This window comes from Panthera onca, chromosome A1 (genome assembly GCF_046562875.1).
Source record: "Panthera onca isolate mPanOnc1 chromosome A1, mPanOnc1 haplotype 2, whole genome shotgun sequence".
Classification (NCBI taxonomy): domain Eukaryota; kingdom Metazoa; phylum Chordata; class Mammalia; order Carnivora; family Felidae; genus Panthera; species Panthera onca.
In genome coordinates this window covers 142,087,552-142,231,730 of record NC_138339.1, presented here as the reverse complement: position 1 = coordinate 142,231,730, position 144,179 = coordinate 142,087,552, and the positions used below count along the sequence as shown (strand labels likewise).

Sequence of the window (144,179 nt, the reverse complement as noted above, 5' to 3'; positions counted from 1 at the left end):
CCAATCAGTATGGAGATAAAATAAAGACATTCTCAGACTTGAAATGTCTTTTTTTTAAGTTTTTTTAATGTTTTATTTATTTTTGAGAGAGAGACGAGACAGGGTGCAAGTGGGGGAGGGGCAGAGAGAGAGGGAGACACAGAATCTGAACCAGGCTCCAGGCTCTCAGCTGTCAGCACAGAAACCAATGCGGGGCTCGAACCCACAAACTATGAGATAGTGACCTGAGCCGAAGATGGATGCTTAACCGACTGAGCTACCCAGATGCCCCAAAATGTCTTTTTAATATACATATCCTTCTCATCCTTTTTCAAAAATCTGCGAGGAAATGTTTGTTAACAAAAAAAGGGAGAACAAACTAAAGGACATTAGTATCAGAAAATAAGGGGATCCAGACCAGGAGAAAGGCAAAGAAGCAAAAGGGATCCTCAAAACAGGAAAGAGATATCGCAGGGTGGCAACTGAGCACAGGGATATATGGCTACCAGCCCTGACTGAAGTTGTGTCACCCAAAGATGATATATACCTGATGTACCTGATGCCAGAATGCCTGGATATAGGATGCATGTATTACCTGTATGCCTTGTTTGTCTCAATTATTTATGTGTCAATGAAGCTCCTATTCTTCTCTAAATGCACTGCACCCTGAAGCAAGCAAGTTCACTCATTTCACCTCGCAGAACTCTTCTGTCTTTAGATAATTCTGAGACTTGAAAAGTAGACTGTCATGCCCTTAAAACAAGAAAACATAAATCAGTCTACTCCCTCTGAGTACTTTTCTTTTGGGTATTCTATACGAATCGTGATAGATGCCGTGCTTAGTGTATGAGCCCCACTTTCCCAGGACTCAAAGAACCTTGTAGACTGACTTTTCTGAGAAAGGACTCTTGGAAACTATAAAGATGCCCGAAGCCAATGAATCAGAGACTGTTCTTTTCATTTTCTCCTGGGAGTCTTCATCTAAGGGTAATAGACTTGTGCATGCTTCTTGGTTTTTCCAGACCAAGCAATATTTTGTTTAGATAAAATACATAGAAAGCAAATCATCTTTTATTTATTTTAAGCTTTATTTGTTTATTTTGAGAGAGACAAAGACAGCATGAGTGGGGGAGGGACAGAGAGAGGGAGAGAGAATCCCAAGCAGGCTCTGCACTGGAGTGGGGCTCAAACCCACAAAACCTGTGAGATCATGATGTGAGTCAAAATCAAGAGTTGGATGCTTAACCAACTGAGCCACACAGGTACCCCACAAATCATCTCTTAAAGCAAGGAAATGAGTCAGGCAAAAGACAGCTAGTGGTTACCTGGAGAAGAGAAGGCACAGTGAGAGCAGATGCATTTGTAAAGGGACAGATTCATGGCCTACATGGGCAAGTCTTCTTGTAATTTTGTACATTTATAAAATGTGTATAGATGTATATGGTGTATGTATGTACCCATATGTGTATTATATTTGTACATTTATATTTCACAATAAAAATTGAAGCAAGAAGTGACAATCATGTAGAATATCATCCCACAGATAGAATCCCTTTTATCACGACAGTATTTCTATGGGGGTTTGTGAGTGTTTCCTGTGTTTCCTGTGTTTTCATTTCCTGTGTTTATTTTGTTATTTTCTTCATTTAACAACATACTGCAGACATCTTCCCAAGTCAAAATATATCCATCTCTTTTAATGCGTTATGTGAACATTCCATAATTTATTCAACTATTCTCAGTAGGCAACTTGCCATCTTAACATTTTTCTCCTCCTAAAATGGAAACAAGCCTATCTGCACCTTTCCCTCTGCTCAGAAATGCAATAACAACAAAAAAAGACAAGACCAGAAAGCAGTAAGAACTCACTGGAAGGCACACATTCTGGAGATGGCTGTGTTTCATTAACTGAGAGATGCCTGTTACTATTATTTTTTAACCATAATTTTATGTCCATGCATTTCAATATTCCACTCTTTTTAGGTTAACAGTATTGTGGTTATATAATCCCAATGATATCTTGTAAGAACATAAAAATCCTTTACGGTTACTTTAATTCTTTGATATTCAAACAGTAAGAAATACACACATAAAGAAGCTCGAGACCACCACCACCCCTCTATATCCCCACTTGCACCCCACTCACAAGGTCAGGAGTGATAGAACTTTGGTAAATCTCCTTCCACACATTTCTCTATGAAATTTTCTCCTTTAAAGAAAAGAAACTACTTGCCAGTGCAGACTGTTCCACACAGCCTCTCTGGAGGCTTCTTAGCATCAGAGTTAATAAGAAACCTGATGTCAGCTGACATGGCTGCAGAAACAAAGGGACTGTATAATCATCTTGTTCTTACAAGTGCCGCGATTCTTTTCACTTTCCTTTATGTATCCATCTACCCACATCACTAGGCAGCTGCACACTTTTCAGTTAACAGATCCACAGGGCCCAATTCCTTTGACAGAGACCATTTGAATTCATTCTGGAAATCTTTTACAGGCAACCCCCTTAAACCAACTCAAACTCCAACATCCTGGGAACCAAGTTTCTTCCCAGCCTGGCAGAAGAAGAAGCAGTGACCACCCTTCACTCCCATGCCTATAGGCTGGCTACAAATCAAACGGTCTCTCCAGAAACCCAGATACCTCTAACTGATCGCCAGGGTCTGTTACAAAGCACAGCATTCACAGGAAGACATCAATCCACACTTTTTGCCAAAGCTGCACAATGTCCTTCTTGAGTTCTTGTTAAACAGGGACTAAGAAAACACTTGAAGCCCAGAATCAGGTCCATAACCCCAGCTCCAACCTCTGCCCACTCCATCCCCTCTTTTGTTTCCAACCACCTCCTCCTCCCCCACCTTTCCTGTAGTTTAGTACAGGGGTTAATGACTTACAAGAAGCGGAGAATCAAACAGCTAGACCTAAAAACTCTTGCCAGATGACAAGAGAAGTAAGCTGGATCAAAGATTCCTGAACAGCCATCAGGATCACACAAACAGGGATCATGGTCCATTGATACACATTTCTTCTCTTTACAGATCAAGTGGAAGGAAAACACCACAAGCTGATGTGCGTGAGGGCCAGAATTTTCAAGGTTACTTTCTAAATCCTAACTCATTCAATATTTGGAAACTGCACAGTGAGCAGAATTTGTCACAAAACCTCCTTGCTGTGAAATTTGGTGAACAGAAACTCAAATATTTTAAACCAAGAATGTAAAATGTTGTAAATATAATTTTCTAAAACTAAATGCAATTAGCCATTTTAAAAAGATTCACCCATTTAAAAATAAAAACGGCAAGTACAGGGGCATATATTAGTATTTATTTATTTGTCACTGTTTTCATACTGTGCCATTTTATTTTCTATTACTACCATAATCGGATTGCATTTTCCTAGTATTTTATCATGATTTCTATGAATAGATTATTAATTATTTCTATTGCTGCCTTAGATTTATTGAATGTCACTAAAGTAATATCCTCTGGTACCTGTGAAATATGAAGCTATTAACAAATAATCAAGTGAAAAAGGAGTTTAAATTTCTTTTCTGTAGAAGTTCCTCTGTTTCAGGGTATTATTTCCATTGATCAATAGAACACAGCTTTGCCATCATTCAACGAAAATGAATATACCACATTGTTTGCTCAAGATTGGCCATCTTCGGTTTTGTTTTCAATTTAGAAAATTTTAGTTTCCAATTTATTTATTCAATAAATACTACCAAAACATGTCTTCTACATTTAAAAAAAAGAAACAAGATACTTCTCAGAACCATTACTATCAGATCTGTTTGAATTATATCCCAGTCCTCTTGAAGGGAGATGAAAATTCTCTCTTCTCCAACTACCACCTCTCTGAGAACAGGGATCATGTTTTAGTCACTACCTGTACCTGGCACAGTTCTTGGCACATGGTAAGCAGCTAATAACTGGGTGATAAATTAAATAAACAAATGAACCAACATTCGATATATCACCAGAACTAACAACATAATTTTGTATAGTCCAATCAGAAATGAATAGGTTGCTGATAGGGTATGAGTGTTCAAGTCAATATAGTATGTTATGAATCCCTAATGTATTTACTCATTGATATGTTTACTTCTTCCTTTGTTTTAAAGAGAAGGTTTTCTCCGACCATCCTTTAGCTGTTATTGCCTTCTATATAGTATAGATAATTTATATCCATAGAAAAATAACCTTTTTATTTTCCTCTTGCAGTAACTGAAAGGGTAAATCTAGAAAAGGTTGCCAACCTGCCTCAATACCAGAGAGGAATGTAAGGAGAACACTAGCCCCTACTTTCCAGAATACCTCAGAGACTAAGAAGAATAGAGAATTCCCCCACTTTCCAGAGTATCTCAGAGACCGAGAAGAAGAGAAAACTCCCCATGGATATGCTATAAGACACCCATTCTACTGGGATCTCAAAGCCATTTTGACTGATAACCATGACACAAATGTAGTCCCACTCTGGTTAGTGGTGAGACAGGTAAGTAAATGAATGACATAGTAACATTATGCCCAGAGTATTTGGAAGAGTGTAGCAGCTCCAGGCTCCTAGATTTTGGGGGGGTAGGATTAAGGAAGACTTCCCAGAAATGTTGACACTGAGCTGGGCCCAGAAACAAAAGAGCAAGATGCAAATCAGTGGATGCAGTTCGAGGTGGGGGAGGACATATTAAAGGCTCAAGGTCAAGGGAAAGCCTGGCACATCTAGACAATGAGGGCATCTTGGCGGACAGGTGAGGGAGAGTGAAACTGACCGTGCTGGTGGCCAGGCCCACACGTGGAGGGCCCTGCCCAGCACACCAGCGAGCACAGACTATCCCGTGGGTGAGATGGATCAATGAGGGAATCTAAGTCACAGTGTGTTATGATCAGTTTGCATCTGAGGATGAAAACCGTGTGAAGAATGTATTGGCAAGAACCACACTGTGGGCAGGGAAGCTAGCTAAGTAAGTTATTACAGTTGCAAAGGCAATAAATTCTTAGGACCTTACCAAGCGTCCACTGCTACTATGCAGTCAATCCTAAAAATTTGTCCTCTTTTATTTGCAGCCCATCCCTCTATTTCTTCTATCCCTTACTTAGGAGGGTTCATTTAGATACCTGACCAAGTAAATTTACTGCATCATGGGACTTCCACTTTCTGGGACATCTACATACCTAAGACTACTGGCTAGCCAGTAACTGGGACATATATGTACATCCATACAAAGAATCAAGTTTTAAGTCTAAATGAGTCGTAGCTTCAAAACAGGCGTGCTCACCATTATGCTGTTCATTTATTTACAGCAGTGTCATTATCACCCATCACACTTTATTTCAGGGAAGGACACAGTGCATAATTAGAGAGCAATGTACACCATTCGATGGGAAAACATGAAATGGTAAGTTTGTTTCACTCTTTCTAATAGCAGCATATATTACTGAGTTTATAATTGTCCCAAATGACCATCGGAGATTTAAAATAAAGTTCAATTTATACATTTTCAGAAGAATAAAAATAAATTTATTTTCTGTAATAACTACTTAATCATGCACTTGATTCCTGAACAAACCTAGACACTAAATTATACCACAGACTATATACTAAGGTGATTTGCCTACCATTGCTATAGGTATTGCAATACAGGATGATGTTTTACAGGTCATATAAAATAACAAAAAGCCAAATAGTGAACATTACAAGACACTTGTTTTCTGTAGTATATAAACTTTTCAGTATACATAAAAGTAATTACTGTAATTATATTAAACAGCCAGTAAAAAAGTGCAGTCGCAAAGACTTTACCACAGCTTAGTTTCTCAGGACCACTGTGATTATTACACAGCACTCAGAAAACCTTGCATCAAACAATAAGACTGAAAATTCGTTTCTGAAATGTTTGTGCTATGTTTTTTATTTAGGAAGGTTTTTAAAATTCCTTTAAGTATTTTTTAAACAACTTTACTGTAAAAAGCAGGGGTGGGGAGTTCTTTTTTTCATTCTGTTCAGAAAAAAGGAGAGTCCACATTTTGCCATTTGGTATAAACTCAATGAAAAATGGAGGTTTAGTCTGAAATAGCATGTACGTTAGCTGCGTTTTCAGTCAAATAATAAAAAGTATGTAACTTTTTAATAGAATTTATTCAACAAGTTAATGGAGGTCAAACTGAACAATGGCCACTATGCCTAAAGCAGAATTAATAACCATTATTCTGAAATACAAGGTTCTAGCTATTGTTTTTCTTTTTTCTTAAGGATATTTATAATGATCTTTGATATTATTCTTTTTATAAAATACAAAATAGAATAGATCAATAGAAAATGAGAAAGTCGGAGAGCTGGAAAGTCACTGATACTTTCTAGTTATGCTGTCTGAGTTAAAACTGAGCAACACTTTACGTATCCTAAGTATGGAATAGTCATTAGAGAGTAAGGTAATACTTTTCTGAGATAATCAATGCTGAAAATGAGAAATAACTTTTAACTTCCCTAAGTTCCACATGAAGTACAGACAGGGAGAATCACGGAGGGAAAAAAAATCATAACATAATAAAGAGAAAAAGAATAGAAAAGATGTAGGCACCCCTATGTTTACCACAGCATCATTTACAATAGTCAACATATGCAAACAACACAAATGTCCATGTCTAGATGAATGGATAAGGAAGATGTGAGATTTAGTGTGTGTGTGTGTGTGTGTGTGTGTGTGTATTACTCAGCCATAAAAAAGAAAGCAATCTTGCCATTTGCAACAACATCCATGCACCACAGAGAAAGACAAATACCACATAGTTTCGCTTATATGTGGAATCTAAAAACCAAAAACGAACAAACAAAAAATAGAAACAGACCCATAAATACAGAGAACAAGCTGCTGGTTTCCAGAGGGAAGGTGGGTTGGGGGTATGGACAAAATGGGTGAGGGGGAATGAAAGATACAGACTTCCAGTTATGGAATGAAGAAGTCAGGGAATAAAAGGTAAAGCACCGGGAAGAGAGTCGTATGGTGACAGATGGTAGCTACGCTTGTGGTGAGCACAGCATAAACATAGACTTGTTAAATCACTGTGTTGTACACCTGAAACTAGTATAACATTGTGTCAACTATCCTTCAACTGAAAGACAGAGACAGAGAGAAAATTGGGAGAGGTGGGGAGATGATGAAAGAGAGGGAGACCAAAAGGAAAACAACACATTACGTGATGGAAAAAAGGAAGAGAAATAAATCAAAGGCAGAAAATCCAATTTTAAGCATCATTTTCTTCCCTACAAAGCTCAACGTGCTCTAAAGTAGAAATGTTTGTTACTGTTTGTCTCTTCCAAGACATAGAGAGAGGCCACTGAATAAAACCCTTTGTGCCTTACCTACATTCTTATAAGGTTGTTTCAAACAGTGACGAATGTAAAACGTTATTTGGAAACAAATAAGTTGTTAAAAAATAAGATGAAAAATACATTAAAATATGCTTCTGTACATAAATGACCAGGACACATGTTACATGACAAAAGCTTGTCATACTTCACCAATGTCAATTTATCCTTTCTATGTTTAATATTTTCCAGAATATATACTTAGACATCTTCAAACACAAATAAAGGAGCACTGGTAATTATTCCAGGCATAGTATGATTTTTTTTATCAATCAATTATTCAAGAAACCCTTTACCCAATCAACACAAAATAATAAATAATCATTCAAAAATTATATTGAAGTGTTCTGCTCTGGAATGCATTACAACAAGTTGGCAAGGGTCTGCTTTGCAGTCTGCTTTTCATCTCTCTAAAATATAAATCGGTCCTGCATAAACAATATTTCAGTAACTGACAGAGTGGGCAGCTAGGCTGAAGACAGCGGGGATATTAGCAACCATGACTGAGAGCAAAATTGGGGGTTGCAGAGAGAGAGGACAAAGTATACATTCAAATTTAAGGAATAGCTGTTGCATTTCACAGATTCCTTTCAAAAATGTGAGATGATATCTTGAGGTTACCAGTGATTAAAAAGAGGCATCACCTCCTCTGAAATCTTAAAAAAATAAATCTCTTGGAGATGTGCTGGCCCACCCTTTCCTGCTGTGGGCACACAGAGGGTGCCTATGGCGAAATTCCTCCCAACTGGGTTTGCCCACTGGATGGTGTGGCTAATTAGTGAAGGAAGTTGAAGATACAGCCCAACTGCATGTAATGCCAGCGTGAAACCTCAGCTTCACCAGAGCAGAGCTGGAAAACCGAGCTGGTATTACCTAGATATAAAACCCTGAGTTTCAAAAAATAAAAATAAAAATAAAAAATAAAAAATAAAAACCCTGAGTTTCATTAAAAGTTTTCCTCACCAGTTTCCTCTCAACTCTATTTACCAGGACAGCCCGTTGAATATCATCTTTCGGCTAATCCCATAACAAAGCCTATCCTAAAAATACCAAAGACAAACATATTACATTTCCTGAGCTACTTGCTCAAAACACTTTTCTCAGAAATTCTTATTCGGTACATGGTTTTGAAAAAGAGATGGTCTACTTATGAAATGCAAGAGTGAAAAATAGTCAATTTCCTCAGTCTCCCAAAGGAAAGCGCTTGAAAAAGTTGGGAGAAATTTGAGTTACCTAACTGTCTGACTTAAAGGGAAATGTTCAGATTCAGTCTGTGTAGAGATTATTTTCTGCCCCATGTCCAGTCTCCCCTCCTTCCTTGTACTAATAAGCTCTGAGTTTAACTGGGAATATGGAACCTGGACATTTACCCCCAGCTTCTCTGGCAGTTAAGTGCACCTCTGGGACTACAGTCTGTCTTCTGAGACGTAATGAAAGTGACAAGTACACCTCCCGGAAGCTCGCCTTCTCCTTCTCTTTGTAGCGCCCTACTTTTCATCCCTTTGAAAGGAAAAGCCAAGTGAGACAGAGTGACCATATCGACTGGTTTATCTAAGATGCTCACATTTGCTCCTACTGTTTCAAGGTCTTGTGGTCACCCTAATCTGAGAGTATGAGATGGAAATCATATCAAGAGTGACTGAGTTACAAAATGGAACTTTTTGCCTTTGTTAGAGCAGCTAACTGAAAGGGCAAATGATAAAAATCAACAGAAAACATCAGAAATCCTTGTTAAATTTCAGAACAAGACTCAATTATTTCCTTCAAGGTATCTAAAAGCTGAACATATAGACAAATAGTTTTTATTTATGTTTTTATTAAAGTGTAGTTGACATTTGATGTTATATGGCTTTCAAGTATACAACATAGTGATTTGGCAATTCTAGACACTCCACAATGCTCAGCAGTTCCCATCTGTCACCATATGAAGTTATTACAATATTATTGACTATATTCCCTATGCTCTACCTCTCATTCCCATGACTTACTTATTTTTAAAAGTTTATATCTCTTAATCCTCTAATTAAGGCAGAATTGTATTCAATGCTTGGAAACATAAAATAAAATAAAATAAAATAGAATAGAATAGAATAGAATAGAATAGAATAAAATAAAATAAAATAAAATAAAATAAAATAAATAGAATAGAATAAAATAAAATAAAATAAAATAAAATAAAATAAAATAAAATAAAACATAAAATAACCAGTGGGTCAAGGTGATCAAAAAGAAAAGCCAGTACTTGTTTGGAGAAATCCAAGAAGGCTTCTTGGAACAGGTAGCATTTAAACAGGGCCATGTGGACCGAATAGCCAAAGTAATTTTGAAGAAGAAGACCAAAGCAGAAGGCATCACAATCCCAGACTTTAGCCTCTACTACAAAGCTGTAATCATCAAGACAGCATGGTATTGGCACAAAAACAGACACATAGACCAATGGAATAAAATAGAAACCCCAGAACTAGACCCGCAAAAGTATGGCCAACTAATCTTTGACAAAGCAGGAAAGAACATCCAATGGAAAAAATACAGTCTCTTTAACAAATGGTGCTGGGAGAACTGGACAGCAACATGCAGAAGGTTGAAACTAGACCGCTCTCTTACACCATTCACAAAAATAAACTCAAAATGGATAAAGGACCTGAATGTGAGACAGGAAACCATCAAAACCCTAGAGGAGAAAGCAGGAAAAGACCACTCTGACCTTAGCCGTAGCAATTTCTTACTTGACACATCCCCAAAGGCAAGGGAATTAAAAGCAAAAATGAACTATTGGGACCTCATGAAGATAAAAAGCTTCTGCACAGCAAAGGAGACAATCAACAAACTAAAAGGCAACCGAGGGAATGGGAAAAGATATTTGCAAATGACATATCGGACAAAGGGCTGGTATCCAAAATCTATAAGAGCTCACCAAACTCCACACCCAAAAAACAAATAATCCAGTGAAGAAATGGGCAGAAAACATGAATAAACACTTCTCTAAGGAAGACATCCGGATGGCCAACAGGCACATGAAAAGATGCTCAACATCGCTCCTCATCAGGGAAATACAAATCAAAACCACACTCAGATATCACCTCACGCCAGTCAGAGTGGCCAAAATGAACAAATCAGGAGACTATAGATGCTGGAGAGGATGTGGAGAAACGGGAACCCTCTTGCACTGTTGGTGGGAATGCAAACTGGTGCAGCCACTCTGGAAAACAGTGTGGAGGTTCCTCAAAAAATTAAAAATAGACCTACCCTATGACCCAACAGTAGCACTGCTAGGAATTTACCCAAGAGATACAGGAGTACTGATGCATAGGGGCACTTGTACCCCAATGTTTATAGCAGCACTCTCAACAATAGCCAAACTATGGAAAGAGCCTAAATGTCCATCAACTGATAAATGGATAAAGAAACTGTGGTTTATATACAAAATGGAGTACTACATGGCAATGAGAAGGAATGAAATATGGCCCTTTGTAGCAACGTGGATGGAACTGGAGAGTGTGATGCTAAGTGAAATAAGCCATACAGAGAAAGAGAGATACCATATGGTTTCACTCTTATGTGGATCCTGAGAAACTTAACAGAAACCCATGGGGGGGGGGGGGGGAAGGGGGAAAAAAAAAGAGATTAGAGTGGGAGAGAGCCAAAGCAAAACAGACTCTTAAAAACTGAGAACAGGGGCGCCTGGGTGGCGCAGTCGGTTAAGCGTCCGACTTCAGCCAGGTCACGATCTCGCGGTCAGTGAGTTCGAGCCCCGCGTCGGGCTCTGGGCTGATGGCTCGGAACCTGGAGCCTGTTTCCGATTCTGTGTCTCCCTCTCTCTCTGCCCCTCCCCCGTTCATGCTCTGTCTCTCTCTGTCCCAAAAATAAATAAAAAACGTTGAAAAAAAAATTTAAAAAAAAAAAGTGAGAATAAACTGAGGGCTGATGGGGGGTGGGAGGGAGGGGAGGGTGGGTGATGGGTATCAAGGAGGACACCTTTTGGGATGAGCACTGGGTGTTGTACGGAAACCATTTTGACAATAAATCTCATATATTAAAAATAAAATAAAATAAAAATAAATTACACATAGAAGTGAAATCAAAAAATAAAATAAAATAAACTGGACCTTGTGGAAATACATATGAATCGTCTTTCAAAAGGCAGAAAAAAGATTCTAGGTGAGCAAAGATGAAAGGTGGCAACATAAATGATGTTGTGAAGAAATGAAATAATACAGGAACAGGTAGGTAGGAGGCAAGAAAAGGTCCAGCAAATGTTGTCATGGGATCCACTTTTGAAGAAATCTGAATGCTATGAACTTTAAGAAGTTTGGCTTTACCTGGCAGGAACTATGAAGCCACTGAAGTTTTCCCTAAACCTTCCCTGGAGAAGACAAGATGAATTCCTAAAATCGTATAGTGTTCATATCCATAAAACATATGACTAATTGGATATGGTAAGTGAGGGTAAAGAATTAATGATGCACCGTGGGATATTTTCTGAATAACTAATGCTTGTCTCCATCCCCATTTTCTGTTACCTCTTAGTACTTTCTTACCCACATCCCCTCTTGGCTAGACTTTCCTCCTGCTTCAAGTTTCAAAAGCCAGAGCCTTGGACAAACTCAAATCTCAATAGGTTTGGAAGAAACCAAGAAAAGAAAAAGTCAGCCTACAGCCTTCCCATAACACATTTCTTTCATACCACAATTCCCCAAAGGCTGGGACAAGAGAGAGTTAGAAAATTATTCATCGGAACCAAGACACTGATTGGCTACTGAGAAATGGGCCCTGTATTGTGACTGTCCCCAGTACTCCCAGGACATTTTGTAGGAGGCGGGACCTGAAGGACCAGTGGCCCGTATCATAATAGAAAAATGCAGGGAGTCCTCAGATGAAAAAAGAGCAGTATGACCTTACAGAACCAACAAGACCTTGGTCAACAATAGGAGTTCCTAAGAACTCAACGTGATGAAATGTGGTGGCTCCTATATGTCCAAGAGTGCACACAAGTAGCAGAGAGACATGGTGGTGTGGCTAGAGCCTTGACAACAAGAACTTGGGGCTCTGTTCAGTAGCTTGTGGGCTCCAGTGACCAAGGACCAGACAGACGGTAGTAGGACTAAAGATGCCAGCACATCCAGAAGGCACTGCGGGTCTAATAGACGCACCCCACCGTCAGAAACACTATGGCTCCACGGAGACCTCCTAGGATGTAAGTTCCATTTGGAAGAAGTGAGGGAAACCCTCATCAGAACAAATTTTCTGCCACTCCAGGGAAATGAGTTGCTCAAAACAGAAACTGAGTTCAGTTGTAGCAAAAGTTTAAAAAGTTAAAAGCTCACGTGTGTTTTAGTAATGATAGGAGATATCAGATCACTATATAATGTCTTTGAAATCTCTGGCTTGGAAGTCTTGAAAAGATGCTGCTACCAACTAGGTAACATGGGTAAAGGAGGAGAAAATGACTAGTGTAACACAATTTAAAAAAAAAAAATTCTGCCTCACTTAATTAATGATGAGAATCATTGACTCAAGCATTTACTCTTCTTAATTTTTTTATGTCTTCAATGGAAGAGTATTGATTCGATTTTATCACAGACATCTTCTCTAAGTCAAGTTAAATGGGGAAAAAAATGAATTAAGTGATTTAATAAATTAAAATCTCAGAACTGAATTGGAAGTTATAGTGAACCCTAAAATTAAGTTAAAATGAGAGCAAATGAAGTGAAATATAAAATAGGATTAAAAATTATCCTTGTACACTAAATGTCTACTTTTAATTAAATGTCTTCTGTTGGGTTTAATTACCAATATTGCAACAATGTGATTTTGTAATCTCAATATAATATTTTAACAACACTAAGAATTAAAGCTCATGAACTAGCACAGAATCTAACCGTCATTTACAGTATCATTTTATGGAAAACACACTCCACACACCAAACCAGCTTACCAAGTAATTTTGAGGAAACTGAAGACAAGAGGGAACTGGGGTGAAGGGAGAGGAAGGAGGCATTAAAGAAAGGGGGAGAAAAGGAGGAGGAACAAAAAGAAAACAGGAGAAAAGAAAGAAAAGGATGTAAGATCCCTGCCATCTGGATGTGTTTCACACTAATGACAACAAACCTCAAAATTTTGTCCTAATTCTCCTCCCATCTTCCCTAACACTGCCCAGTCAGTGAGCATGCCCCATTTAGCAATGCCCTGCACCTCCCTACAAAGTTAGAGAATGAAAAGAGTCAGCAGAGAGGTGGACAAAAGAGAATACCCCCCACCATCCCCCTCCTCCCCAAATTACACCTGTTGGGTCCCTCGGGACTGAGGGAGGTGAAGTGAAAACAAGAGACTTCTAACACACCAGTGTGCAGACAGAACAGCCCTAGGGGGATTTTCCAAGAATAGTTACTCTTTGGGGGCAGGTGTTCTTGTGATTGCCTCATTTTCAGTAACCAAGGAAACATTCTACCCATTCCCATGAAGACGAGCATTATCAGGGTGACTGTGCATCCAGTTTCCACAGGTGAAAATATAATGTGTTAAACCTTGAGTTCCTAAAAATAACCAAAGTTAAAAGTAAAATTCATTGATTTCAGTTCTTTACATTTGCTGGCCTCAATAAAAACTAATGTCCAATCAAAAGGTTTTGTTTTGTTTTGTTTTGTTTTGTTTTGTTTTGTTTTGTTTTGTTTTGAGAGGGCTGAAAATTTTTATTAAGTATCTACTCTCAAGGCATCTGGGTGGCTCAGTTGGTTAAGCATCTGACTTCTTGATTTCAGCTCAGGTCATGATCTCATGGTTTTTGAGTTCAAGCCCCACGTTGGGCTCCACACTGACAGTGTGAAAGTGCAGAGTCTGCTGGAGATTCTCTCTCCCTCTCTCTCTCTGCCTCTCCCCTGCTCACTCGCCCTCTCTCTCTCTCTCTCTCTCTCTCCGCGCCCCCCCCCCCCCCCCCCCGTCTCAAAATAAATAAATAAACGTTTAAAAAAAGAAGTATCTACTCAGAGCACCTGGATGGCTCAATCAGTTAAACGTCTGACTTTGGCTCAGGTCATGATCTCATGGCTCATGGGTTTGAGTCCCGTGTAGGGCTCTGTGCTGACAGCTCAGAGCCTGGAGCCTGCTTCGGATTCTCTGTGTGTGTGTGTGTGTGTGTGTGTGTGTGTGCGCGCGCACGCCCCTCCCCCATTTGCACTCTCTCTCCTTCAAAAGTAAACATTAAAAATAAATTTTAAAAAAAGTATCTACTCTCCGTAATTATAATACTAAGTAACCATATTCGCAGCAGAATGAAAATCTAGCTTTTGGTTATATAGTTTCAAAATTTTACCCTCTTTCCCTCTTAATAGATTATGTGATTTACTTTTGGTCACTTTATGAACATAGGTTTAAATCAAGTAAGAGGTATTGGCACAAGAAGGCAGGAAGATACTTATTCTGTTTCAATTAGTTCTATTTTGCAACGCATTCAAGTTTAACTCCACTCATGTTCCTTATAAATAATATCAAGACAGATATTTTACTTTTGTTATAGGAGTTTTCATGAAACTGCAGCATGAATTCTTTGGTAGAAAAGAACTGTGAAAATATGCTTTCACATAAAAGACGGGTAAAACACAGCAGCTGATTCATTTGCAAGGAAATATTCAATGTAAATGACTTTCCTCAGAAACTTAAAAAGGAATTCATTTTCAGGTTTTTTTTTTTCAATCAGAAAATGTATGAGAGAAAGAAGAGGAAATATTTATGAGAGAACAACTTCATGCAGAATGTGAACACATGGAACTAGGGTGAACCTAACAAAGTTGCTAGCATCTGATCATTTTTGACCCACACAAATGGAAAGTTCAAGCTCCTCACCTCCTACCTCTGAAACGCAAAAGCCAAAAGCAAACATACCACTTAATTTAAAAAAAGAATTCCATTTTGGGGGCACCTGGGTGGCTCAGTCAGTTGGGCGGCCACCTACAGCTCAGTTCATAATCTCACGGTTTGTGAGTTTGAGCCCCGCGTAGGGCTCTGTGCTGATAGCTCAGAGCCTGCTTTCAGGTTCTGAGTCTCCCTTTCTGCTCCTTCCCTGCTTGCTCTCTGTCTCTCTCTGTCTGTCTGTCTGTCTCTCTCTCTCTTTTTCTCTCTCTCTGCCAAAAATAATAAACAATAAAAAAATTTTAAAAAAAGAGTTCCATTTTTCAACTATTCGTAATAATCACATATACCTTGAGGGTCTCTCTGAATTATCAAGGCAGAGCTAATGAATAAGAAAAGTAGTTTCATGTGAAATCTTCTCCCAGAACCAGCCAGATGTTTAAGATAAGCTACTAGGGAGAAGAAACTGAATATTTAAGATAGAAATTGAATAGGAAAACTTCTGTGTAATTACATATTACGGGTAATTCATTACTCTCCCTAAGGGAAAACGTATCAGAATTCCTCCAAATCCAATGTAGGATTTCCCAGAAGAATGGGGCTCTGGCCTGTCGGGCTAAACTAGCAGAGGAGAAAGAAGTTCATTGTATGTCATCTTGATCCAAGGAAAAAGATTCCTAGTAAAAAAGAAAATGCTTCTGGGGCGGGGGGGGGGGGGGGGGGGGAGGGAAACAACGTAACAGAAAATGCAACCCAAACCATCCTAACTCTCCTTGCCCAGAACCCTACAGGATTCGTCTCTTCTCACTCACCTTTAAAAGCAAGGATCTGAAAGAGAGAAAGATTGGAAAGGACGATAGATGGTAACATTACACAATGCATATGCCCTAAATTCACCCACTTCGTCTATCTTCTCAATAATTCCAGCAACATTTGGAGAAACATTGAACAGCAGGGCTCTGTGGGGCGCCTTCCGCCTGGCTTTGTGGTATTGGCTGCATAAGAGAGGTAAAACAGCTTCCCCAAAGTCCTAGGATCTATGGATTGTTGTGCTGACATCTTTCAGATGACTGAGTTGTTTTTCAGGCTTGTGGTTAAGGATTTAAAAGCTCAGAGTGTTCTGCCCTCAGAACATTGAAACAATTAGCACAAAGAATCTAAAACCTCAAGAAATGAGTTATTCTGAATCTATTCTGAGTTAGCCAATGCTCCTTAAAGCTGGGAGACATGTCTCCTCTTCATGTTATCACTTTTGATAGACCTCTTTTAAAAATGTGAAGTATATTGAGGCACCTGGTTGGCTTAGTCAGTTAAGCATCTGACTTCGGCTCAAGTCATGATCTCCGGGTTCGTGAGTTTGAGCCCCCTCTGTGCTGACAGCCCAGAGCCTGGAGCCTGCTTCAGATTCTGTGTCCCCCCTCTCTCTGCCCATCCTCTGCTCACTTTCTGTCTCTGTCTCTCTCTCTCAAAAATAAATAAAACATAAAAAGAAAAATTTTAATGTGAAGTATAGGGGCTCAGTCAGTTGAGAGTCCCACTCTTGATTTCTGCTCAGTTCATGATTTCACAGTCTTAAGATCAAAGCCCTGTGTTGGGCTATGCACTGAGCATGGAGCCTGCTTGGGATTCATTCATTTTCTGTCTCTCTCTCTCTCTCTCTCTCTCTCTCTCTCTCTCTCTCCCTCTCTCCCTCTCTCTTTTCTCTCTCTCCCCCTCTGCCCTTCCCCTGCTCATGCTCTCTCTCTCTCAAAACAAATAATCATTTTAAAACATGTCAAGTACAGCACAGGGAATATAGTCAATAATACTGTCATAACTTTGTATGGTGACAGAAGGTGGGCATTTTGCAATTTATACAAATGTCAAGGGGTGCCCGGGTGGCTCAGTCAGTTAAGCATCCGACTTTGGCTCAGGTCGTGATGTCACATCCCCATGTTGGGCTCTGTGCTGAAAGCTCAGAGCCTGGAGCCTGCTTTTGATTCTGGGTCTCCCTTGCTCTCTCCCCCACTCGTGCTCTGTCTCTCTCTCTCAAAAATAAATACACATTTTTTAAAAGTCAGATTGCTGAAACTAATACAATATTTTATGTCAACAATACTACAATTGAAAATAAATTAATAAAATCAATAAGATTTAAGAGACACAAAAAATAAAATTATTGTGGGCTTTGTTGCTTCCTTAAATTATTAAACTGTACCGTAGATGCTGAGGAATATAGAAAGCACCATGGATGCCAGGCAAGCTTGAATGGAATGAGATCATACAGCTATACTATCACAGGAATGTTACCTAGTATCTCAGAATCTCAGGTTTCTCTCTCTAAACATCTATCTCTGTTGAAAAGCAAAAAATATGATTGTGTATCCAAAAGGGAAATCAGTGCCAAGAACCAATGTTCTCAATGTTAGTTACTTTTATTCCTTCTCCTCCTCTAACCCAGACACTACCTGAGACACTACCTCTCTCCACACCCCGTGGCAACTGTACAACATTACCAGCCTACTGTTGCCACCATACTTGAAATAAAAGGTATCTTTACACACCTCCCCAAACTATCCTCAGTTTCCTCTGGGTTTCTAACTCAGTGTCTCAATGTCTCTAGAAGGAATGTCACTTACTTGATGCCAAGCTACTACTCTCTCCAACCCATTTGTGCCAGATAAAAGATTTGGGCTTGCAAAACAAAACCAAAGCAGAAATCCAGTGTCAAATTGTCTTAAACAATGGGGAAATGTATTGTCTTGCATAGCAAGTTCAAAGGGAGAGGAGACCTCAGAGATGTTCGGCTTACCCTGGCTCGTTGTCTCTCTTTTTTCTGCATTTACAGGATCTGCTTCACCCCAAGGCTGTTTTACCTTACTCACAAGAAGGCTTTCAGAAGCAGCCGGGGTCACATAGGCTTCTTCGGCACATCCAAAAAAAGAGAGGGATTCTTTGCCAGTCATGAAATAAAAGAACTTCCGTTGAGTGTGATTAAGTCAAGTTAGGGCATATGGAAACCCTTTACCAATGAAATTCACCTGGAGAAATGTAAAGATTCCCTCAGGATTAGATTATTGACAGCTGGAATGTAATCACAAGGATTGAATAAAACTAATATCTCTTCTTGCAGTGGGAGATGGGGGAGGTGGGCTCAGTTTCCTCTTTAGTTCCAACAGTCAAGTGGGAAAGAGCAGACACCTGAATACCTGTGGGTTCTGGTAGACTGGAAGAGAAGTTAGGTAAGCACCAAAAGCCCACTGAAGTTCTATGCCAGTGACTCACTGTACTCATCAAGCCCAGCATGCCACCTGTTAGCCTGGCTCAGCCTCAAAACCTTCTCCACACAGAATAGGAAGTATGCTTTCAATGTTAAACTGATAAATGTTTCATTCCAGGTAAATCATTTTGCCCTACTCCCTATAGCTACTCACCCATCGAAAGAAGAGCATGACTTCTCCATAGCAAAGGCTGGGCCCAGCCTCGAACTTAGAAGTCATGTCTCGATTTGGTGTTTCCACTCAGATTATTGTTGATAACATAGCCAACACGGTTGAGAAAGGATAGGGTCCTCAAAATCCTCAAAGCTTCACTCCATGTATCCAAAGCAAGGAGGTCTGAGCAGAGAATTTCCTTGAACACTTTAGGGTAGAGAGGCAGATGGTGGAAAAAAGTGGGAAACACCTTCCTGGATGACTAAGAAGTCCTGTAGGATACAGACAGATGAGGCTAAGATCAAATGGTTTGCCTGGCTTCCCGCATTCACCCTCATATTCTAGGTTGAAAATCCAGGATAGTGATATTAAAAACAATCATAGAATTCTGGAAAAGTCGCCAAGCAGGGAGCTTACCTCACTTCCTAAAGAATAACTTAGACAAGTATCACATGCCTTAGGAAAAGGCTCACAGTGAAACAGAGTAACAGTGAAGGAGAAATTGCCATGTAACATAATTAAGTGAAATAATATTATCTATTGAACAGTGGGATTCAGATGTTCCTGCACGTTCCAAGGACAGTGCAGAAGACAGATGAGGGTACTGGCTATGAGCTCACTCGGGACTGCAAGGGAGACGGTGGGTAGGGAGAATAACCCCTTGGCAAAAGACAAAGTAACTGTGCAGCTGAAAACCACAAGGCAGATTGTTCAAGCAGAGAAATATCAGTGCTTTCTTCCCCAACCTCCACTACTACACTACAGTTAATCCATCTGTACAGACGTACAGATGGACAGTGGAAATGGTGGAGCCACTCGCTAGAAGCAGAAGTGACTCGTGCAGATTCGAAGACATCATAAAAGCCAAGCTTGAAGCAGAAATGACAAGGAACTGTTACCTCTGTCTACACAGATCCAGCATTCTAGAAATCACTACACGCCAGGCATGCCCATGTCAACAACCCATCCTGTCTGCTCTTCCCCATGCTCACCAAGCTCTGCCACACTGGTCTCCAAGTCTTCTTGACTCATCACTCAATGATGCCTCTCTGGGTGGCTGGCTTCTTCCAACATTCAGGTTTGCTGTTGTTGTGTTCTTTGTTTTGTTTTATTTTGTTTTATTTCTAAAGATGTGTTTCAAACCAAATCACCATGCTTTATGATGAAACCTTTGAAGCATTTCCATTAACATTCAGGGAAAACAAATCAAAGACTACCATTATCACCATTATCATTTCACTTTTTCTAAAAGTGAATGCAATTGCCAAGAGAAATAAAACATAAATATCGGCAAGATACAGGCATGATTATCATATGCACTTGATATAATTATATACTCAAAAACACAAGAAAATTGACTGAAAAAACTATTAGAAATGATAAGAAAATTAAGTATGGTGGCTGGCATACAGAACAACACCCCTCAGCTATATACACAGTAACCGTTTAGAAAATATAATGGGAGTTCTTAGCTCAGATTACAGATTGAATAAATCCATCCAATTTTGCTTTCTTTTGAACTTCACCAAAACCATAGCAGAGAAAATTTTTTTAAGGGCATAAACTCACTGGGATAGGGAGCAACAAAGAGAAAATACCAGTAGAAGTAAAAGAGCTAATGCAGATGGACAAATGACAACCCACTCAAGAAAGCCCAATTTTTACTTTATTTTACTTTGTTTTATTTTATTTCATTATTTTTGAAAGCAAGAGAGCATACGCGTGCGTGCATGCACATGACTGGGATAGGGGCAGAGGGAAAGAGAGAATCCCAAGCAGGCTCCACACTCAGTGCAGAGCCTGACACAGGGCTCCATCTCACAATGCGGAGATCAGGACATGAGCCAAAATCAAGAGTTAGACGCTTCACCGACCAAACCACCCGGGGACCCCAAGAAAGCCAAATTTTCAATCAATGTGGATAACTAAGAATTTTCCCAATTCATACAATAGAATCCTCAAAAGGTACAAAAGCAGCAGATACAGAGGAGTGTACCTCTGGTCATATCTCTGCATGTCAGCGTTTTGGTTTTGTTTTTAACATTTTTATTGACACATGACTTGTATAACATAATGTTCACCAGACTAAGGTATACAATTCAATGTTTTTTGGATGTTCACAGAGTTGTGAAACCACCACATAATCTAATTTTAGAGCATTTGTATAATTGTGGCTCTCAGCTTAAAAGGCACTTCCTTACAGCTGTCTTCCCTGATTATCTGTAATAGACCCACACCCTTTATTTCCTTCTTCTTTTCTTCAAGCACTAATAATGATGTATATTTAGTTACTGGCTTCCTTTGGGGGGGAGGGGTGGTGTGAAGAATGTGAACCAGAGAGGGGCAGAGAGCAGAGAGAGAATAAGACAGAGAATACCAAGCTGACAGCGCATTGCCCCATGCGAGGCCCGAACCCACGAACCATGAGACCACGACCTGAGCCAAAATCAAGAGTCACATGCTCAACCAACTGAATCTCCCAGGCACCCATTGGCTTCCTTTTTTATTGTCAGCCTTTCCCACTAGAATGTAAGCTCCATAAAGAGGGCATTGTTGTCTCTTTATCTTCTTTGTAATTTAGCTGGTAGCACAGCACAGGGCCAGGTACATGATATGTGGTCACTAAAAAGAGTATGAATGAACTGTTAAGACATAATTATAGCAAAAGACTGAATCATGCTCTATAGTGTGATGGGGGACCAGTCATCAAGAGCAACACCATGGGGCATTGAGGAGGAAAGGCAAGTAGGAGAGAACTGAGCAGGTAACCCCCTGTCCACCTGGAAGGTGAACCATCCCTACGGGACTAAGTAGACCTTCTAGGTTCTTGGACATTTAGGGAAAGAGGGGAGAGAAAGCTTCAAGAAGATAGTACCAAGATAGATAGCCCATAAAAGTGGGTTGATCTCATGCAATTAATTAAAAAAATAAAACAATAGGATCACATATGCAGGCCATACTGGCAAATCATTCAGAGTGCTTACACTAACATATTAAAATATACAAAGTAAATGTTCCTTTGAAACATCCACCCTGCATGCTATTGTTAATTAGATGCTGAGTACAGGGTAGTGCAACATTCTGGAGCTAGAATTTATACCCCCATTCTGCCACTTAGTAGCTATGTGACTTTGAGCAAGCTGTTTAACTGCTTTGTGACAGGATTTGTGCATTTATAAAATAGACATATTAATAGTTCTTTTTTTTTTTTTTTGATGTTTATTTATTTTTGAGAGGGGGAGGGAGGGGCAGAGGGAGAGAGAGGGAGACACAGAATCTGAATCAGGCTCCAGGCTCTGAGCTGTCAGCACAGAGCCCGACATGGGGCTGGAACCCACGAACTGTGAGATCATGACCTGAGACGAAATCGGACACTCAACCCACTGAGCCACCCAGGTGCCCCTAGACATCTTAATAGTTCTTATGGCACAGAGCTGTTGTATTAAGCAAAAATAATCAGAACAGTGCCTGTCATAAACTGAGTGCCTAATATAAGTTTCCTGGGAGTTGTAGAAACAGCGACAGTAGCTATTACAGTGATGGTAGTATAAATAGGGGTAGACGGTAGTAAAATGATCAAGGTACAGCCCATCGTGCCTGCTTTATGGGGCAGGACAGTCAGATTCAGCTCCATGTCAAGCAGTGTCAAATACAAAGTACTAAATTAATATCGAATTGACTTGTGCTCACCATGTTTCCGATCGTACCGCAAGATGATTTGACACAATTGATTTTTCCTCAAGAACTGAGCGAATCAGCAAATTTGTTGTTCCTGTTGTTGGGAAAGTGATTCCAAGCAATTCATTCTCAACTTTGGCCCCGTGTGTCAGGAGGAGAGTCATATTCCTGAGTGTGTGAATGTGCGCGTGTGTGTGCTGCTCACTGGACGGTGATTCTTGTGTGTTGCCAGGAGAACATGTGAGAACATCATTTTTTAGGGAACAAAGTGGGTTAACAGTGGCCAGTCCTGAGAAAATAAGCCATGGTGGGCCAAGACCAAGAGAACCATTTCTTTAGAAGACAGTCACTGGTTTGCTTTTTCCAATAATATCCCAGGCACCTCCTCTTGAGGGGGGAATAAGAAGGGGTGCTTGGGTGGTTCAGTGGGTTGAGCATCTGACTCCTGATTTTGGCTCAAGTCATAATCCCAGGTTGTGGGATTGAGCCCCGCGTGGGGCTCCACGCTTGCCACGGAGCCTGCTTAAGATTCTCTCTCTCCTTCTGCCCCTCTCCCCCACTCATATGTGCACACGTGCATGTACTCTCTCTCTCAAATAAAAATAATAGTAATAATCATGAAAGCATAATAAATAATAATAAAAACTGGTTTTATTTTATGATCAGCATCAAAATCTACTACGGAATCAGTGCAAGCCTCCAGGTCCAAAAAGCAGGAAGCAAAACCAGTTATTTGAATATTCAAGTATCAGGAGAGAGTTCTCTGAAAGAAGAGGTTTTCAGCATAAATAAGAATAAGTGAGCTGACTTCAGGTTAAAGTGAATGTGTTAGGGGGCACCTGGGTGGCTCAGTCGGTTAGGTGTCTAACTTCGGCTCAGGTCATGATCTCACAGTTTGTGGGTTCGAGCCCCACATCGGGCTCTGTGTTGAATGCTCACTCAGGGCCTGGAGCCCGCTTCAGAGTCTGTGTCTCCTCTCTGTCCCTCCTCTGCTCATGCTCTGTCTCATTCTGTCTCTCAAAAATAAATAAATGTCAATAAATTTTTTTTAAGTGAATGTGTTATTTTTAAAAAACAGCCTAAAGGATTATTTTCCAGCTACGAAATAAAACACATAGGTAGTGAACATTCTACAGGTTGGTAAGTGGATTAAAGTTAAACACTCAAGGTAAGCAAGCACGGAGCAGAATTACACAACACATTCTGTAGGAAGACAAGTATTGAAGGAAGTAATAGCCCTCTCTTATAATAAGCTGCCTGATCCCTCCACTGTAGCTCTTCCTAAAAAATAAAATTTCAGACACAGGTAGGAGAGAAAATTTCTTCCAATTCACTCTTGTACCTTCTTAGGAGTGATAGTCATACACAAAAAAAATTATTTTTGGCAGAGCATGTGGGTGGCTCAGTCAGTTAAGTGTCCAACTCTTTTCTTGTTATGATCTCACAGTTTTGTGGGTTCAAGCCCCGTGTCAGGCTCTGCACTGACAGCATGGAGCCTACTTGGAATTCTCTCTCTCTCTCTCTCTCTCTCTCTCTCTGCCCCTCTCCCACTCGTGCTGTCTCTGTCTCTGTCAAAAATAAATAAAGTTAAAAATATATTTTTGGCAATTAAAACATATACATCAAGCTCTATTATGCATAGGGATAGCAATTCCTTTTTTTAATGTTTATTTATTTATTTTGAGAGAGATAGTGTGTGTGTGTGAGCAAGGGAGGGGCAGAGGAAGAAATTGAGAGAGAATCTTTTTTTTTCTTTTTAATGTTTATTTATTTTTGAGACAGAGACAGAGCATGAACGGGGGAGGGTCAGAGAGAGAGGGAGACAGAATCAGAAACAGGCTCCAGGCTCTGAGCTGTCAGCACAGAGCCCGACGCAGGGCTTGAACTCACAGACCGCAAGATCATGACCGGAGCCGAAGTTGGAAGCTTAACCGACTGAGCCACGCAGGCGCCCCAAGAGAGAATCTTAATCAGGCTGCACACTCAGCGTGAAGCCTGACTCAGGGCTCAATCTCATGACCTCAAGATTGTGACCTGAGCTGGTACCAAGCGTCGGACACTTAACTGACCAAGCCAGGGGGCACTCCAGGTAAGGTAATTCTCAAAGCAATAATTATATTAAATTCATTTTCTAAAAATGGAAAGCAACAATATTCTTGTTCTTGGTAGTCCTTTACTAATTAATCAAATACTGACTGAGTCTCCAGGACAGGCCTAATATCTTTTTAGCTATACTCAATGCCTAATTATTTATGGTAACTCAACTCCTTTCATCTCAGGGCACTCTCATGTGCCTAAAAGTATGTGTTTGTATCCCTGTGGCAATGAAAATATTATAGGAGTGGGCAAATGAGAATCGGTTTTTCACCTGGGAGATGAAATGCACAAAAACTCCTAAAAGACTTAACAGGCTGTCTCAGGGTCATGGGGGTGAAATGCCTTCAGGGAGTAAATGCTTCCAGAAGGACCTGGAGATTAGGGTAGGAAGGGGAAGCTCGGACATCATGTGGAGATCAGGCAGGTGCTTATGTGATTCATCTCCACTTGGTCTTCCAAAACAGAGCTGCGAATGTCTCTGAGTTTATACCCGGATTTGAAATGTAGGATGGAGAGTATGGCATTGGGAGAGGCAGAACATTCCAGAACAAAGCTCTGAACACCAACAGCCAGGGTTTAAATTCAGTCTCTACCATTGAGATGCGGTATGACATGGCATCCGACTCAGTGTCTAATCCTTTACATGGACATAATAATAGAACCTACATTAGAGAGCTGTTGTCATTACTAAATGAAATAACCCATGTGGAACGGCAAGGGCGTAGCATATATAAAATGCTGAACTATGAGCTGTCGGTAATAGTGTTACTAGCATTCAACCCATGTTTATAGAGCACCTTCTACTGGCCAGGCATGGTTCTAAGTGCTAAGGATACAGCAGTGAACAAATACATACATAGTATAGTATTCAGGAAGTGTTGGGTGCTATGAAAAACAAAGTAGTAGGTTCAAGTGATGGAAGGAGCCAAGGCTAGTGGTAGGAGGAGGGTAGATGAAATTAGAAAGAACAGGTGCTAAATCATGTGAAGCCTCATGGGCTTATGATAAGCACTTTGGGTGATAATCAAGGAATAATTCGATCTGATTAACAACCTTAAAAAAAAATTTTGGCTGCAGCTATGTGAGGGGAATAGACCATAAGGGGGAAAGAGTGGAAGCAAAAAGCTGATCGGTGAGTGTCAAAATTACACAGAAGAGAGGTAACAGTGCGGTAGCTTAGGGTCGACTCACAGTGGACATGGTCAGAGCGATTGGATTCAGGCTATCTTCTGGTGTTAGACCTGGCAAGTTCAGTTGGTAGACAGAATGTGAAGCAGAACAGGATGGGACCAATCAAGCATGATTCCAGACAGATGGATGAACGCTGCTGTCATATAAGGTGAGGCTGACAGAGAAAGGAAAAGGATTGGAGGTAGAAATCAAGACTTCTGTTTGAGATGATAATTTTGTGACACTTAGCAGATATCTAAATGGAAATGCAAAGGAGGCCGTTAGACGCAAGAGTTTAGAGTTCAATGTAGAGGTAAGGGCCGGAGACATGTATTTTGGAGTCGTGAGCATTTAGATGACATATAAGTCATGCAGGGAATGAGATCATCAAGGACGTGAGGGGAGAGCTGGAGAGAGAGTGGAAGGCTGAGGGCCATGCTCCAGGGCACTTGAACATATGATGTCAGGAAGAGGAGTAGACACTGACGAGGTGTTCTTCCCAGATCTGTGGTTTAACTACAAAGGTGTGATTCCCAGAATGCCTGTCCAAAGGAAAAAGGCAAACAAATGTATCAAATACATTGCAAGAGGGTGGTAAGACAAGGACTAAGACTGGCCAGTGGTTTTGGCACGGTAGAGATCACTGGGGACCATACAAGAACTGTTCATGTAGAGTCTTGGAAATGAGAACCCGGCTGCAGTAGGAGGCTGACACTAGTGACTAAAGACAATTCTTTCATGGAATTTTGCTCTACAAGGAAGAGGAAAAATGAGCAAAGAGCTTTAGAGAGATACGAAGACAGGCAATAACTTTTCAAATAATAGAGATATGACAGCATATTATATACTTATGGAAATGACCCTGTAGATGGAGGGAAATACTGCTGGGGAGAGAGGAAGGCCAGAAGCAGAGGGTAGCTTTGCTAGATAGGTTTATTACTTGGGGTGGGAGTCCAGGCACCCACTGCTACAGGAAGGACTGTACAGTATATGAGTACAGTCAGGGGCCCTTTAGTAGATTTTGTGATTGGTGGATTAAAAGGGCTCTATTTTGTTTCCTGTTTTATCACTAAAATAAGAAACAAGGGCATCAGTGGGCATCCGGAATGTGAGAGGACTGTAGGAGGGTTGAAGAAAAGGGAAGATACATATATATTTATATGTCTTCATATATATAATAGGATGCAATATTGAGAGGCCATTCGAGATTTATGGTCATAAATTTTAAATGAGACCAGTCAGCATTTAAGTGTCCTTTTCCAAGAGGGAGATTTCGCTAGGGTCACAGTTTTGTATAATGCATTGCACCAAGGTTAGGAGAATGAATGTGTTGAGGGTATGAGCAAGAGAGCCATTATAATGAGAATTTAGCAATCCAAGCCAAGTAGGGAGGGAAGTGAGGGGACCAGGTTGATGGAGGGGAGATCCTTTGAGGGGAACAGAATTACTAGAGTAGGTATTTTAGAGAAAGAGGGATGTTAAAATAGGAGATGGCAATCAGGGAGCAGGATGCCTAAAATCACAATTATTTCTAACAACAATGTATGGTTATTTTTCAATGGCCTGTGCAACATTTGTTCCCCTTTTCAAAACAAAAGAAGCCTTATTAAGGGAATCCATCCTGTGTGTGGTTGAATTGGGTCCACAAAAGCAGCTACGGTGAAGTCTCAACACCCCAGTACCTGTAAATATGACTTAATTGGAAAGGGGGTCTTTACAGATATCATCAAACAGGATGAGGCCATTAAGGTAAGGCCTAATCCAATAAAACCAATGTCCTTGTTAATAGAAGGAAATCTGGACACAGACCCATAGAGAATGACACGGTTACAAAGTCACAGATCAGCATTATGCAGCTACAAGCCAAGGAATGCTAAAGACTGTGGGGAGCACCAAAAAGCTAAGAGAAAGACATACAACAAATTCTCCCCTAAACTTTCAAGAGATCATCGTGCTACCAATACTTTGATTAAGACTTCCATCCTCCAAAACTGTGAAAGAATACATCTATATTATTTTTAAGCCTCCCAGTTTGTGGTACTTTGTTACATCAGCCCAAGCAAACCAATACACATACCCTCCTTATGTTCAGCCAAATTCTTTGGGTAGGATACCATCAACCTCTAATTCAAGGAAATCAGCAACATCCATCTACCTGGCCACGGGATTGCCTTAAGGGATACACGTGTGACTCCACAAGAGCCAACAAACAGGACTTAAGGAGATATTTTTGGGCTTCTGGGTAAGAAAACCGCCTTCTTCTTTTTCCTGAGTTTCTGACAAAACTCCCTTTTCCTGTTGGAAGTAGAGAAGCATGCTCTAGCCCTTCAAAGGGCAGCCAACTTGAAACCCTACAGGGAAAACCTCCCTCACACTGGTGTCGCGGTCAAGGAAACAAAGCAGAGATATTGAAAAAGGAAACTTCTGCTCTGTATCAAATCAAACTTTACCCAGAAGTTTTCATGACATAAAACAATACATTCTCTTTATGAATTCAGTGAGTTGCCTTTTAGAGAAGCAACCAATACCTTTACCTGCTCTCACTGACCTCTTAAAACACACCATCAGACCCCTAACCTTTGTTGACCAAGTGGGACTTCACATTCCCCCCAACTTCCCTGAACTTCAGGCATATTTCTTTCTGACCAAAGATCCTGATCTTTCTCAGAGAACTTACTTGAGAAAATTCTCTAATGTCAGTTCTTTGTCTGCTCCATGAGACGTAAATCTTTTTAAAAGCCTCTTGCCAGTTTTATAACCCAAGAATGTCTGGAGGACCTGAGAGCCATCCCTTTGAAACATTAAGCCTGGGAAATAGTGTCCCCCTCTGCCAGTCTCTAAGAACTGGTAGGAGCTTAGTCAACACCAATTAGCAAACTCACATGACCTAGTCACGTTGAGGACCTCCCCCCAGGGCATCTTCCAGTAATTGCCGCCAGCTCACCTCAGCACTTAAAACACTCCTGTCCTTTGTTTCAGGGGAGTTCAGTTCAACCTCTCAATCCTACTCTTTCAGGCCTGTTCAACTACATCCAGTGCATTTTTCTTTCTTTGGTATCGCGAGTTAACCTCTCCTTTATATTCTGCTTTAGAAAACCAGGCGCTACACAAAATAGTCAAAACTTGTACAGTACCATGTTTTGCTGGCGTGCCCTCAGATCTGACATTTTCCTGCATGGCACACAGCACCGGTTTGTGTCGATGAGATAAGCTGCCTGAGTCCTTCAACCAGAGAAGGGCCGAGCATTCCCAGAATGAGGAACGCTAGCAGTACCTTCCCAGCGCACCTTGTGTGGATTGCTTCCTGTTCATTTTATGCTTTAAATCTCCTTCCTCTGGCTTCCTCTCACGCCTTTTCTCTTAGCCCTGGAGGTTCCTCTCTCCCACGGCCAGGTTTCCCTTCCAAGTCAGACCACCTGAGGTCTTTCCCTTGTTTAGAGGAAGATAATCAGCTACATCCTCTCACACAGAGTGGGCAGACTGCTTCAAACAGGAAATGTCTTTGAAATAGCTTGCAAGGCAGCCAGTTTCATTGTTAGGAGAGTATGCCTGGAGGCCAAACGCTTTGGTCTGTTTCATTCTTGAAGTATTTCTCTGGAGTGGATACCAGGCTCTAGGTATAATTGTCCAATGAAAAAAATCCTTTGTTGCTTTTTGTTTGGGTTGGACAATACCAAACATTTAACCAAGTGAAAACTAGAAATTAGTTTTCCAGTGACCCTGCTAAACCCTACCACGGAGCAAGAATGCTGCACATCTCAGAGATAATACCATTCTTGCTTCCCCAAACCACATCTTCCCACCTCAGTGCCCTGTTTCTATGCAGACTCCCCTTAATTATTCCAAGCCGCCATCCAGGATTTTTGAACTCCCTTAAAAGAATCATCAAGAAAAAACAATATAAGACAGGCCCTTCTCCTCAGATTTAAGGAGCCTCCTGCTGGGCTTGTGGATGGAATCAGATGCTTTCTGTACTTCTCCCCTTGGACAAATCCCACAACTCAAGAACAGAGGCTTCTGATGCCTCTTGTCTCATTGTCCTCCTGTTGGGAGAGCTCAGCCATTAATGGGTTTTATGAATGCTAGTGATATGATCAGATTATTGACGAATAAATAAATAGATTTGGCTATACTATGGAGACTGCCCAGGAAGAGACAGGAGTTATGTTATGGTGGTGAATATACCTCACCACGCCACTAGAGACTTGAACTTGACCGCATGACTTGCCTTAGCCAAGAGAAGGTGAATGGAAATACTGTCTGCCACACCAGAGCAGAAGCTTCAAGAACCACTGGGTGTTTTTGTTGCCTCTCTTGCTCCTTTCCTTCTGCCTAGAGGAAGGTAGGTCCCAGATAGGGACTGTTCTTTGATCCTGGGGTTGTTTCTCTAGCCTATGCATCAGCAGAATGTGCCACATAAAGACTGTTGAAACCTGTAGAGATGTCGGATCACTTGTCAACAGCTGCAACAGAACCTAGAAAAATCTAGGGACTCAAATCAACTCAGATAAATGAATTCCTCTCCATCAGGCCTAGTGTTTCAGATATCAGATTGTCAGTGTAATCACTAAATACACTGACACCTTAAGGCTATGACAGATACCAGTACCTAAAGTCTCTTTTCAGGGCACCTGGGTGGTTCGGTCAGTTAAGCGTACAACTCTTGGTTTCGGCTCAGGGCATTATCTCACTGTTTCATGAGTTCGAGTCCCGCAGCAGGCTCTGTGCTGACAATGCAAAGCCTGCTTGGAATTCTCTCTCTCTCTTCCTCTCTCTGCCCATCCCCCACTCACTCTTGCACTCTCTCTCTCAAATAAATAAACTTTAAAAGAAGTCTCTTTTCATGATGTTCTAGAGTTCTGTTTATTGGAAACAAATTATCTCTTTAATGTATACAATTGTAATAATACAAACCTAGCTTGCAGTTTGATTAAACTTACTAGTTACCTGCATACTGCTGTTCTGATTCTATTTCTTATAGGAATGGAGCCACGACATTATTACTACTATAGCTATGGGTGGACGATGTTGCCCAGGGGAGGTAGAAGCTGAAAACGTGAGGAAGAGGGCAAAACAGCCATGTTGTGTCACAGCCATACAACCGTGGCCAAATTTCCTAACTTCTTACAACCTAGTTTCTCAAATAACACTGAAGAGTTCCTGCTTAACATTTATTTGAGAAGAGGCACTCAGGGAGTTGAATGGATTGGACTATATTTCAAGTCCAATCCTAATAAACTAAGACAGTAAATAGTTTGGAAACTGCCATAGCCTGAATACGGTAAAACTTTGGATTGTGAGTAACTTGTTCTGTGAGTGTTCCACAAGATGAGCTCACATTTCTAATAAATTTTAACTTGATAAACAAGCAACCTCTTGCAATACGAGCTGGTGAGTAACTTGTTCTGTGAGTGTTCCACAAGACGAGCTAACATTTCTAATAAATTTTAACTTGATAAACAAGCAACCTCTTGCAATACGAGCTGTATGGGATGCTGAATGTCACATGATCACAACTGAGCCAATGGTTCTCTCTGTCTCTCTCTCTCTCTGGATTGTGGGTAATCGTCTCCCATGCCGAGATGCTTTGTCTCAGGCCACAGTTTCTGGCAGAAATCAGTGATTTTTCAGAACATTGGACAGTGCCCACAACTGGCACTAGTGTATTTTTGTCACTTCAAAGCACCTGTGGACAGTCCTTTGCTTTTCCATACAAGAGTAAGATTAGGAATGCTTTGCTTCATTCTAGGTCAGCTGCCTGCAGATATAGACCTTTTCCTCCTCTGCTGCCTTATTGCCAGTTACACTAAATACAGTAGATGATAAGAGTTCATTAAAACTGTACCGTAGTCAACATCTGTGTGAGCGTACACAATGACCCCCGTACAGAAAAAGGTTCATTGAGCCAACAGCAGCGATTCCATTGGTGATAGTGAAAGTCATCCTCCACAATAATCCTCCTCTCGCTTGTCTCCCTCATACTAGCCACAAAGATTTCCAAAGGTAAGTGCAAGCCAATTTTATTACTTTTCTTTATATTTGTATTTTCTTTATTATTTTATATTATATTACAGTATTGCAATCATTTTTATGTAAATATTTTTGGGTTGTAGAATGAATCATTTGAGTTTCCATTATTTCTTATGGGGAAATTCACTTTGACATACAAGTGCTTTGGAATACAAACATGTTTCTGGAACGAACGATGCTTGCAAACCAAGATTTTACCGTATTTGTGTCTTCACAATATTTATATGTTGAAACCTACACCCCAGTGTGACCATATTTGGAGGCGGGATCTTTCGATTAGATCATAAGGGTGGAGCCCTCATGAATAGGATTAATGCCTTTATTAAAAAACAAACAAACAAACAACAACAACAACAACAACAAAACAGCAAGCTCCCTCACCCTTTCTGACATGTGAGGTCAGAGGAAAAAAAAAAATGGCCACCTAAGTCACCAAGAAGCCATCTCTCACCAGATAGGCGATTTGCTGGTACCCTTATCTTGGACATCCAGCCTCCAGAACTATGAGAAATAAATTTCTGTTGTGAAAGCCTCCCAATCTATGGCATTTCTGCTACAGCAGCCTAAATGCACTGAGAAAGAAATAAATCTTAGGTACTCATGAGAAAATGAATCATAGGAGACCATATATGACTTGTACTCATTCAACAAATACATATTGATAAGGTGCTACGTGCCAGGCGTTCTGCATGCTAGAGACAAAGCTGCTCACAAAGTGAACAGAACCCCACTCTTGGGAAGCCCACATTCCTAGATGATGCTATGTATTTCTATGTCTATTCTGTCATGGGGTCCTGAACACAGGCTTTTGTTGTTAGTTGGTACTGTGACTTTTTTGAAAGTGCACGTAGACTAGCTTTTCTAACGCAATTCTGAGGCTCTCACCCTGCCTAATTTTTCAACAGTATAATAACCATAATTGGTATCAATACCCATTTAGAATTACATTAGCAGCACTGATTTTACAGTCCCCGAATGCATATAATCAACAAAGGAAAACTGTTTACTAAACATTAGTTAGTCTGGAGGCAGAGATGATACTTTACCATTCATATAATGACAGACTTTACTTACAAACAATTTGAAAGAAATGTCACTCTCTTTATTCAAATGGTACAATAGTGCAATTAAAACAAGACATTTGTCTTCCAGTGTGCTTTCTCTATCACTACTAATGCACTGGGTCATTAGCTCCAACACTGTGAATACGTTCTCACTACCCCATTCAATTTAATTAGTGTACCAGATAATATATAAAAGCATACTTTGTACTGCAGCTAATAGTAGGTAATGGCTCTCCAAAAGAGAGAGCAATTGCTTGACTCTTTGATGGTTAAAGAGAAGAAATGTGTGTGTGTGTGTGTGTGTGTGTGTGTGTACACATACATACATACAGATAGATACAGATATAGATATAGATATAGATATAGATATAGATATAGATATAGATATAGATATAGATATAATGTGTGTATATATAAAAATACATATAAAGTATATACATTTAGATTTATAGATTTATACATAGATAGATATTTGAATTCACTGAAAGGTGTCACAGTAAAGCTCTCTTATGAAAAGCAAAGGGCATCATCATCTCTCTAGAAATGAAGTGAATCTCGGATTGGGATAAATCGTCACCACACACAAAGAGCAAATATATCCACATCAAGAGCAAATATGTCAAAAGAGTCTTATCCCTTTTGTGTGCTTGTTGAATCACAGTACATGACAGAGCATGACATTAGCTGGCCTGGTGATCATTTCATACTTCTCGATAGAATGTTCAAACCCAAATACTTAAGCAATATACTCTAACATCTTCTCACAGTGTAGGCTGACACTCTGTCAATTTACTCTCAAATAGGAAGTTGAATCAATATTGAAATCATATCCTTAACAGAAAAGGGAAGATGTGCTTCTCACAGTGATGGCGTTAAGTCTGTACATTAAGGGATTTAAGTTGACTCCTCTGCCACGTTCCGTAATTCCTTAGCTCTACCTTCAATTTGCATCTAGAGGCAGTTACTGTAGAAATCGCCAGGATATGTTAGCAACACAGAACTTTCAGATTCAGTAAACCTCAACTAAGTCCCAGCCACGTGTCAGACAGAGTGCTGGGTCCTGGCACTAAGACTCCAGCAAGGCTTCAAGACTTAGAAGGAGAGACAGAAAAGTGGAATTGTGGAAAACTGGGGGAAAGTTTGGCTATCCAAGAATTAGGCCTTATGATTAACACAGGGCTTCAAATCTGAATAATTTTCCAGGGCACCATGTGAATGCTAAATCAATGGATAATGGATTACATCAGAAATACGTAAATTCCTCTTAAAAATGGGGCACCTGGGTGGCTCAGTCGGTTAAGTATCCGACTTCGGCTCAGGTCATGATCTCACAATTCGTGAGTTCAAGCCCCACATCGGGCTATGTGCTGCCCACTCAGAGCCTGGAGCCTGCTTCAGATTCTGTGTCTCCCACTTTCCCTCTCTGCCCCACCCCTGCTCACGCTCTGCTTCTCTCTCTCAAAAATAAATAAACATTAAAAAATATATATTTAAAAAAATAGTAGAAAGGCTCCCAGGTTAGAAATGTATGATTGATTTAAGGTGTTGTGAGAGAATAAAAATCTCAAATAAATGTCTAGGATGAGGTTGTTAATGTTAAATTAATGGTACTATTAAATTAATGTCTCAAGCCTTTTGGGGAGCAATTGATTTTGAGTTACCACCACCTACCATCCTAGAACAGGCTTTTAGGCAGCCCTTAATTTGGATGAAGGTGTTAACAAAGGTAAAGTCAGAATGCCTGAGGCAGTTGGGGGAGGGTAGCTCTGTCCCAAGATAAGAGATGGTAAAAGGTCAGTCAAATGGTTATTGTTTTATATGTCAAGAGACCAGGAGGCTTAGCACTTGGGCTTCTGTCTCCTGGTCCAGAATGCAACATGGTTGTTTATTTTGAAAAAGAACTCAAGGAGATAGATTGGCACTGGCAAGGACTGATTTTTACTTCCACTAAAGGTGCAGTAAAGAACTTTCACATTCAATAAATCTCTACTACGTACAAACTTACTGAATCAGAACTGGAGCCAATTCCATTTGGCCAGTCATGTGAGGGATTATATGTGGAAATCCAAAAGTGTTTCAAACATCTCATCGCTTGGTATTCTGGCCAGTTGTCTGGTGAATCTGCCCCATGGTTCAGCTCTGCCTATGGGGAGGAAAAATGAATTGGCCCATGAAAGGGTGGACCTATGCCAGCTGACTCCATCTTGTTCTGTGTCCTCCACCTTGAGTGACTATGTCCCCGACATGCCCCCTCTCCAGGAAAATCACGGAAACCTCAGACCACACCTCCTCCCCTTGAGTAACCTCCTGCTCACCCGTTCAAACTTCCCGATCAAAACATGCCCGGCGACCTGGGTAACAGGACTCCGACCCTTCCCCAGCCAATCAGCTGAGGCCACAGCCATTACCTCACCAACTGCTCCTAGACCCCTATAAAACCTTTGTGCTTTTGAAACTCTCTCTTTCCCCGGCATCTGCGTCGGTGCAGGTAGGGGATTGAGCTCGAGCTAGCTCAAATAAAGGCTCTTTGCTTTTGCATTGGACTCAGCTCCCTTGGTGGTCTTTGGGGATCACGAATTCTGGACATAACAGCCCGGTAGTCACAAATATCTAATATGCATGATAGTTAAATTTCTCATTTTAAGTAAATAACCTGCTATTCTGGCTTTCAGATGAGTCTCATGCGTTTATTAGTGTGCGGTTGCAATATCTCCATATCTATTTATTCTGGGGCCCTGATATGACAAATTTCCTGGTCTTGCAAAGCCAACTCTGGCCCAGGATAAAGGTACCAATAAAATGCAAGCTGGTAAGGGCTGACTTTGAACAACGTGACGCCTCCTACTCTGACCACACCTAAGTGGACCATGGATTTCTCCAAACCATAGCAGACTATAGAGAGCCTTGACATAAGAAGTCTGTGACAAAAATACAGAATCTGTTAGCTTTTCCTTAGGGAAATTCGACATAACTTCCAAGAGCCAAGAGACATCAGGATGGATAACAGTGGAAAGATACAGAGAGAATGCAGTAGATAGAAACCAAGAGGCCAGAAAGACAATATGGCAGCAGAAGTCATAAGACAGTAGAACCCATTAGGTAGAAAGAACTGAGAGGTGTTGGCCCATAGTGACTGGCAGAGACAAAGTTGAAGAGACATCTTAAATGGAGAGCATGCCTGCAGCTGCTGTAGCCTGCTCAATGTCCTGGTTCTGCTTGGGGCTCACCTGTAGTTGTAGAAATAATTCCTTCCTCCTTTATTTCTGTAGCTATCCTTTCTAAAATGTCTACTGTGTGAGATACATTAGTGGTGTTATATTCCTTGCAACAATGGAATAGCCCAACATAATTTTTTTTTAGAAACTTTAAAATAGAGACTTCTTTGATCAGACCTCCAGATTTTCACAGGGCTGTTTTTAAAAGATGATAAAATATTTTCCTATGTCTATGTCCTAATGTATTATCAAGAGAAACACTTTTTGAACGAAAACTTCCTCAGTGTTTTTTCAACCAAGCCAACAGACATATGTTTACAAACCTATGAGCAAATAAATCAAAAAGTTCAGAGCTCACTATCTTTCACAAACAGAAAATTATTGCTTGTCATATGTTCTCAAAACAAAGCAAAATAATCCAATTGAATCATTTTCTAATCCGTGAGACAGAGAATTCATGATGTATTTTGTCACTGTTGATTTAATACAGTTTACATTTTTTTCCTGAGGTTCAGTAATGTGATCCAAGTATAATAATTTAGCTCAATTTATTCCTGTCCTTACATAAAACTGTTCTATTCTCATTTCTGTCACCAATTGAATCTCTTATCTCCAGCTGAAGAACACATTTTCCTTGAAAACTCAGTTCAAAATCCAATCTGAGACTAGCCCTGCACTGACCATTAGTCTCAACCCAAAATGTAGAAAGTCTCTCCAACTAAAATAAAATTAATAATTGGAAAGAAAAAAAAAAAGCTTGACCATTGGGGTAAGAAAACAGGCCTAATGGATACTAACTTAAGAGACTACACTCAACAGTACACAGACTGTATATGAAAATGTATTTTTCAAATTGGAGAAGCTCCCTTACAATGCGTTTTATGAGAAAATAGAAAATTGGTGTACAGAGAATATCACTGTGGATTAGAGTTCAAGTGGAGAAACACCTTAGTGAATATGAGTGTTGGGTTGGGTTTTGCCTGGCAGGCGGGATCAGAGTGGCAGAGCAGAGGGGGGATTATCTCAGGCCATGGGAATGGAGTCAGGAGAAGTGTTTATCCAGATACAGGATCAGGATGGGGGAAGCATGGAAACAGAGCAGGGGAGGCAGTGGGGTACTGGTGAGGGATCTAGAATACAAGGCATGACTGAGCCCACAACAACTGTAGACCCTATGCAGGAAATATCCTTTAAAAAGTGGTTTCAGGAAGAGAGATACTGCCAGCAGCAGGACCTGCTAGGGGACTGTGATAATCTAAGTGCAATACGACAAGTTATTAGACAAGTGTTCTAGTTGGTCCAGTAGGAATATGGCAAAGGGCAAATTAAACAGGCATATTAAGCAAATGATTAGGAACTAATGGGATGGCTGTGAACAGTATTAAAGTTTAACCAGCCTCTTTGGACTGTGTCATCAGAATCTGAAAGCGAGGGTAGAAAACAGGGAGGTGATGTGTTGGGGATGAGGAAACCAGAGTTTCAAAATAATCAGAGGGTTAGCTTGGTGGGACTGGACATAAGAGAGGAGAACAGTGGTCACTTGTCCTGCCTGCCTGATAAGTGATGACCTCACGAACTCAGAACAACTCGGGTGTGCTCACTGAAGGCCACATACAAATGCATGTGCTGTTGGGGAACCTGGTAAGGTGCAAACTCACGTCTGTGCCACCAATCAGTTAGCAACCTATAAAAATTGTTTCGAAAATAGAAGGAAATGTTCTTGCCAAAGTCATGCGTTAGCATGGTAATGAACCTTTTGTTTTAAGTTTGTTTATTTCTTTATTTTGAGAGACACAGAGAGCACAAGTGGGGGAGGAGCAGAGAGAGAGAAAGAGAGAGAATCTCAAGCAGGCTCCATGTTGCCAGCGCAGAGCCCATCGCAGGGCTTGAACTCATGAAATCGTGAGATCATGACCTGAGCAACAACCAAGAGTGGGACGCTTAACCGACCCAGCCACCCAGGCACCCCAAAATTGAAACTTTTTAATAATAGTGGACACATGCATCCCATACATGTGCCCCAATTAATAATACTGCATTTGTAAAGACACGCAAATCTCTGGTTTAAAACAAGGTACTCTGACTCTCCTTTTGGAAACTCGGGTTAACATTTACCCTTGTTTTAGGCTGTTAGTTTCTCTGAGGCAAACATCCCATTCAATCCATCATCCTCTCCCCAAACACTCCCATCTTCTCGGATCTGCTTGGCTTCAGGCCCTGACACCCCCTTAGTCTTGGAAACTGGGACCTCTGTGCTCACCTGTGTGTTTGATCTTATACCAGACTCTGGATCCAGTACTGTCATAAAAGCAGATAGAATTTAAAGGGCTCCAAGCTAATAACGCTGTGGCTCAGTGCTTCACCTCAGCTGTGTGGCCCTTTTTATTTTGACTTCATATGCAGAGGACACTTGATTGAGAAGACACTGGCTTTCTTCTGTGGGACTCAGCCACCCAAGCCAGGCCATTTGGTCTGAGGTTTTGCCTTCTCCTTCCCTGGTGAAATTCTTTAGAGCTGCAGGTCCAGTCCTGGCCACAGATCCTTATATCTGGGTCCCCAGCTATTTTTGGTAAACTTGCACTGATGAGTCCCAAATACAGATTCCATACAGACATAGGAAATAGTGCCCTTTCTGAAGGTACTATTCAAACAAGATTGTCTTCTTCTTAGTTTCAAATTCATCTTTTAAATTAAACTTTATTTAATCTAGTATCAAAACTCCATGAGGGCACCTGGGTGGCTCAGTCAGTTAAGCGTCTGACTTTGGCTCAGGTCATGATTTCACAGCTCGTGAGTTCAAGCCCCACATCAGGCTCACAGAGCCTCCTTCAGATCTTCTGTCTCCCTCTCTTTCTGCCTCTTCCCTGCTTGCTCTTGCACACATGCGCTCTCTCTCTCTCTCTCTCTTAAAAATAAACATTAAAAAAACCCTGAGTCCAAAAACAGTATGTATGTGTTTGTGTGTGTGTGTGTGTGTGTGTGTGTATAATCACAGTATATATAATATATACACATTATAGGACTATGTAAGTTAATCATTGTATTTCAGAACTGAAAGTATAAACACGAGCCTCCAAATATCTGAAAACCAGTTTCTTTTTTATAATTCACTGTTTCACACCCTAAAAGACTTCAATATGACTAATCCTAAGAAATCTTCTTTTGATTAAGTAAATCAAATGTGAATGTCTTCACCATGAAAAAGATCATCCTACAAAATCTATCTGTGAGAAGTGATGTGGGCAACAAAGGCAAAAGAAAAAAAAATTAAATTCCCTTACTGCCTACAGCCCACTGACAAGTCCTTGAAACTGGCAGAATGACCTAGGAGCTCAGCTGCCTTGATGATGACACTTTGCTGGGGGCAAACGGCAATCTTAGCTTAACGTTATCCCGACCTCCAGGATCCTGTGAGTCTACTTTAACATATAAAAATTCCTTTGGAAACTTCCTTTATCTCTATCCCTCCAAGATATATGCTGGCAATCATACCCCAAGCATATGGCCCCCTGATACACATCTGAAGGGTCTCATGACTGAGGTTTTACTAAACAGTAATAAATGACCTTTTCCTAACAACAGCTAGCCCCCCTAAAGGTCCTAGAAACTTTGCTTCCAAACTCCTTAGAGACTTACTGCTAGCCCTAACCCCCTCCCAACCTGAAGGTATATAATCAATCACCTGTCTCAATCCTAGAGCAGCTCTCACTGCCCACGGGTCCTGTCCTGTGCTTTAATAAAACCACCTTTTTTAGACCAAAGATGTCTCCAGAATTCTTTCTTGGCCAGGGGCTCTGAACTGTACCCCAACATTTCCACATCAAGAAGTTGGATGCCTTAGATATTACAACCACTCTCCTTAAGGGAAGCTATTTTTTGATCTGTAAAAAATATCCTCGGCAAAGAAAACCTACCTATCAAAAGTCAATGAATCCAGCTCAATGTTTTGTTTCCACTGCTAAATCAAAGCCAGAGTAGAGACATTCTTTATGCGTATGATTATATGGGCAATCTACACTCAGGTAAGAGCTGAGTCACAATTTGTGAAGGTTTTATCTTTAAGCTAGCTTTGATTTTCTTTTGCTTTGTTTTGATCCTCTCGTTGTTTTTTGGGGGAGGGGGATGAGGGTTAGTGTTTACATTGCCCAGGTGGGTCCGGGCTTCCCTCTGCTTTGCCAAAGAGCCGCAGAGTAAGATCAGGGGAAGTGGGCTTGCTGTCTTCACAGAGTGATGCCCACCTGCCTGAAGCTCTTCCCATCTACCAGTCTTCATTGGTTGAGGAGCTGAGGAGTCCCCTTGACCCTCACTCATCAAGGCCCAAGCAGCTGACTGTCCTCCAGCACCACATCCCATCCTCCCACTGAGCCCACAACGACATACAGGCAGAGCAGTTTTTTCACTGAGGCATCAGACATGCATCACAAAGCAAATCCAAAAAAGAATATTGAGAACCATGGCTCTCTTCCCAGCCCATTTTCTCAGGGCGACTCAAGGAGGACCCAAGAGTCCGTGGGCCGTGGGAGGTTGCCCCATGTGGAGGCTTCTTCCCTTACTAATTCCCTCATCTTCTCAACTGTCCCCCATCGTCGTCCCCCAGCCTGCCTATAAGCAACTGTCTCCCGGCCAGCATTCTACCTTCCTCCTCCAGAAAGTCCCACCCTCCACCATTTCAGCAGTGCCAGCCCCCCATTCCTAATTGTTTCTTACAAATTCGTGTGGCTTCAACTTCAGCCAGAAGTTTATGTAGGTTTTATTCTTCCTAAGGCTCCTGTTGGCTTCAAAGGGTGGCTGAGCTCTTGTACTGTAAATGTGTGGACGGAAATAGTATATAGCCTGATTTTGGTTAACTCTATGAATAAAGTGAAACACTAAATATACAAATAGACAATGGCCAGACCACACAGCAAAACAGAACTCTGACCCACCATCTGTAGCAACCGCCAACCCATTATCTGTAGTAACCAGTGCAGGAAGCCAGCCTACTATGTCAGACCTGGAGGAAGTCAGACCACTTTTTCTAGCAACAAACCTAGGAAGGCAAACAATAATTCATGTAACATTCAGCCCCATATAGCCAGAACTTGATTAATAACTGATGAATTTTTACATTTTTGTGCCCTCACCCAACTTAGGGCCAACAAGAGAAAGCCAAATATTTACCCCTAATCAATGGGTACCAATCACAAAGTGCCCGTTTCCAGTTAGCCCGCCTGTACCTTCCCTCCAAGCAGGGCATATATGAAGCCTTCCTTTTTTTCCACTGTAACGTTTCCCCAGTCCTCTGGCTGCCTTTGACACTGACAAAACAAAAGTGAGGGTGGCTGACCACCTTGCAAGCTCTGAATAAATAGCCTTTGCTCCTTGTCATTTGGTTGGTCTTTGTTTATTTCCATAGAAGCCTGGTGCTAAGTTCCTCCATGACTAAAGGCAAGCACATCTCATCACAGTAGGAATTCGTTAGTTACCAGTTAATTAATTGATTCATTATCCTAGGGAGGTTCAGTTTACTGGTCTCACATGAAGGAAACATGTTAAGACAATTTTAAAAGCTGCTTCTTGAAACCTTTGAGAAATACCTGACATCATTTTACTAAATGAACATTTGACTCCTACTTGTTCCTGCTTTTATTACCAGAAGCCCGCATGTTAACTAAGAATGGCTCTGAGTCGACCAGAATGGATGGCACAGTTTCCCAAAAGATTATTTAGGATCCTCATGGGGTGGGGTGGGTGGGTGGGGGAAGTGTCGTTTCCTTCCACCTCACTACATTTAATTTACTTTTCCCCAATTTGAAAGCAAAAGGCTTTTCAAAGAGTCATACAATCCAGTGTAAAAAATGCAGGAGGAGGAGACAGACCCGAAGACAGCAAGCCTTTACCTGGAACAGAGCTCTCACACCAAGAGATTGTTTAATCATTTACATCCATTCATTACCATGGAACAGTGCAGGAGTGGGGGACAAGATGCAAACATTTCAAGCGTTTCTTTAATTTGTGGAAACCATTTGGCAACCCAGGAAGTAAGAGACCAAAAGATTTACAAGGGACTGCTTGGAACGTTTACAGATTTAAACAGAAAGTTGTAAATCTGTAATTTATTTAAGTTATATGTGGAGGTAGGAGCCCCAGATTAAGAATAAATTTTACTACCACAGTGATATAGTGTCTGGAAAACTGGTTGGGAAAGCCTACAAACTACGCATTTGCATTGGAAATTGAGGAAAGTCCTAAAGACAAACTCCCAAACACACAAAAAGTATCCCAAAAGCGGAAATAAGGGTTACAGGCTTTACCCAATAGCAACCCTCCAGTCACTGAAAGAGAAGCAACGAGGTTAGATTAGTCGGCTCTGTCCTAGCCCCTCGTGCCACTACAGCAGAGTGGCAAGTTAATAGTGAATCAGCTTTTGAACCTTCAAAAATTCCTTGAGAGACTTCAAGAAGTGTGACTAATATTATCAGGAGAGAAACTTTCTTGTCACTTCCTCACAGCCCAGGGTGGGGAGGGTTCTGTACCTCATGAATGTGGTCAGAGCAGGACCAGAAGAAACCAGGAAGCACGGCCCTCCCCACAGGAGATGCACAACCACAGCATTCACGTTCCCCAGGGACCCCACACCAAGCACTTCAGGAGCAGCAAAGGGCACCGGGATAACTGGAGACAATGCCCTTGGCCTGAGCATCATCACCCTTGCTGTCAATGGTGGCTAACCATGGATGTACGGGGTTTCCCAGAGAGCAGAGGCTACAGAGAAGGATTAGTCATCCACTCACACCACTTAGACAAATGCATGAGTAAGAGTCACAGCAATAAATGCAGAAAACTTCAAGGGGGACTAGAATCCCCAAATAGAAGATAAAGATGAGACCCAAAACAACAGTACTTACCACCATTCACGTCAATCCCCATCTTTCTTTAGGGACGATATGTAGTTTGAGGAAACAGAAGTTACAGACAGTGTATAATTTTGTTTCCAGGGGTGAGATTTCGAAATTTTTCTAAATGATGTGTTTCCTATTTTTCTCCCCTCCCTTCACCACCACCTGGAATCGAGATGCCTGGCAGCCTCTCTGCCATCATGAGCCCAATGAAATGTCCTTCCAGACGGGAAGAGGAAACAAAGGAAAACCTCTATGGAAAGTGGAGGGAGAGGAGGTAAGGAGGGAGAGATGGCTAGACAGAAATTTCCTACCTCCAGCCCTCGGTGAGAATTCTAGAAGGCAGTGGTGAGAGTGAGGTGAGGGGAATACAAGGACGTCCAGGCGATAGTTGGCCTTCTCAGAGGTAGCCTGGAAAACCTGTAACCTTCTAGGAATAGCTCGGCACGTGGCTCCGTGCCACATCTACCGTGCACGGGAGTGAAGCAGCCCTGGCAGGAGGAGGTGGGAAAGCAGGTGAGTCTGAGGTTCTTCTGGCTTTCCTCCACCTTCACCCGGCTTTGAGGGCTCACGGAGTGCCATGTGAAGAGAAGCAGAGGCACTGAGCGAACTGCTGGGCTGGCAAGAGGCATGGAGTCCCATCGGGCTGCAGCATGCAGGGATTTCTTGATCAAAACAAAATGGCCAAGGGCACAGGCTTCAGCAGCCAGCAACAGGACACATTTCCAAGAGTCCAGGTGGGGTCAGATGTCCCTCAGGGCACTCTAGGCTGATCGGAACAGAGAAGATATAGAGGATGCCTGGCAGACAAGGAGGCTCCCTGCCCCAACACTAGTGGGTGACATCAGGCCTTCCTCCATACGGCAAGTTGCCATCTCAGAAAGAAGCTGAGGAGGGAGAGAAAACACAAGAACTGAGCATTTACCTGAAAGAGAATGCCAGACAGGACATCTTTAAGGAGTCAGGGATTCATTTGCAACTTGACAATTGCCCTCTTCTACCCTATATATACCCAAGGAGATGACTCTCATGAGGAAATCATATCAATTGCAGGAAAGACAACATTCCATCTTATTTTCACATCCGACTTGACCTGCTACATTTCTAAGATTCTCCCCAAATATTACATATATATAAATACATATACACATATGTATACTACATATATATAAATACACACATACACACACACACACACACACATATATCTTCAATATTATAGCTTATGAGAGAAAATGCAATGGGCATGAAGGGAAAGAAAGTTCATGGGACATGTAAGGATGAAGACCCGTTTGGAAATTTCCTTTGTTTGGTCTGAGGATGGCCAGTGGATGAGGCAAGAAGTTGAAGGTGAGAGTTTACAGAATCCTGGGGAGAAAGCACACTGAGGTGGGTGAACACAGTCCAGAGTGTCAAAGAGAGGACCAAGGGTGTGAGTGAATCACACAATGGTACCGCGGGAGCTGTCAGCATCAATTATAACAAATCTATAACTGAAGTAGATATCGACATTTTCAAAAATGTGCTTCCAATGTTGTGATGAATCTGTCTACGCCTAAGCCTTCAAAAGACAGCAAGAAATATGGTGAGGCATTTTTTCCATACACTGCATACTAAGCTTTAAAATTCAGTATTACTTCCGAATCATATTTTATTGACTCCTGTGGAACTTGAGGTATATGAGTTGTATAAAAACATGGAATCATGACAGAGAGATCATTCTGACTCTAACTTATTACAGATGCTGTATGGAGTTATTTACAATAAAGAAGGTGTTTGTTTCCAGGAAGAGCCTAGAATTTTGTTAATGCTATTTTCACGATATTGCACTGGCTTGGCTGTAGGACAGAGTTGAATTACAAAGAGGTTGTCTTTGGAAGGCTACCACAGAGATCTGAAAAAGTTCTTCAAAAATAGCCCCTACAAATAATATGCCAAAGCCCCAAAGTTCACACTTTAGTCTATATTTTTCTTAAATATTGATGTTCTTACATTTCCTAGTTTAAATCAATGCTGGATTCATTCCTTGTTGGGCAGCAATTCTGAGCATTTGAGACAAAATGGCGGGCAGGCCCTGAGAATGGCATTTGCATGAGGAGCTCCCAAAGGGAGAATGAGTCAGGCAAATAAGCCTGGACCAGAGACAGACTTCAATCAAAGGAGAGGTTTGAGGATTCTGAGTATCATCCAGGACCACTTGGCTTTTCCCTTCATCCCAAGAAGGGAAAGATTAGACATAAAAGTTAAAGATAAATCGTGGTAAAGACCCTCAAACCAGAACTCATTAGAAGCCATCTAATTGTAATAACAGTTTCACAGAAGAGAGTAACGCATTCTCTGTGACATAGTGCCTGGAATCACTGAAATTCTAGAGAAGACATAGCAGCCTTGGACCCTCAAGGGCTCCAGTGCATCAGCAGAAGGTGAACACCATGGACCCCAGCAAAGGAGCAATGATGTGCAGGCTGAGCCTCAGTGCCGGACACAGGGGGCAGTCACTACTCAGAGCAAGAAGAGGTTATCCAACAGAGAGGACATCAGTGTCCTGCAAAGGTATCAGGACCCAGAGGAAACCCTGTGACTTATTTATAAACACAACTGAAATGTCTTGAGGACTTCCAGATACAATTACTTGAGAAAGTGAAAAGGATATTGCAGGAGGTAGAGTTCCTGAATTGGCAGACAGACACGATACATGTCAAGGCACATTCACACAACCATTCTCAGAGTTCCAAGGATTCTTAACCTGGGTTCCAGGACTCCTAAACAATCCAAAGAAGGATTTAGGGAATAAATGCTTTCAAATTTTTATAAGTAAATCCACAAGTTTTCAAAATTCTATGTGTGTGCCTTTATGGCTATTGTTTCAGGGGAAATGTTCATAATATTCATCATATTGTCAAAGGAGCATGTGACACCAAGAAAGTTAAGAAACTTCTTGCTGCATCTCAAATATACATCTCATTTCTCAGGACTCATGGAGATGGTAAAGGCCTCTGTTGTCCACTCTGAGAACTTTAGAGTTGCTTTCAAAGATCTATGATCAAGAATATTCTGTATCTCCAGAATCTCTGCCCTTGCAATGTCAGAAACTCCCATCCAGGGGCACTGGGTGGCTCAGTCGGTTAAGCATCCGACTCTAGATTTCGACTCAGGTCATGATCCCATAGCTAACAGTGCAGAGCCTGCTCAGGACTCTCTCTCTCTACCTCTCTCTCTGCCCTTACCCAGCTCACACTCTCCTTCACAAAAATAAATAAATAAATATTTAAAAAAGGAAAAGAAAAGAAACTCCCATCCCAGTGATGGGGCCACGCTTTCTCTCCTTCCTCCCCCTAGTCTGGTAGCATGGGGCCCAAAAGAATTTGAATGGATCCCAAATGACAATAAATGCAAGTGACAAAAACACAGCCCATGTTTGCATCTTTCTGAACGTTTCATATGAGTTTTCCCCCCAGTGAAAATAGTGGAAACCATAGTTGAGCGAAGGCTGTAAAATCAGGCTCTGTGTATTTAGCAACAAGGACCATCTGGATGGAGACATAAGATACTAGACTTGCTCTTGTGGGCATTATTTATGGGCAAGGAGGTTTTTTTTTGTTTGTTTGTTTTTTTAGTGATTTATTAGTTTTATGGTCACAGCAGCTTTGGGTGATAGCGAGAAACGTCCCATTTTCTTGCTGAGCTCTATAGGCACAATTCATGTGCCTTGGACATAAAATGAGAAGAATAAAAGCTCAAGGCTATGGTTAAACATCATATGATTAAAAGACCCTTTTTCTTCTCTTTTTAATGACCACATTCCAACTCATTTCAGCACTGTTAAGTTGGAGTATTATAAGGATAAATCCAATTCAATACACAAGAGTTACCAGTATGAACCTTAGTCTAGCACCATTGACCTTGTAGTTGTCTCAGTTCTGTTGTGATAACTGCCAAGAGAACAAATTATGAATATAGGCTGCTACCACTGTAAGTAAAATGCACTGCAAAAGCAGTTAATTCTGAGATAAATTGCCTAAGGAATCCACCAGATCCCCCATCGTCTTTCCATTGTGTTTACTAATCAAGATTCTAACAAGCACTAAATCAAAATTTCTAGTTTCCAGAGATCTCTCAGAACTTTAAACAGTGCCTTCAAATGCATTTCACTATGCACATTAAAACCTAAAGGAGAATCGATCGCTTCAAAAATTATTACCCTGTGATCTATGGTGCTGAGATAATCCAACAAATTTCGGTATTGCATAAAGATACATTTATACCAAAAAGGGGATTTTCAGAGGACATTTCTACTGGTGAAACTAATTTTTAAGTGACAATTATTACTTATTCTGGAGATGCTTAACCACTAATGGTGGGATAATCTCATGATACAACTGCACATTTTTAGAAAGTTAAGCCAAAATTAATCAATCTATCTAATTTCTACTAAGGGGAGAAGAAATGTCCTCTGAAGACCACATTTCCTTATGAGGCTATAAGTTTAAGACAGCAGTATAATTGGAAAGAAATTTATTAAAGGGCTGGAAATTATCCTCAAATTAAAACATTTACAGCCTAAAGCTGTAATTAGGGCAAAGGTAAAGGCAAGAGATTCTCAAAGCAATCTTGGCTGCTTCTGACTGCTCCTTGGATGCCTTCTTTGCTAATTCATTATCTTGATTCCATTGTTAATTATGGGGGCTCCCCAAGGTTTGACAATGATTCTTTCACTTCTTTTTCTTTCCCTCTATTTTATTCATTACCTTCCATGACTTTAACAATTTACATAGAGATTGAGCTAACATTGACTGATGCCCCCTAAATGCTAAGCACTGTCAGGCACTTAAAGAGTTAACTGTTGATTTTATGCAAACAGCCTAATTCCTCTGATTATTTCTTTCCACTCAACATTCCACCTGACTGTGTTAGCTCTCTCAACAAGCAATGCTGAATGTGGGGCAGGAGGAAGACACCTGGGGGTCGCCAGGCAGGCTTTGCGTCCCAGCCCTGTCGTTAATTAGCTATGTGATCCTGAGCAAGTCGCTTGATCTCTCCCAGTCTCAGTAAAATAAAGATGTTAAACTAGACCCAAAGTTGCAACCTGGTAGTTATTTGGACAAATTCAGGCTTCAGACATATTTGCTTGGCCTGCATAATGATTTTTTTTTTTTTCAACGTTTTTAATTTATTTTTGGGACAGAGAGAGACAGAGCATGAACAGGGGAGGGGCAGAGAGAGAGGGAGACACAGAATCGGAAACAGGCTCCAGGCTCCGAGCCATCAGCCCAGAGCCTGACGCGGGGCTCGAACTCACGGACCGCGAGATCGTGACCTGGCTGAAGTCGGACGCTTAACCGACTGCGCCACCCAGGCGCCCCTGCATAATGATTTTTAAACGTGGAATGTTTGGTAAAATTCTGGATTTCTGGCTTCTCTTGAAAAGGTGGAAGATCTCAGCCTGATTCCTGTGATGGCAATAATTGGCTGCAGACAAGAAGTAGCTGCCCCTCCAGATTTTTCCCTACAATTCCCAGTATCCCCTACTGTGCTACAAGTATTCCCCTTCACCTATTGACTTTACGTGACTTGCTTCTTAACCAGAGGGCTGAGGTGAGAACAAAAATGCACTGGTTTGACTTCCATAACTGGAGTTCATTATTTCAGGTCTTCTCCCACCTCATCCAGACCCTTAAGCATAACATTTGAAATCTACCTCAAACTCTTCAGTGTTAAATAAACTCATATATTTTACTGTGGGCTATCCATCTCTTTATAACTTCTGTTTGACCATTTTTGTCATAGCTGAGTCCCAAAGACTTTAGAAACTTGTTTTTAACTCCTTCCATAATTCACTCATAATCAAACGCCATTGACACCTTCTCAGACATTGCAGGTCATTATATCCAAGGCCAATATTCTGAATAAGACTCTCCCTAACCAATTCATACACTGAAAATAAGAACACCAAATGAATAAAGAAGATGTGGTATGTATATATATATATATATATATATATATATATATATATATCTCCAATGGAGTATTACTCAGCAATCAAAAAGAAGGAAATCTCGCCATTTGCAACTATGTGGATGGAACCGGAGGGTATGATGCTAAGTGAAATTAGTCAGAGAAAGACAAAAATCATATCACTTCACTCATATGAGGACTTTAAGAGACAAAACAGATGAACATAAGGGAAGGGAAACAAAAATAATATAAAAACAGGGAGGGGGACAAAACAGAAGAGACATAAATATGGAGAACAAACTGAGATTTACTGGAGGGGTTGTGGGAGGGGGGATGGGCTAAATGGGTAAGGGGCACTAAGGAATCTATTCCTGAAATCATTGTTGCACTATATGCTAATTTGGATGTAAATTAAAAAAAATTAAAAATAAAACAAGTTAAAATAAAAAAAACATAGCATAGGAACATAATAAAAATAAAGCGAAACAAATTTTTAAAAAAAGAAAGGCAAGAAATGGAAATGATGGATGGTAAAATGTGAAAGAAATTTTCTTTCTAAAAATTCTTTAAAAGTCAAATGATTGTTTAAAGAAAAAAATAAAAATGTATTATGGGGAAAAAAATAAACATTAAAAAAAAAGAACACCAATATTCCTTACAAGTCTCTAAAACTTCTAACAACTGAGCACATCTTCTAAAGAAGCAATCATGGATTTCAAGAATCTTTGAAGCAGAAACTACAAGTTGCTAAGAGTCATTTTTTTCATCCTCCCTTAGAAAACCCAAATTTTATTTGGGGTGTCACTCCCTGTGGCCACCTAAAAGACTACATTTCCCAGACACTCTTGCAGCCAGATGGATGTGATCATGTGACTAAGCTCTGGCCAATGCGATAAGCAGAGTCTCACGTGGGAATTCTGGGTAATCACTATAAAGGAAACCAAATCAACTGGGGAAAAGCTTCTTTTCCCCTTTGTCCTTCTTCCACCTGCCTGACTACAAAACAAATTGGATGACTGGAACTTCAATACTCATTTTGGACCAAGAGGTAATACCTTTGAGATTGGAAGCCATGCCATTAGATGATGAGAAAAAGGAGAGGAGACTGGGTCCCTGATGATCAGAAAGCACTGAAACCACTGTTCAGTGTGTAATATCAACATATGGACTAACTGGTGTTTACTAAATTGCTAAAAAAAATTGCTACTAGTTTTTCCTATTAGCAGCCAAATCTAACTCTAACTGACAAAGGTAGACTCTCTTGTCCAGCTGGCCTACCTTCCTAGTAATCCTTATATTTTCTTTACTTAAACCATGATGACACTTTTTCATAACTGCTTATAATCTACCTCATTTTTGAAGAGTTTCCAAACTAAGAGCATCAAGCCCTTGTCAGCCCTCTTACCCCAGGAACCTCTCTGCCCCGCATATTGTAGGCCTATTTCCTGGCTACTTTCTTAGCACCAAGGCTAAAATGTTTGACATAATGGATCAGAGTCACAAAGGAGGAAGAGGCTCTTAGGGGAAGGGAAAGAGAAGGAGAGCTGGAAGGGAACAAGGCAAAAAAGGGCCAAGGAATGGAGAGGACTTCAGTTGCTTCTCAATTTACTGTGGAAGTTATGTTTTGTTTTATTTTGTTTTGACCCAAGATACCTCTCTATCCCCTCAGCACAGAATGAGCCATCAAAAAGAAGAGCTCGGGAGAAATTTCCAAAGAAAAAATTATAATTGAAAGAGGTACTATATCCCCTAGGAGTAGAACAGGAACTTTTCCCAAAGGGCGTTTTTAGTATTCCTAAAAGGCATAAGGTTGACCCTGAGTTTGGAACACATGCTGGGCTTCAGTACAATGCCCAGAACCAACCTCCACTCTCACATACTCCATGGGATGTGTAGAGGAGAAGATCCCTAGGCCTGTCTCTGCCCAGTGAATGACGGAAGTCTTAAGAGTTTACTGATCTCAGTATACACTTGTTTCAACCCCACTCCTCAGGTCATTTTCAGTTTCCCAGAAAACCATGAGATGCATGGTAGTGAGAACCATGAGGTTGCCTTGCCTCTAACTATGTCTTTGCCTTTCCTGTCCTTCTGATCCCATTATGTAGTAAAATCTATTACAGAATCTCTTCCCTTCCCTTTATGCGCACTTGCCAGTCAGATAAAGTCACCTGCCAGCCAGGTAAAAATGTCACAAAGGTCACTACCAAAGAAAGTAAAATAATATAACCATGTCCACAACAGAAAAAGAAAAACTAAAGCACCACTGACCTTAATATATTTATATAGCCACAGGTCAGTTTTGTGAAATTCCTTGAAGCCTCCTCCCCCCTTCCAGTGATTAAAGAGATGGTTTATTTGAGTCATTAAGTTTTCCTGACATCCTCAAGTGGGAAAACACAGTGGCTATATCTTGAAATTTCATCCAGTCTACAAAAGAGCATCAGGATTGAATATCAAGTATCGGCATGTCCCAACAGGAGGGTAAACCCAGCCCAGAAAGTATGAAGGTGGATGGAGACAGTCACAGATGTAGGCCACAGACGACATCAAGAAGGCTGGCAGCAAGTAGCCAATCCCAACCATTAGACTGAAACTGTCAGTCACTTTTAAAAATTTTTTAAAAAGGGGCACCTGGGTGGCTCAGTCGGTTGAGCATCCAGCTCCAGCTCGGGTCATGATCTTGCAGTCTGTGAGTTCGAGCCCCGCGTCGGGCTCTGTGCTGACAGCTCGGAGCCTGGAGCCTGCTTTGGATTCTGTGTCTCCCTCTCTCTCTGCCCCTCCCCCACTCATGCTCTGTCTCTCTCTGTCAAAAATAAACATTAAAAAATTTTTTTTAATTAAAAAAAAAAAAAGCTACAGAAAATCCAACACAAACTTGTTGAAGCAAAGTAAAAAATAAACTGACTCAGAATTGGCTTAAGACAGCTGCTTAAAAGGACTCAAAAGATGTCACCAGAGACCATGTGGTTCCACCTGTCATCTCGACTTAGCTCTGCTCTCCTCTTCATATTAGCTTCCTTTTTTAACACAGTCACCTCCCAGTGGCCCATAAAGTGGTTGCTGGAGTTTTAGACCTTAGGCCTACCTTACAGCTTCTTAGATCTTAGCCTAAGACTTCAGCATGTGCTTTCTGGCCGAGTCTATAAAAGTGCTCTTTTTCTCGCTCTGATAGACCCTGCTTGAGTAACATGTTTGGCCTTTAACCAATGCAAAGAGCTAGCAAAGCATGGGTCACTTAAAACTGGGTCATGTATTCTTTTCTTTCTTTTTTTTTTTAATGTTTATTTATTTTTGACAGAGAGACAGAGCATCAGCAGGGGAGGGGCAGAGAGAGAGAGAGACACAGAATCCAAAGCAGGCTCCAGACTCCAAGCTGTCAGCACAGAGCCCGACGCGGGGCTCAACTCACAGACCGTGAGATCATGACCCGAGCTGGAGTTGGACGCTCAACCAACTGAGCCACCCAGGTGCCCCAGGGGTTCAAGTATTCTATACCTGCAAGTGGGGAAGGTGTGGATCCTGGAGAAATCTGGGGTGAGATTACCAAAGAAAGTAAAATCATTAGGGGAGAGCCATGAGTAAACAGGTGCACACAAGCATTTTGGATCCTCGTTACCAAAAAAAAGGGGGCACATGTGGACAGGAAACAAAGACAGGAGCACCCAGGAAAGCAGGAGAGAAAACTGATTTCATCAAAATTGGTAACAAGGTTGAATCCTAGCTATTACAAAAGAGGCAGAGATCAGTAGCAGAGTAATAGCAACAAGAGACTTGGATCAAATTCTGTAACTGCCACATGCTGGGGTCAAATCTGTCTTAGTGTCTGGTAATGATATGGTCACGTCATCCTATCTGTGACAAGAGAAACACCTCAGAGAGGCAGGGCCTGACATTCTTCTGCTGAAGAATGGAGTAGGCTTGAGCTGGGTTCAGAGAAAGAAACTTTAGCTTCGCACAGTGTCGTTAAATCCTTGGTCTTTTCATTTCCTTGGCAATGTTGAGGATGGGAAGAAAGTGCCCAGCTGCTAAGTTTCCACGACCTGTGGAACAGTCCCCCAAAAAAATCAGTGGCTACATCTAAAGTCTTGAAATTGTGAAAACTATGCAAACTGCCCAAACCACAAACTAGTGACTAAACAAATTAGGCCAAGTGGGTAGGAGACTGACTGAAGGTCTCCATTTGGATTCTGAACTGGTTTCTTACCTTAACTCCTATCAAAAGATGCAATTCAAAAGTGGAAGAGAGAGGGGCCCTCACGGAAAGGCCTTGTGTGTCAGCCGGAGGCTGCCTAATAGATGATGACAGCCTGATGCCTCTCCTGGAGAGCATCATGACAGGTCTGGGTACTTGAAATCATTAGCTGCCAGAGGCGAGCTTCCAAGCAGCAATTGCCAGGCATGGACAAAACAGAGACTCATGTGAGCAGGCAGCATGCTAAGCCCCCCAAACAGCAACCGAATAGGCAGGGAAGGGGGGAGGTGTGGTGTCCAGATCCTGACTTCACACAAAGCTCATGTTTAGCATAAGCAACTGTATGGTTACTACCAGTAGAGCTCTAATAAGAACTGTCAGGGGCTCCTGAGTGCCTCACGTGGTTGAGCATCCAACTCTTGGTTTCGGCTCAGGTCATGATCTCATGGTTTGTGAGATTGAGCCCTGCATCAGGCTCTGTGCTGACAGCGCAGAACCTGTGTGGGAGTCTCTCCCTCTCTCTCTCTGCCCCTCCTCCACTCATCACTCTCTCTCAAAATAAAAAAATGTTAAAAAAAAAAAACTGTCAGAGGTCTTGTTTTCCAGGGCCGTTCTTAACTGTACCTCTGTCCTTGCTGGACCAAATTCTCCAATGTTCCCTGTGTCAAGGCTGGTGTTTGTTCTTATGGGTAACTGATGACTGTGCTTCTTCCCACAGCTCTACATGGAAGGTCTGAATTCCATTCTAACAAACTTATTTGTAATTTAATATCCTCATTCTAACTAGATTTAGTTTTATATCCCTAGATGGGTTTGAAAAAACAACAGCATTTTTTTTTCTAAATCTGAGTATATGCTATAACAAATGCACCAGCATTCGTTATCCAAATATTAATTTCCTGCCAAGCTTGAAGTCGGATTCTGTTTCCATAATTTCTTTACAAACTCAAATTATTTAGTACATACATTGATTAAAACATTAAGGTACGTAGTGACATTTAATTTGAATGTGTTTATTGTGTTTATGCCACTAAATATTCATTCAAGACACAAAGAGAAAATGAGATGATTTTTGCACCTGCAAAACAATTGGAGAAGTTCCAGTGACTTTCTTTGCTCTTTACCTGAGGCTCTATGACCATCATCTGCATTTTCTTCCCTATTGTGAATTCTGGAATTGGTCCCTTCTTAGGCTGGGTAACTGTCATGAGCCACTCAAGTCAGTAGTGAGACCTCAGCATTGAATCGTGCTTGCTGTCAGCCTCAGCACAACGCCAGTCAGGCTCCTGAGAACCATAAACAGGCTTGGTCCCTGGTAGGTCCCCACAGACTGAATCTCAGGTTGGCAGTGTGCCCTAGTCCTCTACTCTGCTCAAGTACAAGTATTGCCCCCTCGCCCTCTCCAGTCCCCGAGGACTCGGTTTTCCTACCTGCAACCAGAGTTCCTCGCTGTTCTCCAAAGGCTTCCTCCTGGACATTTCATTGCTTTGTACCACCTGCCTGTCAATATATTCTTTTAGACCGGTTGGAGGCTTCTGCCTTGGTAAGACACCACCTGTCGCCACTTGCCATTTTTAACACGTAATGCACATTCTGATGCACCCACCTGACTAGACCCTTCCAGCTTCCCTGAAGCTTGGCCAGGGCCTGCCCTAACCATGACCATGAAGGCTTCCCGTCCCAGCCACTTCACTACATACAGTTCTGGCTTGAACATGGCAGATACTCAGTGGAGGTATTTATTTGTTTTGGTTTTGTACCCTCAAATAATTGAAAATGGGAAAATGGGAATCTCGCTGTAAGCCTGGATCTGTGCAGTACAGCTAAATACCTGGCACCAAGTATTATTTTTGTCTTTAGACCATAAAAGAACACATCAGTTTATTTCTTGTCCAAACACTAATTTCCCCACCATCCAGATGAGAATTCTCCAGCTTTGTCACTGAAAGAGCCCTTTTTCAGAGGAGAATATATACATCATGGGTCAGACTTGCTTCCCCATGAGCTGTCTTGAATTCCAGTGTTCTATCTTAAAAATAAATACAAATTTAGCTTTTATCTCACCATAGATAGATAGATAGATAGGTATGGTTATAGATAGACATATATAGATAGATATAATTTTATCTATATATACTTGGATAAAATACATTGATATTGCATTTAAAAATATTTAATTATATCCCATCAAGTAGAAACAGTAGCCATGGTAAGAATATGGACTTAGACTGTTCTGTGGGTTCATACACTTTCAATACACAGGTACATCCATGTTCCCCAGCACATACTCAGACCCTAGTCTGATAATGCATGTAGATGTAAACTGAGGTTAATATATTTTCAGAAGAAAATCGTATGATCTATGGGATTCAATATAAATATGTTTCACAATGCCTGCCATCTTTAGGCTTCTTAAAAGTCTACCTTACTTTTTCTTTCTCCATGTCCCCTATAAAATCGGACATCTGTGTTTCCCTCAGAATGTTGTGAAGCTGAAAAGCTCCTATTTTTCCTTTTAAAAGGAAAATGGTAATTCCCAGCTACCCCAAATAAGACAAAATACATGATACAATTTTTAGTCCTAACCTTACTGAAAACACATTAAATTCACATATTAACTCTGGATCTACATTCATATCTGTAATTAGTAATATAAATACAAACTTTTTTCTCTCCCTTTTACTATTTCATCTCTGGCCTCTATATCTTTCAGAGGGAAAAAAAAAACTTAAGCATAACATATTTGTCATAAAGGTCAATTTTACTTACTTAGATTAAGATACCTTTTGGTGCCTAGTAATAAGGAAAACTGTATGGAGAGAGAGAGCGAGAAACAAACAGACTGTTAACTATAGAGAAGAAACTGATGATAACCGGGGGGTGGAGGATAGAGGGTGGGTAGGGAGATGGGTGAAACAGGTGATGGGGATTAAGTGTATACTTAGATGATGAGCACTGAGTAGTGTATAGAATTGTTGAATCATATATTGTACACCTGAAACTACCATAACACTACATATTAACTATGCTGGAATTGAAACATAAAGAAAATGAAATACAGTAAAATGATCTTCAAGTAGATAATACAGTCCAAAAAAAAAATGTTACTTTTATGAGAATTTGATGGACCTTTACACAGAAGACTTAAAACAAATGCCAGTGGTCCTGGGAGCTCAGTCCTTTAAAAAAAGAAAAGGCAGGTTTATTACACAGTAAAGTTTCACAGAACAGTAGCGTTTATTACAATGTGGGAAGAAAGGATAGCGATCAGAATGGCGGATTTCACAATTCAGAAGATCATAGTCCTGGAGGAGCCTTCAGGTCTTTTTTGGCTTCGCCGTGTCCTCGGGTATTGGACACAACCCCCTTTGCAAGAAAGAGAAGAGAGGAATAAAGGCTTCTTTGAAAAGCAGTGATAACAGGATCCCTGGAGGATTTCTGAGCTCTTGAAACAATGTTCATGGCAACACCATGACTCTGCTTCCTGCTTTGGCGAAGGTTGCTGGGATATGAATTATGGGTGAAGCGGTGGAGCTATGTGCAAGTTCCTGTTAAAATGTGATTTCCCAAACTCAGGAATGCAGTCGATCGTTGGTTATATCAAAATAGTGCTTTAAAAGGTGCCCTACAAAGGAGCTCAGTACATGCAATACGCATCAATCAGCTTTGCTTTTACAAGTGGTCACACAGGGGGAAATACAGGGAAGATTCCATCATCCTCAGGTTAAAGACCCAGAAATGTCTACAGAATTTGGTATCTCACCAATGGTCATAATATCAGACGATGTCACCAGAAGTGATGTATGGAAATTGCTTCTCAGATCACTATTCAATCATCCATATTACTCCACTACGCATTTATCTTTAAATGGTAATAAATCTAGTTAATGCCTTCTTTACTCTTATAACATTCCTCTCCCATCCCAAATTATGGCATGTTTTTCTTCCATAAAAGTGCATTCTCTAAAAAACAAACATACAAACCTGAAAAACAGACAGCAGGGGGGAAATGTATCAAATAGGCATCTTAAATAGATATTGACTATCTGCATCTGTCTTTGAGAGTACTTTCGATGTGTGGTTTTGTGTTCTCTGATTCTCTCAATTCTCAGTTTCAAGCAACGGTAATATCAACTCAACAACACATTTTGGGGGACAAATACTAAATAGTAACCCCTTTATTCTTCAGCATAAAATCAGTTTGAGCGTATGTGCTCTTCCAATTCTAAAGCCAAAAGTTTCTCCAGCACCACTTTTGACATCAACACGTTTTTACAGCATCAAGATAACACACTGTTCACAAGCCATTCTTTCAAATCTTTTCTTACTTAGCAACTTCAGGACTGATGGTATAATTTCCAGGGCTTAATCTGGACTTCCCACAGTTTGGAAGATTATATTAAATTTGTTGGCCGATTGCAATTCTTTACTGAATTAGTTACTAAAAGTTACATACCTTCTCTTGCAAATGACCTGGAAGCTGGCAATGGTGGCAAATATACAATGAGAGTCCTTCATGACATGTGAATTGTTCCTACAAGCCTGTCCAAGCTTGGGAGGAGCAAAGTATCCAAAGTATCTTTTGGATACTACTCTATCCAAAAGAGTAGTAGTTTCCACGACATAATCATACTACCTGGGATTTGACAATTATCTGCATTCACATTCTCATTCAGTGCTGCAACATACTATGATATGTATTTTCAAAGGCATTTACATGACATATGGTACTACCAGTATCAGTAATGTGGCTGAATGACCCTGAGATGAACTGATACCATCTGTATATGGGTAAATTCTTCCATGCACATGAAACATGTCCTAAGGTTTGGTCCTCTTATTGTTGGTCACCTTGTTTCTTTTGCTAGAAATCAAACAGACCATCTCAATTTCAGAAACTATGCTCCAAAACAGATGTGAAGATAATTTGTTGGGGCTATATGCAAAGTGACAGTGTTTTGTTAATAGACTGTTAGCTACAGATATCTTCTACAGAGGACTGACTAGCCCCCATCTGGTAAAGCTTTCTCTGTTTTTGTTAAGTGCGATAGACAGAATTTCTAATGGAGGGGGCCCCTGGGAAAGAATGCAGGGGGCCCTGGGAGCAGAGAGTAGATCCTGGCTACCAGCCAGTAAGGAAACAGGAATGTCAGTCCTACAATGGCCAATAATGGATTCTGCTGACAAATGGAAGTGGATTCTTCACCAGTGCCTCTAGATAAGAGCCCAGACTGGCCAACACCTTGCTTTTGGCCTTGTGAGACCCTGAGCGGAGGACCCAGTTGACCCCACAAATATTTTGATCCACAGACTGTAGGTGTTGTTTTAAGCCAGCATATTTGTGGTGACTGTGATGGCGGCAATAGGAAACCAGCACGGGCAGACCACCTGTGCCGCAGCAGAAGAGGAGGGAACATCCTGTCCAGTCAGTCAGTCTGAAGACGCAGAGCAGCCCAGGTGACTGAAGGTGTCCAACTCGTAGAGGTAGAGATAGCAATGTAACCACAGCCATCTGTATATACCATGAAGAATTTGTAGGGTTTTATAGGGTTTCTCTTTTTTTAGGAAAGAAGTACATCCTTGTTCTGCACCTGAATTTTTAAGGGGATACCATTATTTAAAAAGAATTATTCTGGTTTCAGAGCCGACAAAGTCAAAAATCCTTAAGATCCATACCAAAATGGTTTGGTAGAAGGCCATATTTTTGGCGAACTCGGCATATGTAAAATTCAACATATCATATGTCATGGCAGGTATTTTCCCATTTTCTCAATGATTTATATCAATTTAGTTTACTAGTATCTCCTTCTTCCACCCAGTGTCACCCCAACAACAATTATTCCCTTTTCCAGAAGGGCAAACATTTGTCCTTATTCATCCAGCATAAATTAAGTGGCCCCTATTAGGTGTCAAGACATTTTATTAGGAACTGGAGATGATCAAAGCTGAACAAGATTAAATCCCTTCTTACAAGGAGATTAAGAAATGCAGTGTGGAGGACCCCAAACCAGAAAACACTCACTTACTGAGCTGTCACAAATCTTGAGGAAAAACCTAGAAACTGGAAACTGTAAGATAAACAGTTTGCAGAGGTCCAAGATGTCACAGCACACAGAGAGAGCAGAAAACTCCATACCATGAAAGATACTGTGTATTTATTTAATTTTTTAGCTCATCTTTAAAGCAGAACTCTGGCTATAGAAATGGTAGAGAGCTGTGATGAACACGTTTAATAAGTGAAAAACATAGGTGAGAAAAATACCAAGCGTTACAATTTCATCTGCACAAATCTTAGACCAGTCAAGAGGAAAAATCAATCAGCAGGCATTTGATCTGTGTTTTCTTGATACCATTAGTTCTGTCACTAATCCAGCATCCTGTGAATTGGGGTTTGTTTTTCTTACTTGTGTTATTAATTTATTAGTGTAAATTTACACCTGTCAACATAGATTTATAGCAGTGGAACTACCTCCCACAAATATTATAGTCTTCAAGGACACACAGTTAAGAACACTTAAATTGCTTTACCTCTTGCTAATATAGTTGAGCTCCACTTAGATGAAAAGATAAACGGCCAGAATTTTTCTGCTAGGAAAATTATTCGGTAATAATTCTGATTTTTTTTTTTATTTTCCTCCTGGCTTTTCTTAAAAGTTCTAAAGTTATTTTCATCTATGAATCACTGCTTCATCTATGAATCACTGGCTCATCTATGAACCAATGCCAACCTAATGATGATACTAATTCTGTCCACATGGGGACACCGCAGAAAAGAGAGCTCAATTTCACCCCTTATTTTGCAGCAGGACTTCCGTACTTTACAGTCACCTTCACTTACATTCTTTTCATTATTATTATAGCAGATGAAGCTCTTAGCATTGCAGGCTTATAAAAAATGGAATTCACGTGCTTGGGACTGTGTGGTAAAGGGCAACTGATTAGGAGGGGAACCTCCTGCTCACAAAAAGCATTCAAGGTTGCGTTAAAAAAAAATTGGTTTTTTTTAAGTGGGGGGGTGGTGCCTGGGTGGCTCAGTCAGTTAAGCATCCGACTTCTGCTCAGGTCATGATCTCATGGATCGTGGGTTCAAGTCCCGTCCGTGTAGGGTTCTGGGCTGACAGCTCAGAGCCTGGAGCCTGCTTCAGATTCTGTGTCTCCTTTTCTCTCTGCCCCTTCCCAGCTCATGTTCTGTCTCTCTCTGTCTCTCAAAAATAAGTAAATGTTAAAAAAAAAATTTTTTTTAAAGAAAAAAAGAAAGAAGAAGCAGCATTCAAGGTTGCCCACAGCAGAAAACCAGACTTCATGTGTCTGTAGACTACCTTCCCTTCAATCGCTGCTCACCTAGGAGGACACAAACCCAGGACCTCATCATCTCTTGCCTAGATAATTCCAACAGTCTCCTAACTGCCCTCCTGTCTACTCTTCAAATACCTGCCAAGTAATTCCCCTATCACATACAGCCTTAAACAGGATGTTTTGTTTTGGATTGCATTGTGCCCTTGCTTAAAATCTTTCCATGGCATGAGAAATGATAAATGAAATCCAAACTCAGTAAGTATTCAAGAAACTCATGTCCTGGTCTCTGCCCACCTCACCCTCTAGCCTCTTCTCTGGGTCTCCCTCTTGCCCTTTTCTTTTTCAGTTTTTTGTTTTGTCTTGTTTTTTGTTTTTGTTTTTCTTTTGAGACAGCGAGTGGGGAGGGGGCACAGAGAGAGGGAGAGAGACAATCCCAAGCAGGCTCTGTACTGTCAGTGTGGAAATGGATGCAGGGCCCAGTCTCAGGAACCTTGAAATCATGGCCTGAATCGAAATCAAGAGTCAGATACTTACCCACTTAACCAACTGAGCCACCCAGGCATCCCTCTCTCTTGCTCTTTTTATTCGAGATCTAACCCACCCTGAGAGCTATTTACCATTATGTGCCACACCCGGCTGCATTTCCTAGCTTGGTGACTTCTTTGTGCCTGGGATGTTTTCCCTTTTGAGCCTCCCCCTGGTCCAACTATTCCAGGTGCCTGACAAACACCTGGTCATCTGAAGAAATTGAAGTTTCATCTCTCTACAAAACCTTTTCCACTCCCCGCACCCTTACCCCAACCTCGACAGGCACAAAAGACCATCCCCTTCCTTTGCATCACCTGAGTATCCCCTGTAGAGTCCCATCAGCCTCCCTGTAATGGGTTAGGAAACATCTTGCTTCTCAAGTCTGTAACTCTGTGTCACACTCCCATAAGGCAGAGGCCAGGCCCTCTTTGTGTCTCCTGGAACTGCCTTCAAGGACATTGCAACATCACTGGGACTAGAAAACCTACACGTGCAACAGCTGCAAATACCAAGCAACGGTGTTTGATGACGTGCTAAGGAACGTATATCTTCCCCGAAGCACCCAGAATGCCCTAAGAAGTCATGTGGCATGTTGGGAAGCATTCTGCTGTCAGACAGACCTGAATGCACACCCTGACCCTTCACCTCTGACCCTGTGACCATGGATCCGTCAGGTCCTTTCCCTGTGCTGAGCCAGGATAACAGCGCCCACCTCACAGAGTACTTGTGTGAAGATCAGATGAGATATGTGAGAACCCAACACAGCAGGTGCTAAGAAAATATCCATTTTTGCCCCTTTTCTCTGAGAAGTGACAGCGATTATATGTGCTAAATGACTCAAGCACAGCTTCTTAAAGAAGGTGAGATTTGAGCTTGACCTTTAAGCCAGGAAGATTTTGGATGGCTTTTGATAGAAAGCACCATCCATACATGGAAATAGCTCACCACAAAGGTTCTGACCTGTGTCAAGCTCTTCCCAGATGTACCCAAGATGCCGAGTCGGTCCCATAGTTCAGCCCCTTGTTGCAATGTGAAAGTAATCATACAGGAACATAACCCAGCTTCAAAATCCAAGAATAGTTCAAATTAGAGAGGAGACATAAAATCAGCTTATGTACTTAGGAGAGACCCATTCTTCAGTGAAAGAATGTTCCAAAAAATGATGTTGAGGAGCATGGGGCTATTTACTCCTTTGTACAAAAGTAAGCATTATGCTACCAGACAGCAAGGCTGGCATGACAACATCTACTGACATTTAAACAAACACAGAGTTGGTAATTTTTTCCAGGTGTGGATGGTTTAAATGTTACAGAGAAGTCTAAAGCAATCTCCTCTACTTTTATGGCTAAGTGTTCAAGATGCATCTTTTTTTTTTTTTTCCTTTTTACATCTGAATGTCTTCATGGCTGAAGGGAGGCCAGCATGGCCTAGAAAACAATTTGCAATGATGTGTAAAGTAGTTACATTTTCCAATAAGTCTGGCTGCTCAATTATTCCACCCATATTAATAGCTCTTGTGGCATTTGATGTGTGAGAGTCTCAATCCAATCACCCACTTCAGCTGGAGGAGAGCAAGCGCTACCCAAATGGGATATGGTCCAAGTGTGAAGTTCATTACAAGCTCCAGCCTTTGTCCTGACTGTTTGCAGCAGCAGCTTGCTGTCACTGAGAAGGGGCACTGTCGGCAGGCTGGCCTGCTATCTGTGATGCGACTTCATTTCGCTTCAGATCTGCAGCTAGGTTTGTGCTATCAGAAAAACCAAAGTAATTGATTTCTTTCTACCTCTGTTGAGATAAGTGGAACAATGTGTAATTTGGTTTAGGTAAAAAAAAAAAAAAAAAAAAAAATCCAGATTGTAGGAAGAGGTTTAAAGAAGGAGATAGAGACACAAACGGCAGTTTTCACGGTACCTTGATCATAGTGGGAACTTAATTTAAAGAGAACTACAAAAAATTGAAATAAAAAATCCAAATATAAGAACAGAAGTGAAGGAATGAAATGTTGCAATACTTGTTTTTCATACCATTCCTGTTGGGTTTTCTCAAGTATGGTCAACCTCCATTGACTGAGCTGTGCTCCCTGTCTCTAAAATCTAATCTGCACATAGTATCCACAGTGATTCTTTTTAAAAAACCTTTTTTAAAGTTTGTTTCTTTTTTGAGAGAGAGAGACAGAGCACGAGTGGGGAAGGGGCAGAGAGAGAGACACAGAATCCGAAGCAGGCTCCAGGCTCTGAGCTGTCAGCACAGAGCCCAAAGCAGGGCTGGAACTCACAAACCAGGAGATCATGACCTGAGGTGAAGTCATAGGTTCAACCAACTGAGCCACCCAGGCGCCCCCACAGCACTTCTTTTTAAATGTTAAGTCAGATCCTATCATTTCTTTGTTCATAGCTCTAAAGGCTTCCCACCTAACTCAGCATAAAATCTAAATGCTTCACCAAGGCCCTCAAGCCTCTCCTGAGTTTTCCAGCTTCACCCCACCACCCTCCTGAGCTTACTCCAACTCTGAACAGGAAGCCCACTCCTGCCTTGGGCTTCGCACATGCTCTTCCCTTCTCCACCCCACCCCAGCCCCTCGAAGCCTTCCTCTTTGAGCAGGTCTGCTCAAATACCATCAACTCAGGTGTCACCTACCCAAATGTCACCTTCCCTGACCACCACATCTAATGTACAAGCTCCATCACTGTTTACCCCCTTGCCCTGCTTTCTTCTCAGCAGTTGTCATTACCACACATTAAATTCTTTGTCTAGCTGCTCATCAGTTTATCTGTCTTGTACATTAGACTGGTAGCTACAAGATGGGGGATGTTGTACCCCAGAGCCTGGAATCCTGGGTGCCACAGTACAGATAATAAATGTTACAGAAGTGAGGGAGAAGAAGCAGAACAAGAAGAATGCTCCCCTATCTTTCTACTAAAATGTTTGTATCTTTGTTCCCCAAGTAACTAGACGCAGGACTGTTTGGTCAGCAACTACTTATCTCTGTTGATCCAACTGCTAGAGATCATAACACCAGGGAATGCATGCACTTTGGAACCAGTGAGACCAGAATTTAAATCCCATCCCCATCACCACATTGCTTTTTGACTTTGGACAAGTTTTTCAACCTCCTGATGGAATTTTACAGTTGATAAAACTTTAAACACTCACGAGTATTGGGCTAGGCACTGGTGATTCCTCCGCAAAATTATTACAAGAATTAAATTAGGTAACTTCCATTAAAACTAACTTGACCCCCCCAAAAGCATAATTGATCAATATTAGCTCTCTGTCCCTTCTACCCTCCACACCATCCTCCCAGTGGTCTTCCATGGTATTCTGCCCAATAAATGCACCCGAGATAAGCAAAAATAAAAGGCTGCTATGAGTCTGTGAAAACCAACAGTGAACAAACAAGATAACTCAGATGAAGGTACATTGAAAATGGTAACACGGCATACAAATAAATTGCAAGAATTACCATTCCTGTCATCAAAACAACTTATCTTAGAGCCAGTTTTCTGCATTGTGAACTTTTAATCAAGCAGATTAGCTTGAAGAAAATCCAAGTAAAGAGGACTCGGGGATAAAGAATAACCCAAGTGAAGACAAAACAGGGAAAGAAGAGGATGAGTTTCAAGTAATGGCCATGCATGAGAAAGCACTTGGGAATAGCAGGGTCTGAGTGTCAGGGTCCGACTGGCAAGAGGCTTCAGTAAGTGCTCCGTGAGACTCACAAAGACTAGAGTTTCCATCTTTGCAGGAGAAGCAAGAGAAGCAGGTAACACTACAGGCTCCTTTGTGGCCATCTTTCCTGCTGCTTTGGGGCCACCATCAAGCATGGGGAAGAATGAGCCACATGGTACTGTGGAAATCATCTCACCGGTTAGCAGAGGGGAGTAAAATACAAGCAATGGAAGACCTCAGCTCATATTTATCATCAGCCAAATGGACTCTTCTTGAATCACCTCCCTCAAGCACATAGAGCTGCAAGGAAGAGAGCTAATATTTTCCCATATTCCTGCAATAAGCTGGATCTTGTGCTAGACACCATCACATACATTATCGCATTTTTATTTTCACAATAATCCAAGGAAGCTTTATTATCCCCATTTTCCGAAGGAAACAAAATGAGACTTGGGAAGCTACTGGAAATATCAAAGCTGGAAAATAGCATTTTGCTCCAGCTCTGTAAAAACAAGAGCCAAATCATCCCTCTCATTTGTAGAAGAGTGCTTTATAATTTCTGAAGTGTTTTCATGAACAAAACCATGACCTTCACACACACCTTGAGAGGCAAATAATACCATACTATTATTCTCACTAAATAATGAAAGGAGCCGAGGCTCAGAGTAATTGAGTGATTTGTCTAAAACTGCAGAGCCAGTAAGTGGCAGAAGTGGGATTTGGATCCACTTTCCTAATTCTAAGACCAGTGCTCTGTCTACTATGATTCTCTACTTTTCAGAAGATTACTAGGTTTGTTTGAGGAAACCCTTTGTATTTTGAATCTGCGCTGGCAAAGAACACAGTTTTCAGCTAAAACTAAGTAAGAGGTCAACCTCCATGAATTACTTTGGGTAACAAAAGCTATTGATACCTCAAAACCTCAGACTCAGCACTATAAATCTTACTTCTTACTTAGGTAAAAGTTCAACCAAGTACCCTTCGCACCTGGTAATTTAAGGATCCGGGCTCCATTCATCCTTACTTGGGCCTCAGAATCCTGTTACCCAGGCAGAAGGGAAAGAAATAGGCCCACACCATGTCAGCTCTTTTCCACCAAAGACCTACTCATTGAGCTAGTCATCCGGGCCATTCCTGGATTCGAGTGGGCCAAGTAGTCTAGGAGCAATTCTGTGTTGCATGGAAAGGAGAGCATGAATTGTCAATGAATAACTGGTCAACTCTATCACACCCTACTAACGCAACCAATGAAGGGTAAGTAACTGTAAGATAATTCCTTAAAGTCAGAGGTCAACTTAGACTGTTCTGCATAGCCACAAGTATTTTTTTTATTATTTTTAATTATTTGCTGCTACTATGTGTTCTTTTGAATAATAACAAATAAATGGGCACTTGTCCCCAAGGACAGTGGATTCTTATCCATCAAGGAGTCTGAGATTACCTAGGATGCATGCTAAAAAAATACATAGATTTCCCACAGCCAAATGCGGAGGTATTTTCACAAGTGATTCTGATGCCACAGGCCCACAGACCATACTCTGTGAAATATTGACTTACAACCACAGTTATTTCATGACTGGTGGCTACACAATGGCTGCTTAATGTTAGATTGGAGAGAGGAGAAATGCATCAGTCTTCTGACAGCCCCCTCACAAAACCTCAGAAGAAGTCAGCTCTGGGAAGGAGCAGGAAAACTATGTGGTTTCAGATTTTCACATCCAAGCAACACCCACTCCCACAAAGGGTTTGTTTTGCCAACCAGGTTCTATTTTCTGGTCTCCTTGACAATGCAAAAGCAACCAGGCCCTTCACAGAGACTCGCTTCCTTTAAATGGCAGGAGTTGCCTCATAAGGGCAAAGGAGACAAAGATTGATTGAGTGGATCTAAGACCTAGAAAAAAATAACATCCATATTTAATAACTTCTATTTTGCCTACAACACTGGGACTCTCTCTGGAATGGGCAAAAACCAGGGTAGGTGGTATGGGCCATGCTCAAGCTATGAAACCAAGTTGCTGCTCATTAACCTTGCATAACATGACATCTGATTCTTCCTTAACATGGACAACAAATCACATCTCATATCAAGCGGTTGCCCCAGAAGACTTCAAACTATTTTAAGCCCAGTGCTGTGTCCCAGAAATCATTCTGAATGTTATCGACAGCGATCCTGAGGAATTCAAGAACAGTCAGTCAAAGCAAGTAATTCAAAATACTTTCCACTTTGGGTGTCTTGAAAAGAGCTTTTTATTGGAAAAACAGAAAAATAAGTTAAGATTTAGAATGCTTGGCTTCATCCTGATTGCCAGGTTTTACAATTGTCTATTGAGCTAGATAGGATAAAAGAAAGAGACATGTTCAGGGAGCTCCTGAATGTGAGCTGGGACAGGTGGCTGGGGACAAAGTTAAGCCAATGTAATTGATCAGACCTGCAGCAGAGCCCAGCAACTGTGGGCAGGGGAGAGCAGGGAGTCATGATGTGGGTACACATCCCCACCTACTCAGGGGTCTCCTTGAGTGTGACCCTTTAGATAAGGTATCTTAGGAACACTGGAGGGTAACCCAGCAAGAGATGCACACCATCCTCAGAGCCCTGGCAAACTCCCAATTCTCGAACATAATGAATCAAATTATTGTCCATGAACTTCAAGCTCCCTGACTCCTTTGCCTCTGCACACCTCCAGTACTCACAGCCATTACTCTCCCAACGTGTCTTGAAGCTCTAATCAGACAACCCTCCCGCCATGTTGCTTTTCTGCTGCTCTGTCTCTCACATACCCGACCTACTCACGTCACCAAGCTTCCCTCTTCTTTCATAAGATATTCCCAGGCCTTCATTTACTAGGCATAGTGGGTTATCTGCCTATTATGGTCATTATCACCCTCCAGATCAGTGACTCCAAGGTCCACCTTTCTTCCTCCATCTCCTTTGCACCTTCCACAACCACAGCACAGCCATGTTGGGCAAAATCTCCCACCAGTCCCCTCCAATTGTCCCAGTCACCCCAGATTCAGGCATTGCTGTTGTTTCCCTGCACTGGTTTCTGTCTGTGTTTCCCACCTCCAATATCTGCCTGTTCCAATCTACCCTTCAAACTATGCCCGGTTTACTTGGCAAATAAGTAACCTTTAACATTCTGATCCTGAAGAAGTCATGCTATTATGATTGTATTAATGATCCCAATTTTTCACCTGTCCTTGAATCTACATGTCATGTTCTTTGCCATGCAAATCTGTGGTTCCATTCCATACTGACTCTGGCCTTGGTCATGAGACTTGTTTAGCCAATAAGATGCTTGCTTACAAAGCACTCATGTAATCAGCCTAGACTGCTCTCACTCTTCTATAGTGCCATGACAGCTTGCATAGGCTGGCCTACTGGTTGAGAGACATATGAAGAACTGAGTGTCCCCAGTCATTCCGGCAGGGGCATTCTTAGATCAGCCAAAAGCCCAACACCAGAAATAGGAATGGGCCTAGCTGAGACCAGAAGAAGTCAGCCAAGTTCAGCCTACATCATCAACCCACAGACTAAGTAAATAAATGCTTATTGGTTTTAGCCACTGATATGCAGGGTGGTTTGTTATAAGGCTTTATTGTGGCAACAGACAATAAATATGGCAAATCACAATACAAGAAGTGATTTCAGAGATTACCTAGCCCCATCTTGGTCAAAACTGAAGTTTCCCCTTCATGTCACCACTGTCCCTCTACCGTCCCAACTGTGGAGTTTGCATGCTCCTGGTTAGTCAATAGAACAGGTCATATCAGGAAAGACTTTCTCATACAGGCAACCACAAGTCCCCACTGGATGACTGGAGCAGACTCCTGGTGATGTTCAAGGTCCAGCAATGAAAGCAGTAAGTGTGTGGTGATTCAGCTTCCTTAGAGCTTCAGTAACAGTAGAGTTTTTAATTTTTGCCATCATTATTATTTTGTAACAGTAGAGTTTTTATAGTCTAGACTCTGAGATCAGGAAAAACAAATGTAAAAGTGTGCATCTGAATCTTTCCCTTCACACTGACCAGCAGCTTTCCAAAAGAATAGTTGAGTCTTGGTAGGATTTGCTTCTTATCTGTCCCATGTCTATGTTTGGGGGTTCTAGGGGAGCAAGTGGGAATAATAGAAGAAATCCTTGGGATACAAGGGAAGGGATTTTTCAAGGATTATAGAAAAGAGGAAGAAATCAACTGGTACTTTCAAATATCATCCCATATTTGTGTTTTCCCTCCAAGTTGAATCTGAAATTTTTGAGAAAAGATTCTCAAACCAGTCCCCTTTTGAGGAGGCAGTAGAAGCAAGGGAAAGAAAACTAGATTTAAAATCATGAACTCTGTGATTTGAGAAGGTGACTTAATCTCTGTTTACTGAGAATCAACAGATAAACATGTTGTTTTATGTAATCAGAGAAGATAGGATAGGATAGGATAGGATAGGATAGGATAGGATAGGATAGGACAGGATAAGGTAGGTAGGTAGATAGATAGATAGATAGATAGATAGAATAAATAGATCAGTTAACTATTACCTCCTCACCCTAAAAAATCATACCCTATGTTACCCTAGCCTATTTATTTCTATTACATTACTACTTTTTATTTTCTTATAGCACTTTATCATTATCCAAAATTGTCTTATATATGTATTTGTGTGGGTTTTTTGCCTATTTTCCCCAGCTCAAACGTAAGCTCCATGAAGGTAGGAGCTCCGTGAGAAGAGAATCTCACCAGGGCATACTATTTTACTGTTGTATCTCAAGATTTTGGATTTTAGAAATTGTTAGGTATATGATAGCCACTCAATAATTAATAATTACAAGGAAAAAAAGAAAGAGGGAAGGAAGGAGGGAAGGAAGGAAGGAGGGAGGGAAGGAAGGAAGGAAGGAGGGAAGGAAGGAAGGAAGGAAGGAAAGAAGAGTAGAAGGGAGGAAGGGAGGAAGGAAGGAAAAAGAGAAGGAAGATGAATGAATGCATGGATACTTTATCTCTAGGGCTATATAACTTCTTGTTAATAACATGCAGTTCATAAAAGAAATTGTATTTCTTTGGGCACACTCGAGTTTATAGAAATAATTCCAGTTCATAAAAAGAAAGGTAATATTTTCTATGCATTATCAAAAAATTACTTGGTATTCATAGAAATATTTCAGTCCAAAGATTTCTGAGTTCTCTGATACTTAATTCATTCTCTGGATAATCTTGAGTTTCATAATTCTGTATACATATACATGTACAGACCCTGTCAAGATCATAAAATAAGCCATTTAACCCTTCTGAGGATATTTCCTTGTCTCCCTAACTAAAAAGTTGAATAACTTGATTTTTATGATTACTTTTTAAATTCTATGAGTTGATGATGATGAATAGGAAAACTGCCATTTCTGGCTGCAAGTTCTCCACCAAGAAACCAAAATCTCTTCCAGGCATGTTCTCAAAATCAAGTTAACTACAGAAAAGCACTAAGGTTGGGTTTCAAAGTGCTATGTCTACATGTTGAAACTTGCTGCAGGAAAGTCACCTGGAATTTCAAAATCCTGATTTAAAAACACCCCTCTACCAACATTAATTTTGTATGTGAACTTCAGATGTGTTTGACCAGAGACTAAAGAAGCATTCTACAACCAGGGGTCTCAAAGCCTATAAGGCAAGCCCTGTCTCGAGCTCCAGCTATAGCTGTAGAAGTGCAAAATGCTCCTTGGCTTATGGCATAATCATACTGCTCTAAATCTTTCTATAAAGCTTCCTTGGAATAAAGCATGAAAGAGAACCCAAAATGACATTAATGGAACCTCCTTCCATCGTCTTGATTCATCCTTATCATAGTAGGTGCTTTTGTCAAGGCTCTTGTTTGCAAGGAACAGAAAACCTCTTAGCAAGGTTAAGGGGAGAAAAAGGACTTCTTGTTTAATGGTAAAATGTTGTCTTGTGGAATCTGGGGCAGAGATATATACCTGAACCCCAGTAGGGGTAAAAATGTTGACTAAGAGCCAGTAGGAACAAGGCCATAACCTTCTTGGCCTTTTCTTCATACCCTCACCCTCATCTTTACTGTCTAGCAGGCTCAATCTCCTCTTCCCACAGACCTGATTTTTCCTTTCTCCATGCCCACAGCCACCACCCAGCCCCCAAGTTCACACCATCATTTCAGTCCAAGCCACATGCAGAGGCTGTGACTAACACCTGCCTCAACCCAATCCACACTCCTGGGAAAGCAATGCTCATTGGCCCACGTTAAGCCACATAACTCTTCTGTTCAAATTAACTGTGATCAAGTGGGCAATCCCAAAGAGCAAACGTGACTGTGAGTGGTTCATCTAAGTCAAATGGGGACAGGGTGCAGAAAAAGGAGGTCACATTAAGTCACTCCAAAGGGGCCTAATAGTCTAATATATCATATCTTCAAAAAGGACTCTATCCAGAGGAAGGCCCTTATTATAAAGGCTAAGAAACTACCATACTTAAGATTATTTCCAGTAGGCATCACTATACCACTTATATACACACATTTATTACCTTAAAATTCTGTAGATCAGAAGTCCAACATAGCTGTCACCAGGGTAAAATTGAGGTGTCAGCAGGGTAGTGTTCCTTTCAGGAGAATCTAGGGGAGGATACATTTTCTTGCCTTGTGTATCTTTCAGAAGCTACCCACATTCCTTGACTCATAGTTCCTTTCTCCATTTTCAGCACTGGCCATGTTACATCTCTCGGGCTATCTTTCCCCTCACATCTCTTGCTCTGATCACTGACTGAAAAATTCTCTGATTCGAGAGATCCAAGTGATTAGACTGGGCCCACTCAGAGTATCCAAGATAATCTCTCCATCTCTAGGACTTTAACTCAATCTCATCTGTAAATTTCCCCTTGCTATGTAAGGTAACATATTCACAGAGTCCTTGAATTATGATGTGGACACATTTGGGAAGTCATTATTCTGTCTACTGCAGAAATGTTCTTGAAATTAAAAGACACTTACAATTTTCTCTCTTGGGTGTTCTTTTCTCATGTGCCTAAAACTCATCATTATTTTCTAGCCTTTCATTCAGTGATCATTTCATAATGGAGAAACATAATCCTTGGGCATATGAAAATTTGAAGTTTTCAGCCTCACCTACAAAGGACTTATCAACATTCGATTTGATTAATATCAGATACCTGCAATCACCACTTACCAATTATATAAAAAAGCAAAAAAGCAGAATACAATTCTGAACCCTTACTAATTCTCAAGCAGCTTCCTAGGCACTTCATATCTCATTTCACTTAATCTTCAAAAAGACCCTGCCATTTTACAAGCCAATAGAAAGACGATAAATCAATTTTCCAAAGTCAAACAGTTAATGAGAAGTGGAGCCAAGATTCAAATGTGAAGCCTTGTCCATTTCCAGAGTTCCTATTATTTCCTTTATATCAGAGAGCCAGTAAAGAATAAAACCCCAGTCTCATAATGTTCCACTTTCCCACCATCAGAAAAAACAAACACTCCATCGACAATATTAGTCATTCCATTGATAAGCAAATACCTTAGCAGTATGGAACACAGAGACACATGACTCACTCCTAAGCAGAGCCTCAGTGAAGGGAGTTGACAAGGTTCTGAGATAAGCAGGATCTTGCAGACAACTGCTTTTTATTTATCATGTATAGGGTTTTTTTCTAATCCTACCCAATTACTTAGGTAGAAATAGACATGAATAGGATGAAGAAAAAAGAAGAGAACCATGCTTTGGTATACTCATCCATATATTAAATTAGTTAAATTAGTTATTATATGTAAAGCAGTTAAAACAGTGCCTGGCATATAGGAAGCACCATCATCCTTACCACCACCATCGATAATGACCATCCTCATCAACATCATCGTCATCATCAAGATTTCATAGTTGAAGTCAATATATAAGGACCAGAAGGTCTCTGATTATTAGGAAGAACTCCAGAGTATGAACTAGACCAATTACCTCCTTATGGTTTTGTTTCTTTAGTCTCAAATACAGGCACTGGTTAGACAATAAACTCTCTCTCTTACGATTTTTTTATTGTGTCATTACAATTATAGGCTTTTATTCTTAATGTTATTTCTTTCTCCGAGTAATCCAAGAAAATGCAATTCTCAGCCCATCTACTGAAAAATTTTACATACATATAATTTCTCTTATAATAAAACAACATGTACCACCTCACTTTGGGGGACATCTTAGAAATACAATATGGCCTTCTTTGTATGCAAGGTGTTTAAAATACCACTTAAATTCTTAGCCAAACTATTGTCTTTTATCAAAAACTGAATCAACTGACTATTTTCACCCAAAATAGGTTTCAATCACCATTTTTCCCATCTATTTCCAGATACTCTTCAACTGCCTTTGAACTCCATTCCCAATGTTCTTTTTGAACATCTTTTATTGGTGCTTTTATTCCCTTCATCATCTCCCACCGTCTCCAATTCTTCCTGTTCTTTTTGCACGCTTAGGGCCAACTGTTCCCCAATTCTTTTCTTGGGCTCCCCATGTCTCTCCTCAGTAGACCTCACCAGGTTGCTTCCATAGACTTGCTGAGTGTCTCTCCATCCCCCCTGCAGCATTCTCTCCCCTCCCCTGCTGCCCCCTTCTGCTCCTTCTGGCTCCATGTGCCGCCCCCTGCTCACTTCCCCTCTAGCTGTAGACAGCAAGAGGTTGGCTAAAGCTGCTCATCAACCTTCAACTTGTCAGCACACAGTTGCTTGCCTCAATAAAGTTGAAGCAATTTCAACCCTTCTTTCCCCACCAGTGCCTCGTGATCGTAATCCTGCTGTGCTGCTTCCCACTCCCTCCCCTGCAAGGCTCCAACTTCAGCAGACTGTGTCACCTCTCCTTTTCCATTTCTTTGTCCTTGTCCCTTCTCTAGGAGCTCCCAATATGTCTCACTACCTAAAGTCTGCAATAGACTCCTACATGCTAGGCTTATAATGTAATTCATTGCCTCATTGCTTACTGTATGAATAGAGTACATCATAAAATGTATTATCTCTGGAGGACAGGGGCCTGAAGTCAAGTTTTAACTTTGCTAATACATGGGGCTGACATCAAGAGCTAGAAAGGTATATGACACAAGGAATCATGAGGGCATGGGGTTTCAAGACAGAAACCCACCACTAAGCCCTTGTTTGAATAAAACGATTTATTTAACCTCTCTAAGCCTATGTAATCTCCACAACAAGGTACTCAAATTGTGATCACTTGTTCCAATTATCTTTGTGGTCCAACAAACTACCTTAAATTCAGTGGCATAAAACAACAACCATTTTACTATGCATATGGGTTCTGTGGGTCAGGACTTTGGAAAGGACACAGTGGGGAAGCTTTTCTCTACTCCATTATATCTGGGGCTTCCATGAGGATACTCAGTGGTTAAGGCTGAAACAGTGGGAGCTAGAAGATCTGCTTTTAAGACAACTTATTTATTTACATGTCTGGTGGCCTCTCCATGTGGTCTGGGCTTCCTCACAAGGATGGCAGCCTCAGGGAGTCTGAGTTTCTTGAGAGAGACTGGAAGCTCCAAAATGTGATGATCCTATTCAATAAGGGAGAAGCTACATGACATTTTATGACCTAATTTTGGGAGTCATATAATGCCCCCTTCTACTGTATTCCACTGGTTGAAGCTTTCTCAGATTCAAGGGAGAAGAATTAGACTTGACCTCTAGATGGTAAAGTGGCAAGACCACACTGTAGAAGACCATGACAGATGAATGTTATTGTGGTGACCATCCCAGAAAAAGCAACATGACACATCCCTATATCCCTTTCTAGTTCTAAAAACCTACAAGCCTTATTTTGACTCTCAATAGATGCTCAGTAAAAACTTAGCCTCTGCTCTCTGGAAGGAAATCTGAAAACTATGGGATGTAAACTTTTTATGCCTATAACACAGCAGGATGACAATGCAAAGCCATTCTTGTCAAGTATCAAGATGTGTGTCAGAGACTGAAGTCTCATAAATGTAACAGGCATCCTAACCAAAAGTGGTGTGTCATTAGAAGGGCAGACTCATCAAAGAGAGTATCACAGAGTAGAACTAAATTTAATCTGGAGATGTAAATATCATCAATACTCCGTGTTTTGCAGACCGTGAAGCTGAGCCTCGTGGAAGTTAAGAAAATGGACCCAAGGTCCCGCTGCCAGGTGTACCAGTCTCCATGCCACACAAGAGGATGTAACACTAGGTCGAACTGGTTTGAAGATGGGTTCTCAGTGCAAGATCTGCCATGATGGAGCACAAAAAAGAGCCAATTCTTAGCTCGGGGACAATATAAACAAACACAAGAAGCGGGAAGGAGCCAGATAAACAAGAAGGGTAGTCACAAAGGTCAGGGATGTCAGGGGGCAATGCCTGGCCTCCCCAAAGAGGAAAGTTGCTACTGGATTGGATCAAAGCATAAGTTCTTCCCAGTGGGACAATGTCCACATGCAACAATGTTCATACAGTCTGAGATTACTTTACTTCGGCCTCAGGTAAGAAGATTTGCACGCCTTGGCATTTGCCATTAGGAAGGATCCCAAGAATGCATGGTCCTGACTAATCTTCTTGCTAATCACTTATGCCAATGAGGTATGAAGATCATCACCATGCAAATTACTACTGTGGTTTTGCATTTCATATTTACAAAATACTTTCTGATAATCTAGTGGCCACTACTCTCTGTCCCCGAGAGAAGTAACAGCCAGTATGATTTTCATTTGCCAGATGAAGACATTGAGCATTAAAGTAAAGATGGGTATTAAAATTATAATTTCAAGTTTTTCATTAACTCCTTGGAGCCACACACTATTCTACATCGCTTCATTTTTTTAATTACTTTAAAATGTTGAGCACTCATGCGATTCTTTAAAATTTTATGACACCATGCATCTATTTCTGCCTTTGAGGTGTTTTTTTTCTTTTCTTCTAGTTTTATTAAGAAACAACTGACATATATCACTGTCTGCCTCTGGTTTTAATTCTCTGTCATATTTTTAGGATTTCTGAAGCTACAGATGAAGAATCCAAGGGGTTTGGAACAGAAGAGAGGAGAACTAAGACAAAGACACAAACCCATTTTTCCTTTGTGATTCACTTTCATTCAGCGCATATTTTTTGACCATCATCTCTGAGGAGGACCCGCTAAGTCATTAGAGGGCAAACAACCCCAGGAGCAAGAAGGGGGAACAAGAAAGTACTAGAGCCTGCAGGATGTTTAAGTTGCCATCCAGACTCTGCTATTTATTAAAGAAAGTGCCCTCCCAAATATCCATCAATTGGAGGACTAGTTGACTATACTATGGTACATCCACTCAATGGAATCCATGGTAAAAAGGATTAGGAAAGATTGATACATACTTTTCCAAGACATTTGCAGAATATATTGTTAGGTAAACAAAAGCAAAGTGAAAATCTGTGCACAGTATACCACATTTATGTGACAAGAAGGGCTGGGAAAGAAATCTATGTATACTCGTTTCCTCGTATTTTAAACAATAAACAATGGAAGAAAAAATAGTAAGATTGGTTGTAGGGTATGGGGAGGAAAGAAGTTCCCCTGCCCACTGACATAACAGCCAGAAGCTTGAGCTGGAAATCATAGGCTCCAGAAGGTTCTGACCTACTAACATTTCAACACCGGTCCTGAATGGGGCTCTGGAAGAGCGCTGTGTTTTTAGATGTTGAGATAAGGGTTGGGGGACCCTCTAACTAGGACAGCTGCCATGCCTCTAGGCTGACCTGTCTGCTTGGGCTGGTGACTCTCTTCCCTCCCTCCATAACACACATGTACCTTCTTAAGTGTGGGAGGAACACATTTCAGCCCATACTATATAAGTAACTATTCTTGGCTACAGCCACTTAGCACATGGATTAAGGGCAGCCCCTCATTGCCTCTTGGATCTATAAAAAATGACCCAGCCTAGCTGAAGGAATCCCACCTTCAGCTGCAGTCCTTCCTCACTCAGGACCCAGACCTGTGGCCATAACAATGATAAATACAGGAACAACTAACTTGTATCGAGCACTCGGCTAAGACTTTCAAATATCTTATTGAATCTTCGCAGTAACCCTACAAGTATCTATTAATGTCACTCCTATTTTGCTGATGAGGAAAAATGAGGCCTCAGGGGTAGAGAATGTCACCAACGGGTGATAGAGGAGCATTTCAACCCCAGGCATCTTATAACCATGCTCTTAACCCCATGTCAGCCTGTCTTGCAGACTGAGACTCTGTAACCCTCTGCTCAGACAAGGGATGGCTGATCCAGAAAAAATCATCACTGAGTGAGGTGAAGTCAGAAGAATAATACACACGGTCTGTGTTCTCTAGGCCAAGGTAAGATATCCATGCAAACTAGAATAAGTCAACAACAGCACAAAATATCACACTACCTAACTAACCCCCAACTGTCTCTCTGGGTCCCTCGCCATCCCAGAGGGAGACCAGGGTTTTCCAAGAATGCTCAAATTTATAAGTTACATTTCAGCGTGCAGTTTTCCTCCTAAATTGTGAACATGAATGGCTTTGTACATAGAGTTGCATCATACCTGATCCGAATACAGACACACTGGGCAGCAGATGGGGCCTGCTCCATCACTCAGTGACTCACTCTGCCTACAGCTTCGTAAAGATTAAAATCCATCCCTCAGCACAGTTGTCAATCCCCAGTGCACCATGGGACAATCTCAGATTTTCAAGAGACCCATGAATGATAATCCAGGAATCCCCAAGGCTTAGTGAGTATGTTTAAGGCCAAAACAAGAGAGGCAAATCATCAATGATGATATTACCAAGTCCCCTTCTGAACGACTTACCCACTCTGTCGCCTGCTTGCAAAACTCTGATATTTACACCTACCTCTAAGGCTGAAAAACAACCCCAGAGACTCTTGGCCTTCCTTCCAGCCTTCAGGACTCCTCACCAAAGAGCCTTTAGGCTCCATCAAATCACACACAGAGCATTTTACACCTTTCCCCAAAACCGGGCAAAGGGAGATCAGTTACTGTTAATTACAGATGCTTTCTGTCATAATGGGCCAGATTTTCAAAAGAGTCTCAACTGCATAGCTCCCAAATGCCTCTCACAAACCTGGTAATGGTCCATGCAAATTGAATACTTAGTGGGTCTGTGTGCATTCCGTTCCAGGGAATGCCTTTGAAAATTTAGCCCCATAACTCCAAAGCGTTTGTAGCATCGTAATCTGTCATCATTAGCAACAATGCTTGACTTGGTGCTCAACATTCTTATTAACCATGCAATTATGAATGCAGACAATGTTTAATCACTTTTACAAAAATACAGCTGTGTTGTTGGGGAGCTGTCATTTACTGCTTATTAATGATTGATTTTTTTTAACCATCTAGATTGTTTTCATGAGAACAGCAGATTAACTATAAAGAATTCATTATTGGTCATTAAGGGATATTAAAATGGAAAACCTTTACAAGATGTGTCCTGTCTTGCTGCATTTGGATGCCTGGGACTCGCTTGCCAATGGAGGGGAGGAAACAAAATACCATTCTTCCAGAGCTCTAACAAGGAGATCCGGCTGAGGAGAGGTGGAGTGAAGAGAGAAATTAAGAAAAAACATCTCTTTTTGCTGTAATAAAACATTGATTACATTTTACAACGGCAATAATTTACCCCAAATAATTACTTCAGCTATTGTCCAGCTTGTTTAAAGGCTGACTGAGCTGTGGGTACCAATCGATTCAGTGCAGATTGCTAATAATGGGCTATTTTGAAAACTTATAGCTGTTTCTCCATCCCATACACCAGAAGACACTAATTCCTTTCCCACATTGCACACTTAATTAAAGATGAGTCAGGGCCTTATTTTATGGCCAAACTTGCCTTAAACCTTGGACATAGAGAGCTGAGTTCTGCTTCCTCAAATGTCTCCTGGACATACTGTGATAAAATGTACTTTACCACTGGCCACCTACAAAGACAGTAAGTTTCAAAACCTGTAAAGATGTTGGAAAGATCAGACGTTGGAAGGCTCAATGTCATGCCCTCCCTGGATTTCCGGCTCTGACGCTCACCCACCACACTGAGGGGCTCTTTGTTTCCTCACTTGCTCAGCAGCTGCCAGGATCCTGGAAGACCTGACCTGTAAGAGAAGGTTTTTAATAAACACAACTCCTCTTTCTCCTGTTCTGGTTCACCCTTACACCAAGTCTCCACTGAAACTACCACCTTAGTTCTGGCAATACTATTTTGGATTTTTTTTTCCTGCTGACAAGTGTAATATAGATTTGTTTTGGAAAATACAGAAAAGCACAGAGAAGAAATTTAAAGCTATCTGTAGTCCCACACCCAGATATAACCACTGCTCACATTTTCTATTTGCTGCTAGTATTTGACCTGTGAGCATTTTTTATAGTGGCACGACCTGGGGTGAGTTACTTATCCTCTCTGTGTCCAGTTTCCTTCTCCGCAAAACAGGAAAATAATAGCACCTGCTTCATAATGTGATTGTGAAAATTAGTTATAATTAGCTATAATAATTCCATAAGTTGTTGGGTGAGAAATATTATTATATAGGAAAGAAACACATCATAGTTAACAAGTAAAACAATTTTTTTAACTTTTTTTTTAATTTATTTTTCATATTTGGGGCACCTGGGTGGCTCAGTCGGTTGGGCATCCAACTTCAGCTCAGGTCATGATCTCACAGTTTGTGAGTTCAAGCCCCATGTCTAGCTCTGTGCTGACAGCTCTGAGGCTGCAGCCTGCTTCAGATTCTGTGTCTCCCTCTCTCTCTCTGCTCCTCCCCTGCTCGTGCTCTCACTCTCTCTCTCTCTCTCTCAAAAATAAGTAAACATTTAAAAACATTTTTTAATTTATTTTTTATTTTTGAGAGAGAGTGAGGGAGGGAGAGAGAGAGGATGAGTGGGGGAAGGGCAGAGAGAGAAGGGAACAGAGGAACTGAAGCAGGCTCTGTGAGGACAGCAGAGAGCCCAGCGCAGGGCTCGAACTCACAAACCATGAGATCATGACTGGAGCTGAAGGCAGTCGCTTAACTGACTGAGCCACAGGCACCCCATAAAAAAATTTTTTTTAAGTTTAAACTCCCAGCTGATGCTGCAGACCCAGGGAACCACACTTGGAGAACCACTGCTTTCAGTTCATTATAATGAGAAAAAAACCAACCACAAAGGAGAAAAACACTAATGAGGGATGGAAGCATATTTGGTTTAGTGAGCTTCCCTTGGGGGATTAGTTTTGGGGGGAGATGAGAGGGGTGCTGTGCTACAAAATACAGTGTGGTAAGTGGCAATGATGGCTTACATTAGCTAAAAGAACCGTAAGGGAATGCTGACCCATCACTTTGCCACTTGACTTTGATCTGAGTCATTGCTAGATAGTAAATCTTTTAGTTACATACCCACACAGTCTTCCCCAGTATGATCCAGCTTCACACTTGGAAGGAATCACCAGAAACTGAAAACCCACACCTGGGAAAAGCAGCTTTGCAAATGCCTTGTGCCTGGCTAAGTGTCCGGGACAACTGAGACCATCTGGGGATCTCCTGGACTTTGCCATCACTCCAAAGCATCCAAGGAATGGAGAAAAACAAAGTCAACATGAATAACTGTGCATTTTATTATATTTGTTTTGAGGTTTACTTATTTATTTTTTGAGAGGAAGGGAGGGAAGAGAGAGAGGAGAGAGAGACTCCCAAGCAGGATCCATGCTCGGTGCAGAGCCTGATGCAGGGCTCGATCCCACGAATCATGAGATCATGACCTGAGCTGAAATCAAGAGTCACACTTAATCAACTACTGAGCCACCCAGGCACCCCAATATTTGTGCATTTGAGACAGCATCATACTATGACTGCCATTTTATATTCAGCTTTTTCTCTACATAATATGAGCATTTTCCTGTTTTCTTTAAACTTTCTAAATTTGTATCATAACATCCCACCTTATGGATATGTCATGACCGTTAACTAACCCCTTTCGCTGGGTGTTTTTACTTCTTTAATTTTCTCTCTTAGAAATAACTCTGTGCTTACTTTTTATTCATGCTTTATCTTTTATTCCCTTCATGAATATTATCAAAAATTCTCTGCTTCAGAAGTCTGTGCCTTAAGAACAAAATGTTTAGAACCAGAGCACCAGAGTTTACAAATTATATTAGAAATTCTAGAGTCACTACTATCAGTTTTCCAATACCTATTGTCCAACAAAAGTAAAAACTAGCAGACGTCCTTTGTTGAAAAAGCCATACAATTGCCTATCACACGACACTTTAAAGCACTGGTCTCAAAGATGTTGCAGCATCAAAAGTAACTCTACAAAATAATTTGACTATTTCCACAATAAATTTTAGTTTTCAAGATAATGATGTATTGCCTTATAAGACTGATTATTCTGGCTCCTGATACATAAAAAGGATAAGCCAACATTTTGAATCAATAAATGAACAGATCCCAAACATCTACTTATTAATATAAACGGGCGTCACTCTTTTTTTTCTTTCTCTTTTTCTTTTCTTTCTTTTCTTTTCTTTTTTTTTTTTTTTTGAGAGAGAGCATAAACAGGGGAGAAGGGGAGAGAAGGAGACAGAAAATCCAAAGTGGGCTCCGCGCTGACAGCAAAGACCCCGATGTGGGACTTGAACTCACGAACCTTAAGATCATGACCTGAGCCTAGTTGGACACTCAATCGACTGAGCCACCTAGGTGCCCCAGAAGCTACTCTTAATATTAGTTAAATATCATAGTAATAGAATAGAAATAACAAAAAAAAATTCATCTCCTTGGGTAACATACACATTGCTGTAGTCTATTTGTTTTCATATTTTTACTGTGGTCAGGATAAACATAAACTAATAAGGTATAGTTAGTCCCTTGAGGTGAAAACAGAACATCTGAATATTAACACACATAGCCATCATATTGAGACAGTGTATAATAAGACTATCAGCTCCAACTCTTTCTTCATGATGGCACATAGACTGCTAAACCATGGGTGATTTATAATAAAAGAATCTCCTCTCATTAAACAATGCTGCAAAGGGGGCTATGCTTTCCATTGGTAGGTTTCAACCCTTCCTGCATTCCTGGAAAGCTTTTAAAGTTTATTTATTTATTTTGAGAGAGAGAGAGACAGAGAGAGAGCAGGGGAGGGAGAGAGAAACAATCCAGGCAGGCTCTGTGCCGTCAGCCAGATGCAGGGCTCGATCTCACAACTGTGAGATCATGACCTAAGCCAAAATCGGAAGTCAGATGCTTAACCGACTGAGCCAGGTGCCCCCCTGGGAAGCTTTTAAAAAGGCAGATCTTGTTAGAATTACCTGGGGAGCTTTCAACACTTACTGTGCCCAGGTTTCATCCCAAAATGGAATCAACAGGGTTGGGACACTGGCACTGGGACCTCGTACAAGGTCTTCCATTGATTCTAACGTATCACCACAGTTGGGAAGAACTACTTCAGAAGATGCAGGTGACCATTACAACATAACTTCAGGCATCCTATGACTTCAACTACCTCAGAAAGTCCCCCAGGTATCACTTGACTATGTAGACAAACTCATTCAGGCATTGATTACCTCTGTCAGCACTAGAAGTAGTACATCTCTCCAGGGGCCATAAATAAATCTGGTCACGTTGCAAACCTGTGGAATAATATGGGGAAAAGTAATGAAATGCCACACTAGAGTAATTGATGGGCAATCCTGCACCAACTTGTCACTGGGATATACTGGAAAGATGGTACCAGTTATTTCGGATTGTCGACATCTTTTTATAGGAACTACTAAAAAGGGAACAGATGCATTTGCCTTTAGATTGATAACACCCTTAAGTGGCAACAAAATCTCCTCTGGGCTCATTTGGACCCATTATCTCTGAGGACTTCTGTGACATAAATTGTACCTTATCCTCAGAAAGACACCATCCCTGAAGCCTACTAGCTCATTCCACTGAGAGTTGAGTAAACTGGCAGAGCCAGAACAATCTGCTCAAATTCCATAACTGAATAATGAAGGAACTTTGATCTTACAGTGACTTGTTATCTAAGTTACTTTATTACCACTGTGTGTGTGTGTGTGTGTGTGTGTGTGTGTGTGTGTGTGTGTGGCTATACATATAAATAATAACAATGCAAGGCAAGCAGTTAGCAGAAAGAAATACTGTTATGCCAGGCTAGATTCTTGTACAGGGTCTTTTAACTAAATAGATCCTTGACTCTAGACAAATACTCAGTCTCTTTTGGTCTCATTTTTCTGAACTGTAAGCCATAAATAAGACTAGGTAACTTCTACGGTGCCTTCAAATTTCAAACTTCAGTGAAAGTTCATTATTCCCCTAAAAATGACCTTTGTGTAGTATGGGTACCTGGTAGATCTAGAAATCTAAGGATTGCACAACCATGAATCCAAAGGCCACAGCCCTGCAGCTGTTCCTAGGAAATGACATAATGGCGTAAATGCAGGGACGATGATATGCCTTAAGCTACAGAATTGTGATTTTGCAAACAGATTATTCAGGAACGTAGTTATTACAGTGTGAGCTCTAACCCTTTGGAAAATGTTTTTCTTCACAAATGTTTCTGTTTGTACTTATTCAGGAATTGACCAAGATGGAAATTTCACTTGGGAACCACCTCACACCATAAATTAGTTACTTACAGAAACTGTATTAATGTTTCAAAGCATTAATAGTAGAAAAGCCTATTGGCCAATTAAATGGCAGAAGATACACTACATCAAATCTGCTCTTGCAGATTTCCAGGGGGACCAAGACCCACTTCCAAATGCAATGAATAGATTATGGAAAGAAGGCATTTTCTTCCATAAAATTAGGCTTACATCTCTTTATGGTACTGAAGCTGGGCATTGTCATAAGAATGGAGATCGACTGTGGTCCATCCACAAACAGTAACTCCTGGGTTTAAGACCTTACGATGTCTCAAAGAAAGATGCACACAAAACTTTGAGGGGACTATTTAAGCTCTGTCTGCAAAGCCTTCAAACAACAGAGCTCATAATGGAAACCATGACAGACTTTTAATGACAGAAACATCAGCAGACTCTGTAACAATATTATAAATCATTTCTAAATAACAGTATTGATAAGATGAGCTTTTCAAAACCACCCACGACACCTCTTTAACAGCTAATTAAAACTAGGGAGAAGAGACAGTTCTTTTATCCTTCACAACACTGTAGCTCTGATCATCCCACAGTGAATGATTTTACTTCAGTAATAACCCTGATCCGACATTCAGTTAGCAATTACCACAACAGACTTTATCTACTGGTAACAACTGGTTCGGAAGATATTGCCCTGCATGCATTAATTTCATCATGCTAATAAAGTTCCCTGTTATAAAACGCAAAAACATATTAACCTGTCTAATGCAATAAGAGAAACATATATATCTTTCTGGCAAAATGATGATACACCAGCACTTCATTTCTATTTCAAAACTTAAGTGGGTAAAGTATATTAGAGGAACAGAAAGTAACAAGCTATAATCTGCAGTGAACACAATGACATGACTAAGTGCCAACAAATTTTCCTGTGAGTAATTGCACTTACCGTAATTTATACACATTCTATTACCTTGGTGTTTGCATAACAATGCAAAACTGCTCCTTTCCAAACACTGAGCACCGTAATAGCAGAAGCATATGCATCTTGTCTTTTCCACGGAATTCAGGGAGGCCACTGCTGATTCCAGTTAACTCCCTTGGAGCACCTAGCAAGCATGGACTGATGGAAACATTTAATAAAGATGGAGATGTGACTAATGGTGACAAGCTAGTATCCCCAGGGGAAGATCCTTGGCATAGAGCGCAGTCTGTAAAGGTGTGTTGAATGAAGAAGAGCTCTATTGTCTGGCCCAGAAACAATATGCATTCTGTTTATGGTTCTAGAATCTGTCCTGGATATACCTGTTTCCCCTCCACCCTCTCCCTCCCCTCCTGAGGTTGCCCAAAGACCATCTCTATTCCTAAGCGAGAAATTCAAAGCAGGGGATGCATCAGTTTCGCCTGACTGGTACCAATAAGCCCACCTTCAGTAACTTCCTGTCCTAATATTTATGATGTGACACGTTACCCCTGCTGGGAATACTCAGCATTTGACCTGCTCTATTTCTCCTATTCCAACCCTAGCTTCCCCCAATGACTTGTTCACCTTTCAAAATTTTAAATGTGAAAGATGACATGATTGTTAAAATCCCAGGGGAAAAAATCAATCATGTGATTAAAGCCAATATATGTGACATGTTGCTTTCTTGACTCCAAGGACTCATCCACTCTTTATTCAAGCCATGGCTTGACTTTCTACAGGAGATGGTTTCACTGCTGGTTTGGTCAACCGAGGGAAGCCCAATCATCATATTGCAGTGAAAAAAACAAGAAAAGCAGAGCAGAGCAGAGCAGAGAAAAGGAAAGAAAAGGAAAGAAAAGAAAAGAAAAGAAAAGAAAAGAAAAGAAAAGAAAAGAAAAAAAAAAGAGAAGAGAAGAAAGAGAGGAGAGGAGAGGAGAGGAGAGGAGAAGAGAAGAGAAGAGAAGAGAAGAGAAGAGAAGAGAAGAGAAGAGAAAAAAGGAAAAAGAAAAAAGGAAAGAAAAGAAAAGAGAAAAGGAAAGGAAAAGAAAAAAAAAGAAAAGAAAAGAAAAGAAAAGAAAAGAAAAGAAAAAAGGAAAGGAAAGGAAAGGAAAGGAAAGGAAAGGAAAGGAAAGGAAAGAAGAGTGTCTGTGACTCAACAAAGCCTGAAACAAAATAAATACATTGCCTTCTTCTATAGTTGAAGCAGAGTGGTCACACACCCCACTGTCAGGGGCAGCTGAACTCATCTGCACACAGAGCACCTGGGCCCTGCCCTGGGACACTGATCAAAGGAGAGGACTGAACAAGCTATATAGCCTGTTCCTTTTCAGCGACTGAGGGTTGATCCACACCGTCCAGGCAGGAGTGCTCAGCTCTCTCTCTCTTGGGAAATGTGGCATTCTCACATACAATCTAGCACTGGCTGGAGGCCTAGCAGACAGGCAGAGGAATGTAGACAATTTATAGGCTGAAAATGTGCACACAGGCAGCAGCACTGAGTTCACTCAGGAAACATATGTGCTGTGGCCACACGGAGGGAGGCCTAGGTGGGACCCCCAGAGCTTGGCAGAAACTCTAGCAGGGACCCAGTGTGGAGCTGTAAACCTGGTGACGAGCACTCTGTACTGGTCTTAAAAAGATGGTGAAAACATAGGCTCTTTAAGGCTGCAGTGTTGGGACAGAGGGAGGCCACTCGGAAAGCTGACTCTCACAGAGAATCATTTCTAGGCTTCCAGAATGTACCCAAAATAAGCCAGAGGTGAGCTACCCCTTCAGCCCCAAGAGGCAGCTGTGTCCACAAGGCATAATCTTCTGGAGAGATCCGTGGCTCTGAAGAAGAGCATACTGATTTGATGACTATTTTCTGTTGTTGTTGTTTTCAGTCCAAAACGCTAGCCAAGATACCTCTTTAAAATCTACAATTTAAAAAAAAAAAAATTTATCCAGCCAAAATTTCCCATGTCATTAAATCTCATATCCTCCATTAATTGCAGGGTCACACACAGAAAGCAACAAGTGAAAAGGCGGAAGAAGAGGTAGAGGTGGAGGAGCCCAGGAGACAAGGCGCCAACTGTACGTGGCAACTGAGGACAACAAACTTTATTGACTCGGCCCCACACACACTGAGCCTGCGTGCGGGGCTTTTAGAGCACTTTCATTCTGGAATCCATTTCCAGAGTTTACGGCTTCCACGGTTTTATGTTCCTTCCCCACAGCTTTCTTCACCTATTAATATGCATCATGGTTTCTCTTCTCTGAAAGGTGGTTCTTGGGAAAGCCCCAGCCATGTTTATATAATACACATGTAGCTTGAAGGGGGACTTTTCAGCAGATTTGGGCGAGACTTTTGCCCTGTGGTTTTAGAGTGTGTGTGTGTGTGTGTGTGTGTGTGTGTGTGTGTGTGTGTGTGTGAGAGAGAGAGAAAGAGAGAGAGAGAGAGAGATGAATCATGAGCCAATTCTAACAGTTCTGCCTGTCCACTCTACTTAGTCTAAAGACAGAAAAGAGAGAGATAAATACTCAAACTGTAATTCTCATTTCAAACAGGGCAATCTATTGCTTGTCTTGTGATTTCAGAATAGACTAGTGGCCTGAAATTGTAGCCCATTGACACTTAATTTGCCTGAACTACATCCTATAGTGACACCAAAAAAAACCCCAAAACACCAACACACACACACACACACACACACACACACACACACACACACACTACACACAGAGAGAGAGAGAGAGAGAGAGAGAGAGAAACAACACACAAAGAAACAAACAAAAACAAAAACAAAAGGCCAGCAAAATAACAACAAAAAACTCTCAGGCCAACTGTCTGTAATTACAATAGTCATTTTCTTTCCTGATATCTCCAAGCTTATTCCTCCAATTTGCCATCCGACAACTCAACTACCATCATCACATGGGAATTCTGACAACCCAAGGAAGCAAATGCTGTCACTCTGACTTGATGTTCAGAGACTGTTTGTCAATTAGTATGACCTCCCGGTCTCAGCTAGGAAGAGACACCACATTCCACAGATTCTCCTGGTCTTTCCCAGCATTGGAGTTCATCTTCTAATTGTGTTCTGTGATTTTCATCTGGCACAAGGCTTACTACCACATTCCAGAATCTGCCTATTTCCAAAGAAACATCGCCACCTTTCCATGCTCAGACATCCACTATACAGATCAAACCAACTCTAAAGAGTAATACCTTTTTAAGAGAACAGGTAAGACTTGAGGTCAGCACAAATGCTTTACCGACCAAGAATTATTTTCAATGCTCTGCTGGGTTTTCTGAGTCATCTCAGTGAACTTTCTGGAATTATATGCCTCTCAAGGACCATCGAGTGCCATAACATACATATATACATACACACACACATATGTATACATATTTTGTGAAGTCAGAATAACATTTTCTTCCTGCCTCTCCTTTTTTTTTAATTGTTTATTTATTTTGAAAGAGAGAGAGAGAGATCTCACATGTGTGCGTGTGAGCAGGGGAGGGGCAGAGAGAGAGAGACAGAGAGAGAGAGAGAGAGTCCAAGCAGGCTGTGCACTGTCAGCACAGAGCCCAACACGGGGCTGATCCTACAAACCACGAGATCATGACCTGAGCCAAAACAAAGAGTCAGGTGCTTAACTGACTGAGCCACCCAGGTGTGCCCCCTGCCTCTTCTACTACATAAAGCACTTGGCAATATGTATTTTCTGTAGAATACTTTTTTACAATAATAAGAAGGGGGCAGTACTAATCATGGCTAATATTCTTCAAGTTCTTCTAATGTACCAGGTGTGCTAAGCATTCTCCCACATGCACAATCTCATTTGATCTTTAAAACACCTCCATATAGGAGGTACTATTAAACTCATATTCTTCTGCCTCTAGTATCCGGGCTCCTAACTGCTATGGGCCAGGGCACAGCAGTAGAACTACTGGCCTCAGCTTTGACTAAAAACAGAACAAAACAAAACAAAACAAAACAACAAAAAAACCCCTGCATAACATAAATATGTATGTCATAAGTATGTATGTACATACCATAATTATGTAATTATAATCTTATACATATAATCCAGCTAAAAATATAAAATATAAGTTTATAATCACAAGTATGACATATATTTAGACAGTATGAACATTTTTAACTCCACAAGTTTTTCCACTTCTCCAGAATAATATATAATCATCATTTGTGAATTAAAACTTAATTGAGCATACCACTACTGGCAAATAACAAAATACTCAAAACTTACATCAACTCTGCCTCCCCCCTATTATTAAGACAGAAGCTGTTTAAGCATTCTTATTCTGGCAATTAAAGACAAGTGTGTTTTCTAAAGTGAAGGTTATGTTGACTTTGATAAGTATATTGCTCACTGTCTGACCATAAAGGGCCAGAGCTGGAGATAAATAGCAGAATACTTTGTCCTTCACTTCAGGCATGATGGCTGGACCTCCCTGGCTGTAAATTTCCCAATATTTGATGGCCCCGGTGTCAGCAGCAAAATGATGCATAATAAACACAACAATACATTATATGCCACTTCTTGATTTGGTGCCAAGTCAGGGAAGGAAACAGTCTACTTTTCAATGGGTCTTCTGAAATAATACAGAGACAGTGTGTTTTGGAGAGATCTGAAGAGGAAAATTGACGCTCGGTTTTCACCCCCCGTCTCCGAACTAGCCTTTGAAATTGACAATCTGGAGCTTCACGAACCATGGTTCCACCATAGTTGGGGTGGTATCAGGAAGGCCAGGGTACACAGACTTTCATCTAGCCAGGAAAAAGGAAACAGAGCTCATTTTGAACTAGAGAGAAAAAAGATATTTGATGAATGCCAGAGGAGCAAGCTGCCTAAATCCTTTAACAAAGAAGAGACAAAGGGGAGCGGGTTTGTGAAATTATGTGCAGAGCTACAACGAATGTTTTGATCAAGTTTTTAATTGTTTCATTTTATCCAGAATATTTCTTGCAAAGTCTAAAATCTTGCTTTAGAGCTAAAAGAGAAAACACCATCTGAAGGGCGGCCTCTGTGAAATAGTATTACTGAGTCACCAAGGAAATTTTAAGTTACAGAGAGGGAACAATGTGAGGGTTGCACATACACCTTTGCCTGGGACTGCTGTCTCCCTGCCTGCCAACAGGTCACAGGCTTCTAGTGTTAGCGGGAACCTGAGAAGTCACTGAGTCTACCTCTGACATTTCATAGATGACAGGCTTAAACTTGGTAAGTGACTTACCCAAGGTCATGCATGGAGTTATATCCGTTTTATTGTCTGAATAACAAATGGGAAGTGGACACTGGAGATCATGTTGCAATTTACCCAAGGCCTTCCTGTAAAGAAAATGGTGGTAATAACAGTTCTTGAATTCACTTATGCATCAAAGCATGTCATCAGACATCCAAGAAAAATAGACACACAACATCTCCTAAGGCAAGAATTATTTTTTAAAACTCAGACATTCAGCCAGGTATACCTGATTCACTGAGTGTCAGTTCTGGGTTGCCCACTCAGTTGTTCTTTCCAGAAAGGATAGTGAAAAAAAAAGTCTAGGAATTTTTCTCAGGGAGCAGCCACAAACCAAACATCTGGATGCCTCTTTCATTTCGATCTCATGTCAAGCCTTCAAGTACAGAAGTACTTACATGTCAATCACCTATATTCTTACTGGCAAACCCCAATGAACAGAGCCTCTGCAATAGAGAAATATGCATATTTTCCAGCCTCTTCATCCTCTACCCTCTTATCCCAGGAGCTCAAAATGACCCTACACTTTTCTGGAAAAATCAGAAATGAAAATCCCTGAGTTGTCTGCCTTTTCCTCATTTCATTATCCCAGAATCGGGGCCACATCTGAAACTTCCAGATGATATCCACCCAATCCTGGAGACCTGCTCCAGTTCACAAGATGGTCTGCCCAAGGCCACTCTCCATCTGAAAGGTCCCATGGAAGATGGCATAGACTCCTGCCAGTGGCTACACATATTCTGTTCAATATTAGACTTTCACCCAGAAAACATTAAGGTGGGCATGCAAAATGGTAAAAAGACTCCTTCTCATACCCAAGCTTCCCCAAACCCTCACTTACATGATTGTAACTTCTCCATAAAGCAGTGAAAGTTCAGGAGAGTAATCTTTCTTCCCAAGGCCAAGCTCACTATGACCTGGTATCCAGGAACAGCCCACAATTACTGATTACTGTGGGCTGGTCCTAATCACCGTCTTTACCAGTATTCATTCACACTTTCCAAAACTGAAGCCTGGAGTTAACCAGCCAACATCCAAACTTCTCTCCAGCCTACTTCCCTTCTTGGCTCCTGTATGATCCTACCTGCACTAAAGATTCACACTTCGAAATAGTGTGGCTCCTGAGATAAATCAACATTTTTCTTTCTTTTTCCACATCCTTCTTGATGCTCACTGCATGAAAATAACAGGATGTAGGAAGAACATCAAACAAAGAGTGATATTCACCAAGAGCGATCCTGGGCGTGTGCAATGGACACAGAGGAGTCATCCGCTCCTGATTTTCCTTCATAGGTGGGCATGTGTGGCGTCTCGTGTGTGTGCAAGCAGCAGCCTTACATCTTTGTTAGCTCCGGAAGCCAGAGTGTATCACTTTCCAAAGGGCAGTCTCCTAGAGCTTGTCTGCATCAAGATCAAGATCCCTCCCATCAACAACAAGATCCCTCCCTCAAAGCCTGCCCCTGATTCTCATAAGCATGAGGGACAAAAAACAAAAGGAAAATACTGTTTGCTGCTAACACAGTTTGAGTCATCCTTCATATATGGGGGGTCCAGTTAAGTGTTCAGCACTGATCAGACCTTAGGGACACCTAAGAATGAACGAGTCCCAGCCCTGCCCTTATAGATTGTAACAATCCAAAGAGCAGGATTTAGACAAATGCACATAAGACTAGATACAAATTCATAAACCAACATCCAAATGAATAAACAAAGGGCCATTATAGAGTGAAATGACTTCTTTTTTTTTTAATTTAACATTTATTCATTTTTTGATAGAGAGAGACAGAGCGTGAGTGGGGGAGGGGCAGAGAGAGAGGGAGACACAGAATCTGAAGCAGGCCCCGGCTCCGAGCTGTCAGCACAGAGCCTGATGCGGGGCTCGAACTCATGAACCATGAGAGCACGACCTGAGCTGAAGTCAGACGCCCAACCAACTGAGCCACCCCAGGCGCCCCATGAAATGACTTCTTTTCTTTTCTTTAAATCAATATCCCAAAAGAATATTACCTCTTCCAAAACACTCACGGCAGCGCATTCCAATTACTTTTCTGTTGCTCACAAGTTTTGAAACCTATTTGCAATTGCTTTTGAGCAGGTACACAACAGAGAGGGAAAGCAGGGGTATCTGGGTGGCTCAGTTGGTTGAGGGTGCAACTCTTGATTTTGGCTCAGGTCATGATCTTCATGGGTTCTCAGGTTTAAGCCTCGCATTGTCTCCATGCTGAATATGGAGGCTGCTTGGGATTCTCTCTCTCTGCCCCTCCCCCACTCACCCTTGCAAGAATGTGTGCATGTACTCCCTCTCTCTCTCTCAAAATAAACAAGTAAACATTAAAAAAAAAAAAACAAAGGGGGAACATAGGAGTGTAGAATAGAGAAGTACTCTTCCCTAACATTGCTTAGAATTGCACATTTGCAGTGACAACAAAAAACAGACTGTATCTTGGTGGGTTCTATTGTTTTTAAATGTTCTATAAACAGACCCCCTCTTATTGCCTTATGGCCAGCACCCTGGGTGAACTGCCTCCATAAGCCACACTCCCACCCCTAGTCTTTGTTCACCACTGCTTCTGAAGGTCCATTCATGACAACTGCTCAGTGGAGTCCAATCTCTTCTTCTCAGTGGCTACAATTAGTCAACTCTAATGAATAACATAGAGGATGAAGCCGGGTGACACTGCCATAGGGCAGAGAGCAAATATGGCTTTACATGGATACTGTGGTTGTCCCCTGAAAGCAATTTTTACCAGGAGAAGCACTGAAGTGTTTTGAGCAAATTCAGAATTACTAGAATCTGTGTGCAATCTACTCAATCCAGACAGACTATGAACAAACAACCCCACCGTCTCAGTGGTGCAAGGTAACAAAAGCTGGTTTCTCACTCATGCTCCATTTTTCACATGGATTATAAGAGGGATCCTGCTCACCGTAGTATCTCATGTGCCCAGATTGACACAAGCTCCATTGCAACCTGTGCTTTCACTCATGTTGGCCATGAGAACGGAAACTTCTAAAGCTTCCTCTGGAAGTGAGACAAGTCACTTCTGATCATATGTCACTGTCCACAGCAAATCACCTGGGATGCCTAACTTCCAAGGGGAAACAAGGGTATAATGCTGGAGGTTGGAAGGATATAAGTCTGCACCCCACCCTGGGTGATCATTGTTTGACGAGGACAAGATGCACTCAGCCTTATAAACTTTGGAAAGTTAGTGTTCACAGAACCACCCTCACTATAACGTGCTTATCTGTGTTGGATTTCTCTACATTGCAGAGCTATGACACAGTTGAGATGTCATCATAATGTCAGTAGGCCACTTGTGAAGTGCAGAGCAGATTTGTGTCGGGCATCAGTATGACTGACAGTGGGTGGAGCATGGCATAAAATCACAGTGCAGACAGCTGACATTCCAGGAAACTCCTCCGTACCAGGCAAAGCCCTAGACGCTATATTCTTGGTACCTCATTTACTCATCCCATTCCCCTGTAAGGTAGGTATCATTATCCTCATTTAACAAAGGAGAAAAATGGATACTTAGCTTAAAATACACTGTGCCAACCCACGTCATGGGGGATAGGTGGTGGGGTCAATGTTCAAATTCAGGCCTGCCTGATTCCAGAACCCTCAGAGTGAGCCACAGGAAGTTCAACCCATACCAATTCCCTTATTATTTTATCTGTATCCATTTTATAGCCTTTCCAATTAGGTAATAGATTTTTTAAAAATGTTTATTTATTTTGAGAGAGAGAGAGAGAGAGAGCGCACAAGCCAGAGAGGGAGAGAGAGAGAGAGAGTGAGAGAGAGAGAGAGAGAGAGAATCCAAGCAGGCTCTGCACTGTCAGCCAAGAACCTGACATGGGGCTCAAACCCACAAGCCATGAGATCGTGACCTGAGCCAAAACCAAGAGTCAGAAGCTTAACCTACTGAGTCACCAGGAAATTAATTTTTAAAGGAAAATCTGCTAAGCTATTAAGAACAGGAATTTAGCTTCATTCACCTTTTAATGACCTGCAAGGACTAGCAAATACTCCTGCACATGGTAGGTGCTCAAGAAAATACTGGTTGTTAAATGCCTGTTGAAAGTCAAGGTTATTCCCCAAAGCAATATCCCCTTTCCTTTCTCCTGCCCAGCACACAAAAGGAGATTGACAAGAAGAAATGTTTCCTGACTGACTCTCAAAAGAAGGCAAAGTTGTCAACATTTTCCCTTATCAAGAATGTTCTCTACATGAGAAAATAGAGAGCAGCTTCCGCAATACAGACCTGAATGGGAAGATAATGGTCAGCAGGGCTCCCAGAGCTACCCGTGTTCCCACTCCGAACAAGCTCTTAACAAGAACACGCCTGCCAGGGAAACAGAGAGAAACTCATTTTGCGAGGAGACAACACACAGCTGCACAGTTCCATATTCCACTTAATCCCACAGATAAATTCACAAGTTGTCCTAAACATATCACTCTACCGGGGAATTTTTTTTCCCTATTTCTAGCCGGTGTTGGACGTTTGACGTATCACAAATAATTCATCTCTCCACACCCCCCGCCATACACATATGTACACAACCTTCTGTCTTTAAAAGGTTACACTTATCCCCCCCCCCACACACACACACACACAATCTTCTGTCTTTAAAAGGTTATACTTATTCTGAGTCTCCTTTAAAATCTCTACACAGGACCCTGGAGGTCACAACACAGACTGTTTCTTCACAATGGCACTGTGATTTTCTCCCATGATGAGGGATGGCTCCTGTCACAGCTGCTTCCCAGAATCCTTCCTAAGCCTTTTTTTTTTTAAAGCACATGAGCCCTGCTTTTAATTGGGCATTTCATTAGAGAAGAATGAGGCATAAAGGAAAACAAAATGGTCTGTAGTCATTTGTTTTGAGGAGATCATTCTAGTCATCAACATCTGAACCCTGCTGAAGAACAGTTTCAATTTCCCTTCTCAAGCACGGGGAAAGCAATGTTGACAACACATATTTCTCTCTGTCAAAACATTTCACTGACTCGGCAATCTGTAGACAGTTTGAGAGTCATATCACCAGCAAGCGGTGCCATAGCGTTCTCCCCATTATTTTAAAATCCTAATGGCACGTGCTTCATGAGAGGGGCACAGTGCGGGCCAAGATCCAAATTGAAAAGAAAAATGCTAAGCGAGTCAGTGAGCGGAGAGGGCACTGTCAATAATGGGCCTCATTACTGAGCCACAGAGAAAGATGGGGCCATCGGCATCCCAGTTCCTCTGGAGAGGACGGCCCCATTGCCCTTGGAGTCAAGTCTCCTGAGGAGGGTCACTCAGGGAATTCTGTGAGCTCTGCACTCAGCAGAAGAAGTGGGCTCGGGCTCACAAATGAGAAATGGATTTCATACCACGGGACCTAATTCAATTGTTACCTTTGGCTGAGGGTGGGAAGAAGAAACGAAAGAATTGTATTCAAGTACAATAAGAGGCCGGCTGTGTGTGTGTGTGTGTGTGTGTGTGTGTGTGTGTGTGTGTTCCTGACACAGAAAAAGGCAAGCAACAGGCAACAAAATTAGACTTACACTGACAAAACTCCTTACGGCCCCCTAGAAAGATAACAACTATGGCGGGATCTCCTCACAAAGGTTCATTACACCTTTAAGAGATAATGTTCAAGGAAATGGAAATGTGCTGCCCGGATAATGGCCTTGGGCTTCGAGGCAGATACCTCGGGGCTTCAAGGCCATGGCTTTGGCAGAAAACAAATCCTGAAGCAAAGCTGAGCCTTTCTTGTCAAGGCCAAAGAACACTTATCAGTCACGAGGTTCAGATTCATGAAAGAAATGCCTTCCAAAAAAGGCAAAGACAGTCAGTAAAGTGCCCTGCAAGCAACGCGCAGGCTTACCAATGGGCGGCCACATCTATCCCCAGGTTCTCAAAGGAGAAGACCGTTTACCCATTATTGTCAATTGGCTGGTTTAGTAAAATTGCTCAGACCTCCCACCATTCACCTCCGGCCTTTCAACATAGTTTGCTGGCTTTTGCTAAACCTATTTTCATCCTTTTCTAAAAGGTCAATGAGACCGTGTGTTGACTTGACAGTAGCAAGTGCTTTCGCCGTGATCCCTGATAATATTAGTCTGGCTGTGTTTCACAGGAAGTGTGCAGTTTGTCTTTCTTATAAAAATTCCTTGATTCGTCAAGCTGGTACCAGCTGTTACCACTTTAATAGAGATCCCTGCATAACTTCAAAATATCTTACTCCCTCCAAAATTATCCTGATGCTCAAGACTGTCTGGCGCTCTGAAATGTGCTTCTTGCTTCTGTCTCTTATCTGGATGGGTTAATTAACTTCACCCAGCATGCTGTTAAGCTGCGCTACCAGCCAGGCATCTAGCTTTACCACAGCAGTCCCCTTCCGCCATGTTCCTACAGAGACAAACAAGTATGGCCAAGGGGATAAGGCTGTGGTAGGTTTTGGTTTTTTGTGTTTCTGTTTTTGTTTTTGCTTTTGCTTCTTATTCTCTCATGAAGAGGAGCATTTAGGTGGTAACTACTTGGTGAGGTAGAAAGTGGCAGCTACTCAAAGTTCACTCATGTGTTTGAGACAACTCAGGCCATTTGATGGCAAAGGTAAGATCATCTGGAGGGAGGACACTAGAAAGGGAAATGATAATAGTTACGTTTTAAAAGATACCATAGAAGATGCCTGGGTGGCTCAGTTGTTTGAGCATCTGACTTCAGCTCGGTCATTATCTAACAGTTCATGAGTTCAAGCCCACATCGGGCTTGCTGCTGTGAGCATGGAGCCTGATTTGGATGTTCTGTCCCCCTTCTCTCCACCCCTCCCCCCACCTGTGCTTTCTCAAAAATTAATAAACATTTTTAAAATTTCTTTTAAAAAAAGGCATACGGCAAAGCTAGCTAAGCCTGCCACTCCTGCCCCTGTGCACCTTGCGGATCCACCCCAGCTAATACGCCCTTGGCCAGATCCCATCAAAGCAGTACCACAAGACTGGCAGTGTGCAAGCAGCCCATACAGGGTCCACACCACTCCATAGTGACTCCTGCCCCTGGGAGAGGGGAAGATAAGGTATACACCAGTCTGACTATAGCCCCAGTGGTGGGCTGGGGGCAGACATTGGGTCTGACGGTGGCTCCGTGCACCAACACATGTTTCTCCGGACAGTACAGGGGAAGGGCCCTGCAGTTTGGAGCTACCACAGGGACTACCCAAAATGACAAAACGGAAGAATTCTCCTCAAAAGAAACTCCAGGAAGTAGTGACAAATAACGAATTGATCAAAACTGATTTAAGCAGTATAACAGAACAAGAATTTAGAATGAGAGTCATAAAATTAATCTCTGGGCTTGAAAAAAGCATAGAGGACAGCAGAGAATCTACTGCTACAGAGATCAAGGGACTAAGAAACAGGAGGAGCTAAAAAATGCTATAAATGAGCTGCAAAATAAAATGGAGGTTGCCATAGGACGAATTGAAGAGGCAGAGGAGAGAATAAGTGAATTAAAAGATAAAATTATGGAAAAAGAGGAAGCTGAGAAAAAGAGAGATAAAAAAATCCAGGAGTATGAGGGGAGAATTAGAGAACTAAGTGATGCAATCAAACAGAACAATATCCATATCATAGGAATTCCAGAAGAAGAAGAGAGAGAGAAAGGGGATGAAGGTGTACTTGAACAAATCATAGCTGAGAACTTCCCTGATCTGGGGATGGAAACAGACATTGGAATCCAAGAGGCATAGAGAACTCTCTTCAGATGTAACTTGAATCAATCCTCTGCAAGATATACCATAGTGAAATTGTGATACAAAGATAAAGAGAGAATTCTGAAAGCAGCTAGGGATAAACAGGCCCTAACTTACAAAGGTAGACACATAAGGGTAGTAGCAGACCTATCTACTGAAACTTGGCAGGCCAGAAAGAAATGGCAGGAAATCTTCAATGTGATGAACAGAAAAAAATGTGCAGCCAAGAACCCTTTATCCAGCAAGTCTGTCATTCAGAATAGAAGGAGAGATAAAGGTTTTCCCAAGCAAACAAAAACTGAAGGAATTCATCACTGCTAAACCAGTGAAAGGAACAGCTTTGAATCCAAATGACAGCCCTGCCTTAGTTTAAAGCTAGGTTCTCTTTTCTGCTTATTATGGATCTTTGATAAGAAATACAATTGCTGAGAAGTCTGTTTTGCTTGCTGTTTGCTATGAGCATTGTGAGACCTTTCCTGATTGTAACCTGCTGTAGAATGGGCTGTAAAACTTCCTAAATGTAGTCTGATATGTAATGGAATGAGTGATTGTATACAAACTAACCGGCATTTCTCGCTTCTGTAAACCTGCCTGCTTAGCACATTCCTCACCTACCCCCTTCCCCCTTTCTTCCTCCCACCACAAGTAAAAAACCTCCCCTGTGCTATTTGTCTCTGTCTATAAAAACGCTATACCAACCCTATTCGTGGCCTCTTGTGTCACCGGCGACGAGTGCGCAGAGGACCAGGTTCGAACCTGCAATAAACAACCCTTGCCGCTTGGCTTTGACTTACGACTCTGGTGGTCTTTTGTGGGAGGTTTTGGAACTTCAGGCATTACACCAGCCCTACAGGAGATCCTAAGGGGGATTCTATGAGTGAAATGTTGCAAGGACCACAAAGTACCAAAGACATCTCTCCAAGCATGAAACGTACAGATATCACAACGATTCTAAACCCATATCTTTCTATAATAACACTGAATGTAAATGGACTAAATGCTCCAACCAAAAGACAAAGGGTACCAGAATTGATTAAAAAAAAAAAAAAAAAAAAACAAAAAACAAGACCCATCTATCTGCTGTCTACAAGAGACACATTTTAGACCAGAGGACATCTTCAGATTGAAAACGAGGGGATGGAGAACTATCTATCATGCTACTGGAAGTCAAAAGAAAGCTGGAGTAGCCATACTTATAACAGACAAACTAGAGTTTAAATTAAAGGTTGTAACAAGAGATGAAGAAGGGCATTATATAATTACAGGGTCTATCCATCAGGAAGAGCTAACAATTATAAATGTCTATGCTCCGAATAAGAAAGCCCCCAAATATATAAAACAGTTAATCACAATCATAAGCAACCTTATTGATAAGAAAATGGTAATTGCAGTGGACGTTAATACCCCACTTACAATAATGGATAGATCATCTAGACACAGAATCAATAAAGAAACAAGGGCCCTGACTGATACATTGGATCAGATGGACTTGACAGATATATTTAGAACTCTGCCTCCCAAAGAAACAGAATATGCTTTCTTCTCGAGTACACATGGAACATTCTCCAAGATAGATCACATTCTGGGTCACAAAACAGCCCTTCATAAGCATAGAAGAATTGAGATCATACCATGCACACTTTGAGACCACAATGCTATGAAACTTGAAATCAACCACAGGAAAAAGTCTGGAAAACCTCCAAAAGCATGGACATTAAAGAACACCCTACTAAAGAATGAATGGATCAACCAGGCAATTAGAGAAGAAATTTAAAAATATATGGAAACAAAAGAAAATGAAAATACAACAATCCAAATGCTTTGGGATGCAGCGAAGGCAGTCCTTAGAGGAAAATACATTGCAATCCAGGCCTATCTCAAAAAACAAGAAAAATCCCAAATACGAAATCTAACAGCACACCTAAAGGAAACAGAAGCAGAACAGCAAAGACACCCCAAACCCAGCAGAAGAAGAAAAATAATAAAGATCAGAGCAGAAAAAAACAATATAGAATCTAAAAAAAACTATAGACCATATCAATGAAAGCAAAAGTTGGTTTTTTGAAAAAAAATAAACAAAATTGACAAACCTCTAGCCAGGTTTCTCAAAAAGAAAAGGGAGATTACCCAAATAGATGAAATCATGAATGAAAATGGAATTATTACAACTAATCCCTCAGAAATACAAGCAATTATCAGGGAATGCTATGAAAAATTATATGCCAATAAACTGGACAACCTGGAAGAAATGGACAAATTCCTAAGCACCCACACAGTTCCCAAACTCAAACAGGAAGAAATAGAAAATTTGAACAGACCCATAACCAGCGAAGAAATTGAATCAGTTATCAAAAATCTCCCAACAAATAAGAGTCCAAGACCAGATGGCTTCCCTGGGGAATTCTACCAGACATTTAAAGCAGAGATAATACCTATCCATCTCAAGCTGTTCCAAAAAAAAAGAAAGGGAAGGAAAACTTTAAGACTCATTCTATGAAGCCAGCATTACTTTGATTTCTAAACCAGACAGAGAACCATCCAAAAAAGAGAACTACAGGCCAATATCCCTAATGAATATGGATGCAAAAATTGTCAACAAGATACTAGCAAATTGAATGCAACAGCGTGTAAAAAGAATTATTCACCATGATCAAGTGGGATTCATTCCTGGGCTGCAGGGCTGGTTCAATATTTGCAAATCAACCAATGTGATACATCACATTAATAAAAGAAAAGATAAGAACCATATGATCCTGTCAATCAATGCAGAAAAAGCATTCGACAAAATTCAGCATCGTTTCTTAATAAAAACCCTAGAGAAAGTCAGGATAGAAGGAACATACTTAAACATCATAAAAGCCATTTATGAAAAGCCCACAGCTAATATCATCCTCAATGGGGAAAAACAGAGCTTCCCCCTGAGATCAGGAACACGACAGGGATGTCCACTCTCACCGCTGTTGTTTAACATAGTGTTGGAAGTTCTAGCATCAGCAATCAGACAACAAAAGGAAATCAAAGTCATCAAAATTGGCAGAGATGAAGTGAAGCTTTCACTTTTTGCAGATGACATGATATTATACATGGAAAACCTGACAGATTCCACCAAAAGTCTGCTAGAACTGATACATGAATTTAGCAAAGTTACAGGATACAAATCAATGTACAGAAATCAGTTGCATTCTTATACACTAATAATGAAGCAACAGAAAGACAAATAAAGAAACTGATCCCATTCACAATTGCACCAGAATCATAAAATACCTAGGAATAAACCTAACCAAAGATGTAAAAGATCTGTATGCCAAAAACTATAGAAAGCTTACAAAGGAAATTAAAGAAGATACAAAGAAATGGAAAAACATTCCATGCTCATGGACTGGAAGAATAAATATTGTTAAAATGTCAATACTACCCAAAGTAATCTACACATTAAATGCAATCCCAATCAAAATTGCACCAGCATTCTTCTCAAAGCTAGAACAAGCAATCCTAAAATTTGTATGGAACCACAAAAGACTCCAAATAGCCAAAGTAATATTGAAGAAGAAGACCAAAGTGGGAGGTATCACAATCCCAGACTTTAGCCTCTACTACAAAGCTGTAATCATCAAGACAGTATGATATTGGCACAAAAACAGACATATAGACCAATGGAATAGAATAGAGACCCCAGAATTGGACCCACAAATGTATGGGCAACTAATATTTGACAAAGGGAAGAATATCCAATGGAAAAAAGACAGTATCTTTAACAAATGGTGCTGGGAGAACTGGACAGCAACATGCAGAGGAATGAAACTAGACTACTTTCTTACACCATTCACACAAGTAAACTCAAAACGGATGAAGGACCTGAATGTGAGACAGGAAACCATCAAAACCCTAGAGGAGAAAGCAGGAAAAAACCTCTCTGACCTCAGCCACAGCAATCTCTTACTTGACACATCTCCAAAGGCAAGGGAATTAAAAGCAAAAAATGAACTATTGGGACCTCATGAAGATAAAAAGCTTCTGCACTGCAGGGGCGCCTGGGTGGCTCAGTCGGTTAAGCGGCCGACTTCGGCTCAGGTCATGATCTCGCAGTCCGTGAGCTCGAGCCTCTCATCGGGCTCTGTGCTGACTGCTCAGAGCCTGGAGCCTGTTTCAGATTCTGTGTCTCCCTCTCTCTCTGACCCTCCCCTGTTCATGCTCTGTCTCTCTCTGTCTCAAAAATAAATAAACATTAAAAAAAAAAAAAAAAGCTTCTGCACTGCAAAGGAAACAATCAACAAAACTAAAAGGCAACGGATGGAATGGGAAAAGATATTTGCAAATGACATATGGGACAAAGGGCTGGTATCTAAAATGTATGAAGAACTCACCAAACTCCACACCCAAAAAACAAATAATCCAGTGAAGAAATGGGCAGAAGACATGAATAGACAATTCTCTAAAGAAGACATCCAGATGGCCAACAGGCACATGAAAAGATGCTTAATGTCACCCCTCATCAGGGAAATAGAAATCAAAACCACACTGAGATGTCACCTCACACCAGTCAGAGTGGCTAAAATGAACAAATCAGGAGACTGTAGATGCTGGAGAGGATGTGGAGAAACAGGAACCCTCTTGCACGGTTGGTGGGAATGCAAACTGGTGCAGCCACTCTGGAAAACAGTGTGGAGGTTCCTCAAAAAATTAAAAATAGATATACCCTATGACCCAGCAATAGCACTGCTAGGAATTTACCCAAGGGAAACAGGAGTGCTGATGCATAGGGGCACTTTGTACCCCAATGTTTATAGCAGCACTTTCAACAATAGCTAAATTATGGAAAGAGACTAAACGTCCATCAACTGATGAATGTATAAAGAAGTTGTGGTTTATATATACAATGGAATACTACTTGGCAATGAGAAAGAATGATATATGGCCTTTTGTAGCAATGTGGATGGAACTGGAGGGTGTGATGCTAAGTGAAATAAGTCATGCAAAGAAAGACAGATACCATGTGTTTTCACTCTTATGTGGATCCTGAGAAACTTACAGAAGACCATGGGGGAGGGAAAGGGGAAAAAAAAAGTTAGAGAGGGAGGGAGCCAAACCATAGGAGACTCTTAAAAACTGAGAATAAACTAAGGGTCGATGGGGGGTAGGGGAGAGGGGAAAGTGGGTGATGGGCATTGAGGAGGGCACCTTTTGGGATGAGCACTGGGTGCTGTATGGAAACCAATTTGACAATAAATTTCATATTAAAAAAAAACATCAAAGTAGAAACAGTTTGACAGAGACCACCATTGCTATAAGAAAAATAAAATTTAAAACACTGAAAAAATAAATAATAAAAATAAATTTTAAAAATGCCATAGAAGAATGTATAAATAACGTCTTTCCTTACCCTTCCCAAAATGTATATATCTTCCTGTGCTACAACCCTAAGAAGCATTTTAATTCTTAATTCCTAATACACAATAATCCTTGTGGGTATCTACCTTTAATACTGTCCAAGTCATGGCCACTTGGTCCTGCGATAATACCAAGGTCAGAGTGTTTATGGCCACCTCCTTCACCTCCTTTGCTTCCCAAAGGAGGAGATCCAAGTTCCAGATGGATTCAAAACAGCATTAGAAAGAGCTAAATTCTCCAGAGAGAATCCCATCTACACCACTGGAGGGTCCCAGATGTACTAGAAAGGCAGATGTGACTGTCACAGAGAAATCAATAACTGGGGATTGTTACCTGTGCAGAGCCATTGGGAAGATCTAATGTGGCCTAAGGGGGTGAAGTCACATTCATTTCTGTGTGTCCTAGACCCTTGTCTAGACCAAAGCAAACTGTCTCTGAAATGAATGTATTATCTTCTGGTTTACTTTGACTCTATGTAAAATGGGAGAAAATGACAACAGATAGAGGGATGGGTCCAGGAGATAGTAAATAGGGCTGGAATTTGAAAGTACAGATGGTTTATTTTAAAGGCTCAAATTTCTTGATCTCAAATGAGGACCTCTGCATCTTCTGATGAACTTATTAAAAACCAAATCAAATTTTTGCTGCAGGGAACTAAAATTGCAGATATGTAAACAGGTTTGGGTTAGGCTATACTGGAATCCCAGTTTAAATGTTACAGGGTGACCACTACTGAGTATTTCAAACTTGCCTTAACCTGACTTGCTCTCCTTTCAACTTACCTATATAATGCCTAATGACATCTGCGTTTGTTTTCCTCTTGAAATATTTTATAGTCAGCTCCCAGTAATTGGGCCACAGCTAGCATTTCTTCACCATATTGATTCACCGAGTTGATATCCATTGGTTGTTGACCTCAATAATGGGGAGGACACCTATAGTTTGAGCAGTATCCCTGATGCCTGGACATCCATATGCCAGTGCATATTAAGGACAAACAGATGACTAAGAGAAAACAGGCTCCAAATGGGGATAACATGTCACTATTCAGGCTCCTTTTTCTCCCTGCCCTACAGTCATCTATGGACTGACCCACTAAGTGGGAGGGACCTACATCAATCACTCTGTGCATCAAAGATACACTTCACTGGGTAGTGACTGACAGACCCACTAAGATCATCCTTTCTAGAACATCTGAGCATGAGACACCAAGAAGGATACAAAAGACCCAGAGAGAAGAAGCCAAAGCAATGAGACAATGGAAGCCACCAGTAAATACAGGCCATGGGGTAGGGAATTGTAGGAAAGAGAGATGGCAGTCAACAGCCTCAGAAGGAGAGAATCACAGTGAACACAACAGAGAGGCAGAGACACAGTAGGGCAAAGAGAGTGGACTCATATGTTTCTCTGGTACCTGAACACTGTTCCATATATCTCTGAAGTCTTCTTGGGGGTCTACTGAGGGGGATTCTTCTACTCCATATTCCTTAAATCCTAACGAACTCAGGGACTTTCCTCCATCAGTGTAGTAATAATGTGACCATTGCTCACAGTATTTGGGAACTTTTTGGGGATTACTTCAAAACCTGATCAAGATTCTCCTGAATGTCCATAAAGCGATATGAAATCTTTTAATTCTGAGAAAGAGGTTTTTGAAAATGGGAGAAGAGTAAAAGAGTAACTCAGATTCGAATCTTTGAAAGAAGGTAGAGGATCTAATTGAAAAATCTTTAAAAAACAAATTAGATATGATCCTAAAAACAGGATTCTGCAAAGGACCACATAATAAATATTTCAGGCTTTGAGGGCCATATGGTCTCTGTCAAAACTACTAACCTCTGCCATTGTAGCATGAAAGCTGCCATATATGAGGGTATATAAATGAATAAACATTGCTGTCTTCCAACAAAACATTACTTCTGATCACTGGAATGTGAATTTCATGTAATTTTCATGTGTCACAATATATTATTTTTCTTTTGATTTTTTTTCAACCACTTAAAAATGTAAAAATCTTTCTTAACTCTGGAGTCATACCAAACAGGCAGTAGGCTGGATTTCACTTGAGGCCCTATTTGGCTGAACCCTTTTCTAAAGACTGGAAAGTGTCAACAGGTACACCTGCATGTGTGGTGGGGTGCGTGTGTGTGCATGCACATGTGCAAATGTGTTAAAGTGCTCTGAAGCCAAATCCAAAGGAGTTCCTAGACATTTAGCAGAAGTGATCTCACTGAAAAAAGTGATAGCTTCCCAAGGTGATTATATTGAAGTGCAAAATTATTACAATACATACACTCCTTGGGGGCAGAGACTGTGCCTCATGCATTTCAGTTTCCTTCACTTGCCTTACAAATAGTCCACATTCAATTTATTTTTTGCCAATTGAATGCGTTTTAATGAGTTTGTTAAAAGCCATCTCATTACATGATAGCTGTCCCTTGAATACGAACTAACTATTCAAAGATTCTTGAACAATTTAGATCAATATATCTGTAACAGAGTGTTAAAATACTACCCATCATTAACATTTGGTTTATTCATTAGTAATTCCAATCTGGAAAACTGTGGTCTGTCTTTGAAAATGTCTTTTTTATTAAAAAAAATATATTTATTTATTTATTTATTTATTTATTTATTTATTTATTTTGAGAGAGAGGGAGGGAGAGAGTGTGAGCAAGAGAGGGGCAGAGAGAAGGAGAGAGTGAATCCCAAGCAGGCTCCACAGTGTAAGCACAGAGCCCGATGCAGGGCTTGAGCCCATGAACTGTGAGATCATCACCTGAGCCGAAATCAAGAGTCAGACACTTAACTGAATGATCCACCCAGGCGCCCCTAAAAATATCTTTTAAAACTAACTTAAAACCTAGTCATTTTTTTTATGGGGCGCCTGGGTGGCTCGGTCGGTTAAGCGGCCGACTTTGGCTCAGGTCATGATCTCGTGGTCCGTGAGTTCGAGCCCCGCGTCGGGCTCTGTGCTGACAGCTCAGAGCCTGGAGCCTGTTTCAGATTCTGTGTCTCCCTCTCTCTGTGACCCTCCCCCATTCATGCTGTCTCTCTCTGTCTCAAAAATAAATAAACGTTAAAAAAAAAAAATTTTTTTTAAACCTAGTCATTTTTTTTCTATGTTGTCAAAATTGTATTTGACAACAGAAATATATCATTCATACTTCAAGCTTCCAACCAAATTAGGATAGCCTGAGACTTGTGATGGAGTCAAAAGTTAAGCTGGTTTTTGACTCTACAATAAATACTCCTTCTATAGATTTTTAGCGTGACCCTCCCTTAAAATCAGAAGTACAGATAGCAACACAAACTATAAGCAGCATCACAATGCCTCAGACTGATAAGTCAAACACTTGTAACCCAAAAGTAAAGTTTTATGTGTGTGTTGCTTTTTAAGTTTCAAAAATTTTGCCTTTATCCTCAATCTGGGCAACTTACGACATTTTCTACAAAACATTTTTGGAAGGTAAGTTGAACTCATCAAACTGTTGTCAAAACCTTGCACTTTCTCTCTTCTCCCTCTGTGCCACTCCCTCCTCCTCTACCCCCAACTCCCCATAAACACACACATAGGCACACACACACATATTATACACTTTCTTTCCAGGATGGCCCATTTATTATGACATTTCCTTAAAAAAAATTTCTTTCAGATCCAATTTGCCTTCACGAAAGCCCAAATGAGAGAGATCACATCCCTGGAATGGCCAAGATTATCATGATGCCATAAACAGAAACAAGAGGAAAGAGCCCTAGCAAACAGTCCCTACTGTGGGACAAGAGATGACCCCTTTCAGCTGAGCTCCTCCTCAATGATGCTCTCTGCCTGCACATTGAGGGACACGCAGCACTCAGGGTAGTTTTCTGTGAGGGAAGGCCACTGTGAGCCAGGCAACCCAGAGTTGAGTTTCAGACCAAACTGAAAACTAGAAAGAGTGCCATAATCTGTCTCCCACACAGCTGTGTGATTACCGTCCCACCTCCCGCATGCCACTCATGAACCTCAAGAGACATCCAGCCATTATGGGTGCCCCGAACAGCTGATCCACCAGCTTTGCCACAAAAGGGAGTGCCAGCAGCCCTTTACAGTGACTGGATCCTGTTGTGCAAGGTGGGTGAGGGGGGGGGGTGCGCAAACATGGGCCATTGGATGGGTCTCTTAACAGGGCAGCATGCCTGCAGCCATATTCCATACAGCAGCTGCAGTAATGTCTTCAAAACAGACATCAGACCATGTCACTCCCCTTATCAGTATCCCCCAGTGGCCTTCCATTATTCATGGGATGAAAATCCAAATTTGTAAGCAGGATGAGCTAGACTCTTGTCTAGACCATGGTGGGCTCCTCTTGGGTGGCCTCCATCATTGGGCCTCCAATCATTGGGTTCCCCTGCCTTCCTGCTTCTGGTTCCTTTCACCAGCAGGAGGAATCCATGGGAGCTTTGAAACACGGAGGGGAATGAAGGGATCGTTCCCTCCACCCCCCATAAGCCTCCTCCCTGCCAGTTCACAGTCACCAGCCCTGGGATACTGCACTAAACCCTGTTGCTTTACCTTAACCCTGCCCACATCAAAACCCTCTCCAAATAACCCAATTTTAGCGCGCCTTTGGTTTCCTGCCACATATGGCCTAAAATGCCCTGAATGATCTGACCTTTGCCTCCTATTCCCACTTCATATTATTGAAACCACTCTCACTCACCTCCTCCCAAGCCACTTGGGCTTTCTCTATGGTTCTTAAATATTTTAAGCTTGTCCCTATCCCTAGACCTTTGTCTTTGCCTACACTATCCCCTCTACCCTACCCCACTCCCAGCCATTTACATGCCTGTTTCCTCCCCATCTTTCAGGGGTCAAGAATTCTCTCCTCAGGCCTTCCCACACCACCCACCCCATCAATCTCTACAACATCACACTGCCTTTTTTGTTTTTAAAGCACAGAGAACTATCTAAAATGTCCTTGTTTATTTCTTTGCTTATTTAGTTTCTGTCTCTCTTCTCTTGCTCTCCAAGACAGCAAGGATTTTCTTGTCTCCTTCCTGTTCACCCCTTTAAACTCTGAACCAGAACCATTCCTGATACATAGAAAGATTACACAAAATGATACACAAAATCATTTTATCTTGAATTAATAAATAGCATCTAATATGTCCAATCTACCATGGGAGAAAGGGAATAGAGCTACAGAGAGGCCAGGTTGAAGAAAATCATTAAACCTATCCTGGAAAGTTTCAAGTAGTTATAGATTATTTCAAGAGTAGCAGATTATTAAATTATCAAAGATTTTTCTCAATCAATAAGTACTTCAATCAATAAATGCCAGTCACTGGGAAAACCATAGTAAGCAAGATAGATCTGACCCTCCATGGGGTGTATAGCAATTTGGTAAGAGAGATAACTGGACAAGGAATCAAGGGTATAACAACTCCCTTTGGGAAAGTATAGGGTAATATGGGACACACAGAAAGGGCCAAGGAGACTCCAAAGGCAGAGACTCGTAGACTTAACTGACCCAAAAGACCACACACTTAGTGGGTAGAGGGACAGAGGAAACCAAGGCTTTGCAGAAATATCCACTACCATACATAGTGAGACATGTTATTGAGTACCTCTCTACCTACTCACATACCACCCAGTCCTCCTCTGGGCCCTCCACACCTGGGAGCATTATATTTATTGGTGAGGAACCTCCTTTCTCTGTCATTGAACTGTGGTTCATACATATTATCTCCAGCTCTCTCATCAGTGTTTTAGAACAGGAGTCATGTTTTATCGCTCTCGGCACACATCACAACACCCAGCAGAGGGAAGGAGGTGAAATCACCTCCCCCCAAAATAAGGTTTGAGAGCAACCAAAGGTCCACTAAACAAAACCAATAATACATACAGCCTTTGTATCTTATCTAGGAATAATGAATTGAGTCTGATTATATAATTCTTTTAAAGGGTTGATGGAAATACTACAACACTGTGTTGTAATATTCAATACTTAAAAACAAGAAATCCAGGGGGCACCTGGGTGGCTCAGTCAGTTAGACCTCCAACTTTGGCTCAGGTCATGATTTCACAGTTCACAAGTTCCAGCCCTGTGTCAGGCTCTGTGCTGACAGCTCGGAGCCTGGAGCCTGCCTCAGATTCTCTGTCTCCCTCTCTCTCTCTGCCCCTCTCCCGCTCATGCTCGGTCTCTCTCTGTCTCTCAAAAATAATAAACGTTAAAAAAAAAAGAGAGAGAGAGAAAGAAGGAAATCCAGGATCTCTTTTTTAAAGATTTTCTTTTTGAGCAATTTCTACACCCAATATGGGGATTGAACTCACAACCCCAAGATCAAGAGTCTCATGCTCCAATGAGTCAACCAGGTGCCCTTCCAGGATCTATTTTTTCACTCCAAAAGAAAATACTTAGGTCTATTTCTCTGAATAAGGAATCTGCATGCAGTTCCCGTCAGGGCAGCAAGAGGCAGGATGATGAAAGTGGTGAAACCTTGGGTGGGTCTTCAAATACCAAGGTGAGAACCTGCCAGTCAGACCACCTCGGCCACCAAGGCTTATTTGTGATGTCACAATACAGGCCCTTGTAAGGTGAAAATCACCCAGGTATTCACACTGCCTCGCAACAGAAAAGAAATCAGAGAACTGTCGAACACTTGGCCTCCAGCTTTAGCCCACTTTCTGCCATTTCTACATGAAGTCACTCAAGACCTGTCAGATTAAATGACTTCCCAAGGCCACACACACAGCCTGTGAGGGGCAGAAGGGGAAATAGAGTCACCAGGGTAACCCCACGACTCTTTTGAGGAAAAGAACTCAGTTATTTGGTCACTGGAAAGCTGGGAAAACAGTCTCTCATTGCTCACAGCTTTCCTCTGAAATCTGCAGCAGCCACACGCCTGAGGTAAATTGGCTTAACAGAGTTTCTTGAGGCACGGTTGTCACCTTGTCTGAATGGCATGAGGTGATTCTCAGAAAGGGAAAACAAATGAGGAGTTTCTGGCTCAGTGCTGAGGAAAGTTGAAACCCATTCAACCCTCAGCTTTTCAGCATTGCTAGTGTATCCTTTTAACGGTGATTGCTTCAACAAGCATTGTTGAACTGCATTAAGTCGGGATCAATCCATCGCACAGCTCTGAGCCTACAAATGCATGTTGCAGTGCGTTTCAGAAATGACTCACTGAATCCATCTTTTTTCCTCTAAAAAGCATACAGGAATCGGTCTTTCCCTGAGATGAACTCACAATTTGAGCCAAAAATGGATCCCCCACCTTTTATACGGACCACCTCCTCAATTTCACCCCCTATCCTCCTTCTATTTCGGCCAAAGTCCCCATAACAACAGCGGAAAGGGAAATTCATCTTCCTCCCAGGCTGCGGCTTTGACTAGGACCCCCACCTGCTACCAAGCTTCACCTCAATCCTTGTTATATCCAAAGGACACTTCAGGCAATGACTGAAGGAAAGTAGGGTCAAAGCGAACAGTAGGACAGAGATAATTTCTACACGGTGTACGCTTAAGAACATTAATGGGATCAGAGGCAAAGCACTCAAGGTCTTGAGCTTGCATATCAACAAAGGAGGAAGAAGAGGCCGGCTGTGGGTTCAGGGGTTGGCAGGGAGACGGGGTATGCCCTGCCCTGATCTGCTGTGGAGTTACCCAAGGGAGCCTCACAGCAAAGCTCCCCTAGCATGCATGGGGCTTTCCCCTTTACTCAGACTGCCCAAATACGTTTTCTTTTTTTTTTTTTTTAATATGAAATTTATTGTCAAATTGGTTTCCACACAACACCCAGTGCTCATCCCAACAGGTGCCCTCCTCAATGCCCATCACCCACCCCCCATCAACCCTCAGTTTATTCTCAGTTTTTAAGAGTCTCTTATGCTTTGGCCAAGTACGTTTTCAAAGATGACCCAGAACATCTAGAGCACCCCAGCGACACTGCATTGGTAAACCAGGAGTCGCACAGCAACCGCTCTACTCACATAACGGAACAAGTCACATGCCACAGGGGACAAGCCGAAAACAACTGATGCTTCATTTGCTACCCATTCAAACCTCATCTGCACGCTCATTCTTCCCTGCCTCTTGGAGGAAATCTCCGGAAAAGCCCTCAATTTTTTTTTTCAGTTTGATTGAAGCACAAGAACAGTTTTGTTTTGGCAATGATTGCCTACTTAAACACGAAAATCAACACCAAACTATCTAATTTAGAGTCCCTTTCCATCTCCACTGTTGTTGTTTAGGCCTAGAAATAAATGTAAGGGGGGTGGAGGGGAGGCCTGCTGCACTGGCTCTCACGTTCCCAGCTTTACACTTCCAGGCCTCCTCTCTCGAGCCAGAGTCCAGCCCAAGGGAGGAAGGCACTCAGGAATTGGACACAGTCTGAGCCTGGCTGGTGATCCAACATTTGGCGATCATTAACCCTGCTCTTTGTCTCGTGAGGTCGGTGGAGGGGAACGCGGAGACCCCCTGGAAGCAAGGTCTCAGATGTGGGTGATGCCACCTCCACTGACAGGCCACTTCTGACCCTCTCAGCTCCCCGACCCCCAGCAGACCACCCATGCAGACTCTCCTGTGTTGTCATATCACCTGGGCTCCCTGGCCACATCCTGGTCAGCTCCCCTCCGCCGCCAGCCTTGCAGACCCACAAGCACCCCAGGAAGATGCATGCCTTCAGTCTTGCTACTGAAGGGGGAGAAATGGCTCCCACGTAGGCTTCTGAGGGTGTCATGCTACCAGGTACACAGCTCTAGCTACCTCCTCAGCAGTGGTGAGACACCCATCCCTCGTGCCAACGGACTCCACAGGAGAGCTGGCAACCTGCGAGCGGACTTCTTGAAACCCCTCTCAGCGTGAGATGAGGGCGGCGAGGGAGGAGGGAAGAGAAGCCCACGGCTCTTCCATGGTCTTTCTCCTCCTTTCAGCCCCTCTCTTGGATGCCCTCCAGGTCAGGTGGTGAAACCGATTTTCAGCCACTTCCTCAGCCAGTCCTGCGTGGGAGATATGACACTCACTTTGAAATGTGGGGTTTCTGTTGTTTTCTACTCGGCCCTTAGGACCTCGGCGAAAATTAAGACTCCCATTTTGACAGCTGATTACATAATCACGGTACTGCCTGCTGTCAAATGGATCCCTTACCTGAGTCTGGGCGGAAGTGAAAAATAGAAACCTTACTTAGATAACCGACCCCTTGTACTTACATATGAAGGTTCTTGCCTTTGAAAAAGTTCCCGGCCTGATTGTTCTAGATAGACCTCACTGTTACAGATGGCACAGGATAGTATCGAGTGCCTAATGGAATCTGATGGGATTCCCCCCCACCCCGGTTTTCTCAGCTTTAATTACTAAGGGCCATAGCTGTGAGCAAAGGCATTAAGCAACCACATTCCAGGGCAGAGAATTTCCATTAGTTGTGGCCAACTCCACGTCACTGTGTCTTGCCTTCTCTCTTTCTATTTCTCTCTCTGTCTCTGTCTGTCTGTCTCTCTCTTTTTCACACACACACACACACACACACGCACACACACACTGCTGTACAACAAATTACCACAAAGTTAGTAACTTCAAACAACACACATTTATTCTCTTATAGTTCTAGAGGGCGGAAGCCCAGTACCAGTTTCACTGGATCAGAATCAAAGTGTCAAGAAGGCCACACTCCTCCCAGAGGCCTCCTGGGGAGAATCTGCTTCCTGCCTTTTCTAGCGCCTAGAGCTGCATTTCTTGGCCTATGGTCCCTTCCTCCAACTTCAAGACCAGAAGCACAACATTTTGCTTCAGTCACCACATGACCTCTGACCCTCCAGTCAAATCTTGCTCAGCTGCCCCTCAGAGGAACACTGGTGATTCCATTCAGGTCCCATGTGGATAATCCAGGCAATGTCCCCATCTCAGGATCCTTAATTTTAATGACATCTTCACAGTCCCCTTTGCCATCTAAGAGCTACCAGGATTCAAAGACAGGCTCCCAAGTTCAGGACCTGGATATCAGTGGGGGGCATTATTCAGTTTTCCACAAGGAAAAGTAGTGTTCAGGGAAAGAGAATGCTCTCTCCCCGGCTCCTGCCTCAAAGCCAAGTAAGAGAGACCTCTAAAAAATCAGGCACATGGATGACACTATCAACTGTCACTGGGCCCAAACCATGCTCTTTTACTTGTACAAGTGTTAAGGTTGAAAAGCTACACATTCACCCTGGTGGCTTCCTCGAGAGCCAGAGATCCCATGTGGCAGAGCTCTAGCCAATGAGACCTATCTGGAAATCTCACAATGCCAGCCACCCTCTTCTTCCTAGCCTTGGAGATGGGAGGGGAAAGCAGAAACTACAGCAGCCACCTCCGAGGGAAAGCTCAGGAGACTGGCCGAGGTGTTGGCCCTGACACCTCTGAGTCACTAAACTAGTTCCAACCACCAGGGACACCTGTGGGTGAGATCACCAGCTTTGGGGTCAGGCTGATAGAGACAGATCCCAGCCCCATTTCTCAATGGCTGAGTGACCTGGCGAAAAATCACTCATCTTTTCCTCCTGTCATCACAAAGAGGAAATGAGCTCATGCAAATCAACACCCAGCATAAGCACTCGGCACCTATTAGCTACGGCATTCTTTCTAACCCAACCCAATTAAAAGTGTGTGCCAATTCCTTACTGAGAAGGGAATTCACAATTAATATAATTAATATAGTCAATTCTGCCAAAACACACGATGCAGAAACTTCAAGTCCTATGGCCTATCCAGGGACAAAAGGAACCAGAGAGTAAATGGAATCCAAGAGGTCTGGGCACCAGGTGCTGAACTGGGGAGAGACTGGGGTTTTCTACCTGTAGCACAGCAGCCACTGGCGTCTGCTGAGCACAGCACCCAGACCTCCACGTCCACCCACACCACAGTCAGAGTCCCTGAAAACCCTCTCTCATTTTGCCCCAGTCACAGGAATGGGATGAGAGAGTTTCCAGGAGACAAGACCAGAGCTTAATTTTCCCTTAAAAAAAAAAAAAAAAAAAAAAAGCAAGATGACCATTTTCTTTAAACACAGGCAAGATGACTTCTGTAGGGTCGTTAGAAGGACTGCATCATTCCAATGCTCTTTCTATTTATGGGTTGCTGAAACGGGGCCACATGGATTCAGGGACATGATTTTCAAGACAAAATGGGCATCAAAGGAGAATAAGCGAACAATCTAATTTTGGCCATTATTAGGACATCTCATTATTGTCCCCTCTTGGTAAGATTCACCTGTGGCTCTCTAGGAGTGTTTTCTCCACCGACACCCTAAAGTAACTCACCCTGGAGAAGACAATGAGCATTGTAGAGAGTGTGTGGGTTGCAGAGAAAATGCCAGGTCCCTAGGCACTCACTGCAGTGGGTGGGGGGCACAAAATTTGGACAGCTGAGGGGATCAGCCAGGGAGAAAGGGGGCTATGAGCAGGGGCTAGAGTGGACAAGAGCATGATAAGTGAACCACCAGGAAAAGAAGATGGCCTGACTGGTGGAGAAGAAGCAGCAAATCCAATGTCAGCAGAAATAAGCTTGGACAGATGGGGGGAGCGACATGAAAATGAGCAGTGAACTATAAAACTTTTTATTCCCCAGAGAACGAAGAAGACAGTCTAACATCTGGGACATTTCTCATGTGACCATTTGGGACTGCCGATCTTTTTCTAGGGGTCTAAAATGATGGCCAGGATTGGTGGGACTTCCTGAGGGTACCCGGAAGGTTCCCATGGCTCCAGGCCGATACGTAGGATTTCTGGGAACAGCAGAGCACCGTCACTTTGCAGTTTGGAGAAATTTAAAAGCATCTTACTACCATCCTCTGGAATAATGTGACCCAAACACGTTCTGTTTTTAGTATTGCAAAATGTTCTCTTTTTTTTCTTTTTTCTTTCTTTCTTTTTTTTTTTTTTTTTTTTTTTTTTTCTGAGAAAGCCAACTCAGCATAAGCTCACCTTATCTCCTTCCTGTCGCTTGGAAGGACAAGAGCGCTTCAGGTAGGAAAATAAAGATGCTGCTATTAGGAAGCGCCAGTGGACGAGTGGGATGTACTGGGGCCTCACCTGATTTATCTTCACTAATGGCTTCTAGGAGGAGAGAGACAACAGTGAGTACAGATCGCGTCGCAGGTAATGTTTTGCTTCACAGAATGCTTTGCCTCATTTTCCTGCTGCTTGTACATGCTGCAAATGAGAAAGTGCCCAGCTGACAGCCTTCCTTCTGATTTATAGGAAAGGTCATTTAATCCCAAGTAAGCATTTTGCTAACTATGAAGCTGTCCCGTCTTTACCACCCCTCTCCCTGTTCCCTTTAGCTTTCCTGGAGATTGTGATCTGTACCTGTAGCAGGAGCAAAATGGAAATATTCTAGTGATTATTGCTCAAGGTGACCTGATGGTGTGAATATGCAAAATTCTGAGGGGAGTAATTCAAGTCATATATCTATGACTCTCATAATTACTTTGAATATGAATATGATGATACTATACATTTGTCATGCATGTGGCTAGAATATTCATGGAATCAAACAGTAAATACTATTTGGATCAATGAGATTTTCATCGAATATTTATGGTGTTCCCAAAGAAGAGCCTGGATTCTGCAAAATACAACAATATTAGGAAATGTAACCCATTTTCCCTTACTTAACTTCTGAGTTTTAAACTACTGTCATATAGGGGCGCCTGGGTGGCTCAGTCGGTTAAGCGTCCGACTTTGGCCCAGGTCATGATCTTGCGGTCCGTGAGTTCGAGCCCCGCGTCAGGCTCTGTGCTGACAGTTCAGAGCCTGGAGCCTATTTCAGATTCTGTGTCTCCCTCTTTCTCTGAACCCTCCCCCATTCATGTTCTGTCTCTCTCTGTCTCAAAAATAAATAAACGTTAAAAATAATAATAATAAACTACTGTCATATAATGAGTTTAAAAACTGCATAGAGGAGCACCTGGGTGGCTCAGTTGGTTGAGCGTCTGACTCTTAGTTTTGGCTCAGTTCATGATCTCATGGTTTTTGAGTTCGAGCCCTACATCCAACTCTGCGCTGACAGCAAGTAGCCTACTTGGGATTCTCTCTCTCTCCCTCTCTCTCTCTCTCTGCCCCGCCCCTGCTCTCTCTCTCTCTATCTCTCTCTCTATCTCAAAATAAATAAAAATATTTTTTAAAAGATACTAAAAACTGCATAGAATTATTGTAGATAATTACAATACTTTTTAAAGTATACCCTTTAACTGTAAATAATGACCTATTTCTCCTTCCAAGTACTTAATGACATCATTTTCAATTACCAGAAACCCCCAAGGATAGAAAATAACAGAATCTCAAGACAATTACCTTCCTTAGAAGCAGAACTGAAACAAAAACAAAAACAAAACCACCACCACCAGAGATATCAGAAAATAAATGAACAGAAACAGATGTTTACATCTCCTCAATAAAGGTCCATCATCAGAAAGCAAGAACATAAATAAAAGCAGAGAAAAACCCCTTGCACTTGCCCACAAAAAAAAAAAAAAAAAAAAAAAATTTGCTTAAGTGTCCAGAACCTCACACTCTATAACACTTTCTATATTAAAATAGTATATCACATCTGCCAAAAGACCAAAGTGAAAGCAGAAGGTCACTGGCGATCTTAGCTACTGTGTAACTGTTTGCCCAATACGAAAGTTATCAAGGAGGGTGTCCTGTGATTGGGACCTGGAGGAAGAGATCTGGCACAGTGGTCCAGCATGTGCACCTGTCAAAATCACAAGTAGGAACACCAGACCTGTCCAGGGAAAGCTTGCCACGAAACCTCAGTAAAAGCCCCAGACTGTCTCAACCCAGTGCTCTGATTATTCCTCTTCAGGTTCTAAAGGCTTACTTTCAATTCAAACGGCCATTCACGAAATTAAATTGAGCCCATTTTGAAAGCCAAATCTCATGAGACAATGTATGCCAAGATAATACTTCACCCTGTACAAATGTGTTCCTTTTCTTGCTTTCCCTTGATCCAATTCCATCAAAGCAGTTCAGTTGTGCAATTCTATTAAGACCATTATTTGTCTTACATTTGACATATCCACTTGACTTGTGTATCAGCTAACCTGGGGGGAAGAAACCTTCCCCGAAGGCATTCCTGCCTTTCATGATAAATCGTTTCAGATTTCCCTTTGATATCCGCTCTGATATTTTGTTGATTTGGACCTCAGAACATCTTGTGATTTCTGGGGTTATTTTACCCTTCATAATAATACGGTTGCTTTGTATCAGAACAAATCTCTATAGATTTCTAAAAATAAGTTCAGTTTTAGCATTCACTGAGTTATGCTAATTCCCTAGCACCTGAAAATTTTGGTTCTTCTCCAAGGAATGGTCATCTATCATGTTTAACTTGCTTTCCAGAAATTTTTCATGTTAAAAAATATATGAGTTTACTCTTTCAGCCATGCAGAATCACCGTTTTACTTCAGGTACCTAACTGCCACGGTAAGCATCCCAAGTCTGCAGAGTAGACCAAGGCTTGTTCTGGTATCCGTCTTTCCCAAAATGAGAGGATCCTGAAAGTGGAAAGTGATATTTTGCTGAAATACATCTCTGCCACATTTCCCACAGTGAAAGACACTGGTCTTCAAAGCAGGCTATGGACACCCCGAAGGATAACATGAAGACACTCTGAGAAGTGTGAGGCAGATTATCAATCCTCAACTTCTCTAGGCACACGTTCCTAACGTTGGTTTCCTTGAATGGCGCCTTTCACAATACATGGCCAGTCTCACCCCGGTCCATTTTCCCAAAGGGCCAAACTGGGTAACTGAAAAATGAGACGAAATGAATGTTCTTTTAAGCAAAAGGCATCTTAACCATCTCCCCTAATACATTTCATTATGGAATGCATTTTCAATAAAAATTTTACTTATGTGGGGCCCCTGAGGTGGCTCACTGGGTTGAGTGTCTGACTCTTGATTTCGGCTTAGGTCATGATCTTACAGTTTATGGGATCAAACCGCAGGTCGGGCTCTGTGCTAGTGCAGAGCCTGCTTCAGATTCTCTCTCTCCCTCTCCCAATCTCTCTCTCTCTCTCTGCCTCTCCCCTGCTCTCTCCCCCTCCCTCTTTCTCAAAATAAATAAATAAACTTTTCAATTTTTACTTCTGTGTATGATAATTGATCACAGTTTGTAATAAATGCATGTTTTCTGATCCAATGTGTATGAATTATTATAATGATAAGTCCATCTAGAAGAAAAGTATTCACATTTTAAAGTCTTAAGGTCATAGAAATGTTTTTTTTAATTTAAATGTACTTAAATTTAAATACATTAAATCCTAAAAAGTAGAATGAGGTGAAAGACTTTCAAACATAACAATGTATTATGTTAGAATACATTTCTGTGAACAATACAACAATACGATTCCTAGCACAAGAAGATATGATGCAAGATTCCCTGCTGTTACAAAAAAGATTCTTCATGCATTTTTTTAAAAAATGATAGTGAGGGGGCGCCTGGGGGGCTCAGCCAGTTGAGCGTCCAGCTTCGGCTCAGGTCATAATCTTGCAGTCCATGGGTTCAAGCACCTCATCAGGCTTGACAGCTCAGAGCCTGGAGCCTGCTTCGGATTCTGTGTCTTCCTATCTCTCTGCCCCTCCCCTGCTCACACTCTGTCTCTCTTTCTCTCTCTCTCAAAATAATAAATTAACATTAAAAAAAATTTTTTGAGATGACAGTGAGAATCAAATTACTATAGCATTCCTATTTGTTGGGTACATTTAGAAGAGTCATCTAAACTTTATTTTCAGATGTCAATATTTGCCAAATAATCAAAATTATATCCTTTGGAACATTTAAATATATAATGAAAAATTTTAAGTGATAATGTAAAAATATGAAAGTAGGACTTAATCTGAAGAGTATTATCACATAATATCTACATATCTGAGAGAGAGAGACAGAGACAGAGAGAGGGAAAGAGAAGAAAAAAATGTTTGCAAGCCTCTATACCTGCTGGGTGATTGACAGGCCATCACTGACATCCACCTAGAAGTTGAAATACTGTGGCCTTTTAGTCTAGAAAGACTAAAGAATTGTTTTTAAATATTTATTTATTTTGAGAAAGAGAGAGAGAGAAGGGGAGAGGCAGAGAGAGGGAGAGAGACAGAGACTCCCAAGCAGGCTCTACACCACCAGCACAGAGCCCAGTGCCAAACTCAAACCCACAAACTATGAGATCACGACTTGAGCCGAGACCAAGAGTCGGACGCTTAAACCGACTGAGCCACCCAAGCGCCCCACAGAAAGACTAAAGAATTTTATGTTGACATTTTGTTTTCTCAAAAGAGCCAATATAAATAATTTGACAAGGCTGTCTTTAGTCAACTTCCACTTACTACAGCCAAACCAGGAAATCTGACGTAACACGAGTCACTGATGGCTTAGACCCCGCTAGTTTCGACAAACACCCACGAGGGGTCCCATACTATAAGAACAGAGAGTAGGCCAAAATATAGGTAAAGCCAACTGAAACACCAGACTTACCAAGAAGAAATGTGGCTATGAACTTCTACACAAAAGGCCATTTAAAGATGTCAAGATAGAATGTCTCCTACAGTCAGGGATGAATGTGATAGTCTTGCTTCTTTTATTTCTGAACATCTCAGCTTAGCTCTCAGACCCTCCTGGTGGAAAGCTGAGCATGTCAGTTCCAATACCCCGGGCCCATCCCCCCTCCCTGGCACAGACTCATTTGGATACACATGGAGTCCTTATTCCCTCTCACCTCTCCTTCTTTTCTCCCTGGGGGTGATCTATGCCCTGTGTACGATCTGCCGGCACCAGGGGGAATGGGAAAACATGGCCATGACAATTCTTTGCCCACACTGGCCTCTGCTAAGATGTAATTTGTCTCATCTGTATCTCAGTGTTCCATACTGGCATCCAGTGTGAAGTCCACAATCCCACCATTGCCTTAGAGAGCCAGGTCCTGCTCTCCGAGTTCTTCTCAACCTAAAGTAGGATTGGGCAAACACTGCATATATCACCAGGGAAATGCCATATATGGCTTGCATTCATGAGGACTCACACACGAAGCAGGGATTGGATTAGGCATTCTCTTTCATTTATGAAAATCGACACCTTAACATCTACAGAAATGGCTACTAGCTGTTCCCAAATAAACCCAGACTCGCCCAAAAACATCTTGAAACTTCAGAGAGCCCCAAACCATATACTCTAACATCACAGTGAACATGAATTCCATAGGGGGTGAGGGGGTATCACCACTTTCAAGTCAGAAATCCAGTCCTAAAATCGCCTATTCTGCTTTTCGTGTCCCTTCCCACTGAAACACCATAATCACCGTGCCTGCCCACAGTTTTTGCTTCCTTGCCCTGCCTCATGAAGGCCCTCAGAGCTTCCCCTAACTGTTCCTGTGTATCCTGCTGTGCTCTCCCCAGGGGTCTGTGGTCTAACAAAACTGTAAAACTCTGGTTTCTCTCTCTTCGTCCGCATCTGGCCTCACCTTACCTCACTCAAGGTAATATGCTTAAAACAAAGATGGGGTCAGTGGTTCCAGGGTCCAAGGCTATGAGAGAGGGGCGGTTACCTAAAGAAAAGGGAGGTTCTATTAGAAAAAAAAAAGTGTTGGGGAGGGGTGGGAGGGTGCCGAGGGGCCAAACAGTATCCAGTCCAAGAGGGAACTGAGGCAGAGACCAATTTCACATCCCTTACAGTGCTGTTAGGAAGAAAGAAAAAAAAGCCTGTGGGCTAAAAATTAAATGGTGAAAAGAAACAGGTAAATTAAGCAAATTGGTTGTTCACTGAATTGTCATTCAGCAAATTAACCTAGAACGGACATAATTGGCAATAAAGAAGGAGTGGAATTAACGAAGATTTCGTAATTGTCCCTGAGGGATGACCTAACAATTGTAAATGCTAGAAGTCATTGTAAACAAGCCTTTTAAAGATCACTTTTAAAGCAATCCAGTGATTGTCCAGAGCGCAGCCATCATAAATACATACTCATGGGACGAATGAGGGGGAAAAAAAAAACCTATCCTAATGTTACACAAATGGGTTCCAGTGGCTCGGGATAAATTTCCAGCGACAGCATCATGCATGATTCACAAAGTGCTGTATGTCAAACAACTTAGATAGAAGTGAAGGTGACATGGCTCACAAAACTGCATTAGGGAACTCAAAAAATGGCTCTCGCGGTGACAAAGACACGAGGTCAAGGATGAAGAGCATGGAAACAATGAAAGGAGAAGAAACCACGTGTCCACAGTCACACTGTTTTGTACGATGTGACTGTAAACATGTAGCATGGCTACATTAAATACCATACTAGGCTCTTTTCTTTCTACCTTCATTTATTTAGAGAAAGACAGAGAAAGCGTGAGCAGGGGAGGGGCAGAGAGAGAGGGAGACATAGACTCAGAAGCAGGCTCCGCACTGTCAGCACGGAACCCGATGCACGGCTCAAACTCATGAAACCATGAGATCATGACCTGAGCTGAAACCAAAAATTAGACAGGTAACCAACTGAGCCATGCAGGTGCCCCCATATCTAGGCTCCTGACTGTCTCATCTATAGCTCTTCAAGTTTACTTATTCCTGTTTGAGAAAAAAAAAAAACAAACATAGATCTTCTCACTGAGAAAAGAGAAGATCGGGGCCACCTTACAGATGGAAGTTTATGGCCAGTGGTGAGTAGGAATGACTACTGTTGTCCTAGGAGACCAAATGACAAAGCGTGGCATGTGGCCTGGACAGCCAGCAAGGCGGCTCTGGAGAAACACACCTTAAGCTGCTGGCAAGAAGCAGGTGAATCAGGGGATTGTGAAGGATGTTCCAGGTAAAGTCCCAAGCGGGTAGAGTCCTGGAAGGAAGAGGACCAGCACTAGGAAATCAGAGGGAAGTGGCTGGAACAGAGATAATGAAGAGCAAGGTGAGGCTGGGGTGTCTGTCAAAGGACAGACAGTGCACAGCCAGGGAGGGACGCTAATCGTTTTGTTTTCACCTGAGGATGAAACGATAAAGAGGTGACTATTGCAGTAAGATGCAATTGTAAGAGATGGTGGCATCTTCATAGAGCAGAGCCAGACCCCAGGCCACATAGGGCCCCGTGAGCCAAGGTATGGACTTAATGTATTTGGGGTTTGGTTTTGCTTCAGTCTGGTTTTTTACTTTGTTTTGCTAAAGTGCAAAGGGAAGCCATTGAAAGGTCATGAATATTAAAATGAAATGTATCTGACTCAGGTCTCTAAAACAGCAGTCAGGTTGCTGACATGGACAGCGAAAGGGCAAGAGTTGGAAAAGGAAGAACAACTGGGTGGTTATTCTCCTGGTCCCATACTACAGGAGGTGCGTGGTCATGGCAGAAGTGAAAACGAGTAAACGCACTGACCAGAGGGAAGCAGTCTGAAAGATGCTTCCTATTTCCCCATCACCAGGATGCTGGTAGGTTTCACTTCATGGACACATATCACCAGCATGCTGGTACATTTCACAGAAACATATCACCAGGATGTTGGTACGTTTCACGGAAACAGAGAACATTGGAAGGGAACTAGCTTTGGGCAGAGAAAATCCCAAGAGAGAACAGAGCCTAATGAAGTGGCAAGAGGATTCCTGCCTTTGTATCTTTCCTTCAGTGACAAGATGGACAGTAACATGTTAATGTCCTGTCTATTATAGGCGTGGAAACTTTTATGTTCCACATGCTGTGTAAACAAAGGAAAGTTCCCAAATACATTTCAGAATCACCCAATTTGCTCCGTGGGATGTGGAGCTTACATTAATGGTCACCTGATGTTTTGGGGAAGAAAGGAGGCATTTATGGTGCATTGAAGGAAGCCCCATGGTCACCACCATGTGATGGTGCACTGTTGGACACCAGGGGATCATGAGGCTGACCCTGGGATCCTGAATTATTAAGTACAGAAAGATTAAAACCACTATGGCTCATGAAAGTGGACCTCCTCATATCAGACTCGAAAAGACAATGTCTTTTTTCAGAAGAGAAGACTGGTATTGATATAAAAACCTAGTACACAAAGAGGATGTGTTCTGTTTATTACCTGTTCTGATGGCTTCACGTGTGGTTCAGTATTTCTCCTCCATATTGTAAGATGGAGCCTTGGGAACAGATGGATAATGTCTTTGCCCACATCACTGGAACCGGCAGTGAGCCAGCACAAACACCAGGGACCAGCACCCACTCAGAACCCCAGGCTATATCACTCACACAGATGCTGAGCAGACAACTCCCAATACGGAGAAACAGATAGATTTGGCTAAATGCCTTTTCCTATGGAAGGAAGAAGGGAGGAAGCGCCTTTGAGATACATTCAGCAAACAAGGAGTTAAGTGTTCCGGGCCATCTTCCCTAATGTGCAGGTAGTGACAGAGTCAAGGAGGTCACCATGGATACATCTGGCTGCATCTGCCTGAGTTATTTGTATTGAACAGATTGCTACAGGGTGTTTTTTTTCTGGTCTCATTATGTGTGTGTAATGCCAATTAAATAACAGGAATGAAAATTAAAAAGGAAAATATCTGCCCCTGCTGGGTTTAATCTCATTAGCGCAAAGTCAAATGATTAGTCCTAAAAAGGGCTCCAATGGGCAGCAAAGACCGCATAAAAGTTGCAAGTATCTTTTGCATCACAATGAGAAAATGGATCAGAATTGCTCACTCTGTTGAAGACTCCAGAGCCATTCCTATAATAAGACCGTGTTATGGCTTTGGGTAGCGTCGTGTCTCTACCTAATGCAGGAGACACATCTAACCGCCCAGCAGGAAGACTACCATGACATATCCCAAACTTCAAATCCATAACATGAAACTACCGTGTCAGGCATTTTAAGGACAGGTGTCATGTTTCCCTGGGTTGATTATGAACTCTGAAAGATGCTTACTTTACAGTGCTCAGGGCTTACATAATCTTCATGCATCAGACTTTTTTCCTAATTAACCAAACCAGCCAGCTATAAATTTGCCAGCAGCACTGGGTAGCTCTTGGAGAAAAAAAAAAAAAAAAAAAAAAAGCAAAATGTAAGGGTCTGTCCAATTTAAGCCTCAGAGTGCATTTAAAATGAAGGGTTTGAGCAGCTGGGAAGTACAACAGCAGGCTGCTGGGCCTTAGCAAAGCCTCAGGTGGAATACCAAATTTTCCCTTCCTTCAGAAAGTTTCAGAAATGTCAGCGACAGCTGTTTCGAATCAAGATGATTCAAGAAGAAGAGTTGGAAGAGTAGACGATGCAAAAAAAAAATGGCCAAGCTCAGAAAATCTTCTTCAGTGACACCAGGACACAGAGCTTTACTTTCAAAGTGCTTTTATATTTTATCCCATTTTGCTTTCACCCTGAGAAGCAGAGAAAACAGGAATCATGCTAATATTTCAGGTGCAGAAGGTGGCACACGGATACGGACCCCAGACATATTGATCCTCTTTAGTGTATGGCCCCACTGAGCTGACCACTCCCAGGAAGCCAGCAAATGTGCAGAACACAGGAAGTACCCACCTAGGAAAAAAGCCACCCGAGGTAAGGAATGTCCACCATGCCCTCGAGCGATGCTGAAAATGAGTTCCTTTCCTACCCAGGATAGAGAAAATGAGACATTATCCCAGGCCCTGACCAGTGAAAAGTAATTTTCCTGATCAAACAACCTTTAACAGGGGTCCAGAGTTAGGCCTCTGGGGTTCTCTGAATTCCCCATAACTGTTATGCAAAAGTATGAAGTGTGAAGTGTGTGTGTGTGTGTGTGTGTGTGTGTGTGTACCACACATGAACACCTGCGATAATTCATAAGGTTAATTTTCATCAAATTCTCTACCTTTATGACCTGTAAAAGGTTAAGAATCCTGATTGTGAGGCACCTGAGTGGCTCAGTTGGTTGAGAGTCCAACTCTCCATTTTGGCTCAAGTCATGATTCCAGCATCATGGGATCAAGCCCCACACTGAGCTCTGTGCTGAGCATGGAGTCTGCTTGGAGATTCTCTCCCTCTCCCTCTGCCCCTCTCCCCCACTGGCATTCTTTCTCTCTCTAAAAAAATAATAAATAGATCAATAAATAAACAAATACTTAAAAAATAAATAAGAGTTAAAAAAAAAGAATACTGACCTCTATAGATGAAGGGGACCCCACATTTATTTTGATGAGTCTGAAAAAAAATTAGAATTGTTTGCCTTAGTGTGGAATTAGGAATGGGGATGACAGAAGGGCCCTGGATGATGCACCAAAATTCTAGTCATCAAAACTGGAACATGGTTAACTCTTAAAGGCAATGGAAGGCCCAGAAGCAGGACACTCTCAAGGGGAGGCAGTGCTCTGGATGGGAAGATCATAGAGTATTGGATGTAGATAGATATAGATTTGCCAACACCAACCATGTGATCTTGGCCAAGGTATTCAACATCACTTATGTTCAGTTTCCTTCTTCTTGAAATAATAAAAATGTGAAAATAATCAGTCCAATCACTCAGTATTGTTTCAAGGATCCAATGATAGGATATAGGTCAAGTTCCTAGAAAATAGAAGACCCTCAGTAAATTCTGGTTCACTTCCCCATCCCCTTCTTGGGAAGCTTGATAAAAGATAATAAAAACAAGAAGGAAGGAAGGAAGGAAGGAAGGAAGGAAGGAAGGAAGGAAGGAAAGAAGGGAGTGAGGGAGGATGGGAGAGAGGAAGGAGGGAGGGAGGTGGGGGGAACGGGAAAGGAGATGAGGGGAAGAGAGGGAAGGAGAGGAGGGGAGGGAAGAGTTGAGTTGAGTTGACCCTGCTTCTGGTCTAGAAAAATTATAAGGAATCAAAAGAGAGTCAACATGTAGCTGGTCAAGACAATAGAGACAGGGACAACACAGGGATTACACAGAATGAACCAAGCATGAACAGAGCCTCAGATATCCTTGCACCAGCCCCGAGACATGGGAACTTGGACAGCAGGACTCAAATCCAAACCTTGGGGTTCCTAGTCCAGTACTCTTCCTGTTATTTCCCCTTAAATCCTGCTCCCGTGGATCTTTGTTCCACGTTTGCATTCTGTCCCTTTGTACTTAATTATAAGCCAAAACACTGTGTGTAATTAAATGAGTAGATCTATTAGCTGTAAACAACAAAAGGTAAATGTATAGCTATAAAATAATATCCGTATCACAAGCCAAATGTCAGAGCAAAATGAATGAGCCAGCAAAGAGATTATCAACACCTGTAAATAATGCCACGTGGATGGTGGTCCCCCATTATCAGGGGGAGGACACCAGGCTGAAAAGACCTTTGACAGGTACCCTTCCTCCTCAACCCAGCAGTGGCGGCTGGGGGTAAGCCAGTACAGGACTTTGCAACACTGCCTGCTGTCTGTGCCCTGGATCCCCTAGGATCATTCTGATTCTAAATTACATAATGTGGCAGTCCTCTTGACTTCCTTTCCAGAGCAGTAGAAGCTAGAAGGACATTGACATTGGGCCTCACAGCAGTTAAAGGCCAAGAAACTGCCCCTGGATGGGTCTGATAGTGAGAGAAATCTCCCCTTGACCAAGAGAAAGAGACAGTGGAGGGCATGACCAGGAGCCCTGGCTTCATGGCTTCTAAAGAGCATACAGCAGGGTAAGCACTCAGGTACAGATCAAGAATGTGTCCCCACACACTGTCAGGGTGAATTTCTTTTTCTTTGTCAAGATAACTAACACATGATGAGATCATTTAGAAAGCTTTTTAAAAAATAAACAAAATAAAGACACAGCCTTTCCTTTTCTCCCTCTCTCCATATTCTGAGAGTTTTTTGCTTTAACCCGTGCATGCTGGTATACTTCAACTTCATCTGCACATCTCTTTAAATACTTCTTCTGGGAAACAACCAATTGGCCCATCAGTAGAATAATGGACAAACTGTGCTTTATGATAGATAGATAGATAGATAGATAGATAGATAGATAGATAATAGATAGATGATAGATAGATAGATAGATAGATAGATGATAGATAGATCCAGTCAACATTCAGTGTCCTACCTTATTGAGAGGAACAATAACATAGAACAGAAATAGCATTGGGGCACCTGGGTGGCTCAGTCGGTTGAGCGTCCAACTTTGGCTCAGGTCATGGTCTCATGGTTCATGAGTTTGAGGCCCGCGTCAGGCTCTGTGCTGACAGCTCAGAGCCTGGAGCCTGCTTTGAGTTCTGTGTCTCTCTCTACTCTCTGCCCCTACCCCACTGTGCGCGCTCTCTCTCTCTCTCTCCCTCCCTCCCTCTCTCCTCTCTCTCTCTCAAAAATAAATAAACATTAAAAAAATAAAAAGAATAGAAACAGAATAACAGTTACATTCTTTCCTAAATATCTGTGGATCCTCACCTCTCCCAGCTCCTACAAATGCACAGACACACAGCCTACACAGACACACAGCCTACTCTGGAATTAAAATGACCTCGAGGTAACCAATGTGAGTAACATTGTTTATTTCTCTGCTGTCAGAGCATGAACATGGCAGAGGGACAGAGCCTAACAAGATTTCTATAGGGAAGAAGAAGGAGTCCAAGAGTGCTGGCTTCCCCAAGAAGTGGGGGAGGCAGAGGACATAATGGCGGGCACAGTCTACCAGTGGGTGTAGTGATGATGGAAACCACCAACCAATGGGCAAAGGGTGGAGGGGAGCTCTACTGCCTGTCTCCATACACCCTCTACAAATAAGGGGGCCTGGGCACCCTGTCTTGTTGCCCTTTCTCTAACTGCCCTAGTCTTGGCACTCTAATACACTTGGATACTTCCTACCAGGTGAGACTGAGAGAAAGTCACTGTTCCACATTTTGTCTTGTTGTGTCGCTCTGTACAATACACAGAAACTCTCCACCCCATCTATTCTGGCACCCCACAGGGAAAGTTTGACATGCCGTGCTTTCTGATTTGGAAATCGATGTCCTGAAAGCAAACAAGTATTTTCTCCCTTGCACACAGCAGGTGCTTAAGGAAATATCCACAGCCTGGGTCAGGTGGGCGGTAGCTTTTGTGTCCAAACACTCCGACATCAGTTCAACTGAAATCTCTGTGGAGCCAAAGAGGATCCCTTAGACCCCACATGAGATTTCGCAACAGAAATCCCACACTCAGCAAACCCGCCACAGATTCGCCTCCAACAAGAAAATGATTGTGTCACGTTTGGCCGCAGAGAACAATGAGGTCTCTGTGCTCAACTGTGAAATGACCCACCAGGAAATGCCAATGCAGCTGGAGGGCCCAGGCCTCTCCTCAACACTTTGAATCCTTTTTGGAAACGGGGAATAAATTATATACAAAGTAAACAAAGGGAAACTTATCCAACGTGTCACATTGGGGAAAGAGGCGGAGGCCTCGGGAAATTAGCCTAGGCCTTCAGGTAAGGAATCGTAATCATTCCATGGCCGCTAAAAATGTTTCTGGGGCTGCAAAGTCACGCAGCCGCTGACAGACATGAACTCTGGTGGCCTTGGGCATGACAGAACAGCGAATGCCTAGTGTTTGAGATAAGGACAAGCGCGACCACAGCCCTTTTTGAAAAAACTTTTTTTTAATTTTTTTTTTTTTTTAATTTGAGTATAGTGGACACACAATGCTATGTTAGCTTCAAGTTCAACGACAACACTTTTTGAGCACTTCCTCTAAGGCAGAAATACTCAGGACTATTTCCAATACACGTTCAATACGTCCTGGATATACAACTACAGTTATTAAACTTACTTAATTCTCACAACAACTTTATGAGATAGGCCTTTTAAGGAACAGAGAGGTTAACTCACTTGGCCAGAATCACACAGCTAACAAGCATCAGAGCCACATTTCAAAGCCAGTCCAGCAGTCTGATGCCAGAGGTATGTTTTAATCTACCATACTATTTTAGGGTCATTTGGTAATACCAAACTTGGATTCAGGTCCTATTTAGCCTCCTGTTTATTTCTCTAATGCAATTTTTTCAGAAGATAAACTGTGACTAACTTACAAGCAAAAAAAAAAAGAAAAAAAAAAAACTTATTTCCTAGTTCTGTTTATTCTTCCCAGGAGTACCATCTTCTCGAAGAGGAACACTGGAAATAACCATACATCAGACACCTGAAGCAATCAGGCCTCAGAATGTAACACTATTAAACCATCTCAAGGTGGGTTAGTACTCAAACATTTAATGTTTCATTACTGGCAACTGTAGTCTCTCTATAACCTTCTTTGGAACAAATGTGAACATTTTTCCCCTGGAAGCATAAAGTATTATGTTTAACATGAATCGAATATAGCCCATTTTTCCTACCTTTCTTTCATCTGCAACAATGATCTTGAAATATAAAATGCATGTGCTCACTAGGGAACTGCCGAAAATTAATTCCCAGCAAGTTTTGTCAATGACTGTCACTCACTTTCTCCCTTAAAGGATTGTTCTGTTGTGGCACAGACACATCATTAAGCATTGCTGTGAAAAGAGATAGATAACACATTCCTATTTTGCAGGACTCCAGTCTGAGGGGAAATCAGATTTTGCTTAGTATTGTCATAGTTGCATAATTGCCCTTAAAATCCAGCTGTGAGTCACGTTCCTACGCGCAGTTACATGCGACCCAAGTCTTTTCTGAGCTGAGTGCACGAATACTCTTTCCTCCGGCTCATCCGTGTGACAGCTGCTCACAGACTCGCCATTGGTCTACTTCCATTCATTTGCTTCACAGACAGCTCTCTGTCTTTGATCACACTACATCGCTCCTAGCTATGTTCTCCTTGAGGGAAGGAAATCCATAGTTTATTTTATATGTGTCATGATGTTTTTATATAAACACTATGCCCTCAATAAATAATAATCAAAGAGTAAATTGCTTAACTGGACTCACAATGCATGGTAATGCATTCCCGTATTTTTCTTGTCCAGTGATATTTTGCTAAACATAAGACAGAGGACACACAGTGTCTCATTTCAGCCTGCCAGATGATAGTTATTTAAAAATATTATCGCTACCAACCTTAGGAAATAAACTCGGACTGCAAAGTTTTCAAGGTACCCAAGAGAGAGTCTGGGAGGCAGACAGGACACTGTAGGAGGGAAGGGTAGTTATAAAGGAAGGGCACCCGGCACGTAAGGAAGCAATGGGCCTGGATGTTCTCTACCTTCACTATTTGCTCAGGAAAACACAAAGAATTTTGTTGTCTCAGTAAATCCAGAGTTTGTGAACATTACAAAGGGTACATTAAACCGTTTAGCTGTTTCATTAAAAATAAGGAATTGCACTCAGTAATAGACCCCAGAAAATGGCAGAGAGTTTGATTTAATCTAAAAGGACTGTCACTCAAGTATTAATTGGTCAGCTGTAAACAAAGTCCAGAATTACCATCATCATCCCAAACACCTATTATAACATAACTACAGACCCAAACACAAATTGGTTGATAAAATCTGCTTAAGCACAGAATATTCACTTTGGGAGTTGAGGCCCCCCAGATTATTCTAAAACCCTGAACATCACACACATTCTCTGGGAGATTAGCTCTCACACATTCCACAAATTACTGAAGAGCCTTCTCTACCTTTCCCAGAATTCAAGATGGCGGGAAAGCTGAAGAGAATATGGACCATAAACCTTTGCTCCAAGCCCTGACCCACCCAGCGAAAGTACCAAGTTTATTCACAAAACACAAAGGGATGCGGTTTGATACTATGTCATTGCCAGTTTTTGATATCAGGCAAGCTTCAAAAAGTCCATGCACATCACCGCAATACTTACCAACAACACACACACCATTTGGAGGCCCTGGTACAAAAATATCTGCCTTAATGAATAGGAAAAGCATCACAGAATCTGAGAGCCACCTTCTCCTACTCCCGTGTCGGTAACAAGACAGGGAAAACCACCTGAGACAGGGACTCCATCCGGGTCTGAAGTCTTAAGGGCAGATCCATAGAGGAACATCAATCCCAGTTTATGGCAGAGGGCAGTAACTCACCCAGCAATACTGCCAGCAAGAGGAAAGCTGAACAGTTAATTACCAGGCTGGCCTTTGAACCTAAGGGGGATCTTAATAGACAGAACTAATTAAAATCAATACTCATGTGGTAATCACAAAAAGAAGGAAAAAAGGGCTCAAGATAAATTTTTAAGTGGAGGGCAACAAGCAGTCTCCATTCTTCAGGCCGATCTTGGGATCTGGTTTACCAGCAAATGTGTACCAACAGATAGTCTTTCTGGAAATGCCTAAGCAGAGGTGGGAAAGTCATCATACACACGAAGCCCACCGGAATCATTTCCCGAGCCTCTGGATGTGTGGGCAGAAGTGGTCAGGGACACTGCATTTGTAAAGACGGGGCCATGCTAACATTAACTGTTCTGATGCCGAATACAGGAAAACTGGACACGGACACCTCTGGCTGTGTGGCCTTGGAAAATTTATTTAATTTCTCTAGGCCCCAGTTTTTTCATCTGTAAAATAAGCAGAGAAAAACAGATGATCTCTGAGATCCCTTCAGTTGCGTGATTTTGGAACACTGTATCTCAGACATGCAGATAGGAGCCTAGAAGAGATGTTCAAAAAGAACAATACAAATAATGGGTCATACCCTTTTTTAAAAAAATAATGTTTCAGGGTGCCTGGGTGGCTCAGTAGGTTGAGTGTCTGACTTTGGCTCAGGTCACGATCTCGTGGTTCGTGAGTTCAAGCCCCACGTCGGGCTGGCTACTGTCAGTACAGAGCCCATTTCAGATCTTCTGTCCCCCTATCTCTCTGGCCCTCCCCCCTCGCTCTCTCTCTCTCTCTCTCTCAAAAATAAATAAACATTTAAAAGTAAATAACGCTTCTTGTTCTGATTTTCCTTGAAAACAGTGGAGTGTGTCACACTCTGTTCTTTTTTAATAGCTTTCCCACCTTCATACCACTGTGTGACCTTCAAGAGAAATGTGGAGTTCGGTTTTGTTTTCAAAAAAATCTTTGGCAAAATGATATATGGAAGCTTAAAACCATATCCCAAAACTTGATTATAAAACCATATTCTGGTTTCTGTCTAGATTGTTGTAGCACTGTTCATTATTGGGCAGATCCCGGTAAAAGGCAAATCTTCCCAATACAGCAAAAAATGTCCTCCTACAAGATTCCAGCGTGGCTGAAATAATATTTCAGCTCTTTTCCTTTTCAATTTAATAATATGTACTAATGCCAGCCAAGAACAGCTCTACATGACCATGGAACGGGATGATAAGAAATAATTCTGACACAGTGGCTGTGAGTGGCAGAAGGGAGAGAAAAAAATTTTTTACTGTGTTATTTATCTTTTAATTGTTAATTTTTTAATTGGTCATCCATATTCATAGTCAAACATTCAGATGAGACTAAAAGGAAACAGAGCAGAAGTTAAGTCTCCTTTCCACTCCTATCCTTTAATATTCCATAATTGGATATGCCCACAGGGATAGCCACCATCATTAGTTCCTTATGTGGTCATCCAGGGATACAAGTGACATGCATCTATAGGACTCTAGCTTTTTAAAGCAAAAATTTCAGCATGTTTTATCAATGGTGTATCTTCTTTTTTAACATAAATCTGAGATAGTGTGCCTTTATCATTACCTGCCTTATTATTTTAAAGGTACCCATTTAATTTTATGGATAGACATACTTTATATAATTGGTTCCTTATTGAGGGACATTTAATTTGTCCCCACTCTTGTGCCATTACAATCACTGCTTAAGTAAATATCTCAGGACATAACATTCTGTGCATGTGTGAATGCATCTGTGGGATAGACTAGAAAGATAGGATTGTCAGGCCAGAGGTATACGCATGTATGATTTTGAAAGCTATGGAAAATTGTCTCTGAGAAGGTTATATCCATATACGTTCTCAGAAATAAAGGATGAGAGTCCCCATCATATATTATTGAATAGTTTTAATATTTTACCTACATGAGGGATGAAAATTTTTTCTTGTGTTATTTTGAAATCCACTCAGTATGAGGAAGGTTACCATCTTGTCTTGTGTCTAACATCTTGAAGCTACCAGTGATAACCAGAAGAGTGTCTCTTGCAGACCTACAACTACAGGGGCTGAAAGGAACCAAGGGTCCCAGCTGTCGCCCTCTGCTCCCAGCCAATGACCAAGCATGGCAGGGACACTGGGGCAGGTCTGTTCCATGAGACTTCTCCGAGGGCGACTTCGGTCAGGGACTCTCCAACAATCCTGCAGGAGTTTCTTTACATGGTAGAGTGGCTTAGGACACTTTTGCCCGAACTTTCTTTCACTTAGCATCACATTCACATCGTGGTCTGAGAACCGCCCTGCCTCTCCCAGCTCCCTCTCCATTTCCTCTCAAATGCATTCCATCTCGCACATGTAATCCTGTCTTGACATCCATGTCCCAGAGGATCCGGACTAAGATGTTAACTGTTCATGTTTGTATAACACGTTATGGTTCTGCTGGAGTTTTCTTTAGTGATTTATAGGTGTTCAAAGTTACTGTAAGCAATACTTCTACCAAATGTTTTGACACTATATAAAATGGATCATGGCCTGTCCAGCTTCTGAAAATTTTTTTAAGACCACCTGTTTTATAGTTTTGTTATGTCAGCTTCCTCTTTCTAGGTCCTAATTTCTACACGAGATGGGATATGTCAGGTTATGGTATGGGAACAAAATCTCGATGCTTTAGCACAAGTTTATTTCCTGGTTCACACAACATGTCCAATGCAGCTTGGCAGAGGGACTGTGCTCATGACTGTCACTCAGGGATGAAGCTGACAGGGCTTCATCTCAGCAGGCACTGCTATGAGCACAGGAGACAGAAGGAAATGTGGAGAACCACATTCTTTACACCTCTGCCCGTAAGGGGCACATAGCACATCCACTCAGGTTATATGGAGCTAAGCAAGCCACAAGGCCATGGTTAACATCAGAAACGGGGAAGCATAATTATCCACTTTCAAAGGCAAGGACAGCTGGACACTCTTGGTGCACAGGACTCTAATGACTACAACACTTACTGTCTCTACGCATTCTCCCCCCCTTCTCTTCCTCCTTCTCGTCACCTTCCTCACCCCACTCTTCTTCTTCTTCCTTTTCCTCCTCCATTTCTTCTCAGCTGACTCTCCCTTCCAAGGCTTCCCTGCAAAAAGTCTTGAGTTGACTTTCATATACCTTCAGCACGCCTTTCTATGCCAGCCCCAAGTTCCCTCTCCTTATGCCAATATGCACAACCTTGCAATTCACAGGCAAACCAAAGTGTGAGAGTTCAGTAAGAAGTGTCCAAAGTTTGTATGGCTAGGCTGGAATGTGACTTTTTAAAGGAAACCTGCAGTTTGGTAGTTGGGTCAGATTCCTGAAAGGAAAGGATTCACAAGTCCACTGTATGAGCCCAGGGTGACACGACTTCCCATGTGCACAGAACTTATGTCCCAACCCCACATGAAAATCTGGGTTGTCAGGGCTACCCTGCCAAATCCAAAGTGGTGATTTAGGACACATTTACTGACAGATGCAGGAATCTGCACAAATGGATGCCTCAACGGGCCAATCACAGGCTCACCGAAGTGCTTTAGTTATCACTTTCAGCCAAAGGCAGTTAGGGCTCAAGGTAAACTAAACGCGTTTGGCAGAAATGCCATCTGGTTCAATAAGATCTCACCATTCCAGGTGGCCTGTTTGACCCAAGGATTAAAAATGTCCCACTTAACTTTGGGGAAAGTGGTTTCCATTCAACTTTTAAAATTTTTATCCGAAGAAATCCTATTACTTATAGCACTCCCTTTAGATCCATGGGGACTTGGAAACTTTGCAATTATATTCATTTGAACTCAGCAAGACATGAACTTCTGAGGCCCCTGCTGTAGATTCCACAGTTTAGCCTGGGAGACAATGTAACAATACCATTGTTTCAGGCCTTTCAGACCAAGGACAGCCAGCACCAGATGCCAAGACAAATAATTCAGGTGCTAGTCACGGTAAGATTTTTAGAAATTGAACTTCTCCAAGATAGGATTTCCACAACCACAGTTTATTAGTTGGGCCGGAGGGCAGGTAGAATGTATCCCAAGTTAATCTTCTGTGACTCAGATGTCCACCCGAGCACCCAACATCCACAGAGTTAACATTTCCATCAATCTTACCCCAAATTGTGTCAAATATGTCAAAGTTGAAATATTTTATAAAGTGTTCCAGTTAGTCAAAATTAACTCTTAAAAGACTTTGGACAATACACTTCTAAGCACTAAGCTAAAAACCATCAAAACTAAAAACCATCCATCTTAACTCCCCTTCCCACTCCTCGCCATCACCCCCACTCCCACCACGCCACCGGACCAATTTAATATGAAACCCGCAAACTCCTCTGGCCTTACTCAAGCGAGTTCTGAATTTTATAATCATCTTCCTTGATTCCCCCCACTTCTGGGCTCCCAGCCAGAACGTGAACAAGAAATGTGAAGGGTCACTTCCTGAGGTGAACGCTAAAAGTTTTTCAAAGTGATCGTGGGTGGCTTGGACTGCCTCAGCTTCAAAACCACTTTTTCCTGTTTTCATGCTTGATTTTGTGTGTCACTAACCAGCGTGTGGGAGAAGTGAAATTCTTTTAGCTGTGCTGGGTGCAGCCTCTGTTCCTCCCAGCTCTTTTCCAGTCCGCTCTCTGCGGGTCAGCTTGGCCTCCGACAATGCCCTTCAGTTTCCAGAATTAACTGCTGCCATATTCAAATCCAGGTAGCAAAACTTCACAGTCCCTGCATGTAACAACCCTCCATCCTGAGAATCTGTGTCCACAGAAATGGGCTCTCCCTAGTCCTGAACTTCTAGCCCTTACCTCTATTACCCTGAATAAGACTTGTAAAATAAAGTATTTAATTAAATAAATCCTTTTGAAATTTTTCCTCATTTCTTTAATGAAATAAATTTATTTTTTCTAGATTTATCTGGAAAAATAATCATGACTACACATCTGGTATTTCAATTTCTGTAAACCCTTACTCCCACTATATAGACACATATTTTCATTATATGTATTTGAGACCGAAAACTCCACACTAAAGAGACTAATTTTTCTTAGATATTTTGTCTATTATTTGGATGTGTGGTGATCAGAAAGAGGAAGAATATATGGTTAAGGCACTAAATTTTGTATATTCAGTACTGCTGTAAGTGTGGTGAACTCAACAGAAGAAATCGGAAAGACAGAAGAAGGGATACTTTTGCTACTGAATAATCCTGTTGATCTAAAAAAAGAAAATAAAAATACCAAGAAACTCAATATTAAGTCTACTAAATTTTATTTTAAACAATATTCTTAGCCTCTCTATATTTTTTAAGACATTCAATTAAAATAAGATGTAAAGAAATACAAGTGTCTGGACTGCTATTGCTTTCATTTACTAAGTCTTAGCAGCCAGTGACAAATTTTGTTTCTCACCTTGGGTTCCTACTACAGGCTTACACAGACTCCTCTTTTAACTTGCCCTGAATTCTTTTTGTTGTTGTTGTTGTTAATGTTTATTTTATTTTTGTGAGAGACAGAGGGAGAGAGACAGAGAGAGAGAGACAGAGAGGGATCAGGGGAGGGACAGAGAGAGAGGGAGACACAGAACCCAAAGCAGGCTCCAAGCTTGGAGCTGTCAGCACAGAGCCCAATGTGAGGCTCGAACTCATGAACCATGAGATCATGACTTGAGCTTAAGTCGCTTAACCGACTGAGCCACCAGGCGTCCCTTAACTTGTCCTGAATTCTTAACTTGAGACTAAATGTTCCCAGTGGTCCAAGGCTCTAGTACCTCTCAAACGGTTTTATAACAAAAGCCCTTACCAATTATTTTCATAATGTGAAAGCATCCTTCTCACCAGCTCAGTGGTTTTGATTTTGAAAAGAGACCTGGCTAACTTAAAAGGAGTCCTAACTAAGGTGTTAAACCACCTTCATGAGAAATGAGAGCTTAGGGGCTGGCAGGCGCACCTGCCGCGCTGTTACTGGAGTGAGCATGCGCAATGAATGGCCTGTCCCCACCTCCCCAGTTCCCTACCCCACCACCACCACGCCCCCCAGTGGTAGCCACGCAGAATTCAGTCTAGTGGGCCTGCCTCCAAGCGCTGGCGCCCATGCTGTTAGCATAATACCATGCTCTTAATTAGCTTCCCCTCAACGCCAAGCTGGACATCCTTTATATGGGAAAGAGAAACACTGACGCCAGATAGTAATGCCCTTATAGTCTTTTATGTGAAATCTCATGGTCGCCATTTTTATAAGCACAGGGCCATCATTCCCATTTCTTGTCATCTGTTGCTGGTAGCTAGAGCTTGGTCTTTTTCTGGTTTAGACTGAGTAGGTCCTTGCTCACCACCATAAGTAAAAGATTAGATACACAACTGCTTTCTGTAAGAGTCTGGAATTGTTAGAGCAAGCTTTCCAAAACTTAAACCTTCAAAACATTGAGTCAGGAATTGGAAACCTCTAAACAGTGACATGATGATCTCAGCCCCACATGGGGACTCCCTGAGCCCTTCCCATTAACATTTAGATATGACTGGGAATATTTCTCCCCTACTCCCAACGTTTCCCTTCTACGAAGGGTGCTAATCAGAGTAAGCCCTGATCATTTGCCAGCCCAGACTCACATTACTCCTAGAGACTGAGAAATTTGGGGAGCATAAGAGGCATGCTCACCCCATCCTTCTTTGGTAGACCGGGCTTCATCTGAGGAAAGCATACATTTTCCTCTACTCCCCCATGGCATAAACTGTGCAGGGCCTACCTCTGCAGGGAGAAGATTGCCTCACTTTAATGCTGACTTGAATTGAATGGTTAAGTCTGCCTAATTTTGGTGTTCAAGATTAACATGACCATGGAGCTAACAGACTTTAAACCATATCTGCTATATTTTGTAATACTTTGGTCTCTGCATTTTCTGGTGTTTTCCCCCCAACTTGTCTAAAAGATAGATAAGAGAGAGGGTTTGTTTTGTTTTGTTTTGTTTTGTTTTTAATGGGGAGCACAAACTTATGTGAACAACATATCATTAGGACTTTAAAGGAAAATATGCATGTATTAATAGGCTTGGAGACTTTACAGATGCCTAGAAATAAATATGCATTGTTATATTCTAATGAATTAGAAGCATTCACTTGAAGGAGATCCTCCACAAATTCTGGACTATGCTATAGACATAACTCAGCATCAGGATATTGGAAAATCAATAATACTAGACAGATGATCCATATTTTAACCATCGTGCATTACAGAAAACTAATATGCAAAAGAACCAACTTAACAGAGATGGCACTTTCCCACAGCTACAGTTTCAAAAAGGTAGAAGTTGTAATCCTACCTAGAAGACAGTAGCAGATAAATCAGAGATCTGATCACCTAATGTCTATTCAAATATTAACTTTTTAAGATGCAGGTTAATGGAATACTACTTGGCAGTGAAAAAGAATGAAATCTTGCCATTTGCAACAATGTGGATAGAACTAGAGAGTATTATGCTAAGTGAAATAAGTCAGTCAAGGAAAGACAACTATATGCTTTCCTTCATATGTGGAATCTCAGGAACTCAACAGATGAACATAGGGGAAGGGAAGGAAAAATAAACTAAAACCAGAGGGCGGCAATCCACAAGAGACTCTTAAATACAGAGAACAAACTAAGGGTTTGTTGTTGGGGGGCAGGGGATGAGTTAAATGAGTGATGGGCATTAAGGAGGGCACTTTTTGAGATGAGCACTCGGTGGCATATGTAAGAGATGAGTCAGTGGGTTCTACTCCTGAAGCCAAGACTATACTATATGTTCTCTGACTTTAATTTAAATTTTAAAAAATTATGGCAAAAAAAAAATTATCCTTTCTAGGACCTTCACTGTATTCCTTGAGTCAGAATAAGCCAAGATGTTTTTCCTCAGCCCCTTCCCAAGACAGCCATCATCCTTTCCCCCTACTAGTATAACACCTGCTTTCCTGGTTGCTCAAATAGTATTTCTCAACTTTCCACCATCTGGAGAGTGACAGGCAATGGAGAAGTTGTTAGTTGTTTAACTTTCTACTATGGTGGAATTGCTTTAAATTCCACTTTTCAAGCTCTGCCATCTAACCTTAGCGTCACAGTTCCCAAACCGTGCACCAAGGTGCCCTAGGACACCACAGTGATCTCGGGTGTTTTAATTTTTTGAGGAAAACATTATGATATTTGATATCTTTCAGACACAACACAAATTCCTGGCTTGAGATAGTGCATATTGTTGACATTAGGTCACACTATATTATTCCTTTTGATGATGGTCACATCTCTGCAAAGCTACAGTTTGGGGCAGTTGCTGAAATAAACAGCAAGTATTTTATGAAAATCAATATGCAACTTGAAGTCTGATTCCAAAGTTTGAGAAACTGAGAATTGCCAAACAGACATACATATCCCATTAGTAAGTAATTGTGGTTTTTTGAGAATTTTTTTTTAATTTTGGGGGGCATCTGAGTGGCTCAGTCGGTTGACCATCTGACTTTGGCTCAGGTCATGATGTCACGGTTTGTGGGTTCAAGTCCCACATCAGACTCTGTGATGACAGCTCAGAACGTGGAGCCTGCTTTAGATTCTCAGTCTCCCTCTCTCTCTGCCCTTCTCCCGTTCATATTTTGCCTCTCTCTGTCTCTCAAAAAATGAATAAAAATGTTAAAAAAAATTTTTTAAAGAATATTTAAAAATTTTTTAATTCATGTATATTATTTTTTCAAACATCTATTAAGTTGTTTAGTATAAATACGTGTTGTTTGGACCTAAGTACTTAGAGTGAGAAAATTTTAAAAAAAGAGATTTCAGGGGTGCCTGGGTGGCTCAGTCAGTTAAGCCTCTGATTTCAGCTCAGCTTATGATCTCACGGTTCGTGAGTTCGAGCCCCACATCAGGCTCTGTGCTGACAGCTCAGAGCCTGGAGCCTACTTCAGATTCTGTGTCTCCCTCTCTCTCCTCCTCCTCCCCTGCTCACACTCTGTTTTTCTCTCTCTCTCAAAAATAAATAAAACATTCAAAAAAATAATAAACAAAAAAACAAACAAATAAATAAGAGATTTCAGCTTCAGTAAGGAAACATCCCGCTATGGATATTTTTATCTGTTTTTATTTTAAAAAACAGTACAACAATGTGAAAAATCTAAAAAGTATTATATATCAAAAGATATATGCTGTGACCAACCCCCTCCAAAAAAGCGCCTTTTAAATTTATAAAACAGTGAATCCTTATGTAAGAGAAAGTAATTAGATGCATTCTCCATTTTATGAGTCTGAGGAAGAAATAAGCCAATGAGAGATAAACATGCACCTTTGATGCTTTTGAGAAGAAAAACCAGGGAGAAGATGGTCAACTCTGATGCACAAATGATGGGAGAGCCACAGGGGCTACAGCTGGCGTGATATCTATCCCCTGAGACTTATTTCTAGTCCTTGCTTCTCTTCAAGGTCACAGTTATATGTGCCACTCACACAGCTATAACCATGGTCCACAAGGAGTGATTAATATCCCTTCACTCTGCCACATTCCTCCCTAAAGAAACTATGCCTGCATCTGTGGAAGACTGCATCCTGGAGCCAAGCACTGGGGTCCAGAAAGCAAAGAAACTATTTCTTCCAACTGTTCCTATCTTTTTCCTTTTGTCCAGGTACCCAATGCATAGCTTTCTATTCTTTTAAGTTCTTGGGGTTAAGAAAATCAAATAACTTAAGGAAATCAGAAAGAAGCTGTGAATGTATTCTCTTGTCCACAAACAAAAAATCATCCTGCAAATCTACCCAAGGCACAAAGATTTCCAAACCCCTGCCCGATGTCACCAGAGGGCAGGGCCCTTAATCACATTCTGCGGCAGTTACCGTCCTGTTTCTATTCTCCAGACTATTGTTTTCCCTTCCTTGATCAGCTCGTTGTCCTTGTCCCCAAAAGCTGCTCTCCTTTTATCAGCCCTCATCCTTGTCAATCTGCAAATCATAGCCCTACATTACAATCTTGCTTCCCAAATTTAACCCTGATCCTCTACAAGCATTCAAAATCATCAACTGAGTTCTAACTCACAGAGTATTCATAACTGTTAGAAATTTTTAACATCATCGTATAATCCAGCCCTTGATTCTTCAAGATGAAGAAAACAAGTCATATTAAATGATTTCCCTAGGTCCACATGGATTTAGAGAAATCTAAGTATAGAATCTACCTCTTCTGTCTTGCTATAGGTCATAGTATACTTTTTTTTAAAGTCTCTGAAATAAGCATAAATATATACCAAATATTAATGCAGTGTAGGTAGGGATCATTAAATGATGTCTGACCTCAGGGTTTTAAGTGACTTCAGTGACACCCCACAATGGACACAGCCCATTCCTCTGAGTGATCAGGGCCACACCACCCTTTCTGGTCAGGGATGTGCTGGAGTGTGTGAGAAGAGGATGGATGTACACACGGAGTAGGGCAGTCTCTGTATCAAGCAGGTACCTCTCCTGATGGAAGCAGTGCCCTAGATTTCTAAATGAAATCTTCCCCGATGTCCATGTACAGGAGAGCCGCCCTAGTCTTTATGTGCAAACGTGGGCGGTGCGCCCTCTAGTGACAGCTGTCCAATCTGCAGTACTAGATGAGTTGGAACGGCGACCCTACTTTGAAGCTCCTTTGAGGTTTCCACTATGGAAATCTTTCCATTCCGAACCTTTTACAAAAGTGCCTATGGTCTCATGGGCTCAGAAACACCAATCAACCGTATCTCTTTGGGCTGTGCTGCTAAGAAGCTGGGGCCAAAGGTCATTCTCCTACCAGGACCCAAGTTCTCTCATGCCAACTTAGGGGATCTTTTAGGTTTAGGGAAAATTCATCTCCATTATATTTATCTATGACATTTTTTCTATGCCTGTTAATTCCTTTTTATTCCTTATTTCTGAACACATACTAAAAGAATACATGTGAAATGCCTATAAAAGAGTTTGATACACAGTAAGCACTCAACAAGAGTGAGTTGGTATTCTCTCTTTAGTCTTTCATAATAGGTCTTAATAGCACATTATTCCAAGATCTTGAATCAAAAATGTTGAGATATTATTATTCACCAAGAGCTATTAGCATTCACTAGCTTTTTACAAATAGTAATATCTGATGTTAACTGAACATTTACTATATGTATGCATTGTCCTAATTGCTTTATTATTAACTCATATAATTCCCAGATCTATAAATGTTGGTACAATTTTTATTCCCCTTTTAAAGATTAGGAAACTGACGCACATAAAAAATACATAATTTTCCCAGGGCAATGCAGCTAGTACATACTGGAGTGGGACTGTAATCTATGCAATCTGTTTCTAGAGCTCACATTCTTAATTATCAAATTCAACAAACTTTCCAAATTCCTCTTTACCTGAAGGCAGAAAGAACTTATACTTTACATTCACATAGAGAAACAAAGAATGCAAAGAACAAAATGGTTAAGCTCCATTTTCAAAGGATATTCTTATTAATGCCGACACATTACTTACATGATGTATCCCAAAGTATTATAACATATAAAATATACAATTCCACTCTATCATATTTTGACAATTCTAAACATAAATTTATAGTTATAATAAATGTTAATCCAACAGTAGATTAACAATTATTTTTCTTGTGGCACCTAGTGGTTCAGTCAATTAAGGTATAACTCTTGATTTTGACTCAGGTCATGATCTCATCATTGATGAGATCGAGCCCCACGTCAGGTTCCATGCTGCCAGGCTCCAGCACGAAGGGTGCTTGGGATTCTATTCTCTCTCTCTCCCTCTCTCTGCTCCTCCCCTGTGCTCTCTCTCTCTTAAAATAAATAGGTGGACATTAAAATAAGTAAATAAATAAATTAGAAAGCCCATCTCATTTATTTTTTTTAATGTTTATTCATTTTTGAGAGAGAGAGACAGAGACAGAACGTGAGCGAGGGATAGGCAGAGAGAGAGGGAGACACAGAATCTGAAGCAGGCTCCAGGCTGTGAGATGTCAGCGCAAAGCCTGACACAGGGCTTGAGTTCACGAACCATGAGACCATGATCTGAGCCGAAGTTGGACGCTCAACCAACTGAGCCACCCAGGCACCCCAAAAGGCCATCTCATTAAAAAAAAAATACAATTATTTTTCTTACCTTCTTAGAATTCGTAGTGTTACAGAATTCATACTTTTACAATGTTTTAAATGCATATTAATTACTGAAAAAAATTATTTCTACATAAAATAAATTGCTGTGGGTGGTTTTGCAAACCCTTTAAGTCTTCCACTTCTCCTAAAAGAAAAGTTAGAAGTGAAATTATTTCCCAATGCATATTTATCACAGAAAGTTTTATGCTTAAATGATATAATCCAGTACCTAGAGTCATTACTTTGAGAAAAATATTGATTTTAACTGTATGTAAATGCTTAGCATCAGAAGCATTAATAAGGGTTTAAACTTATTCACTTAACTCTGTCATGATCTGATTAACCACAGCTTTAGAAACATACTTAATTGTATGTATTCTAATATATTCATGACACCTAATTCTCCTATTAGACCTAAAGACATGCCCATAAGCAAAAATGTCGGTCAACTTGGACAGGCATAGGCTACCTCCCATGGACATTTGCTACCAGCGAGTTGTCCAAATAAGGTCTGCCCAGGGTTCACAGTCCAAACAAGTGTATGTACATCAAGTAGCGATGTCACTTGGGTCTCTCACTTTTGCAGATGCCAACTGGCCCCACAGATGTCATGAATCCTAACCTGTGTGTGCCCCTTCTCCAGAATCTCTTCAGCCTCCATCTGCTCTATCATCACTAGCACTTAAACATGCCAGATGCACTTCACCTTCCTACCAGCAGGTGTGTAGCTCAATGAGGTAGAACTCTCCAGTCACTGAGGACTCAAGGCTCTTCTCCCTAACAGCCCCAAACCCCAAAACCCTCCTGTCCTCACCTGCTTTCCCTCTGCTCAGATGCTCACAATTTCTACATGTATCACTGGAAAGGCCACCTAGCCTCCCTGACTCCAGTCCTACCCCAGTTGACACATGTACAGAGTGATAACCCTTTTCAATGAAAACATTATGAAACTAACACCTGCACAGTTTTGAAAAAGAAAGAAAAATTTCTGCATTATGGAAAATATATAAGGAAAAGTGAGTCTCCAACTTGCCACATCCCACAACCCACTTCCTAAAGGATATTTTTTCTGTATCCCTCCCCTATATGTTTTCTTTCTCTTTTAGCATACCTGCAGACCAGTGTTTGAGTTCACCTTTCTGGTCTTAACCACACCTACCAGGGATGGGAGGGTTGATCTGATGAGGGAATATCTGACAGCCAGGATGGCTATTCCTTCAGAATGAACCAATGGTGCCAATCGTCACTGTTCAACATCTTACAGATTTCATGTCACGCATGGGACATTTTCAAATGACAAGAATCACCTTTTTCCATAGGAAGCAATCTCTCAGCTGTAACAAGGGATCATGTGAACGTGAGAGGCTTTTTCCTAGAGAGGCGATATTCACAGTAGTTAGGTACGCAGGCTCTGTAGCCAGACAACTGAGGTTTGAGTCCTGGCTGTATCACTCATGTGCTGTGTGATCTTCAACAAGTCACTTAACCTCTCTGTGCCTTGGTTTCTTGTTTATAAAATAGGAATGATACCAATATTATCTATTGCATAGAGCTGACATGATGACTTAATGAGTTAATATTTGTACTGTGCTCGTAATAGTGCCTGGTACATACTAAGTATTATTCAAATGCCTATTAAGTAAAATTTAAAATAGTCCATGACACTAATTATATAAACACATATCCTGACTCAATGTGTTTCCCACTCAGCTTTACTTCCAGTTCCTCCTCCACATCCTATCTTTGTCAGTAGTGGAACTACATGCAGAAATCACAACTTACTAAGTTAATCATTTCATTTCATGAGTAGAATTTCA

At 41.5% G+C, this 144,179-nt stretch overlaps 1 long non-coding RNA gene across 4 annotated transcripts; it reads right to left on the bottom strand.

Moving 5' to 3' along the window:
* Window positions 1-56,054: 56,054 nt before the first annotated feature.
* On the bottom strand, window positions 56,055-114,708 carry LOC144617220 (uncharacterized). 4 transcript variants are annotated; one of them, XR_013557475.2, is made up of 10 exons: window positions 114,253-114,708; window positions 93,458-93,538; window positions 89,184-89,278; window positions 85,685-85,857; window positions 83,951-84,100; window positions 81,934-81,999; window positions 79,763-79,922; window positions 78,339-78,484; window positions 77,811-77,920; window positions 56,055-56,247 (listed from the first exon to the last, which is right to left on the bottom strand). It is a non-coding gene; the product is annotated as an uncharacterized LOC144617220 (long non-coding RNA). The 4 variants fall into 4 exon arrangements; XR_013557474.2 differs by lacking the exon at window positions 114,253-114,708 and adding an exon at window positions 103,097-103,392; XR_013557480.2 differs by lacking the exon at window positions 114,253-114,708 and adding an exon at window positions 103,097-103,392 and having other exon boundaries at window positions 85,710-85,857.
* Between the last annotated feature and the right edge of the window lie 29,471 nt (window positions 114,709-144,179).